This window comes from Xenopus tropicalis, chromosome 5, assembly GCF_000004195.4.
Source record: "Xenopus tropicalis strain Nigerian chromosome 5, UCB_Xtro_10.0, whole genome shotgun sequence".
Taxonomy (NCBI): Eukaryota; Metazoa; Chordata; class Amphibia; order Anura; family Pipidae; genus Xenopus; species Xenopus tropicalis.
Genome location: NC_030681.2, coordinates 11373820 through 11517998, shown reverse-complemented (window position 1 = coordinate 11517998; position 144179 = coordinate 11373820). Strand labels below are relative to the sequence as shown.

General features: G+C 43.7%; 2 protein-coding genes across 2 annotated transcripts; both read left to right on the top strand.

Moving 5' to 3' along the window:
• Positions 1-2316: 2316 nt before the first annotated feature.
• Positions 2317-35089, top strand: rrp15 (ribosomal RNA processing 15 homolog). Its single transcript, XM_002936024.5, has 5 exons — positions 2317-2583; positions 5980-6224; positions 10448-10545; positions 15266-15461; positions 34178-35089. Exons 1-5 carry the CDS (start codon positions 2544-2546, stop codon positions 34343-34345), a joined length of 747 nt encoding a protein of 248 aa, XP_002936070.2. The 5' UTR covers positions 2317-2543; the 3' UTR covers positions 34346-35089.
• A 19821-nt stretch (positions 35090-54910) lies between these two features.
• On the top strand, positions 54911-140930 carry tgfb2 (transforming growth factor beta 2). Its single transcript, XM_002936021.5, has 7 exons — positions 54911-56886; positions 128358-128521; positions 134844-134976; positions 135507-135617; positions 136082-136250; positions 137214-137367; positions 138927-140930. Exons 1-7 carry the CDS (start codon positions 56541-56543, stop codon positions 139083-139085), a joined length of 1236 nt encoding a protein of 411 aa, XP_002936067.1. The 5' UTR covers positions 54911-56540; the 3' UTR covers positions 139086-140930.
• Positions 140931-144179: the final 3249 nt, after the last annotated feature.

Genomic DNA, 144179 nt, shown 5'->3' with positions numbered 1-144179 from the left:
TGTGGGGCAGTTCTACCCCCTGCTCTATAGGGTATGTGATTGTACTGTTACTTTCTACTGGATGTGGGGCAGTTTCTACCCCTTGCTCCCTGCTCTATAGGGTATGTGATTGTACTGTTACTTTCTACTGGGATGTGGGGCAGTTCTACCCCCTGCTCCCTGCTCTATAGGGTATGTGATTGTACTGTTACTTTCTACTGGGATGTGGGGCAGTTCTACCCCCTGCTCTATAGGGTATGTGATTGTACTGTTACTTTCTACTGGGATGTGGGGCAGTTCTACCCCCTGCTCCCTGCTCTATAGGGTATGTGATTGTACTGTTACTTTCTTACTGGGATGTGGGCGTCTACCCCTGCCCTGCTTAGGGTATGTGATTGTCTGTTACTTCTACTGGGTGTGGGCAGTTCTACCCCCTGCTCTATAGGGTATGTGATTGTACTGTTACTTTCTACTGGGATGTGGGGCAGTTCTACCCCCCCCTGCTCTATAGGGTATGTGATTGTACTGTTACTTTCTACTGGGATGTGGGGCAGTTCTACCCCTGCCCTGCTCTATAGGGTATGTGATTGTACTGTTACTTTCTACTGGGATGTGGGGCAGTTCTACCCCCTGCTCCCTGCTCTATAGGGTATGTGATTGTACTGTTACTTTCTACTGGGATGTGGGGCAGTTCTACCCCCTGCTCCCTGCTCTATAGGGTATGTGATTGTACTGTTACTTTCTACTGGGATGTGGGGCAGTTCTACCCCCTGCTCCCTGCTCTATAGGGTATGTGATTGTACTGTTACTTTCTACTGGGATGTGGGGCAGTTCTACCCCCTGCTCTATAGGGTATGTGATTGTACTGTTACTTTCTACTGGGATGTGGGGCAGTTCTACCCCCTGCTCCCTGCTCTATAGGGTATGTGATTGTACTGTTACTTTCTACTGTGATGTGGGGCAGTTCTACCCCCTGCTCTATAGGGTATGTGATTGTACTGTTACTTTCTACTGGGATGTGGGGCAGTTCTACCCCCTGCTCTATAGGGTATGTGATTGTACTGTTACTTTCTACTGGGATGTGGGGCAGTTCTACCCCCTGCTCTATAGGGTATGTGATTGTACTGTTACTTTCTACTGGGATGTGGGGCAGTTCTACCCCCTGCTCTATAGGGTATGTGATTGTACTGTTACTTTCTACTGGGATGTGGGGGCAGTTCTGCAGTTGATCCTTAAGCTATAACTCTCAGGATATCTTGAGACTGTGAGAGTTGTAGTTCAACGCACTCATATGTGGGGTTAATGCAACATTCTGAATCTTTTTCTGTAGTGACTTCCCAGCTGGACTGGGCACAGAGGGAATTATCAGCCATCCCAGTAACTGGAGAGGGGGCACAGGGTATGGGATAGTGATTATATGCTTTAAAAAGGCAGTTTTTCCCATATATACTTTTATTTTTTTAGTATTTGGGCTACTTTCAAAGTGGCTTCTGGCTAGTTTTGGAAAAATAGATCTGGCAACCCTGACCCCGACCCAAAGGCTGATATTACAAGGAAAAAAGATGGCGACCCTACTCATGACATGGGGTTGGTTAACAGCTCTGGTAGTTTCTTTTACGAAAAACACAGCTTTACCTTTAAATCTATATACCCAGCTTCCTCATACTGACACGTGTAAATCTATATGGCAACAACAAAATACATTTTTTTAAATAGACTCGACACATTTAGTTCCCCTTTATTCGTCACGGTTTTTATTGGTGGTTACTGCTTGGATCTATGTTCTCCAGGGTTGACAGATGTATTTTTACAAACCAGCCAAAGTCAGTTCTAAACCCAGCCCAAAACTAGCCAAAAGCCACTTTGAAAGTAGCCCAAAAATAGCCCAATATGCACTATGAGTGTATAATCACTTCCCATGCCCTGTGCCCCCTCTCCAGTTACTGGGATGGCTGATAATCCCCTCTGGGCCCAGTCCAGCTGGGAAGTCACTACAGAAATAGATTCAGAATGTTGTATTAACCCCAGACATGGAGCAGATTGTAGAACAGACAGATTCAGCCTGAAAGAGCAAAAAGGAACTACAAAACTAAGCCTATGGCTATACTGTCCAATTGCATGCAGGGTATTGTAGTTTTATATTAATCCTAGCTGTAGGCTAATTGTTAGATACAAACTACATTACCCAGCATGCAGTGGGACAAGCACACTAGGAGAAAAAACCCTTCAACCAGTTTCCAAGCTAAAAACCCGCCAAGGCTCCAAAACTGTACCTTGGCGGGCTTGTACTTTGGAAACCCGCCAGGGCTTTAAATTAATAGCCCAATTTTGCAACCCTGGCGGAGACATATTTCAGTGGGACCGATTCCCGCCAAAGCATTCTAAATTGGAGACGCCGCTCGGTGCCAACCACAAGATGTTGGCGATAAACGCTACAAACATACATTGAGAAGGGCGGATGTTCCCGGAAGAAACATTAACACTGGGACGCCAGAAGGAAATGACGTATAGGGGACTGCTCCGCCCAACCCGGAAGTACCTGGAAACTAAACACGTGGGGCACCATGGAGGTTGTAGGCGAGATGGAGCCTGCGGAATATGAAGGTAAGGCTGCGAGCTGGAGTTAGGCTACCAAGTTATGGCAGCTCTGTTACCCAGCATCCTCAGTGGGCCTAGGTTTACAGCCATTACAAATCAATACAACTTATCTAGGAACTTGTCAGCTGGAGGTTGAGAACAGCAGGTTGCAGGCTCTTGCCAACATAGGGTTAAAGGGGATGTCAAAGTAACATTTTGCTTCTTCAAACAAAATGGAATTCTATGCACCTTTCCAATATATATTCACCAAACAGTTCAAATGGCTTTACAGGTAGATGTAAATGTACTTGGGTGTATATAATGTGCACTGCTGGTTCTGACTCCTGAAACAATGTATCAAGTGAGTTGAATGCACTCAGAGGAGAAATGACTGCTCCTACTTTGTGTCAAGAGTCGGAACCTGAGAACAGACAGGAACAGATTCTGCTTATAATCCTAATTACTTGTACACACAGATTTAAATACATTGGAAGGGTGTGTATGTATGTATGTATATGTTTATTTATAAAGTGCTACTTATGTACGCAGCGCTGTACTGTAGAATACATTAATACAAACAGGGGGTTATTAAGATAATAATAGATAAATACAAAGTATAACAATAAATACAAGATACAGTTGCAATAAGTTAAGAGTCAAAGACACAAGAGGATGGAGGTCCCTGCCCCATAGAGCTTACAATCTATATGGGAGGGTAAGAGCCAAAGACACAAGAGGATGGAGGTCCCTGCCCCGTAGAGCTTACAATCTATATGGGAGGGCAAGAGCCAAAGACACAAGAGGATGGAGGTCCCTGCCCCGTAGAGCTTACAATCTATATGGGAGGGTAAGAGCCAAAGACACAAGAGGATGGAGGTCCCTGCCCCGTAGAGCTTACAATCTATATGGGAGGGTAAGAGCCAAAGACACAAGAGGATGGAGGTCCCTGCCCCGTAGAGCTTACAATCTATATGGGAGGGCAAGAGCCAAAGACACAAGAGGATGGAGGTCCCTGCCCCGTAGAGCTTACAATCTATATGGGAGGGCAAGAGCCAAAGACACAAGAGGATGGAGGTCCCTGCCCCGTAGAGCTTACAATCTATATGGGAGGGTAAGAGCCAAAGACACAAGAGGATGGAGGTCCCTGCCCCGTAGAACTTACAATCTAGAGGGGAGGGTGATGAAGGTATATTAGAAATTCTGGTGTGCAAATAAAATTCAGTCTTTGGGTAAGTTTCCCCTTTAAAGCGCTCTGTAGCTTAGCCCCCTGGGAAAGCTGCATGTAGTACCCAGTCTTGGGTTGGGAGCCATACGTAGTGATATCAATAGGGAAACCTGTGGCGGGAGTACATGCTGTTTGGGCCCTGCTCCTCCTGCCTATACCGCTGAGTGCTGGTACTGCTATACTTACTCTTTAAGGACCGCCCACTAGGACGATGAACTGGGCATTTGGGGCTTGAAGACTGAGGGCCATTCTAGTGGCAACAGAAGCTAGCAGGTGTTAGGCTTATGTTACAAGTACAGGATTCTCCGCTGGAGGGGTGGGACTGCCTCTGGGCGCCTCCCACAATTTCCTTTGGGAAACACAATAAACACAATTAGAGTGCCAGCCTAAAGTTGACCATAGACCGACCTTCCTTATTGGCCCATCTATGGGGCCAGCTGATAAGCCTGCCCAAACGATATCTAGCTGAAAATCAGGCAGCTATCCATTGGGCAGGTTTGATTTTCCCCTTGAGTAGAGGGCTGTATCAGTGCGTAGATGCTGTCGTCTCCCCAGGGGGCTCCATTGGCTGCATTCCAGCAAATTCAGATATTTGCCAATGTTTAGATCAGAGCCCCCAACAGTGGGTTACTCCAATCAGGGGCCCTATGAGGGCAAGGTGCGCAATTTTGTGGGTTATGAAAGGTGCTGGTTTTGTACAGGTCAGGGGCAGACTATTTAGCACAATAAAGCTTGTCTATGATTTGTTCAGAGTCTATACCCCATACACACAACATCTTTCTCTTTGGGGACTTCACTCTGCTTTTCTGCCCAGTGGACCAGGTAATACCTGGGGCCCTCAGTGAGCAAAGGTTTTGCTAATTTAGTAGAATTGGGACACCGTGATTGCTGATTAAGACCACAGAGAAGATCATTTAAAATTAATTTACCAACAACTGTAAAACCACTATACTAGAGTATATTGGATAAATATATATATTATTTAATTTTTGTGGTTGTGATCTCCTTCTAAAGGGGAAGTAATCCAATGGGAAAAGATGATAATGCAGTATTATAGTTTACAGTTATAGACTGTTGCACTGTACACCCCAATTTTTCTTATTAATTTGTTTTTAAATCTTTTTTTCTTAATTGCCAGGAAATGAATTAGCCCATTACAAGCAGAGCCTTGCCCACGTTTCCTTGGAAATAAGGCAATTCATGTTTTTCTCTTCTTTGAACACTAGGTGTCAGCCTTGCTTTCTTTATTGCTGGCAGGGGCCAATTTAAAAATGTAACGAGCAAGAAGGTCCCAAACACTGCCCACGTGATGGCTCCTTTTACTCATTACTACATTACATTAACATTTATTTATAAAGCGCCAACATATTCCGCAGCGCTGTACAATAAGTGGGTTCCATACATTGGGCATACAGAGTAACATATAAAGCAATCAATAACTGATACAAGAGGTGAAGAGGGCCCTGCCCAAAAGAGCTTACAATCTACAAACTCCTCAGCAGCTTTTAAAAATAAGACTTTCTGCCTATAGATGCCCCTTTGTGATGAAACCTCTTGCAAAGATGAACTAACTGAGCAGCGACGTAATAAGAACTTTTAAAGGGAATGTCAACCCAACCATAAAAAAAAGTGCATAATAAAGTAAACTTTAATTCTAAGCAACTTTCAAGTATACATTCATTACACATTTGGAGTAGTTGTGACATTCATTGTAATTGCAATTGCATTAGAAGCAGTGTGTTTTGGCCATTCTGTGTCTCAGGTCGGATGTAGATTCTTTGAGTTTATTTTGGTTTAATAAAGAAAAATACATTTGTTTTTTCTTTAATCTTGCTTTCCCTTGTACTTAACCTCCATTTGATAATCCTGGCAGCTAAAGCCCATGCTATACTAGGCTGTATTGGTTAGTATCATGGAATCGGCACCCGATGCCTGTTGCAGATCCTGTGTACTTATGGTTTGGCCCTTCTGTTCCTCCTCACTTTGGTGGAGTAGAAAGAGCTTGTTGGATTGGAGTTGTTTCCCAGTGTTCAAAATGGCACCTGTAGGCTTCAGTTGATCCATACATCTCATGCTTATTCCTGCCATTAGTAGGTCTTACCTGGAATATTGAGTATCGGAGGGATATTTATGGTTACCTAGGTTGCAGAATGCTCAGAGTTCACCTTTGTTATTGTTGTTTTCTTCTTTCTGGGCAGGCTCAGATCTGAGCTCAGAAGTTTCTGATGGAGGCTTCTCTGCCAGCGGAGATGATGACTGCGACAATGAGGATGAGGTCACGAAGGATGACCAAGAGTCCTTGGAGGATGAAAATGCAAACAAAGGCTGGGCCGACGCCATGGCCAAGATCCTTAACAAGAAGGTATCTGAGAGCAAGGCCATATTGGTGAAGAGCAAAGCCCTGGAGAAGGACAAGCTTGAGAAGCTGGAAAAGAAGAAGCAGGTGCGTATCACAGGTTGAGGTTCTGGGATGGCTAGATGGCTACCTTCTGGCTGGGATTAATGGGATACAGCAGTAAACCTTAGTGAGAAATGGGATTTTCATCAAACGGAAAATCCATTTGGTGGTAGAAGGCAATTGTTGAGAACAATGCATTGGATCAGTATTGTTTGTGCCCAATAAAATATGGGGTTTGCAGGGAATAAAAAGGTGAAAGGAAGCAACTAAGGGGACATTGCAAAAATGTTTAAGGAATACGTCCCACAATTCCATGGGTTTGGCAACTATGATGCCTTAGTGTTTTAATGTGGTCATTCACCTTCAACTTTTAGTGTGATGTAGGCCAGAAGACCTGCTTCCTTCCCATATGCTGAGGAAAATATTTTTATTTATGATATATTTATATATATTTTCTTTTCTTCAGCCACAAATTTAAATTGCTTCTTGCCAGACAACAAATTTTCATGTTTTGGTCATTAACAATTATTGGCAACAGTTATACTGGACGAGTGTAGATATTCTTGTATTTGACCATGATCTTTTGAACTGGGCCGAGTGACCCCAGCAAAAAGGTAGCAGTTCTATTTCCATACTGAAAAGACGCAGGGCAGATAGCGGGAAAAAAAGGGGTATTGTCCTTATTTAGGCAGTATAGAATTCATTTCATTTAGGAGTTTCTAGTTGTATGTGAAGATGTAATGAGGGAGTCCAGACTTGCCCAATAGTTGAGAGTAACTTCAGACAGTATGGTGTTGAGGCAATACATAAGCTGTTACCTGAAAATACAATTGTGCACATCGAGATAATTGATGAATATACTTTAGCCTCTGTGTCATTTGTGCATCCACTTTTTAGTATGTGGGTTTCAGGTCAACCAGTAAGTAGTCACTGTTGTCTGTTTGCTGTTTTGGCCAGCCAGTTGCACCAGAGGTTGGTGAGCCCAATGAGTCCATGACATAAGCACAGATGGCCTTCCTGTGACTAGATTTATAGAGGTTTGGATTCAAAACCAAGGCTGGCAGAAGCCAAAGTTTAAGACTGGGCAAGGCTTGTTTAGCTCGAGACTGAAGTAAACCAAATCGGCAGAATAGAAAGTCAACTTTAAATGAATTTAATGGGGTAGACCATGGCTTTCCAAATGGAGTTCTGTGAGCTGGATGTGGACCAACAAGGGATATTTTTGGCCCTCAGAACCCTCATCTCTCGATATCTTTGGTTATCCTTGATCTCTTTGGATGAAACTCTTTTATTGTAATCTGGCCCTCAAACAAGTAGTACAGTATAGTGAATAGTTGGTGGCCCACTGTATAGAAAGCATCGACCTAGGCAAACGTAGAACCTAGTCCCTTTTTCACCTGGGTTTAAAACAAGGCACACGTCCTTATTCTCCAAAATAAATCCAACGACAACAGAGCAGTACAGAAGACAGGGGTAAGACCATCAAAATTTCTTTTAAAGCCCAATACTTTCAATTTTGGCTGTTAGAGACACTCATCTAGTGTAATAAAAGAATTCCAATATCCCAACGACAGATCTTTAATGTCTGTAGATGTTAGAGAAAGTGCTTCAGGTTGAGCCAAGCTGGTTTGATACCTGGTCTTTCTGCTTTTGGTGAGAAAACCAAAGACCTTTTCTTATTGTGCAAGGCACTAGATGGTTAATATGTAGTAATTTTTGATGAAAAGCCAAAGCTCGGTCGTAAATCCATAGCAATTCTGCCCGGCGTATAAGGGTAGGCCCATGAAAGAGCAGTCTTGTACGCTGCAGCTGAATAAAGAGCTTACCGTGAGCAAAGAACCATTAAAAAACAGCCCTTAATGAAGACGGTAAATTTTTTTCTAACAAGAAAACAATTTCATGGATTGCTGGGACATTACTTCATCTATTCTGTCGCTCCGTGCAAGAAATCTTAGGAAAATAGCTTAATTTGTAAGAAGCATTACAGGTTTCCAATTTGGGCTGTGCAACTCATATGGTTTCTAATTAAGATTTACGCTGGCATAAATATTCTCACTAAGTAGAGTGCCATTTCTTGTTTAGTGCTCAGAGCAGATGTTTGGCACTGGAGTTCTGCTGTTTCTTGTTGATATGTATGTATCTTGTCAAGTTCACAGCTCTAGTGTATACCCTCTCTGCTCTAGGCTGCTTGAGAATCATAGAAGACTATTGATACTAAGGGTCCCATTCATGAAAGCACGATTGGAAAAAATTCAGAATAACCGTGATAATTTCTGATGTGCGAAAATGTCACAAATTCTTTTCTTGGTCATATGAAAATATTGTGGTTGCGATCCGAAAGTCACAAAATTTTGGGGATCGTAAACAGCGCGAAAACTTTTCTGGCTTTGAAACTTCAATGTATGATTTTGGAAGCCTCCCATAGGGCTCAATGGCACTCTGCAGCTCCAACCTGGCCCAAGGAAAGTCTCCCATAGGGCTCAATGGCACTCTGCAGCTCCAACCTGGCCCAAGGAAAGTCTCCCATAGGGCTCAATGGCACTCTGCAGCTCCAACCCGGCCCAAGGAAAGTCTCCCATAGGGCTCAATGGCACTCTGCAGCTCCAACCCGGCCCAAGGAAAGTCTCCCATAGGGCTCAGTGGCACTCTGCAGCTCCAACCCGGCCCAAGGAAAGTCTCCCATAGGGCTCAATGGCACTCTGCAACTCCAACCCGGCCCAAGGAAAGTCTCCCATAGGGCTCAATGGCACTCTGCAGCTCCAACCTGGCCCAAGGAAAGTCTCCCATAGGGCTCAATGGCACTCTGCAGCTCCAACCCAGCCCAAGGAAAGTCTCCCATAGGGCTCAATGGCACTCTGCAGCTCCAACCCAGCCCAAGGAAAGTCTCCCATAGGGCTCAATGGCACTCTGCAGCTCCAACCTGGCCAAAAGATAGTCACGATATCAAAGCTTGAATGAATTCCAAAATGGTAGTTGTCTTTGCGAAAAATACCACTTTCATGAATGGGCCCCTCATAGTTGAATGGCCTTTCCTAGAGATGATCTTCCCCTAACCGACTGACTACGGCTGCTTGGCCTCTCCCCATGTCCGCATACTTTCATAACTTTGTCAGTCTTCACTTTTCAACTCCTCTCCTAGTAGTTGAGTTATCACCATCATAAAAGCAAAAGGAAAGCAAAACCATAGGCAAAAAATGTATTTCCATTGGGCAACAACCAAGGCTCAAACTGCATACAAATGTCCTTGTCAGTTTTGTAGTATTATTGTTGGTCTTTGTTTTATAACATTGGCCTCAGTCTAGTTCAGGTTTGAGACAATATGGGGTTGTAGTCTTGCTTCTGGCTGGGCCAGATCTTGGATTTGGTATTTAGCCTGATCCAAACATAATAGTTTTTTGGCTCTCTACCCGAAACTAAAAGAATTATGTTTCATACGTCCATAGGTTCTCTGCTGTTGCCTTCTGCTCCCATCAAATCCACTGGAGACCTTCATAGTATAATCAGTGCCTAGGATTTATTGGTGCTTCAGCACAACATGTTTTTAATCTCTAAAGGTGGCCATACACACAGCGATTTTCGATCTTTCGTGCGAAAGATCATTCGCACCCTCCACAGACATTCAGGGCTGAATCGCCAGATATGGAGGTAGAAACAATAGGAATTCTACCTCCTTCAGACGATTCAGCCCTGAACGTAGATTTTGCTCAGGCGCAATCGACCGATATCTGCAGCTTTTTTACGATATCAGTCGCCTCATCGAGCAGCCATACACGCACCGAATATCGTACGAAACCTCATTGGTGCATGTATGGCCAGCTTAAGGGATCCTTCCTCTGATGCAAGAAAGTCTTCCAGTGGATTTGATGGGAAGATATCACTGAAAAGGGAGGTGGTGGTTAGCACCACTGCAAGTTCAAGATAGGAAACCAGATAAGTAATAAGTCGCTGGAATTCATTGACTACCTTCTCCTCCTAAATGTCTGTCCATTTCAAGGACCTACATGAGCAGCCATGGTTCGAGAAGTCAGAATTCTATATTATCCTGACAATGCTAAAGCCTATCCGCTTTGGCCTGTCTAACATCCCTATCTATTAGGATAACGATGTTTTAAGCCTGTTGCACTATTCACTTGGTTCTGAAATACAACAACTGATGAGATGAAAGGCAAAGTAGAGTATTTATTGCTGATATCTATCAGAGGCTGCCATATCTCCGCATGTTACCCTTTCCTGCTACTCTGTTTCCTCACGTAACGTTTCTAATTCAGCTTGATAAAAAGCGGCAGTGGGAAATGATGTGCAGAGTGAAGCCAGATGTGGTCAAAGACAAAGAAGCGGAGAGAAATCTGCAGAGAATAGCCACAAGGTAAAAAAAATATCAATGTGTTTCTTTTTTTCTTTTCTGTTTCTTTGCACTTATTTTCGTTAAACTGATATAGAAGTTTGTGTACCGTCTATAATCTGTTTCTAATAAGAGAGGTTTTTCAGATGGGACCAGAAGGAGCCAAATGATTTATGCACAGAGATGTACGCAGGGGAGAAGCCGGACAAAAGGTTTTAATGTGATGAGGAAAAAAAAAATAAAGTAAATTAAAACGTGCATTTCTTGGAACAAACGGAACTTCCTGTGCGTGATCTGTTTTATCTGAGAAACGATGTTCCGTTGGCTGATAAATACCCGGAATCTCGCCCCCTGCCACCTCCCGTTGACTTGAATGGGCAACGCCTGACAGTGTCGGGACTGGTCCTTTTTAGCCTTAGGGGTTTATGTAGTAACTTGGGCATTTTAAGTACCCACAGGCACAAACAGCCCCCCCCCAATAAATAGTGACTGTCTGTGGCACCTTACAGCCCCCCCCCCGGCATTCCCAGTACCCAGAGGCACAAACAGCCCCCCCAGCCCAATAAATAGTGACTGTCTGTGGCACCTTACAGCCCCCCCCCGGCATTCCCAGTACCCAGAGGCACAAACAGCCCCCCAGCCCAATAAATAGTGACTGTCTGTGGCACCTTACAGCCCCCCTGGCATTCCCAGTACCCAGAGGCACAAACAGCCCCCCCAGCCCAATAAATAGTGAGTGTCTGTGGCACCTTACAGCCCCCCTGGCATTCCCAGTACCCAGAGGCACAAACAGCCCCCCCAGCCCAATAAATAGTGACTGTCTGTGGCACCTTACAGCCCCCCTGGCATTCCCAGTACCCAGAGGCACAAACAGCCCCCCCAGCCCAATAAATAGTGAGTGTCTGTGGCACCTTACAGCCCCCCTGGCATTCCCAGTACCCAGAGGCACAAACAGCCCCCCCCCCCCCAGCCCACTAAATAGTGACTGTCTGTGGCACCTTACAGCCCCCCTGGCATTCCCAGTACCCAGAGGCACAAACAGCCCCCCCCCCCAGCCCACTAAATAGTGACTGTCTATGGTATCTTACAGCCCCCCTGGCATTCCCAGTACCCAGAGGCACAAACAGCCCCCCCCAGCCCAATAAATAGTGACTGTCTGTGGCACCTTACAGCCCCCCTGGCATTCCCAGTACCCAGAGGCACAAACAGCCCCCCCCCCCCCCCAGCCCAATAAATAGTGACTGTCTATGGTATCTTACAGCCCCCCTGGCATTCCCAGTACCCAGAGGCACAAACAGCCCCCCCCCCCAGCCCACTAAATAGTGACTGTCTATGGCATCTTACAGCAGCCCCTCTGGCATTTGCCAGAATCCACAGATTGCCAGTCTGGGCCTGGAGCTGACCTGCTAGTCATGGGTTAATGGTTAATAAAGTAACTGTGAAAACTTCCATAACCTTATTCAGCTAAAATGGCAATATTTGAGATGTACAAAAATGGTGTTTGGGGGGTGAGCAGAAGGAAAGGGTTAATCATTAGGGTTCCAGTTTGTAAGGTGCCCTCATAGTGATAATTATAATTGCTTATCTCAGACCTGGCACATCTTTTCCATGAAAATCACATCAGGGTACTATTCTAGTGAATGCCACACGCTGCTGCCATCTTGTCTGTCCCAGGGTTCCATGAACTCAAACAAATAAAGCATGTACCCAGCCCAGGAGTGCAATAAAGATTCTATGGCGTCGCCGTGCTCACTAGAATAGTACCCCAGGCCCGCTCTTCTCTTCCCTGCATGTGTCTGAATACTGCTCTAGGTAAGCAGTACGGGGGGTTCCTAGCAAATTAGTACCACCTACTAATTAACCCTTCCATTCTCCTTTAACATTTGGATTGGTTACCTTGCCGTTACAATCTTTGACGCAACCCTTTCCAGGAGGAGGTGCAAATTGGTGTATAAATGAAGCATAAAGGCCAGTTAGGGTGAAATTTAGGGTAAATACTTATAAATATAGCAGGGTGACGGTAACCCCAATGTTTCTATATATCTGTAACCTTGTTATGGGCTAAGGGGGCCCAGCCTGAAGGCCAGTTAGGGGGGGATTTGGGGTGAGTGCTTATTTGTGCCCTGGGTACCCCTGGAACTATAGCGGGGTGACTGTTACCCCAATGTTTCTATATATCTGTAACCTTGTTATGGGCTAAGGGGGCCCAGCCTGAAGGCCAGTTAGGGGGGGATTTGGGGTGAGGGCTTATTTGTGCCCTGGGTACCCCTGGAACTATAGCAGGGTGACTGTTACCCCAATGTTTCTATATATCTGTAACCTTGTTATGGGCTAAGGGGGCCCAGCCTGAAGGCCAGTTAGGGGGGGATTTGGGGTGAGGGCTTATTTGTGCCCTGGGTACCCCTGGAACTATAGCAGGGTGACTGTTACCCCAATGTTTCTATATATCTGTAACCTTGTTATGGGCTAAGGGGGCCCAGCCTGAAGGCCAGTTAGGGGGGGATTTGGGGTGAGGGCTTATTTGTGCCCTGGGTACCCCTGGAACTATAGCAGGGTGACTGTTACCCCAATGTTTCTATATATCTGTAACCTTGTTATGGGCTAAGGGGGCCCAGCCTGAAGGCCAGTTAGGGGGGGATTTGGGGTGAGTGCTTATTTGTACCCTGGGTACCCCTGGAACTATAGCAGGGTGACTGTTACCCCAATGTTTCTATATATCTGTAACCTTGTTATGGGCTAAGGGGGCCCAGCCTGAAGGCCAGTTAGGGGGGGATTTGGGGTGAGTGCTTATTTGTGAGCTGGGTACCCCTGGAACAGGGAGAGTTCTGTTAGTCGGGTGCTGCAGGGCTGCACTATATATTATATAGTATTATGTAACAAATGTTAGTTTTTGGGCCCTTCTGTTTGTTATAAAATGCATTTAGATTGTTTCTGTTTCTTTAAAACCCCTCTGGAACATAAACTGATTTAGAATTGTTCCTTGGAAGCATTTAAAGCAGGTTTTCTATCTCAAGAAAAAAAAAAACCCTGTTTACTGAAATGAACCTACAAATGCTTGAATCATGACAGCAGCTTACAGTCTCCAGGGCTATTGTTGCTTGTTAGTTAATCATCCTTTTATATGCCTCCAAACATTTTTATACCATATTTTATGATTTTATTCAATTTAGGGAGAGAACACAAAATCACTTTGGTGCCTGCCATAGAACACCGCGTCTTGGGGAGAGTGAAGGGCTCAGAGTCTATAGCGAGGGTCTCATTTTAAACTCCCCCCTCCCCGTCCCAGTTTTAATCAAGATGAATAGACATTTGTAATGGAACCTAAGTGTGGCTTATCTAATATAATCTTTGGTTTTGTATTAATTTTATTCATTTGGGTGAAATACTCTGTGACTGTAGTTGGAGAAGTTATGTAAAGCTGGATATTTGCTGATTTGGCAGCCTACGTGCCGGGCCAAATTGGGCTGGTCCAAGTGTTTGCCCAGCCAGGGGAGGCAGCCAGACAGGACCCACACACAGGGCAAATAACCTGCCAACTCTAGGTGGGGTTGAATTGGCACCTTAAATATGCCTGTGTGTGACCAGCTTAACTTTTTTTATTGGAGAAGGGGGTGGATAAAAGTGGGTTTTGTCCGTTGTTTAATTACAGGAGGCCTGCTACAAGTATAGGACCTGTTATCCAGAATGATCGGTACCAAGGGTATGCCGGATAAGGGGTCTTTCTGTAATTTGGATTATATCTTAGTTGGGATCAAGTACAGGTACTGTTTTATTATTACAGAGAAAAGGGAATCATTTAACCATGAAATAAACCCAATAGGGCTGTTCTGCCCCCAATAAGGGGTAATTATATCTTAGTTGGGATCAAGTACAGGTACTGTTTTATTATTACAGAGAAAAGGGAATCATTGGATTCGGTCGGTCGGAACGGAACCTTTAAAAAAAGACTAGATTTGGCCCGAATCCTGAACCGAATCCAGGATTTGGTCCATCCCTACTAGAAACTGCCAGGCTTATGGTATTGGAACCAGGGTCACCATCAGGCATCATGGCACTACTACAGACCCTGATCTGCAAAACTCCAAACCACCATCTTGGCTTGGACTAGTCCTCTGACAGATCTGCTGTCAGTTCCCTCTGCTTGCCCCATAGCAGGCCTGATTGGGACTTCTAGGCGGGTGTCGTATGAATGGCCAGAGTAAAGTCATGAAGAGCAGTAGTGGTGTTCGGGTTTCTGGGGTCCCAGCCTTTGCTCAGCTCCCAACTTTACTTTATAACAAGGTTAAAGATAGAAAAGCACTTTACCAGGCACCCTGCTATAGTTCACCCTTAAATGCCTCTCCTATTGGCCTCCAGACCTGGAATTCTAAAAGCATCTTAAGATTTATCAAAAAACAAAAATTCTTTTAGATCTTTTTTTGTTGAATTTAGGACCCGGAAAAATCTTTCACTCGCTGCGAATTCTCATGAGTTGTTGAGAATTCTCACCCTCCCATGAGCCCCAGTACACGATTCCAATATTTTTGAATAAGGGGGCTATGTTTGGATTGGGTTTTTAAGACTTTTGTGATGAGAAAACTTCAGGTTGCTAACAACCAAAAAGTGTAATTTTATCCAGAAAGGAAAGAATTTACTGAATACGTTGTGGTCGTGCTTTGGACCCTCTTTATCTCTTCTTTTCATTGGTGTCTCCCATTGGTTTCCTTGCGTCTGTTCTTGACCCAGTCTATATGTCTCCCGGCAGGGGGGTCGTACAGTTGTTCAACGCGGTAAGAACCCACCAGAGTAACATGAATGACAAACTGAAAGATGCCGGGGGCTCTGAAAGGAAACGAAGCAAGCTGATGTCCTCGGTTTCCAAGAGAGACTTCATAGATGTTCTCAGAGGGAAAGAAACTAAAGGCGAGAAGTCGACTACAGAAAAAAAGGGAGCTAAAAAGGTATGTTTGCCAGGATTCTAATCCCTTAACCTTGGCCTCATGTCCCCTTACAGCTAAGCAAAATGTTAAACTTTACTCTGTTGTGACATTATAATATAAACCCAAGATAGGGGCATGATAGAGATCAGTGTTTAAAGATTTATTTGTCCTCAAAAATACATTATTCCATTTGTACTGGTAATTGTCCCTACATGAGATGCTCCTCATTGAGTCACGCCATTTACTGGTTTCATATGACTTGCCTTTGTCTATGAGGTCTAATAAACAGGATGAAAGGTGTTGCCAAAAGCAGTGTTTGCTGTTTTGTCTCTACCATAGTAGAGTTGAAGGTCTTCTATAGATCCCACAATGCTTTGGCTAGTAAAAGGGAACATCACCCAAAAACAACTTAAGCTTTTTGAAACGTAAATATAATTTAAAGCAACTTTGCTGTATATATCCGTTAAAGAATAAGCACCTTTACGTGATTTTTAATGTAATAATAAGGTTTGGAACAGTTCCCTAAGCCCCGCCCCCTGTTCCCCTGCTGATCTGGCTGGCTACTTTGTGACTCAAATAAAATGTAACAGTAGCCGCCTGTCCTCAGCCTGCATCCTCCCAATCCCACAATCCTCTGCGCATATAATGTAAATAAGGAAAGGGACATCCCAGTGCAATGCATTGTGGGTTATGTAGTTCCTGCATGCTGTCTGTAAGCTGTGGGGAAGTTGTTACAATTAGTAACATCAGTGTTTTAGTCCCTCCTCCCCTGCCAGGATCTCAAATGATTCAGAAAGGGAAGAACTGTTTTGGAGCTGGATTTCAGTATATAAAAATGGTATTTAGAAACAGATTGCAGTGATAGGTATATTAGGGGTTCCTGTGTTGTGTGGGGCTCCTTAACAGATTTTGGTTCAGAAGCTGGAGTTCCCCGGTATATGATGAACAAGGAAGCCTCCCGTGGCCCCTGGTACAAATCTAGCACTTTGAATTTCTCGTGTTGTTTACCTTTACAATTCTAGTCCTGCCTGAAAATTCTCTCTTGCCTAGATCCTCAGTTTCTATTTTTGAAGTTTTTCTTTTGATTTTATCCAGCCCTCTCCCCTGTTGTCTAATTGCATCATTATTGACCGGCACGGGAATGTGCAAAGTGCAGAAACCCTCATTCAAACGCCTATGTCCCCTGCACACGGAAACATTAACATTTGGCAACAGTTCAGATTTTATTAACGAAACAAAGAACTCGTAGATTTAACATTCAAAACCCTCTTCCACATTCCCCCTTTTCCTTTAATTGTGGCCAAAATAATATGCAGAAAGCGTAACGGTGTCGTCAGACTCGTCTTTTATGGAAGGAGTTGCAGCCATCAAAGGTTTCTTGGAAGTTTCAGCCGCAAAAGTGAATGTGGCTTCCAGTAATTTGTGCACGAGCCTCTTATCTTCCCTTCAATTACGGTAATCTTGTTATATCAAGGGGAAAGGTTTTGTCCGATATTTTCAATCGGTTTGATTTATTGGGGTTGCTGAAATGCTTTTTTTCCGTCGTACTGAGCTCATTTTCTCTGCCTTGCTCTTCTTTCTGGATAAATGATGATCCAGCAGAGCTGAGCGAAACACGGAGACCCGGAACGATCGCTCTGTTCTGGACGTCTGCTGAGGTCACGTTTAAGAACAAAACGTGCAGAAGTTCTCATCAAATTTTTACCATCGTCACTGGCCTTTCCGTAATTGATGGGGCATAGAGCAGGCACTCGTATAAGCTTGTGTTGCTTATAACACCTTTCTCCTTATTCCATCTGAACTCCTTTTTATATCTATGCACAAACAAGCCATTGGATACCATTCATTCGTTTTAAGATATTTGGCACACAAGGTCACTCCAGATGAGCCACTACCCACATTGTGTCAACTTTGATTTGAGAGAGAGTGTGCCCAATCATTCTCCTCCTAGCCTACATCTACCTTAAGCTGGCCATACACACACCGATTAATATCATACAAAACCTCGTTTCGTACAGTATTCGGTGCATGTATGGCAACTGGGCGAGAAGACCAATATCACAGGAGGCTTGCCGATTGGGCTGGTTAAAAGATTTTGATTGGGCGCTATTGAAGGTGCCTGAGCAAAATCTGCCTTCAGGGCTGAATTGACAGAAGGAGGTAGAAATCCTATTGTTTCTACCTCCTATTCAGCACTGAATATCAGTGGAGGGTTGGAACAATCTTTCGTGCGACCATCGGAAATCGCCACGCGTGTGGCCTGCTTTAGCATAGTCATGGATACAACAGGCCTCTCTCTAATGGCTTCCTTTCTTACCTAAGATAAGAGTCACCACTTGTCATCGCAGTGTTTCAGCTCATGATTTAAGGAAAAAAAGGGCCCAAACTCAGTCGAAGAGACTGTTAATAATTTTTAAGGAAGCCACTCAACGGGGAACTCCAGCTTCCGAACAAAAATTTGGTAAACAGCCCCACACAACACAGAAACCCCTAATATACCTATCACTGTAATCTGTTCCTTCAAAAAGTAGGAATAAATACCATTTTTATATGCTGAAATCCAGCTGCAAAACAGTTCTCTTTCTGCATCATTTGAAATCCTGGCAGGGGAGGAGGGACTAAAACATTGATGTTACAAATTATAACAACTTCTCCTCAGCTTACAGACAGCATGCAGGAACTACATAACCCACAATGCATTGCACTGGGATGTTCCTTTCCTTATTGACATCATGTGTTGAATCATGAAAAGGCTGCATATTTTTTTATTAATATATTGTAAAGTTGCTTTCTTTTCAAAAATATTAAGTTGTGTTTGGGTGGAGTTCCTTTAAGCGCACGGAAACCGTTCTTATGCACTCAACTGAAGATATATCACTCGTGAGATCTATCCTCTTTCTAGATGTGCAAAACTCTCCAAGTTGCTGTGGTATGTGCCTGTGTGTAAGCCAGAATTTACTTTGACATAGTGCCTAAAAAACTCTTGATTCAAGATGCCCTGTCTGATGGGTTCCTTTCTTACGTAAGATTAGGATCACTTCTCTCTATCATAGAAAGGCAAAAAGCAGTGCTAAACTCATGACTCAATGGGAGAAGGGGCCGAACCCAGTCAAGCTTGAGCAAGCCCCTTTAAAACCATTGTTTTCTCCACTGAATATATTTTACACATAAGGTCTCTTCTCTTTCTATATCTGCAAAACTCTCCAAGTTGCCGTGGTGTGTTCACATTTTTGGGGTAATGTATGTAAGCCAGAATCTACCTTGTCCTAGACCAGGGATCCCCAACCTTTTCTGAGCCACGCTCAAATGTAAAAAGTGTTGGTAGGCCACAAAAGCATTAAAAAAAAAAAGTTCTTTGGGAATGGCAAATAAGGACTCTGACTGGCTATTTGGTAGCCCCTTGTGGACATCTGGCCAGAAGAAAGCTTTGATTGGAATAAAACCGTGTCTGGGCTTCCAAAATTTGCCTCCAAGCCAGAGATTTAAAAACGGACATCTACTTTGCGGCAACTGGGAGCAACTTCAATGGGGTGGTGAGCAACTTGTTGCATATGAGCCACTGGTTGGGGATCACTGGCCTACTCCCTGTAAAGCTCTTGATTCAAGAGGCATCTGTCTAATGGAATCCAGTCTTACGTAAGATAAGAATCAATTCTCTGCATTATATTGAAGCAAAAAACTGAGCTTAAGCTCATGCCTCAAGGAGCAGAAAAGGATCTGAACTCTTGGTCAGGGAACTTTCTAATATTAATGGAAACCAACTATTGATCATCAAAACTCCTTTTATATGTATACACAAGCATGCCTCTCTTCATTCTGCTGGAGATAGGTGGCACACAAGGTCTCTCTAGATCACTAAAACTCTGTTGCCCAAGGTGTGTGCTCATTGACCCAGACTATTTCTTGTGGAACCCTTCTCATAGCTGATATCTACCTCAGCATAGTCACTGAAAAGTTTTTGGTACAATTCCCACGCATATAGTCACATGGTTTTTGTTTGTGCGCGCTCCTTGCATGTTAAAACAGATCTTCAGCGTAAACAATGTTTCTTTACTTTAGTAACCGATATCTTTAATATCAAAGACTTTGTGTAAAAAAATTACATTAAATCCGTAATCAAAAGCTTAAACTGGAGAGGATGGAAACATTTAAGAGCTTTGTTTATATATAGGGTTTTTTGTTTTTTTTGTTCTTTGCATCAAACAACCACACATCAATGCTGTTCTTGAAAGCCAAGCCAGACCCTTGTATATGATTAGAGAGTCGCCCTTCTCTTTTTTACTCAGCAGTTCTGGTTGGGTTTATGGATTGCCAGCCAAATATCCCACAGATCTGCCTAGATTACGGATATCCAAACAGTGTCCTTATGGCCACACTCTAGTGGGATCCTGTCTAACCTCAGATAAGAACCTGAGGACTGGGACAGCAGAAAGTGAAGAGGAGCTATGGCACACCATCTTGTGCTAATGCACCATACTCTCACCGATATGGTTCATTGGCAGATAACCTTATCAAACCTGCCCAGCCGATATTCGTAGAACATAGATACTAGTATGGATTGCCAGCCAAATATCCTACAGATCTGCCTAGATCACGGATATCCAACCAGTGGCCTTATGGCCACAATCCAAGGGGATCCTCTCTAACCTTAGATAAGAATCTGAGGAAGATTCTGTCCAACAGATCAGGCCAAATGGATGGATAACATACTAATGACCATTCAGGGTATGACCACCTTTCTATTCCATGTGTTCAAACCAGCAGCCTCAATGACTGGGACATCAGGAAACGAAGAGGAGCTATGGCACCATCTTGTGCTAATGCACCATACATTGGCAGGTTACCGTATCAAACCTGCCCAGCTGATATCCATACATAGACACTAGTCTTGGTTGTCCCAAAATAGATGTACCAAAATTGTACATATGTTCAGCTTTAGGGTAAAGACACACTGAGCTACTAGTAGTAGCTTCTTTTTCTTGGCTACTAAACTACAGAAAATACTTTGCCGAAGACAATACTGACAATTGCCTCTGCTAAAACACACATAGAGACAATTAATAGTAACTGATCAGCATTGTCTATTTTAGTAGCCACGACAAGTAGCTGCTACTAGTAGCCCCATGTGTCTTCACCCTTAGACTCATGGCACAAGGGGTGGAGAAGGGCCCAAAACCAGCTGAGAATTGAGAAACCTGTTAGTAATGGAAGCATTTGTCACCAGTGGTGACAGGCGGTTTGGCTTGGTTTCCATTACATTAATAACAAGCTCCTTAGCAGAATTCAGCCACTTGACTTGGGGGAACCACTACCATCGTGGCCTTTTTATCTGCCTCCCCCCATTGAATAAAAATGGGGTTGTGCATATCTCTCTGCTCCTAAATAAATCACCCACTTTGACTAGGGGCCCATCACCTAAATGTATACTGTTGGCATGATTCAAAGCAGGCCCTCCATTTGTAGGCTTTTTAGGCAGAGCAAAACAATTACCTCTATAGGCAGTCAGAGCATTGCATCTAAAGCTCAATAGGTGGCGCTATCGCTTAGTTGTACCAGGTGCTACAGTATTGATACAAACAATGCCGGGGCAAGGTGCAAATGCTTTTCTGTAGGTCTGTTTATTTATTATTATTTTTCAAACGGCCTGTGTTGCTCATTTCCTGATGTTTTTAGACAGATTCCGTTTTCCCAAGAAACTTTATCTAGATCGGAAATCATATGGGGGGGTCGGATATTCTTGCACGGGTCTGAAGTGATAATAGCTGTTCAGAGTCACCTTGCTGAATGGCTATTTAGATAGAGTTCATGTGAGATTGTGATAAATACATGCTTTCTGCGGCATATAATCCCCTCCTGAAACCCCTTCCAGAGGGGCTGCAACAGAGAAGGATTTGTGTGTCCAGATGGAATTCATTGTGTTCTGGAGTGAGGCCAAGGCATTCCCTTTCACAGATATTGGACTGTTTGTCAAGGTACCACTTTATCCTTGTTCAACCTACTGGATTCTTTTTTTTTTCTTCTTCTTTGTCTTTCCTAAAGGCTTCATCCTTTTCAATTGCAGTAGAGTAGAATTCTGATATTTGTGTAGGGATAAGGGTAATACGTGGTCACGTTTGTCCATGTTTGTTTATCCAGCTACTAAGCTCTTGGTATTAGATGTGACATTTCCAAACATACAACCAAAACATTACCAAAATTAGTAGACATTGGATGCTAAATTAAATTTACAATGCTTGGTTCAAATGTCCAGTAACTGGAATCGTCACAAGCTCCCAATTGTGTCATCATCTCAATAAGGTTCTGTCCATTGTGGCATCACTTTTTAGGTTATATACCTATATACCTATGTACCTTGATTTGTGCCATGCCTTAAACAATATTGATTTAATACTAAGACTGGAATTCTGGGGTCTTTATCATAAGGTCCAAAGACCTCTGAGGTGTCTTCAAGGGCCTCTTAAATAGGACTAAGTGCTTACAGGGCTCCTTTGTACCCAACTGGGCATATCGGTATGCAATGCTGTCCCTGCTGTTAGGATATAAGGAATAATGTATGCCCAGCTATAACCTATAAATACATGGGGTCTCAATTGCTAACAATACTAACCCCCCTATAGTATAAAAGGTGCTAAGCTTGCCCTGGAGCAGTAACCCATTACAACCAATAAGATGTTTGCTGTTAAACAGGTGAGCAGTAAATGCTACCTGCTGATTGGTTGCTATGGTTTACTGCCCATGGGAAAGCTTAGTGTGTTTTGTTATATAACCCCTAAGTCTGATATTCAAAGCTACCACTTTTAAGGATTTTATCCTGTTTACTGATTGGTTGGACAATGAAAATGGTTGGGGTTGCTATTGAATTATAACATTATAATAAAAGACAGCTAAAAACTAATATGGATTTTGCTGTAAAGTGTGAATTAAAGGGAACCTGTCACCCTAAGAAATAATTCAAAATCCATTTTAATTTTGCTACTTGGACAAAATAAACTTTAATTACACTAAATAAATTACTCAAATGTTTCATTTCTTCTTTTGGAATCCACAGTCACAGCAAACAGGTGGCAGCCATTTTGTAGAAGCTGTTATCATGGCATACATTGCAGCATCCCCAAATCGTGTGTATACACAGGAGGGCCTGGCACATGATCCCATGTACAGGCTACAAAATAATAGACTGTGGGAAGGGAGGGGGAATAAGAGGAGAGAAATTACCTCTAGGAAGTGCAGAAATGAAAGTGAAAGTGATTGCTGTGCTTGAGGCATAGAGGCGGGGCAGGCAATACATGAGTGACAGCTTGGATTTTCAAATGTGTTTATAACAAGAATGGATGTATAATTGAATAAAAGACAGGTCCCATTTTAAAGGAAAACTATACCCTCAGAATAATACATAACCAACAGTTTATATTAAGTTAAGTGGCCTATTAAAGAATCTCCCCAAACTGGAATATATATATCAGTAAATATTGCCCTTTTACATCCTTTCCCTTGAGCCGCCATTTAGTGATGGGCTGTGTGCTCCCTCAGAGATCAGCTGACAGGAAGTGATGCAGCTCTAACTGTAACAGGAAGTAGTGTGGGAGCAAAAGGCAGAACTCTGCCCATTCATTGGCTGATGGGGCCTAGCATGTATGTGTGCCTTGGCTTGTTTGTGCGCACCGTGACTCCTATGATCCCAGGGGGCGGCCCTTAATTCTTAAAATGGCAGTTTGCTATTTAGGATTACCCAAAGGCACATACTGCTAAAAAAAAAAGTATATTTTCGTGAAAATGGTTTATTTAGATGAAGCAGGGTTTTTATATATGAGCTTGTTTATATTTTTATAGAGACCTACATTGTTTGGGGGTATAGTTTTCCTTTAATTCATGTGCTGGGAGCTGTAGTCGTGCAGTATCCGGAGGGACCTCCACCCCAAAACTACTTTTCTCACAATGTAATTCTAAGAAACGGTCCTATATAAATTCATTAGAATTGTGGCAAAGTTATTGTTGTAGTGTTTGTATTGCGGTTTGTATTCTCTGCACTGCTGGGCATGACTCCTGAAGCAATGTAGCAGAAGCCAGGGGATTAGCAGAGCTGGAGGAGAACGGGTTACTGGGCAGGGCTGCCATCAGAAATCACGGGGCCCCTCACAACAAAATTTCTGGGCCCCACCATCAATACAAGGGATACACAAGCATTGGTAGTGAGGGCCCCCTAAAACATTGGTAGCCAGGGCCCCCCTAAAACATTTGTGGCCAAGGGTTACGTTTTGCATTAGTGGCAGGGACCCACTAATACATTGCTAGCCAGCCCAGGGCTCCCTAAAACATTGGTGGTCCTCCCCCAGTGTTCCCACAATGGCCCGCTCTCCGCTGCTTCTTGACGCTCCCCCCCCCCCCCCCCCCAGAATCCTCCTGCTTCTTCCAGGGCCCCCTAAGCATCCTTCAACTCCCCCACCCAACATCCTGCTGCTTCTTCCAAGCCCCCCCTCAAGCATCCTCCACCTTCCCCCAGGGCCCCCCCCAAGTATCCTCCAGTCCTCTACTGCCACTGCCGCCGCCAGCATCCTTCTGCTTCCTCCGGCTCCTCACCTGTGTCAACTCATTGACACTTTAGTCTTCTTTGTATCTTCCACTACGTCCCGAGCTCCCCGCTACATGTGCGCTTTTATAGGGTTGCGCCCCGTGCATGTGACGTCAGTGAGCACAGGGCGCAACCTTGTAGCGGGGAGCTCGGGAAATAACAGCGGACGCCAGCAATGGAAGTAACAGGGCCCGGAGTTGATTAAAGGGGGCCCGAGGTAAAAACAACTCTAGCACGGCCGGGCCCCCTTTAAACGCCCGGGACAACTGTCCCCCCTGTGCCCCCCTGATGGCGGCCCTGTTACCGGGTAACGGAGGCAGAATGAAATCATTGCTGTACAATTTGTCTGCAGCACAACGCTGGCCCTGGGGTAGGTAATGTTAGATTTGGGTACTTTGTGTTTGTTCTGTTAATCGCCCCTGTGTTTATGTTAAATGTTCTTTTGCATTTCAGCAGCAATTTCTCTGCCGGTGGAAGCTGGAAACAGTGAGCTCCGCTCTAAAATATATAGATTTAATTTGTACATTTGTATCTTGCCTTTCAACCGCAAACGGCGCTGCCGTCTTCCCAAATTCTGCTTTTTTTGTGTATTTTTTTCTACATTTTGTCTTGCTCCATAAATTTTCACGACCCACCGGGGTTTAGTAACACACTGAGAACAACTTTATATCTTGACCGCAAGTTTATTCTCTGTGTTAGTAGTTTGGGAATTTTAACTCCATCTTTCCTGGTTTCTCTTAATGTGCTGAAAAACTCTTAATGTGCTTTTAACCCTTCTGTCACAGTGGCACAGATCCTATCTGACCCCCCCCCATTGTAAGCAGCAGTCCTGCCCTGCTTTATGGCTGAGATTCTAGCTATCTGTATAACAGGGCATTCTGTCACAGTGGCACAGATCCTATCTGATCCCCCCATTGTAAGCAGCAGTCCTGCCCTGCTTTATGGCTGAGATTCTAGTTATCTGTATAACAGAGCATTCTGTCACAGTGGCACAGATCCTATCTGATCCCCCCATTGTAAGCAGCAGTCCTGCCCTGCTTTATGGCTGAGATTCTAGCTATCTGTATAACAGAGCATTCTGTCACAGTGGCACAGATCCTATCTGATCCCCCCATTGTAAGCAGCAGTCCTGCCCTGCTTTATGGCTGAGATTCTAGCTATCTGTATAACAGAGCATTCTGTCACAGTGGCACAGATCCTATCTGATCCCCCCATTGTAAGCAGCAGTCCTGCCCTGCTTTATGGCTGAGATTCTAGCTATCTGTATAACAGAGCATTCTGTCACAGTGGCACAGATCCTATCTGATCCCCCCATTGTAAGCAGCAGTCCTGCCCTGCTTTATGGCTGAGATTCTAGCTATCTGTATAACAGAGCATTCTGTCACAGTGGCACAGATCCTATCTGATCCCCCCATTGTAAGCAGCAGTCCTGCCCTGCTTTATGGCTGAGATTCTAGCTATCTGTATAACAGAGCATTCTGTCACAGTGGCACAGATCCTATCTGATCCCCCCATTGTAAGCAGCAGTCCTGCCCTGCTTTATGGCTGAGATTCTAGCTATCTGTATAACAGAGCATTCTGTCACAGTGGCACAGATCCTATCTGATCCCCCCATTGTAAGCAGCAGTCCTGCCCTGCTTTATGGCTGAGATTCTAGCTATCTGTATAACAGAGCATTCTGTCACAGTGGCACAGATCCTATCTGATCCCCCCATTGTAAGCAGCAGTCCTGCCCTGCTTTATGGCTGAGATTCTAGCTATCTGTATAACAGAGCATTCTGTCACAGTGGCACAGATCCTATCTGATCCCCCCATTGTAAGCAGCAGTCCTGCCCTGCTTTATGGCTGAGATTCTAGCTATCTGTATAACAGAGCATTCTGTCACAGTGGCACAGATCCTATCCCCCCCACATTGTAAGCAGCAGTCCTGCCCTGCTTTATGGCTGAGATTCTAGCTATCTGTATAACAGAGCATTCTGTCACAGTGGCACAGATCCTATCTGATCCCCCCATTGTAAGCAGCAGTCCTGCCCTGCTTTATGGCTGAGATTCTAGCTATCTGTATAACAGAGCATTCTGTCACAGTGGCACAGATCCTATCTGATCCCCCACTGTAAGCAGCAGTCCTGCCCTGCTTTATGGCTGAGATTCTAGCTATCTGTATAACAGAGCATTCTGTCACAGTGGCACAGATCCTATCTGATCCCCCCATTGTAAGCAGCAGTCCTGCCCTGCTTTATGGCTGAGATTCTAGCTATCTGTATAACAGAGCATTCTGTCACAGTGGCACAGATCCTATCCCCCCCACATTGTAAGCAGCAGTCCTGCCCTGCTTTATGGCTGAGATTCTAGCTATCTGTATAACAGAGCATTCTGTCACAGTGGCACAGATCCTATCTGATCCCCCCATTGTAAGCAGCAGTCCTGCCCTGCTTTATGGCTGAGATTCTAGCTATCTGTATAACAGAGCATTCTGTCACAGTGGCACAGATCCTATCTGATCCCCCCATTGTAAGCAGCAGTCCTGCCCTGCTTTATGGCTGAGATTCTAGCTATCTGTATAACAGAGCATTCTGTCACAGTGGCACAGATCCTATCTGATCCCCCCCACATTGTAAGCAGCAGTCCTGCCCTGCTTTATGGCTGAGATTCTAGCTATCTGTATAACAGAGCATTCTGTCACAGTGGCACAGACCACTGTTCGGCAAAGGACTCTGTCAGCATCTCTAGTTCTAGCAGAATAAATGTCTTTTCTGTCTTGCTTTATGGCAGGGTATATAAATATACTCATATGATCACAATTGTAGACTTACACGATACAGGGTCATTATTTCTTTGTTTTCAGTGCTCATTTATTGCAGTGACGCCTGTCTGGGTCAATAATCGGGCCTATACATACTGGTCCACAGGGTACCACGTAAATCTACCGGATATGCTGCTTGTCCAACAGAATTTTGTATCCTGCCTGATGTTATGTCGACAAGGTCCCACCCACGGGCCACTAAGCTGCTGAGTCGGCAGCATTTAATGATCCACCTTGGGCCAGCTTTTGGCTACAGGGGTTCAAGCAATAAGAAAGCTTGGCCGTGGATGAGCTTTTACAATATATCAATATGACCTTACCTTTTAAATCCCAATATTTGGAAACTTGCTCTTTTGCTCCAGTGATGGGTTAACCCCTTCCGAAAATCCCAAGACGTCAAGTAAGGACCTATCTGTTTACTTACCTGGAATTTTTCTGCCTAAATCCTTACATGTGTTTGAGATTGTGTCGTTTGGCTGCTTGCCACTTGTTCCCCCCCCCTGCTAGATATTCTGTCCTCCTTATGAATTTATGGGTTACACCAAGTGCTGCTTTCAATCCGACCGTCAGTACGAAACACATGTACCTCGCTTCCTGGCCGGCTCTGTAGGTGAATGGTTTCCCTCCCCTCGTCCCGCGGGGGCAGTTTGCACACATGGAAGAGAGCAAAACGTAACTTTGGCAGGCCCTTTGTTTGTGGCAGTTTATTATCGCCCAGCACCCCTGTTCCTGCTTCCACAGGTGCAATTTAATCACATTCATCCCGTGTCTTGCAGTATCTCACATGAGCCGTAGGAATTGCTTCCAGATGTCAGGGAGCGGCCATACTGCTCTCTCCCCCCGGCCGAGATTCCTCTTAGAATAAGGGGGAACGAGATTTCTGCATAGCAACTCCGTGTCCACAGCCTGGTGGGGGTTATATAGGTGCCTGCCCTAAGTCATGTGATTTCCGATAGTTTTTAAAGGGAAACTGTACCCCAGAGCAGTGTAAGTCTCTATAAAAATATATTAGGGTATATATATTTAAATATAAACCCTGCTTCATCTAATATACTTTACGTGCCACTGGGTAATCCTAAACAGAAAGTTGCCATTTTAATTAATAAGGGCCGCCCCCTGGGATCATAGGGTTCACAGTGCGCACAAACACACCAAGGGCACACATACATGCTAGGCCCCATCAGCCAATGAATGGGCAGAGTTCTGTCTGTTACTCCCACACTACTTCCTGTTACAGTTAGAGCTGCATCACTTCCTGTCAGCTGATCTCTGAGGGAGCACACAGCCCATCACTAAATGGCGGCTCAAGGGAAAAGATGTAAAAGGGCAATATTTACTGATATATATATTCCAGCTTGGCGAGATTCTTTAATAGTTTATATTATGTTAAGTGACCTATCTGTTGGTTACGTATTCATTCTGGGGGTATAGTTTTCCTTTAATTTAAATTAAGTCAGCAGATATTGTTGAGAAATTTGACTAGGAAATAATAAATGGAAAGAAATGACATTTCCCATAATGCAGGGCATTATATCCTACGTATGATTTGCACAAAAATAAAACAGATTTTGGAAAGCTGCCTTTACTTTACCCTGAGTTCACCCAGTGCCAAGTGCTACGGAGGCTTGTAGGGGTCACAAAGGCATGGCAGAGCAATACCATAGTTTTGAAGCACAGCACAAGAAATAAGAGTACTTTCAATGGCGCAGCCACACAGTGCGCTAATAGTAAGCCGACCCCAGAAAACTACATTATTGAAAAGTCCTGGCCCGGCTTTGATACAGCTTTTTAGCTCGGGCCCCCTTTAAAGAATTACGGGCCCTGATTGTTTGCGCCCCGTGCGTGCACGTAATGTCAGTACGCACGGGGTGCAACCGTATAAAAGTTTGCGGATGCAGTGGGGAGCCGGGGGACAGACGCAGCCGAAGGACGGAGGAAGCTGTAGGTTGCTGGGGAGTGGGAGCTGGAGGATGCTGGGTGGGATGCTGGGGGGGGGGGGAGCAGGATGAAGCAATGGGGGGCAGGAAGCAGTGGGGAGTGGGCCATAGTATGAGGACACTGGGGGAGGACCAGCAATGTTTAAAGGGGCCCTGGGCTGGCACCAATGCAAAATGTATCCCCTGGCTACTAATGTTTTAGGGGGTGCCCTGGCTATCAACGTTTTAGGGGGGCCCTGGCGACCAATGTCTGTGTGTCCTTTGTACTGATGGGAGGGATCACTGGGGGAGGGCCATTGAGGGGCAGGGCGTGGGAGGAGGGGGGACCCAGAAAATGTTGAGGGGCCCCATGATTTCCGATGGCGGCCCTGCATTGCACCTTTATGTGATGAAAAGACACTGGCCTGGGAGAGTTTGTCACAGTTCCTTGCTGCCATCTTACCTTGCTTTTTCCAGTTGTCCCTTTTTAGACACCATATTAGTAAAAAGGAAAGAATTGGTGTAAAGTAAGTACTGTTGCATGGTGCTGTATCCATGCCCTGTGTACGGAGAGCGACAATGGTGGAAAAGAAGTTATCATACAGAGAACATTGTCTTTACTGGAATATTTCAGCCCATGAATGGACACCCCAAATCATGTTTCCCCATGCTTTCCCTTATCTTACTGTTTATTTAAATAGGAAATGCCTGGCATTTCTAGTAATGCCGATTTTCATCCTGAAGATGTTCTAGTGAGTATTTTCCAAGCTTGTGTAAATGTGATGGAGACATTCGACTGTAAACTCCAGGGGGCAAGAACTTTAAACTAGGGCATTTTCTGTGCAGGCATGTTTCACAGAATGGCCCCAGTCTAGTGTTAATGCTTTCCAACCCATAGATCTCTGAGCTGCTTAACCTTCCCTGTATGTCTTTGGGTTCTATTAGGAACTCGGAGAGCCAGAAACCAACCCATAGACTTTGGTAGAACCTTAAGATTGCAAGGCCATATTGCTAACCCCTGAGCCGCCATGCTTCCCCCCCATATTTTTCTTCAAATGTCTCTATTACTGCCCATTGTGGCTAAGTGGTTGGGAGGGGGCTAAGTTTTCAATGCACTTGGAGGAGTGAGACATTTTTCCTTTTGTCCTTTACCACTTCCAGTTGTGAGGGGCTAAGAATTCCACTCAGACATTGCCTGCGCAACTCCATGATAGACTAAAGAGGTTGCTACAATACCGAATGGGGATTGATGGGCCAGCTCCTTGGGTGGTCTGTACATCCATTCCGCCTGGACTGTGTACTGAGCCTCCGAGCCGAGGGGGCTCTTGTTTTACAATGAATGGGGCTTGAATGGTGACAAACAGAAAGACAAGCTATTTGGCCTGTTTAGTTGTTAATATTTGCTGATCCTTGACATTCCGTGTCAACAAAGGCTCTTACTGGCTTCACGCCCTGAATAGATGCGATTACGCTAATTATCTAGGCTCTTTAGCAGAACTCATCTATGTACCCCATAAGCAAATCCCCCCTCTTCCGTTTAACCCTATCTCTAAGAATCCCAAATTGACACAGCAATAGAATTAAGACTTACATTTTGGTTTGTAGTGTTTGTTAGTGGATTTTGTCTGGTGAGTAGAGGTTGAAGTGGATCTTCTGGGCTTACAGGTTTCTTTTGTGTGGCTCGGAGTCAATCAGTCTCACACATACCACCACTATCTTTCAGCTGGCTGTACACACAAACCATCCACTCTCTAAGTGAGGTCACCATATGAGTGGTTGTTGATTTGGCCACCCAGGTGGCGGGCAGTTTAGGAAGATGCTTCCCTCATCCAATGGGTTTTCCAGGTAAACAGGCTCCTGTTCTGATTCCATTCATGGACCAACATTCTGAGGTTGGCTGGTTGGAGGCCAGTGATATCTTTGTACAGTAGACTTCTTTTCAAACCATAACCCTAATGTACCAGGAGAACAGTTCTGATTCCGTTCATGGACCAACATTCTGAGGTTGGCTGGTTGGAGGCCAGTGATATCTTTGTACAGTAGACTTCTCTTCAAACCATAACCCTAATGTACCAGGAGAACAGTTCTGATTCCGTTCATGGACCAACATTCTGAGGTTGGCTGGTTGGAGGCCAGCGATAGCTTTGTACAGTAGACTTCTCTTCAAACCCTAACCATAATGTACCTGGAGAACAGTTGGTGTCCTACAAGCTCTACAGATAAATACACTTTTGTAAAAGGGAAATTAAACCTTGTTGTTTTGGCACATACTCATTTAGATGGGCTTATGTCAAAAAGGTGCATAAACACCAATAAAAATAAATATTTTTATACATGGACATACATGATTCCTCAGGTTGAGAAGAAGCCATGATAATCTGCCTCTGACTCGCAAGAACCATTCCCCACACTCTCCTTAGGTTGCCAATCTTTCCGCCCCATCTTCTTCTCCATGTTCCATTTTGACGTTAGGGGACGTAAAAGTCCTTCTGAATCTGAAAGACCATGGTGGGACATCAAATACCAGAATCTATCATTTCAGCATGAAACGAGATGAGTGAAGGGTTGAATTGCCCTACCAGTTATCACTGTAGTAAAGTGTAATTTTAAAGCCAATATCTAAACCTGAGTTTAGATATTGGCTAAGATATAACCTAAGTTGCCATGAAATAGTCCTTTCCTTTTTAGCCTATAATGCCCTGCTGGCTCTTTAATGCAGCGGAGCCTCTTGATGGAGTCAATGAAGGTCGATAGTAGTTAGCCCTGTAGCTACAGACCGTGGCTACAGGTATTTAGTAGGGGGAGAATGGGTGTGTAGGGATGATTTACCTTTTAGGTTTATCCTAAAAACTGATTGTAAATTGTATTTAAAGGGCAAGTACTCCTGTACATTAAGGTATTTTGCTGATAATTGCTAGGGGTGGTCATTTTTATGTAGGAGCAATAGGATAATTGCATTAGTATGTGTGACGTGGGCAGACATTTATGGATGTGTTTCTTAGTTCTAGTAACCCATAGCAACCAATTAGCAGATAGCATTTACTGGTCTACTGTTTAAGAGCAAATCTTTCTATAATGTGTAAGGGACAAAGTAGGGTTCAGATATGCATTAAAGATTGTAAGCTCTTTTGGGCAGGGCTCTCTTCACCTCCTGTATCAGTTATTGGTTGCTTTATATGTTACTCTGTATGCCCAATGTATGAAACCCACTTATTGTACAGCGCTGCGGGATATGTTGGTGCTTTATAAATAAATGTTAATAATAATAATAAAGAATGTACTATGCGCACACATTTAACTAGGACCCTCGTAGGGGCAATACATGGCAGATAATTGTGACCTTCCGCAGCTGCTAATTGACAGCAAGTAGCAAGATGTCAGCGCACAATTCCCAAACCAAATACAGATTGGGATCTCCATTCATCCGGCAGAATTCCGTTTGGGGAGAGGATTCTTGGATACAAAGGAAGTTCAGTTAATGTTTTGCTGGAAGAACCCCGGCTCTGACGTCTGTAAATAAAGCAGATGCTGGTAACGCAGGGGAAAACGGGACACCGAGGAGGCAGTTACATTTAGTTCCTGGCAGTGACGGCTGTAGGGGTCGTTTTTAAGCTTTTTAGGGGGAGCGAAACACCTTTACGCTACGGCCTCCGAAAAGGGGTAAAAAATTGGTTACAGTTTCTGTCATTTTTAAAAGGAAGGTCGTTGGTTTCTTGCTTTTGTATTGGCGGATTCCCCTTTGGAACCTCGTGCTACTCGGTAATATTTCAAGCCAGCAGGTTTTTTTGCAGGATATATCAATGGTGCAGTACAATGGCCACATGGGGGCGCTGTGGCTCCACGCAGGTCACATTGTACATAGTGTTGGGTAAAGCTGACTTTTTTTTCATTTACACAGTTTGAAATGTCTCTTCTAATAATGTAAGTGGTAATGTTGTTCTTGTGCAGACGTATCCCAGACCTCTAACTGGCCTAGGAACCAGAATAGACAAGCTAAATGTGAAAACTTTGCTCAGCACTTACCAATTACGCAAAATGTGGCATAGCTTTTCTTTAGTTTAAATACTTCTATTTAACTCTAACATTGCAGCAAGGGAAATTATAGTGTTCTAATGGATCACTTTGTCTAAATTATTACAAACTGTTCACTGCAGCAGTCCTGCCCTGCTTTATGGCTGAGATTCTAGCTATCTGTATAACAGAGCATTCTGTCACAGTGGCACAGATCCTATCTGATCCCCCCATTGTAAGCAGCAGTCCTGCCCTGCTTTATGGCTGAGATTCTAGCTATCTGTATAACAGAGCATTCTGTCACAGTGGCACAGATCCTATCTGATCCCCCCATTGTAAGCAGCAGTCCTGCCCTGCTTTATGGCTGAGATTCTAGCTATCTGTATAACAGAGCATTCTGTCACAGTGGCACAGATCCTATCTGATCCCCCCCCCCCATTGTAAGCAGCAGTCCTGCCCTGCTTTATGGCTGAGATTCTAGCTATCTGTATAACAGAGCATTCTGTCACAGTGGCACAGATCCTATCTGATCCCCCCCCCCATTGTAAGCAGCAGTCCTGCCCTGCTTTATGGCTGAGATTCTAGCTATCTGTATAACAGAGCATTCTGTCACAGTGGCACAGATCCTATCTGATCCCCCCATTATAAGCAGCAGTTCTGCCCTGCTTTATGGCTGAGATTCTAGCTATCTGTATAACAGAGCATTCTGTCACAGTGGCACAGATCCTATCTGTCCCCCCCCCCCCCCATTGTAAGCAGCAGTCCTGCCCTGCTTTATGGCTGAGATTCTAGCTATCTGTATAACAGAGCATTCTGTCACAGTGGCACAGATCCTATCTGATCCCCCCATTGTAAGCAGCAGTCCTGCCCTGCTTTATGGCTGAGATTCTAGCTATCTGTATAACAGAGCATTCTGTCACAGTGGCACAGATCCTATCTGATCCCCCCATTGTAAGCAGCAGTCCTGCCCTGCTTTATGGCTGAGATTCTAGCTATCTGTATAACAGAGCATTCTGTCACAGTGGCACAGATCCTATCTGATCCCCCCTATTGTAAGCAGCAGTCCTGCCCTGCTTTATGGCTGAGATTCTAGCTATCTGTATAACAGAGCATTCTGTCACAGTGGCACAGATCCTATCTGATCCCCCCATTGTAAGCAGCAGTCCTGCCCTGCTTTATGGCTGAGATTCTAGCTATCTGTATAACAGAGCATTCTGTCACAGTGGCACAGATCCTATCTGATCCCCCCATTGTAAGCAGCAGTCCTGCCCTGCTTTATGGCTGAGATTCTAGCTATCTGTATCACAGAGCATTCTGTCACAGTGGCACAGATCCTGGCAATGTGTGAGACTGAGGGCTGAAGGGGAAATGGATAAAAAAAGATTTAATTTACTGTTTCCTTAAATTTCTTGATGCTACAATTTTGCTTTCATTGCAGGTCGCTGTAAAAACAGAAAATGAGCCCGGGTGGAACATCCTACGAGATGACTTCATGATGGGGGCGTCCATGAAAGACTGGGACAAAGACAGCGACCACGAGGAGGGCGGAGAGAACGCGGGACCCAGATCCAATCGGGACGACAGTGGAAGTGATTCTGACAGATAACCGCGCAGGTGGAAGGAAGCTGCAGATAAAGCCGCTCCTGCTCGGATAAACACTTCATTCTGTGAATGCATAACATTTTTCGGATGACACAAATACCTTGTTATAGGGAAGTAAAAATACATCAATTTCCATTCTGCGGGATCTGTTACCGTTTCAGTTTCCAATATGGGACTATGATGGGCAGCGTACAGACACAGGAAAAACATTCTGTACAATGGAACGTGCCAGTTTTTGTGGGTTTTGCCAAGAAGTGCACTAAAGGTTTGCTCAGGTCCCAGTACAATGATAATTATATTTCTACTCTGTAATATGAAGTCATAGTCGGGTTAAACAGTACCTTTTAGAAAGTCCGAGGGGGGGGGTTGTTATCACATGTTCACTCCCTGCTGGAACTTAATGAAACATCACATTGGTTGGTTGGTTACTTTTAACGCTGTAAAAAAATAGAACGTTCCAGTTTTCATCGAGAATGGTTCATTTTGTTCCTCCTGTATAATGAGGGATTGATTCATTAGAAGATCAAGCTGAAGTAGTGGGAACAGGAAAGATTAGTTTGTACCATTAGCAGATGTACATTAAAAAGACCCCTTCCAGTCATGACCATGAAGTGCCACTTGTTGATTCTTGGCCACCAGAGAAAGCCATTTTACCGTGGCACGGCTCAGTTGACTTTGGGCATGTTATAGTAGAAGTCTTCTCGGCTCACACTGAGACTGCCAGATAATAAACCACAAGGTCAATTAATTTCCAAGCGTCTTAATCTATCTCATCAGTGGAGTTGCACTAGTCTCTTCCAATCCTAAAGAGCTTGTCCAAGATCCAATGGCTTCCTTGGGCAGAAGGTACAATGCAGAGGCACCATTGGGTTGGTCTATGTCCAACGGTTTCCATTAAATGGGCCTGATAATTACTATGCTACATGATGAGGGTCAAGATTCTAATAACATATTGCCATGGAAAGTGTTGTGGAGCTCAGTCCGGGGGCCCATGAACATCTTTTGGAGGAGTCTGAAACTGGAGAACTCTAGTTGGTGAGATTCACTGGTCAGTACACAAGGCAACCAGAACAAATTGCTTCCAGTCTGATTAACGTAATAGCAACATTGTCACACTGTATAACAGTGATCCCCAACCAGTGGCTCGGGGGCAACATGTTGCTCCCCAACCCCTTGGATGTTGCTCTCAGTGCCCCCAAACCAGGCAGTTATTTTTGAATTCCTGACTGGGGGGCAAGTTTTGGTTGAATAAAAACAAGATTTCCAACCAAATAAAGCCCCTGTAAGCTGATAGTGTGCATAGAGGCTGCCTAATAGCCAATCACAGCCCTTATTTGGCTCCTCCATCAACTTTTATGGTGCTTGTGTTGCTCTCCAAGTCTTTTTACATTTGACTGTGGCTCACGAGTAAGAAAGGTTGGGGATCCCTGCTGTATAGTTTGGTTGGGTATTGAGTTACATGGAGTCGTGACTTGCTATCATGACTATTGCTGATAGAGGCTCTTAGGCTCCCCGATTCCAGCACTTTTGTAGGAAGCCGCGTCGGAATGTGACCTCATCGGATTTCAGAGTGTGAAGTGAAGAGGCTGCCTCCCCGTGAGATTAGAGTGAAGGGAACTCCTTAAGGGGGATTAACTTTTCTCTTCAAGCTGGAAAACCTAAATCCTCCATTTATTGATGAATGGAATTTATCATCCGGCCCTAGACAAGGGGCTCTTAGGATAACGTGTGCCGACAGAATATCAAAGCCAAGAGCCTGATAGCGCCGAAATAAATATAACGATAAAGGTCATTTTCCGCTTTGAAAGCAAATTCATTTGGTTTTAAAACTTCTAGGGTAGCTATAAAGTTGGATAAATATTGTACTCTGGAATGAAAAAAGGGGCAAAGATGGCGGACAATAAGTGGTGCTTATAGAGAACTCCATTGTCCTTGTGTAGGAAATAACACCATGCATCATGACCATGGAAACAATCCCTTATCTAGAGCAAAACATTTCATTGGCTGTACAACTGTACCATGTGATGCTTAGTAAAATGTGTTTAGCCCTGCTTTAGAGAATAACACACTCTTTAACACATTCAAATACAACTATACTGATCCAAATAATGGTTTAGAGATCCTAGCAGCTGCTCATAATTAACGTCACCCCAAAACCTTTCTAATTTATCACTAGTCCTGGGACTTCCAGTCCTGTCATGGTTTAAAGCAGAAGGAAAGTAACAATCACTGGGCGGTGCCAAAATGTTGGGCCATGCCCCCCTCACCTGAATTTACCCCAGCCGGTGTAGTTTTCTCCTGACAGGAGCACCGGCCAGGGGGAGTTTCAGCTAAGCCTAACATTTGGCACCCCCTAGTGATTTAGTCTTCTCAAATGGAACCAAATCTGTACCCAGAGTACAGTAACACATTGACAGTTGCTATAACAGTAGAAGTTGCAGGTCCTTGACGAGAGTTTATAGAAATAAAATAACTGGGGCATATGCAAGTACATAATCTAAAGCAGGCAATTTACTTTTTTTTTTTAAAAAGTTTTCCTTTGCTTGAGGTCAAACATCTCCAGATGATCTCCTAGTCCTAAGACTGTTGTTTGTTAGTTTTTGCACCAAAACATAAATCCTTTGGTTGTGGAGCTCTAGGTAAATTGAATTTTTAATTCCTCCCTGTTGTCCTCCCAGTTGGCCAAGGTGAGCTCGACATAATGAGCAGCTGTTGGTCGTTTTGAAGGATTGGGTTTTTATGCCCTTGATTCTTGTGTTGGTTCCTACAAACCTGCCTGGATTAGTACAAATTTCATTTTGTTTAAACTGTGCAGTCAGGATCAACCAGGTCTATGTTTGGCTACCATGCCAGTAATCGGCCGTGTATGGGCACTACCGACGGGCCTTCCCGACCGATATCTGGCCTGAAATCGGCCAGATATCGATGGGGCAGGTTGAAAAATCTAGTCGGATCGCATTGGCTTGTACCCGTCATTATAATTCGATCTTTTGGCCCCGGGGCTAATGATCAAATTAGCCTAGATTCTCCCGATATTGCCCACCCGTAGGTGGGGGATATCGGGAGAAGATCCACTTGCTTGGTGACATCGCCAAGCGAGCGGATCTGAAGGTGTATGGGCACCTCAAAATGCCCTTTCTGGGAAGACTAGAGATGTTTGCTGTTGGTTTTCTACACAACACTTACTCTATATAGACTTCTGAGTATCTGCTACCTTTGGTTATTAGTGGTGGTAAAAGGCTTGATTAATAGGCTAAGCAGACTCCTTGAGTCCCCAGAAGATTAACCCCAGTAAGTATGACAGTGTAAGAGTCTGGTAGATAAATTGAGAATCTATTCACATTAACAACCACTTTTCCCTAGTTGCTAGGAAGCTAATTCCTAAGGGCTAAAACCTTATAGGTCCTACTTATTTTTTGAAACTTGGAGAGGAGGTTATGCATTTGATCCTTCTGCAGGTGGTTGCCATTCCCTTATTGTAATATCTTCCAGGGCAGGCATGATGGAGTGATGTGTCGCTAGATTAGATCTTGGCTCCCCCATGGGTATCATTTACCCCTTTCTTACATTATTGTTGTGGTGCCTGTTATGGTGCCTTCTTCAGGCTGCAAGAACATGCATGGTAGCCAAACATAGACCTGGTTGATACCGACTGCACAGTTTAAACCAAATAAAGGAAATGACCTACAATCCTGTTATGAAATTTGTACTAATCCAGGCAGGTTTGTAGGAACCAACACAAGAATCAAGGGCAGAAAAACCCAATCCTTCAAAATGACCAACAGCTGCTCATTATGTCGAGCTCACCTTGGCCAACTGGGAGGACAACAGGGAGGAATTAAAAATTCGGTGAGTCTGCTTTTTCTATTTTCAGTTCTTGCTTCCTGCTCAATGGACCAAAACATTGAGTTTGCCATAAATCATTGGAGATGGCTGTTTTCATTCCCAGAACTTTCTGTGCATTTGCAAAGCTGCTTGCCCCGGTCTCTGGAGAGAGGAAAGCCAGAAGCACTGGGAAGATGTGTGTCTTGTTACAAAAACAAACCCTTCTGAGATTCTCAAATGTTCTGCAAACATCATCTTTTTCCAGTTCCAAATAAAATTACATACCCTCAGCTTTAATAGGCACATTTTTGTTAATGGCCACAACTCTATAAACTATAAATCTAACTTCTGTCGTCGATGCACAATGAGAAAAAATATATATAAAATAATGCAGAAATGATGTGGAAATTCACAAATGTATCATGAAGCCGAATTTGGCCTAAAATTGGTGTAAAATGTTTGTTTAAACCAGAAAATCATTAACCGTATAATTCACGATCATCTTAATATATGTTTTTTTGTTTTTGTTGTGAATTTGACATTGACACCAACAAAATGGCAATAATGCCAGAAAAAATATACCAGTAGTTTTGTAACTCACAAGTGGTCGACCACCACAAAAGTGCTGTATTCTCATAGTAAGGCTTTTGTGAATTTGACTTTTTATTGAGAATTAAAAATTATATAATAATAAAATAAATGCATGCCACGTTGGTTTTCACCAACCCCATCCCCCCAGGAGAATGTTACCAGTATATATGAGATACACATGCAATGGAGTATGCTTCAGTTGGTCTGTCCTTATGTACTCAAGGTTTATTCAGATGAAGTTTATGAAAATTTTTTGGTTTCAGTTATATTTAGTCATTTTAGGATAAACAAAAAGACTGTCCTGAATATCTGGGGGGCGTCTTTCTGTACTGCAAAGCTGGCCGTCAGCAGCTTATTGGCCCACTGACCAGCTTGCTGGACCAAAAATTGGTCAGATATCCAGTCGGTTAAGGCTTGTTGATCCGACTGGTCGAGCCTATGTTGGAGATGCCAGTGGACAAAAACGCCACTACTGCTCCAGATTTAATTCGTTCTTTGTTGCAATGTTTCAGTGCTAACTGTCCGTGTATGGGCACCACCGACGGTCCTCCCCGAGGACCTGGCCTGAAATTGGAGTCAGATCTCGATCGGGCAGGTTTGGTTTTTCCATCAGAAGCAACGGTGTCTATGCCCACTGTTTTAATTAGATCATTTCGCCCTGGGGCCAATATCCATATTGGGAGAAGATCTGCTTACTTGGCGACCTCACCAAATGAGCGGATCTTAAAGTATATGAGCACCTTAATTCAACGCATTTTCACTTGATTCTATTTAATATGACCGACGTATGCTTCCATGTTCTCCAGTGTGAGAGGGAGAACATGTGCATTAAGGCTCAACAGATGCATTTAGTCAACCAAGTTATGAGTTTTCAGGAACCTAGAGGAGCACCCATTAAATCTGAAGGTTGCCAAACTCAGTACCTTTGTTATATCCACTTCTATTCTGGGGATGATGGAAGGAATTGCCAGTGTTTCAGTTGAGGTCGACTCCACGTAGTGCCCGGTTTATTCCTCTGAACTAGACAACTGAAGATCGTTCTTTAGAACACAATCTTTGTGAGTTAAAAAATAACCGCCATTTCCCGCAAAGTTTTAATTGTGTTTGCACAGGTGATCTGTGTGCTACATCTGTAGTTCAGAAACCCAACGTTTGTGCACTTTGATTGTGATCTCTCTTTTGTTTTCACTTGTCCTCTTTATTATCTCTACTTGGGGATGATTGATTGCCCAATTAAAACTCCATCACTCTTCCACCTGTTAAAAATCATGAAGTGCAGAGGCTCAAATGGCCAATAAAGTGCTTGTCTGAGACTATGGAGCAGACACTGGAATCCACACAAGCGTAATAAAGGGATAGTTTGCCAAGAAGTTAATGTGTAATGTGATATAGGTATTCTAACATAGTGATGGCCAATACATGAGTGATCAGTAAGACCAAAACTGGCCAACCTGCTTATTTGGTTGTATTTATGGCCCTGGAATTGCGTTCCGTTTAGGGGAAGATTACATGCTAAGAAGCCTTTGGATTGAAGGCAGATAAATCGACCATAAAGCGTTTGTTTTGCCCAATTTAAGACCAATTTATCTTGCCATGAGTACAATACGGAGCTTGTTTGGGCCCGCACTGAATTGGGCACATTAACGAATGGCCTTTCCTAATTGCTTTAGAGCAAGTAGCTGCTTGGAGATGTATCTGCTAATCTGGCACTAATACTTCTAGCCAATCAGGCTTCTCTTATTCCCAAGAATGGCTTTTACTGACTTTAAATCGCATCCCGTCATCCATTATGGTCAGTTACCATTGTCACTTACTGACCATACGGCCAGATATTTTTGAAAAATGCTTTGGTGCTTTACAAACTCTTAATAATACAGGTATATGACCTGTTATCCAGAATGCTCAGGACCCAAGGGTATTCTGGATAAGGGGTCTTTCCGTAATTTGGATCTTCATACCTTAAGTCTACTAAAAAAACCAATAAAACATTAATTAAACCCAATAGGATTGTTCTGCCCCCAATAAGGGGTAATTATATCTTAGTTGGGATCAAGTACAGGTACTGTTTTATTATTACAGAGAAAAGGGAATCATTTAACCATTAAATAAACCCAATAGGGCTGTTCTGCCCCAATAAGGGGTAATTATATCTTAGTTGGGATCAACTACAGGTACTGTTTTATTATTACAGAGAAAAGGGAATCATTTAACCATGAAATAAACCCAATAGGGCTGTTCTGCCCCCAATAAGGGGTAATTATATCTTAGTTGGGATCAAGTACAGGTACTGTTTTATTATTACAGAGAAAAGGGAATCATTTAACCATTAAATAAACCCAATAGGGCTGTTCTGCCCCCAATAAGGGGTAATTATATCTTAGTTGGGATCAAGTACAGGTACTGTTTTATTATTACAGAGAAAAGGGAATCATTTAACCATGAAATAAACCCAATAGGACTGTTCTGCCCCAATAAGGGGTAATTATATCTTAGTTGGGATCAAGTACAGGTACTGTTTTATTATTACAGAGAAAAGGGAATCATTTAACCATGAAATAAACCCAATAGGGCTGTTCTGCCCCAATAAGGGGTAATTATATCTTAGTTGGGATCAAGTACAGGTACTGTTTTATTATTACAGAGAAAAGGGAATCATTTAACCATTAAATAAACCCAATAGGCCTGTTCTGCCCCCAATAAGGGGTAATTATATCTTAGTTGGGATCAAGTACAGGTACTGTTTTATTATTACAGAGAAAAGGGAATCATTTAACCATTAAATAAACCCAATAGGCCTGTTCTGCCCCCAATAAGGGGTAATTATATCTTAGTTGGGATCAAGTACAGGTACTGTTTTATTATTACAGAGAAAAGGGAATCATTTAACCATGAAATAAAAGGAAATCAGTTTTAAAAATCTGAATTATTTGATTAAAATGGAGTCTATGGGAGACAGGCTTTCCGTAATTCGGAGCTTTCTGGATATCGGGTTTCAGGATAATGGATCCCATATGTGTAATAACAATTTTCTAAGCAAGATTTTCCCATACAAGGTCATTATAAATAAGAGTTACCTTGGCATGAAAACTTTTTTTCGAGAGATTCTTTGATATCAATAATTGGGATAAAAGAATATTTAGTCCTGAACTGAACTTTTCAAAAATAACCTTCCTTGGAGGAAAAAAAAACCCCCACTGATTTAACTGATTTTGCCTTGAAATTTGTATGGAATTAGATCGGCTTTCAACGTGTCCATCATGGCGCTGGGCTTGTGCAACCCGGCTACGGACAAATGATCCGCTCAGCAGTTCTGAGATTCCTCCCTTTGTGCCTGGGAGAGCGTTACCTGCTCGTACCCACAGCGCCGGCATCTCCAGCTCAACCGCAGATCATGGAACCCTGACCGCATTGTGTCGAACATTAAACAGAAAACACGAAACCATCAGGTTCTGCAAAGTCATTTTCCAGGTGTCTCTGGTTTTAGTAAAACTGCACATTTTCTTCCCAAAGACAAATCAGCGCTGTAACCGAATGCGCCCAATGCCTGAGAGCGACCGGCCTGGATGGGCTTAGTTTCTAGCTACTTGCGGAATATGATCCCCTCTGTGTATTTATCTTATTACTCACTTTATCCCCACATATCTGCTGATTTTAACACTAAATATAGATTAGATTAACGTTTTCTTTCATGTAGGGGAAAGGTTCTACATCAGTATTTGTGTTTATCCATTTATATAAATCACTTTAACAGTGCGGATAATAGCCTCTGGGAAGGGACTGGGGCTGTGGGATAGCAGGTATAGTAGGGAGAGATGGTGCCTATAGTAGCAGTGGGGGGATAATAGCCTCTGGGAAGGGACTGTGGCTGTGGGATAGCAGGTATAGTAGGGAGAGATGGTGCCTATAGTAGCAGTGGGGGGATAATAGCCTCTGGGAAGGGACTGGGGCTGTGGGATAGCAGGTATAGTAGGGAGAGATAGTGCCTATAGTAGCAGTGGGGGGGATAATAGCCTCTGGGAAGGGACTGGGGCTGTGGGATAGCAGGTATAGTAGGGAGAGATGGTACCTATAGTAGCAGTGGGGGGATAATAGCCTCTGGGAAGGGACTGGCGCTGTGGGATAGCAGGTATAGTAGGGAGAGATGGTGCCTATAGTAGCAGTGGGGGGATAATAGCCTCTGGGAAGGGACTGGCGCTGTGGGATAGCAGGTATAGTAGGGAGAGATGGTGCCTATAGTAGCAGTGGGGGGATAATAGCCTCTGGGAAGGGACTGGGGCTGTGGGATAGCAGGTATAGTAGGGAGAGATGGTGCCTATAGTAGCAGTGGGGGGATAATAGCCTCTGGGAAGGGACTGGGGCTGTGGGATAGCAGGTATAGTAGGGAGAGATGGTGCCTATAGTAGCAGTGGGGGGATAATAGCCTCTGGGAAGGGACTGGGGCTGTGGGATAGCAGGTATAGTAGGGAGAGATGGTGCCTATAGTAGCAGTGGGATAATAGCCTCTGGGAAGGGACCAGGGCTGTGGGATAGCAGGTATAGTAGGGAGAGATGGTGCCTATAGTAGCAGTGGGATAATAGCCTCTGGGAAGGGACCGGGGCTGTGGGATAGCAGGTATAGTAGGGAGAGATGGTGCCTATAGTAGCAGTGGGATAATAGCCTCTGGGAAGGGACTGGGGGCTGTTTGATAGCAGGTATAGTAGGGAGAGATGGTGCCTATAGTAGCAGTGGGGGGATAATAGCCTCTGGGAAGGGACTGGGGCTGTGGGATAGCAGGTATAGTAGGGAGAGATGGTGCCTATAGTAGCAGTGGGGGGATAATAGCCTCTGGGAAGGGACTGGGGCTGTGGGATAGCAGGTATAGTAGGGAGAGATGGTGCCTATAGTAGCGGTGGAGGGATAATAGCCTCTGGGAAGGGACTGGGGCTGTGGGATAGCAGGTATAGTAGGGAGAGATGGTGCCTATAGTAGCAGTGGGGGGATAATAGCCTCTGGGAAGGGACTGGGGCTGTGGGATAGCAGGTATAGTAGGGAGAGATGGTGCCTATAGTAGCAGTGGGGGGATAATAGCCTCTGGGAAGGGACTGGGGCTGTGGGATAGCAGGTATAGTAGGGAGAGATGGTGCCTATAGTAGCGGTGGAGGGATAATAGCCTCTGGGAAGGGACTGGGGCTGTGGGATAGCAGGTATAGTAGGGAGAGATGGTGCCTATAGTAGCAGTGGGGGGATAATAGCCTCTGGGAAGGGACTGGGGCTGTGGGATAGCAGGTATAGTAGGGAGAGATGGTGCCTATAGTAGCAGTGGGGGGATAATAGCCTCTGGGAAGGGACTGGGGCTGTGGGATAGCAGGTATAGTAGGGAGAGATGGTGCCTATAGTAGCAGTGGGGGGGATAATAGCCTCTGGGAAGGGACTGGGGCTGTGGGATAGCAGGTATAGTAGGGAGAGATGGTGCCTATAGTAGCAGTGGGGGGATAATAGCCTCTGGGAAGGGACTGGGGCTGTGGGATAGCAGGTATAGTAGGGAGAGATGGTGCCTATAGTAGCAGTGGGGGGATAATAGCCTCTGGGAAGGGACTGGGGCTGTGGGATAGCAGGTATAGTAGGGAGAGATGGTGCCTATAGTAGCAGTGGGGGGATAATAGCCTCTGGGAAGGGACTGTAGCTGTGGGATAGCAGGTATAGTAGGGAGAGATGGTGCCTATAGTAGCAGTGGGATAATAGCCTCTGGGAAAGGACTGGGGCTGTGGGATAGCAGATATAGTAGGGAGAGATGGTGCCTATAGTAGCAGTGGGGGGATAATAGCCTCTGGGAAGGGACTGGGGCTGTGGGATAGCAGGTATAGTAGGGAGAGATGGTGCCTATAGTAGCAGTGGGGGGATAATAGCCTCTGGGAAGGGACTGTAGCTGTGGGATAGCAGGTATAGTAGGGAGAGATGGTGCCTATAGTAGCAGTGGGGGGATAATAGCCTCTGGGAAGGGACTGGGGCTGTGGGATAGCAGGTATAGTAGGGAGAGATGGTGCCTATAGTAGCAGTGGGGGGATAATAGCCTCTGGGAAGGGACTGGGGCTGTGGGATAGCAGGTATAGTAGGGAGAGATGGTGCCTATAGTAGCAGTGGGGGGATAATAGCCTCTGGGAAGGGACTGGGGCTGTGGGATAGCAGGTATAGTAGGGAGAGATGGTGCCTATAGTAGCAGTGGGGGGATAATAGCCTCTGGGAAGGGAATGGGGCTGTGGGATAGCAGGTATAGTAGGGAGAGATGGTGCCTATAGTAGCAGTGGGATAATAGCCTCTGGGAAGGGACTGGGGCTGTGGGATAGCAGGTATAGTAGGGAGAGATGGTGCCTATAGTAACAGTGGGGGGATAATAGCCTCTGGGAAGGGACTGGGGCTGTGGGATAGCAAGTTGCACATCACTGCACCATGTGACATCACTCAAATGGAAGTGACATCACACATGACCAGAAGTGACCTTGTGCTGGTGCCTTAGGTGACATTGGACCTATATACAGCACTGCCTAGGGCCAAACGATTGGATTAGCACAATATTGCCCACCTTAGTTGGGCATATTGACTGAAAAACGCTCATTTGTTGACATCGCTTAAGCAGTGGATCTTATAGTGTATGGCCACCTTAAGTCTACACAAGTCTAGTCTCCAATTTCTCCAACATTCTTCAGAGACGAGAACAAAAGGGTTCCCATATGCCATCCACTTCCTGTTTGAATCTTGATCACCAAAGGTCCTTGAAGGGTGGTGGTTGAGCTTTACCAACAGCTCCAGGTATGAATAAGAGAATCATATAATAACCTTTCTAATGTTTTATTTACCAGTAGGTCCTTCCAACGGACACGAGGGCACCCACTTCGTTTAGAAGAAGGGAGGTTCCATTTAAACATTCAGAAAGGATTTTTTACAGTGAGAGCTGTGAAGTTGTGGAATTCCCTCCCCGAATCAGTTGTACTGGCTGATACATTATATAGCTTTAAGAAGGGACTGGATGGATTCTTAGCAAGTGAGGGAATACAGGGTTATGGGAGATAGCTCTCAGTACAAGTGAGGGAATACAGGGTTATGGGAGATAGCTCTCAGTACAAGTGAGGGAATACAGGGTTATGGGAGATAGCTCTCAGTACAAGTGAGGGAATACAGGGGTAGGGGGGATAGCTCTCAGTACAAGTGAGGGAATACAGGGGTAGGGGGGATAGCTCTCAGTACAAGTGAGGGAATACAGGGTAGGGGGATAGCTCTCAGTACAAGTGAGGGAATACAGGGGTAGGGGGATAGCTCTCAGTACAAGTGAGGGAATACAGGGGTAGGGGAGATAGCTCTCAGTACAAGTGAGGGAATACAGGGGTATGGGAGATAGCTCTCAGTACAAGTGAGGGAATACAGGGGTAGGGGGGATAGCTCTCAGTACAAGTGAGGGAATACAGGGGTATGGGAGATAGCTCTCAGTACAAGTGAGGGAATACAGGGGTAGGGGAGATAGCTCTCAGTACAAGTGAGGGAATACAGGGGTAGGGGGGATAGCTCTCAGTACAAGTGAGGGAATACAGGGGTAGGGGAGATAGCTCTCAGTACAAGTGAGGGAATACAGGGGTAGGGGAGATAGCTCTCAGTACAAGTGAGGGAATACAGGGGTAGGGGGGATAGCTCTCAGTACAAGTGAGGGAATACAGGGTTATGGGAGATAGCTCTCAGTACAAGTGAGGGAATACAGGGGTAGGGGAGATAGCTCTCAGTACAAGTGAGGGAATACAGGGGTAGGGGGGATAGCTCTCAGTACAAGTGAGGGAATACAGGGGTAGGGGAGATAGCTCTCAGTACAAGTGAGGGAATACAGGGGTAGGGGGGATAGCTCTCAGTACAAGTGAGGGAATACAGGGGTAGGGGAGATAGCTCTCAGTACAAGTGAGGGAATACAGGGGTATGGGAGATAGCTCTCAGTACAAGTGAGGGAATACAGGGGTAGGGGGATAGCTCTCAGTACAAGTGAGGGAATACAGGGGTAGGGGGGATAGCTCTCAGTACAAGTGAGGGAATACAGGGTTATGGGAGATAGCTCTCAGTACAAGTGAGGGAATACAGGGTTATGGGAGATAGCTCTCAGTACAAGTGAGGGAATACAGGGGTAGGGGGGATAGCTCTCAGTACAAGTGAGGGAATACAGGGGTAGGGGAGATAGCTCTCAGTACAAGTGAGGGAATACCGGGGTAGGGGAGATAGCTCTCAGTACAAGTGAGGGAATACAGGGGTAGGGGGGATAGCTCTCAGTACAAGTGAGGGAATACAGGGGTATGGGAGATAGCTCTCAGTACAAGTGAGGGAATACAGGGGTAGGGGAGATAGCTCTCAGTACAAGTGAGGGAATACAGGGGTAGGGGGGATAGCTCTCAGTACAAGTGAGGGAATACAGGGGTAGGGGAGATAGCTCTCAGTACAAGTGAGGGAATACAGGGGTATGGGAGATAGCTCTCAGTACAAGTGAGGGAATACAGGGGTAGGGGGGATAGTTCTCAGTACAAGTGAGGGAATACAGGGGTAGGGGAGATAGCTCTCAGTACAAGTGAGGGAATACAGGGTTATGGGAGATAGCTCTTAGTACTAGTTGATCCAGGGACTGGTCCGATTGCCATCTTGGAGTCAGGAAGGAATTTTTTCCCCTCTGTGGCAAATTAGAGAGGCTTCAGATGGGGTTTTTTGCCTTCCTCTGGATCAACTAGTAGTTAGGCAGGTTATATATAGGCATTATGGTTGAACTTGATGGACGTATGTCTTTTTTCAACCCAACTTACTATGTTACTATGTACTTACTTCTCTACACCATTTAGAAAATGTATATACAAATGATCTTGGCCCTTTATCTCCAGTTTGGTGTTACCTGGTCTGAGTCTACACAAGCCTAGTCTCCAATTTCTAAAACGTTCATTCTTCAGAGGCAAGAACAACTGGGTTCCTGTATCCCATCCATTTAATGTTTAAATCGTGATCACCAAAGGTCCAACTACCGAAGGGGAGAAGTTGAGGTTTAAAAACAGCTACAGGTTTTCATAGGAAAAACACCTGATGTACAGAATCTCATTTCTAAAGCTGGAGGTCCTCATACTTGGCTGGTCCCTCTATCACCTTTCCTACAACCTTTATAATATATTTACTAGAGATCTTAGACCTTCATCTCCAGTTATGTTTTACCCGGCCCAAGTCTGATCTCCAGTTTCTCCAATGTTTACTTATCAAGAACAAACAGATTGCCGTATTTCCCTTCCATCTACTCTTGATCATGAATGGTCCCTCAAGGGTGGAACTTGATGTTAAACTACAGGTTTTCTTTATAAGAAAAACCTAATTTATGGACTCATTTCTAAAGTTGGGGATCCCCTGTGTTGAATGGTTCGTCTCTTCTCTACACCTTCATTTTTTCTGGTCTCCACCAGTCTATGTAGCATTTCCAGTGTCCAATCACCAATAGTGAATAGGGAATAGTCATCAATAGAAAGCCCCTAAAGATATTTCCAATGATTCCAATTTACCAGAATATTGATTTAATAAATTGAACGGGATTCATTCAATTCTTTCCTGTTGTGTCATGGATTCCACGCTTTATGGCCAAACAGTTGGAACGTGCAACGTGGAATTACTGAAACAATGTCAACTTTGCCAAATCAGTTTGAGTTTTCCTACAATATTTTTGTAAGCCGGGGTGCCAATTTTCAGTGGAACGCAGAAGAAAAAAGAAAAACTAAAAACTGAAGCAGACAGGCATTAAACAAGTGATGCGTCATCAAATACCTCCAGAACCACCTCTATAGGGAGAATCTTGAACGTATTTAGACCGTTAATTAAAATTTCATTTGCAATATTGATCCCACTGTTATTTTTTCCAGACAACAACACTGTAAGATTCCTGTTGAAATAAAAAGAGAGGGAAGAAAAAAAAAAGATCAGACTTTTTCTTTCCATGCGCGTTCCTATTCCTTCCTTTGGAAGTCTTCTGACTGCTGGTCTCCACAGCAACGCTGTACTGGTTAGTCTGGGACGCTAGTGCACGTATCCCTAGTGCGGAGAGCTCTGCCAACGCAAACACGGAATAGTAGTTCAGCAGTGCTTGGCTAGGGCCTTTTATCTTAGACGGTATACAAGGATTTTTTTCTGAGAAGTCTGAAAAGTTCAGCCGTACTTCTCCCTCCCGACTGCTGCTCTTCCCAAGTGGCTTCTAAGCTCCACTCTTGCCTGCTGAGAGAGGTTCTACTGCACAGCCATGTTTACCTAGTCGCTTTGTAAGAAGGTTGCCCATAGGCTCCTGACTAAAGCTGGCCATACACGTACCAATAAAACTGTAGGCTTCATTTTGAAAACAACTATAAAGGCTACATTCTTTATAGTGTCCCTCAAACCCTGTGAATAAGAACCTTCTTTGCTGAATGATATTGAAACACCATTGAGTCCTCTAGACTCCTGTCCCCACCACACTTTAGAAACCATGATTTTTACAAAACACATTAGTTCTCCAACACTGGAATCCGTTTTCCAACAAAGCAAACATATTTTGTTATGTTCAATCTTGAAATTTGACATGGGACTAGACATTAGACTAGACACTAGATATTCTTAGTTTCCCAGGTGCCGTCAGTCATATGACTTGCGCTCTGATAAACATTACACTTCACTGCTACACTGCAAGTCGGAGTGATATAACTCCCCCTCCTTATCCCCCCAACAGCCAATCAGCAGAACAATAGGAAGGTAGCACGATAACAGCCAGCGTCGGACTGGGCTGTCGGGGTACCGGGAAAAAACCCAGTGGGCCGGTGGCCCAGATCCGATCCCCCCAAGGGCGCTCCCGCGATCCACTGTCTCCCTCCCCCGACACGCTGCAGCTATGTTTCTTTTAAGAGCGCTCAGGGGAGGGTGTTGGGGGCCTCTGCGGGGGGGAAGGCTCTGCGGGGGTGCAGGGGCCCCTGAGGCAGAAGCCCTGGTGGGCCCTGCACCCCCCAGTCCAACCCTGATAACAGCTCCCTGAGACCTGCATTGCTAAAAATGCACCCTTGTCTGACCTAGTGGTAGATTTGAGAATAACACCCAATAGTAAAAATCCAAGTCTGGCTCAGCCAAGTAATGACTCCTCCAGTTACATGGGAGTAGGTTATCTGAAAGCAGTTCTAATGTGTAGCGCTGGCTCCTTCTAAAAGCTCAGACTCAGGCACACTTTACTGCTGCGCTGCAAGTTGGAGTGATATCCCCCCCCCTCACCCCCAGCAGCCGATCAGTAGAACAATGGGAAGGGAGCAAGATAGCAGCTCCCAGTAGGTATCAGAATAGCACTCAATAGTAAGGAATCCAAGTCCGGCTTGGGACTCCTCCAGTTACATGGGAGTAGGAGAAACAATAGGTTAGCTGAAAGCAGTTCTAATGTGTAGCGCTGGCTCCTTCTGAAAGCTCAGACTCAGGCACACTTTTCTGCTGCGCTGCAAGTTGGAGTGATATCCCCCCCCCTCCCCCCAGCAGCCGATCAGCAGAACAATGGGAAGGGAGCAAGATAGCAGCTCCCAGTAGGTATCAGAATAGCACTCAATAGTAAGGAATCCAAGTCCGGCTTGGGACTCCTCCAGTTACATGGGAGTAGGAGAAACAATAGGTTAGCTGAAAGCAGTTCTAATGTGTAGCGCTGGCTCCTTCTGAAAGCTCAGACTCAGGCACACTTTACTGCTGCGCTGCAAGTTGGAGTGATATCCCCCCCCCCCCCCCCCCAGCAGCCAATCAGCAGAACAATGGGAAGGGAGCAAGATAGCAGCTCCCAGTAGGTATCAGAATAGCACTCAATAGTAAGAAATCCAAGTCTGGCTTTAGACTCCTCCAGTTACATGGGAGTAGGAGAAACAATAAGTTAGCTGAAAGCAGTTCTAATGTGTAGTGCTGGCTCCTTCTGAAAGCTCAGACTCAGGCACACTTTACTGCTGTGCTGCAAGTTGGAGTGATATCCCTCCCCCCTCACCCCCAGCAGCCGATCAGCAGAACAATGGGAAGGGAGCAAGATAGCAGCTCCCAGTGAATTATTTGTAATGTGAACAGTGTAAAATAGTCATAAGAACTATACCAAAAAGGGATTCTACATGACAGAATCCCTTTAAGAAGCAGCACCTTCCCCAAAATCATAGTGAACATAGTCCATGATTACCCTTCCTAAAACCAAATCGATCCTCCACCTTTTTCCTTGCTCAGTGCACAGACTTCTGTAGGGCATTGCCCTTAGTAACATCCTTTCTGCACTATTTGGCCAACTCCTGTCTTGAGTTGGTGATTAGATCTATTTGACCTGTTGTGCACAGTTAATGGGAGAAGATCCATTTATCCTGGTGTAGACAGTCATATCCAGGACTACATGGCATCAGTGGACAATAATTAAAGGGGAAGTCAGCACTCAAACCTGCCCTGTGGGATTGGTGGTCTATAGGTTAGTTTGCCATGGGCTACTGGAAATGGGAAACAATGGATCAATATCACAGAATGGCTAGAAGACAGTGTTGTGCTACATTGCTAAAAAAATAAATGAAACAGAGTCTATTGGAGACGGGCTTTCCGTAATTCGGAGCTTTCTGTATGCAGGGATCAGATGTGGGTGCAAGCAGAAGGGGGCGCCATGGAGTGCCTAGTACTCTGAAAGAAAGAAATACATGTTTATTAAATTCCAACATATATAAAGTTGTTGTTGGGGCCCTATAGAATGAACGTTCCAGTGAACTACCAGTAACATCTTTAATCCTGAAGAAGAGCTTGCCATTTCTACTTACCCAGCCAATAAAAGGTATGGCCCAACCTTACATTTTCTATAGTATATTTAGTAATGGGAATATTTTCGTTGGCGCGGAGCCATAAGCACAGAAATTTGTTTCACACCTCGGATTAAGAAGTGTTGTTCCGTGGGCAGCGGCACGGGGAGGCGTTAGCGTGGGTTACTCTTCGGCTGCCATTAGCCGGCCTGGCAGGGATGCAGGGCTACAAGCCGCTTAAAGGCATATTATCCCTCATTCGTTTAATAAATAATCCAGTAAAAGATAAAATAAAAGCGTTGTTTGTGCCTGGCTTATTAGCTAATCACATGATATCCACCCATACTCCTTACCCTCTTTCTTTTTCCATTTATACATGAGTGAGTAATGTGTACTCAGGTACTTACATATTCCCACTGCCCAATATGATATTCCCTCCCTATATACACAGATACAGTACCTCCCCCAACACCATTGGACCTTACTATGTACACTCCCCTACAGTTAGTCGCCACCAGCTTGCCACCAGCTTGCCTTACTATACACAATATCCCATAATTACAGCTCCTTCCTTTGCCCTAACTTGCCTTGTTATGCACACAATCCCATAGTTACAGCCAGTTAATAGAAAAGGCATTATTATTATTATTATTTAGGTTTATTTCCTTCTCAATAGACCTGCCTGTCCCGAAACAGTTACTACAACCATGGCTGCCCTGCTATCAGCATAGCGTTCAAGGCCAGTTAGGGGGAGATTTGGGGTGAGTGCTTATTTGTGCCCTGGGTACCCCTGGAACTATAGCGGGGTGACTGTTACCCCAATGTTTCTATATATCTGTAACCTTGTTATGGGCTAAGGGGGCCCAGCCTAAAGGCCAGTTAGGGGGGGATTTGGGGTGAGTGCTTATTTGTGCCCTGGGTACCCCTGGAACTATAGCAGGGTGACTGTTACCCCAATGTTTCTATATATCTGTAACCTTGTTATGGGCTAAGGGGGCCCAGCCTGAAGGCCAGTTAGGGGGGGATTTGGGGTGAGTGCTTATTTGTGCCCTGGGTACCCCTGGAACTATAGCAGGGTGACTGTTACCCCAATGTTTCTATATATCTGTAACCTTGTTATGGGCTAAGGGGGCCCAGCCTGAAGGCCAGTTAGGGGGGGATTTGGGGTGAGTGCTTATTTGTACCCTGGGTACCCCTGGAACTATAGCAGGGTGACTGTTACCCCAATGTTTCTATATATCTGTAACCTTGTTATGGGCTAAGGGGGCCCAGCCTGAAGGCCAGTTAGGGGGGGATTTGGGGTGAGTGCTTATTTGTGCCCTGGGTACCCCTGGAACTATAGCAGGGTGACTGTTACCCCAATGTTTCTATATATCTGTAACCTTGTTATGGGCTAAGGGGGCCCAGCCTGAAGGCCAGTTAGGGGGGGATTTGGGGTGAGTGCTTATTTGTGCCCTGGGTACCCCTGGAACTATAGTGGGGTGACTGTTACCCCAATGTTTCTATATATCTGTAACCTTGTTATGGGCTAAGGGGGCCCAGCCTGAAGGCCAGTTAGGGGGGGATTTGGGGTGAGTGCTTATTTTTGCCCTGGGTACCCCTGGAACTATAGCAGGGTGACTGTTACCCCAATGTTTCTATATATCTGTAACCTTGTTATGGGCTAAGGGGGCCCAGCCTGAAGGCCAGTTAGGGGGATTTGGGGTGAGTGCTTATTTGTGCCCTGGGTACCCCTGGAACTATAGTGGGGTGACTGTTACCCCAATGTTTCTATATATCTGTAACCTTGTTATGGGCTAAGGGGGCCCAGCCTGAAGGCCAGTTAGGGGGGGATTTGGGGTGAGTGCTTATTTTTGCCCTGGGTACCCCTGGAACTATAGCAGGGTGACTGTTACCCCAATGTTTCTATATATCTGTAACCTTGTTATGGGCTAATGGAGGCTGGGCCCAAAGGCTTGCACTTACAAGGGGTTGTGGAAGTGAAACAGTCTGACACTCGGCGCAGTAGACAGACACGTCTGCTCTCAGTACACGAATCCCACGGTCCCTTTTATTATTGGCACATTGCGATACTGTGACATCATGGAGGAATTCCCTGCGCGGCTGCTGCCAAAGGCCTGAGAGCAAACAGAGGTGTTATCTCAACTGAGTAATAAGCTATTCAGCCTCCTGGGATGCGATGGCTTTGCAAGTGTGGAACAGAGAATGGCTCTTATCTCCCGCTCGGTGCCCAAGATGGGTGCCCACTGGGTGCTGCCAATGTATGCCTTTGTCCCCCTGGATGTGAATAAGGGTGAAGACACACTGAGCTACTAGTAGCAGCTACTAAAACAGACAATGCTGATCATTTACTGATAATTGTCTCTACGTGTGTTTAGCAGAGGCAATTCTCAGTATTGTCTATGGCAGGGGATTTTCTGGTGTTCAGTAGCCGTGACAAGTACAGTAGTTGCTACTAGTAGCCCAGTGTGTCTTCACCCTGAGGGAAGTGACCAGGGCCGCCATCAGAAATCACAGGGCCCCTCACAACAAAATTTTCAGGGTCCCTCCCCCCCAATGGCCCCTTCCATCAGTGCAAAAGACACACAGACATAAAAAGTATCAAGGCCCCCCTAACAGTGCCCCCCATACACAGTGCCCCCCTAATGTTATGCTGGCCAGGGCCCCCCTCATGCTATGCTGGCCAGAGACCCCCCATACACAGGGACTCCAATTGCCCCCATACAGTGCCCCCAATTGCCCCCGAAGACAGTGCCCCCATTCACAGTGCCCCCTGAAGGGAGCGCCCCACATACACAGTGCCCCCCTAATGCTATGCTGGCCAGGGCCCCCCTTACACGGTGCCCCCCGAAGACAGCCTTCTTTGGCTTCTTCGGCGGCGGTTCCGGCGACTTCGGACTCCTGCGCGAGACAGACCCTTTTATAAAGTTGTGCCCTGTGGGTACCGACGTCACGCCTACGCAGGGGGCGCAACCAATCGGATAAGCTGCTGACCACCAATGAAATTTAAGATGCCCAATGTTAAGGTGGGCAACTAATCTCCCAGTGTGCCACCTCCCTAATAGAATTCAGCAGCTCAGAGCTGAGCAATTGGATTCCAGTGACAGCAGATGGAAGCCCATTAACCCTCACTTGTTTATTTAGCTGCTAATATACATCATTGGCTGCTGAGAAGGGGACTGAGGCCAGTTATTAGGCACCATAGTGCCCCCCCCATGTTAGTGCCAACCTACCTGCCCTCTGCCTTTGCCCCCCCCCCACCCCCAGCCAGGAGGAACCCTCTCAGCTCCACGTCACTTTGTAGTAGGGAAACCCCTGTTCCAGTGAGACCCCCATAAATCCTCCTGTCGGCCCCACAGGCCAGTGATGTTATCTGTTGGCAGAGTTCCCCAGGCGGAGCAGTGAGAGGCTGAGGAGGAGGCTGCGCATTCATCATACATATAGCAGCTCAGGCAGGAACGGCAGCTTCTCAGTAGCACTGGGGGAGCCCGACTGTATGGATGTGCCGGATCCCTGGGCTCATTCAGTGTAGTACATGGGGCTAAGCTACTGCATCCTAGGGCTGACAGGGAGTTCCATAGGGCTGGCAGTGAGTTCTATAGGGCTGACAGTGAGTTCCATAGGGCTGGCAGGGAGTTCTATAGGGCTGGCAGGGAGTTCTATAGGGCTGACAGTGAGTTCCATAGGGCTGGCAGGGAGTTCTATAGGGCTGGCAGAGAGATCCATAGGGCTGGCAGGGAGTTTCATAGGGCTGACAGGGAGTTCCATAGGGCTGACAGGGAGTTCCATAGGGCTGGCAGGGAGTTTCATAGGGCTGACAGGGAGTTCCATAGGGCTGACAGGGAGTTCCATAGGGCTGGCAGGGAGTTCCATAGGGCTGGCAGGGAGTTCCATAGGGCTGGCAGGGAGTAGAATAGCAGCACATTGAGGCGCACTGGGGGTTTATGAAGTTACAGACGGGGCTGGGATATTGCGAGTATAGCGCCGTATGCTGATGTAGAGCAGCGCAGGGCTAATAGGCAAGGGTTTCAGGGGAACACAGGGTTAAGTGAGTGTAATGCAAGGATACGATGAAGCGAAGAGTTCACTCATAGTAATTAGGGGGCACTGGGTTCATATAGAATCGCAAGAGAGAGACGCAAACAGAGGCTGGGCTAATACGGCGCAAGAGCGGTGACAGCGGCGCACACGGCTGATACATTGTAGCGGAAAGACGCAGGACCGGGGTACAAGTCAAATACTTAGTAGAGGAAAGACGCAGAACTGGGGCACAAGTGTCACTCTGTAGAGGAAAGACGCAGGTTTGAACGCTCAGTAGCGGAAAGACGCAGGACCGGGGCACAGGGCTGCTACTTTGCAGCAGAATCTCCGCACCCAGCAGGACCGACCCAGCACAGGCAGAGGCGACTCCTAGCGCAGCGCTTACTGGAGGGGAGGTTGACACTGGGAGCAGCCCAGCCTCCAGCTGATGGTTCATGTTGCAGCGTCTCCTGTGTGTGCAGCAGTGGGGGCAAGAACTGGATGCAGCCTGCAGCGGGACACGTTGGATCTCTAGCTCTTTCTGCTCGCAGGGTCGCAGGGTGGGAGAACGATTCCCTGCTGCCGCTGTCGCTGCTGCAGCTGCTACTTTCTCCTTCACCCACCGGATCCCTCTTCCCTGTGTGGGTGCCTCTCCCTGCCTGGATCTGCTGACTCCCTGGATGTGATCTGAAGGGTTCTCTCTCCAGCCAGCCAGCTAGCCACCCAGCCACCCAGCTAGCCAGCTAGCCACCCAGCTAGTCACCCAGCCAGCTAGCCACCCTCTCTGGGGCAAGAGGCACCTTCATCAGCCCAACTGCAGCTCCCCCCCTTGGACTCCCTTCTGCACCCCCAGAACCCCCCTTTATTTTAACTAAAGGAACTTGATCTCCTGTTGCAATCATTTCCCATTTCATTTGCACATAGATTCTATTGTACATTTTTTTTGTGTGTATTTTTGGGGCGAGTGGATCACTAGCAAGATAAGAAAAATGCACTACTATGTTCTATTCGCCTTCCTGACCTTGGAGCTGGCCCCAGTGGCCCTCAGCCTGTCTACCTGCAGCACCCTAGACATGGATCAATTCATGCGCAAGAGGATCGAGGCCATTAGGGGGCAGATCCTGAGCAAACTGAAGTTAAACAGCCCCCCTGAGGATTACCCGGAGCCCGGAGAGGTTTCCCAGGATGTCATTGCTATCTACAACAGCACTAGAGACCTTCTTCAGGAGAAGGCCAACGAGAGAGCTGCCTCCTGTGAGAGGGAGAGGAGTGAAGATGAATATTATGCCAAAGAGGTTTACAAAATTGACATGCTACCCTATTACACCTCTGAAAGTAAGTACTGGCCTGGGGCTGAGGGTGCTGTGGGGGGGCTGAGGGTGCTATGGGGTTGGTTGAGGGTGCTGTGGGGTTGTTTGAGGGTGCTGTGGGGTTGGTTGAGGGTGCTGTGGGGTTGGTTGAGGATGCTATGGTGGGCTGAGGGTGCTTCGCATGTAGACCCATACATATAAATGTGCTTCTATCACAAATCATCTCTCTGTAGGTCTAATGAAGCCTTATCTTGGGCATACTCTTCCCCCCTTCCTAAGTCTGCTGGGTTGAGACTTAGGCTAGAGACTAGTTGGGTTGACTTTGTTTTGGTTCCCTTGAGCTGAGAAGTCTGTATATCTTTATTTGGGAGGTTTTCTGGTAAAACCAATATCATAGATGTCTATTGGATCTCAGGCAACCTTAGGTTACTCTACAGCAGAGTAGTATAGGTAACTATCTACTGTAGGGCATAATATGTTTAGGTATAGTAGGCAATCTGTCTGGAGTTCAGGGCTCCATACATACTTATGGGCTTCTAATTTAGGATTATATGATTTTCTTTTCCCATAGTAGCCTTTTGTAGGTCAGTTCCCATGGGGACCCTGTATACACTGTATGGATATTATAGTCTGTGGGGTAACCAGTCATCTTATAGATACTAACTGCCCAGGGAAATAGCATTTCCTATGACCCATACCATATACATCTCCTAAACCCAACATGCCGTGGTAGGAACATCTATCATTAACTCAACCACCAAAAAGTTATTATGAATTCACCTTCCCTTCCCCCCAAACTATGTAGCCAATGGGATCCCTGAAATGATTATTCAGTGGTATGTGGGAAAGAGAAGCTTTGTATCATTGAGGACATCATTGCAAGATGACTGTAAAGGAGAAGATGTTTTGCTGTACCAAGCTAGGCTAGCCTTAGGAGGCAATGTTTCACCTTCTCTTGTTGTATGGGCTTGTAATGACCCTAGGTCAACCCATTTTTGGTTGAATCCCCAAACTGTGATTCCCAGTGGTAACTAATGTGTTGTAGAGATCAATACCAGTGTGAGGCCGGTAGTTCATCAGCATCAAATGGATCGAGTATAAAGTTCCTTCTTGCAGCCTTTGTAGCTTTAGGACTTGTGTTGTTCCCCACCTGTTGGTATCTAGGTGGCATTTTAGTGACTTATTTCACCACCAATATCCTTATTCATCTAAATACTGGTTCTTCCTTTGGTTCCTCTCCAAGCCATGTTCCAGTGTCTTGCTCTGATGAGTTCTTACAAGATCCATCAATGGCTCTCAATCTGTTGGGTGCTTCTGGGCTAGCAAACCAGCAGATCTGGATATACAGTTGGGCACATCATTCCTTGAGTGAGATGTAGAACCTCTCATGTTGGGCTATGAGTGTGACTACCTTTGCTATATATATATATATATGCATGATGGAAGGTGTTTTGACCCTTGTTCTGTTTCTAATTTCTTCCACTAAATATTCATTTGCCATTAGTGGTTGGTATAAATGACCATCCCTGGTCACATTAGGTGGCATCTCTTGGTAGAACCTTGGTAGAATTAGCAGTTGCCCCCATATGTCCAGAAACATCTGAATACTGCCCGTTCCTCTCCATGAAATCAGTAGTTCCTTAGGCCATTAATATTTTCTACTGTCACAGCCTGGAAATAATGACTCCCCCCCCCCCCCCCCCAAGGTTAGAAGAAGGAAAGTTAGGCTTGTCATGCAATCTAGGAGGGGTTCAGTTCTCTGGAACCAGATGGAAAGTAACCTTGTTTAAATCATGGGGAAAATGAAGAAAAAAAAAAACAATTATATTCATTTCTTTTCCCTTTCATGATCATTAGCTGGAATAACAAAACTGAGTTGGAAAAGTTGGTGCTGACTGGGGGAAAGGGGGGTGCAGGTACCCTGATCTGCCAATAGAGGGCGATAGAAGTTTGCAGTCTGCAGTGCAAGGGAGCGTTTGGAAGCTCTGGTATTTTAGTGAGTGTAAGATGAGGATAACTTTCCATTACTCTGTATTCAAGCCGAGCGGGTAATTATTGTAAGTGGGGGGTGGGGAGGGGGGGGATCTTCATTATTTGACTTTTACAGGAGCTGTCAAAAGCTTTCGTTTAAGGGGGAACTAACCCTCCTTACTGTTGCGGAGTATTAAATATTTACTTTGCCCGCTGGTCATATTTATGATTTTAGCACCATTAAAGCTGTATACAAATTGCACATAGGATAGAAGACTAGAGAAAATACGCACTCTAGATGGATCGAACCTTCTCAAACGATTGGGCAGTCTAGCGGAATTGACAGTCTTAAAGGGGCAGGGAGTGCATTGCAGAACGGGAAGCCTGCCAGTATATTTTGTTTGCTGGATAAGTCATAAGAGGGGCAGTTAAAAAGGTGTCCTGGGGCAATAGCACCGAAGTCCTCACCTCCAGAAGTGATGCAACCCCCCCATTGAAAATGATAGGCTCAGTTTAGACACACTGGATGTGATTGCAGTAGTAGCGACTCGTAGTGAGACCACCATTACATGAGATTGTGGGAATTATGGGAAAAAACCATGGTTATTTGATTCTGAAATTGCATTATGTACTATGAACTCATAAATTACCTCTATAGTCAGTATTACTGTTCTACTGCTGCCTTTGTGACTAGTGACCCCACAGGCCAGATGGTGTACTGCAACTTCAGAAGAGGTAATAACCCTTAGTAACCAATAAGATGTTTGCTTTAAAACACATGATACGCAACTGATTGGTTGCTGTAGGTTACTGTTCCCAGGGAAACTTAGCGCCTGTTATTATATAACACTATTTCATTTAATCAGCTGGACTCCAAGATTCCAACGCCACACGTATTATAATGTTGTATGTAATGGAATGTGCGAGGACAGGAAGTAGATGTCAAACAGGAAGTCAGGGTCTCTGGGCAAGCAGAAATAAAGTGCACCGTATCTGTGTAAAATAGACTTTGTATTTGTGCTCAGTTTTTATATTTTCTTCATATAATATGGGAATTATCCCTGTAAATAAGTAGGGATGCACCGAAGCCGCTTTTTTGGGTTCCGCCGAACCCACGAACCCACCCAGATGGATTCTGCCGAATCCCGAACCAATGCTAATTAGGATCGGTAAGGGTTAAAAATTGCTGTGCGCGGCGAAAATATTTTCCCCCTACCATTTAACCCTTCTGAAATAAATAACAACCTTAGAAGCAGCGATTCTATTGGCAGATTCAGGTCCATAATGTCAGTCTAGATGCAAAGAATTCATTGCTACATGGTCGGACCCCCTATACACGTATCTGGAAACTGATTGCTGTAAAACCTTTAAGCCAACAATGTAGAGAGAAGCAGGCAGTGTAATTAGAGTGCAAGGTCAAGCCATGAAGGCCGAGGCCTGGGAAGGATCTGGGCATGTAGGCATGCTCTGGCTTCAGCTATGGCAAATATGCCCTAATTATACCCATAGTAAGATAGAAATATATATATATTGCGTTTCTTGTAGCTATCTGGATATATTTATAGCAGCACTGAGATTAAAGAGCAGAACTATGAAATATATACATGACCCAGGGCCTATATTGTCTTAAATGTTATCCTCGGCCAACTGGGCCAGTTAAATATAGTCCTACAAAGGGGCCTGGCGCCTATCCAGCATTCAGGGCCAATTTTAGACAAAGAGGCAGCGAGAGATATAAATAATAGGGATGGTGTAGGCTGATATTACTGTCACATGTCCGCTCCCAATGTCATTTTCTACCTGTTCCCTCATTGGCCAGTAAATCTGAGCGAGGGCGAGAGGCCCTGGAAGGGCTACAGGCTGGTAGCCAAACAAGTGCTCCTCATAGCCCGTTATTATTATTCCCTCGTATATATGAGATTTTAAAACTTTTAGTAGCTACCTTTTCCTCTGTGTTGGCATCCATCTTTAAAGTGGGTGGGGTTAAAATTAAACTGTAGCCAATCAAAACACCGGAACGACCACATCACAGTAACAAAATATGTGTATATATGTATAATATTGTATATAAAACAATGTTCAGACATCCACATTGAGGGAAATCTGCTCTTTTCTTGGAGTCCTCACTTCCTGCTTGTGGTGCTTGGTTATTTGGGATAAAACAGGGAGGGAACAGGGAAATCTGTTATTGGGTAAAGGGATAGCATTCACTTATATCCAACTTAGATAAACATGAGCAAAATATGTAGGACTTGTGTTGAAAATGTATTATGCCTATTGTATAAATTAAAAAAAAAAATCAATTTTTTTCATTCATCAAATGGAGATAATGAGCTCTGTATAAACAAGCTCCTCCCTTCCGTAAAACTTAACCTTTGTTAGGCCTTCAGATAAGGATTGGTTCATTATAGAAAAGCCTTATATAGGGACAGGGTCAGACTGGGGGGTGCAGGGCCCACCGGGGCTGCCACCCCAAGGGCCCCGCACCCCCCAAGGTGCCTTCATAGGCCGCGTCCCCTGCACACCCCTCAGGGGCCCCCGCCAGCTGTGTCCCCTGCACCCCCCTCAGGGGCCCCGCCAGCTGCATCCCCTGCACCCCCCTCAGGGGCCCTGCCACCCACCGGACATCCTCCCCTGAATGCGCATAAGTGAAACGCATCAGGGGTGGACACCGGAGGCCAGCGGAGCAGTAACATGGCTTTGGTCTGGGCCGCCGGGGCACACTAGCCCAGTCTGCTTCTTAGGGCCTAGTCCATACAGACACATATCCATATTTTCATTCATCAAATGGAGATAATGAGCTCTGTATAAACAAGCTCCTCCCTTCCATAAATTTCAACCTTTGTTAGGGCTTTAGATAAGGATTAGCTCATTATGAAAAAGCCTTATATAGGGACAGGGTCAGACTGTGGGGTGCAGAGCCCACTAGGGCTGCTGCCCCAGGGGACCCGCACCCCCCAAGGTGCCTCCACCAGCCACGTCCATACAGACTCAGAGAAACCCATTTATTTTTATACTAGCCCAGTCTGCTTCTTAGGTTGAGACAGGGCCTAGTCCATACAGACACATATCCATATTTTCATTCATCAAATGGAGATAATGAGCTCTGTATAAACAAGCTCCTCCCTTCCATAAATTTCAACCTTTGTTAGGGCTTTAGATAAGGATTAGCTCATTATGAAAAAGCCTTATATAGGGACAGGGTCAGACTGTGGGGTGCAGAGCCCACTAGGGCTGCTGCCCCAGGGGCCCCGCACCCCCCAAGGTGCCTCCACCAGCCACGTCCATACAGACTCAGAGAAACCCATTTATTTTTATACTAGAACTTTTCAGCTTGATGCATAGTTGAACTATAACCTCCAGCCTTGCATTGTCTGAGAGCTGAACTTCGACTTAAAGGGCCACACACTGGGCATCGATAGCATAAATTCTTTTTGGGGTAATATAATAAAAGGTATATCTATTGCCCAGGTCTGGTTACCCCTAGCAATCAACCAGGGGTCTGCATTCCAAAACGCTACCTGCATAACTGGGGGGCACATCCCAATACAGACGGGTGTTGGAGGATTATGGGAAGGTTGTGCTCAGCCAGCTAGAGAACAATGGAGCCTTTAGCAAAACTATAGCAAGAGATACAATAATAAGGAATTGTTTTAAAAATTGACTTACCTAGAACGTTATTTTCAGCATGACCTAGAATAAACACAGGGGCACGTCCACTGGGCGGGGGGGGGGGCATTTTGCATCAATATTTTATTTTGAACGTTCTGTTTTTTTACCAAACAGAGTTCCTTTTACCAAGCAGCCCCCCCCCCCCCCGGGATGAGATAAAGCTGTTTGGCCCAAGCTAATGTCATAGCTGAATTAATAAGGAGTTTGGGCCGCAGAGAGAAACTATTGGGACAGCGTCTAAAGGTCAGGAGCTCGGAGGGGAACACAGAGCCCAGTTATGCGCCCGAATAGCCCTCTGTTCCCAGGGCCCAGGGACTGACTATAATAGAGGGGACATTACTAACAGGCAAGACTTGTGCCCTTGTTGGGGATAACTGGATGCTTGTTGTTCCGCTGCCTTCTCCCCCCCCACCGACTCCAAATGGATTTTTCCACCTCGTGCATCAAACCTTTTCATTTTATCAACTCAGGAGCTGGGAGGAACCAAAACAGCCTCTGATTGTAAATGCAAGCAAACAAACAGCCTATTAAATAAGTAGGTCACATATATCCCCTTTAATAGACGGTAGCAGCGTGACGGGTAATGGCAATTTTCATTCTCTGTCTCTTTACATTTAGAAATATGGGTAGGAGCTGCCATGTTGTTTCCCTTAGATAGTACAGGTATGGGAGCTGTTATCCAGAAATCCAGGATTAATTATATCTTAGTTGGGATCAAGTACAGGTACTGTTTTATTATTACAGAGAAAAGGGAATCATTTAACCATTAAATAAACCCAATAGGACTGTTCTGCCCCAATAAGGGGTAATTATATCTTAGTTGGGATCAAGTACAGGTACTGTTTTATTATTACAGAGAAAAAGGGAATCATTTAACCATTAAATAAACCCAATAGGACTGTTCTGCCCCAATAAGGGGTAATTATATCTTAGTTGGGATCAAGTACATGTACTGTTTTATTATTACAGAGAAAAGGGAATCATTTAACCATTAAATAAACCCAATAGGACTGTTCTGCCCCAATAAGGGGTAATTATATCTTAGTTGGGATCAAGTACATGTACTGTTTTATTATTACAGAGAAAAGGGAATCATTTAACCATTAAATAAACCCAATAGGGCTGTTCTGCCCCAATAAGGGGTAACTATATCTTAGTTGGGATCAACTACAGGTACTGTTTTATTATTACAGAGAAAAGGGAATCATTTAACCATTAAATAAACCCAATAGGGCTGTTCTGCCCCCAATAAGGGGTAATTATATCTTAGTTGGGATCAAGTACAGGTACTGTTTTATTATTACAGAGAAAAGGGAATCATTTAACCATTAAATAAACCCAATAGGGCTGTTCTGCCCCCAATAAGGGGTAATTATATCTTAGTTGGGATCAAGTACAGGTACTGTTTTATTATTACAGAGTTATTAATTAGTTGGATACACTTTAATTTTTTGGTGTTACTGTTCCTTTAAAAATCCATTATAGAAAGACAAAAGGCAAGTTGCATGAATAACAGGGACAGATGACCAGTAACAACATGTTATATCGGTGTACACCAGGGATACCCAACCTGCAGCCCGCACATGATTATCCCCCCCCATTGGGTGCCCACCCTTCCTTTATCAGCGGGGCACCCCTCTCTTACTGTCAGTAGGTGAGCAATGGGTGGGAATACACACGAGTTGCTGCCCCGGGAGCCAGAGGAGGAGGTTGGATATAATTATCCCCATTGCAGAAGAAGCATTAGAGTCTTCAGTGGCAGAGGATTAGGAATTAGCTCCGATGATGGATTACAAGCGAAAGAATGACAGATATTTAAGGGCAGGTATCCAAAACCAAGGGGGCGGGTTTATTTTTTCCCTTTTGGCAATGGGAGATGAAAAATGAACAGTGGGTCCCTTATCTGCACTGGAGAGAGAAAGAAGAGCCGGGCAGGGCAGCAGGAAACCCAAGGAGAATATAAATAAGGATAAAAATACTAAAGAGAAGCAGCGGCCGGGCAGCGCCTGTGTATTCCCAGCAATGGCTGAACTGTAACTCCCTGCGTCACCCTTGTGGGGCAAATTGCTGTGTCAGGGGACAGGAGTGATAGAAGGTCACTGCATAGAGGTAGAGATTGCAGCTAACGAGGCCTGGGTTAACGAACTGTCTATCATTTAGGCATTAACCCCCATATGCAATAAAAGGAACTAAGGGGTGTGTTTACTAAGAATGGAGATACATATCACTGGGGATGTTGCCTGTAGCAACCAATTAGGTCTTTGCTTTTTTTTCTAACTTGTAGGTGACTGTTAAAATCTTATTGCTGATTGGTTGCTATGAGCAACATTTATCTCCAATCTTAGTAAAAATGCCCCTAGGTTTGCACAGTAACCGTAACCCATGGCAACCAATAAGATGCTTTCAAACAGGTGACCAGTAAATTCTACTTGCTGATTGGGTAGCAATGGGGAGCAACGGGTGTAATCCTAGATATTTGTGCAACTGTGGCTGAACGGTGATTTTCATATGTTGGTAACCTTCAGAGTCGGACTTAGGGGTGCACGGCCCACCGGGTTTGTCACCCCAGGGGTCCGCACCCCCAAGGGACCCCCGCCATGGCTCCCACACACCCCCAGCGCCCACCACACACCCAACCCCCTCCCTGAGTGCACATACTTAGGCACGTCAGAAGAGTGGGACCTACGGGCCCCGGAGCACCCATCAGGGAACAGTTCTGGCCCGGAGAGGCCCACAAGGACCTGAGCCCACCAAGTTTTTTCCTGGTGCCCCGCAGGCCCAGTCCGACCCTGGTAACCTTGTTTCATATGAGCCAATGGTGCCCAGGTGAAAGATTGGACCTCCAAGAGAGGCCTGAATTGAGACAATAAATGACCCAATGCAGCAATAACGGCAACTCTATTATAAATGGCTAGGAATGAAGCAAGAGATCTTTAAGTGATGACATCACGTGTTGAGTGATGTCACTCCTCTCAATACTCATTAAAATGCATGTATTATAATATATAATGAACACCTGACTTTTTATAACATAAGCATGATACAGGGAGGTTAAATAGCCACGGGTGGCTTCCCCACCAGAGGTCCCAGCAGGTTGGCCAATAATTATTAGTGCAAGGGAACCCAGATATGGAAAATTTGCCATTTTGGTTTGGAGAATCCAAATTAGAAACAATATCAGGTCTTCTTCAGGACTTTTCAATCTGTTGCTGGACAATGACTCCCAGCATCCCTGTAGAAATCAGCAGCTGGGAGTTGTAGTCCAGAAAGAGCGTGGAAGCCAGATCCAGATCACTGGATTAGATAAGGGAGCTACTTACAACCCGGCGGATGAAAGGAAACAGTCGCCGGTTCTGTAGCAGATAAACACTTACAAGGAAAATACAATTAAAACCAGATTTAAAGTCTGGCCGGGGCTGGATGGAAATGCAGCGTATGGTGGCTGTCGGAGTTTCACTATTTATACTTGTAGGTTTCTGCACTTGGATGCTCCCCCCAGTAAAAAAAAAGAAAGTGCTAAAAGAAGAGGTAGTTCTACTCAGCTTTCCAATATAGACCCATTACATGTTTGCAATAGATTTAAAGCTATACAGTTGCAGTATCTGCCCCCTTTCTGCACTGCTGGTTCTGACACTTGAATCAGATCCTATTTTTGTTCTGTAACCCTTGTTTGTTAAGCATTGTAAGAGCTCTGTCTGTTATAAATGACTGTAAAGCGACGTGTAACTTGTTACTGGTGTTACTAATGCTACTGGTGCTACTGGTGTTACTGGCGCTGCTAGTGCTACTGGTGCTACTGGTGTTACTAGTGCTAGTGGTGCTACTGGCGCTGCTAGTGCTACTGGTGCTACTGGTGTTACTAGTGCTACTGGCGCTGCTAGTGCTACTGGTGCTACTGGTGTTACTAGTGCTACTGGTGCTACTGGTGTTACTAGTGCTACTGGTGCTACTGGTGTTACTAGTGCTACTGGTGCTGCTAGTGCTACTGGTGCTACTGGTGCTACTGGTGTTACTAGTGCTACTGGTGCTGCTAGTGCTACTGGTGCTACTGGTGCTGCTAGTGCTACTGGTGCTACTGGTGCTGCTAGTGCTACTGGTGCTACTAGTGCTACTGGTGTTACTAGTGCTACTGGTGCTACTGGTGTTACTAGTGCTGCTAGTGCTACTGGTGCTACTAGTGCTACTGGTGTTACTAGTGCTACTGGTGCTGCTAGTGCTACTGGTGCTACTGGTGCTGCTAGTACTACTGGTGCTACTGGTGCTACTGGTGTTACTAGTGCTACTGGTGCTGCTAGTACTACTGGTGCTACTGGTGTTACTAGTGCTACTGGTGCTAGTGCTACTGGTGCTACTGGTGCTACTGGTGTTACTAGTGCTACTGGTGCTGCTAGTGCTACTGGTGCTGCTAGTGCTACTGGTGTTACTAGTGCTACTGGTGCTGCTAGTGCTACTGGTGCTACTAGTGCTACTGGTGCTACTGGTGGTACTAGTGTTACTGGTGTTACTAGTGCTACTGGTGCTATTTGTGCTACTGGTGCTACTAGTGCTATTTGTGCTACTGGTGTTACTAGTGCTATTTGTGCTACTGGTGTTACTAGTGCTACTGATGGTACTGGTGCTATTTGTGCTACTAGTGCTACTGGTGCACTGTTGCTACTGGTGCTACTGGTGCTATTTGTGCTACTAGTGCTACTGGTGCACTGGTGCTACTGGTGCTACTAGTGCTATTGGTGCTACTGGTGCTACTGGTGCACTGTTGCAACTGGTGTTGCTGGTGCTAATGATACTACTGGTGCTATTTGTGCTACTGGAGTTACTAGTGCTACTGGTGCTATTGGCGCTATACAAATAAATGATAATGATGAAACAATGAATTGGGAGCCAGTTCTGCTCCAGTCAGGACTCCATTTCCCACTAGGAATGCAACTGACCCCTATTCCCTTTCTTATAAGAGCTCATTCACTTGGGCTTATGTAGAAAAGACACTGAAGATGCCAATTTCCTTTTCAACAAATATAAAAGGAAAATTGTTAATTCTCTATACAGGCACCCCCTAGGCACAGGTCCTCAAGTGCTAAATACAGCCCTTAGACTGTAAGCTCCACTGGAGCAGGGGCTGATGGGAATGGGATAGGGGCCTTAGATTGTAAGCTCACTGGGGCAGGGGCTGATGGGAATGGGATAGGGACCTTAGATTGTAAGCTCACTGGGGCAGGGGCTGATGGGAATGGGATAGGGACCTTAGATTGTAAGCTCACTGGGGCAGGGACTGATGGGAATGTGATAGGGACCTTAGATTGTAAGCTCACTGGGGCAGGGGCTTGTGGGAATGTGATAGGGACCTTAGATTGTAAGCTCACTGGGGCAGGGACTGATGGGAATGTGATAGGGACCTTAGATTGTAAGCTCACTGGGGCAGGGACTGATGGGAAAGTGATAGGGACCTTAGATTGTAAGCTCCACTGGGGCAGGGACTGATGGGAATGGGATAGGGACCTTAGATTGTAAGCTCACTGGGGCAGGGACTGATGGGAATGTGATAGGGACCTTAGATTGTAAGCTCACTGGGGCAGGGACTGATGGGAATGGGATAGGGACCTTAGATTGTAAGCTCACTGGGGCAGGGACTGATGGGAATGGGATAGGGACCTTAGATTGTAAGCTCACTGGGGCAGGGACTGATGGGAATGGGATAGGGACCTTAGATTGTAAGCTCACTGGGGCAGGGGCTGATGGGAAGCAGCATGTCAGTTCCCAAAGCCTTACTCTAACAGGCAGACCCATACAGTTTCTGGTTGCCCCATGAGCTAATGTTGTGGCAGAAAGTCTAGTTGTGAATTGGGCTTTGTAGTCGGGTTATGTTCATTGAATTATTCAGCCGCTAAGGTCACGTTTAAAGGCAGCGGCCCCTTAGAGAAACACGAGCGAGCCCTTTATAGTGTGGAAATGAAAGCAGAGGGTCTGAGCGCGTTTCCCGAGCACTTCCTGCCGAACCGCGGGCGCTCGATGGAGCGCGATACAAACCATTACATCCACCAGAAGAAATTACCATTTTAGTCTTTTTAAAAACATTTTTTTGGCACAAAGCCCAGCAAATAAAACAAGATGTTGAAGTGGGAAGGTGAAGCTCCCTATCAGATGCCGAAAAGCTCAAAGGCGCCATCGGGGGGCTGATGAGTTTTATTGGAAACGTCTCTGAGTGAATTATTCTCCCCATATATCAGCGGAAGGGCAGGGATAATACGCACAGGGGCCTCATTCATTCTCCCGGCTGTGATAGAAATACAGAATAAACAATTTGCTTCCAAAGGCACAAGTCAGGCTCAGATCTCCGTCGGAACAAAGCAAAGATTCATGGGAATCAAATAAATGCTTTAGCGGAATGAATTAAAGGGCCGGCGTCCTGATAAATGTGCTGCACATTGAAGGGGAACAAAAATAACTTTTGTTATAGAATGGCCAATTCTAAGCAGCTTTTCAATTGGTCTTCATTATCTATCTGTTGTAGTTTTTTTTTTTTATAAAAGCCAAAATAAAACGAAAGGGAGCTCTGTGGATTTGGGCACCACTTATTGGCGCTTCTGGGCAGTGCCTTACTAACGCACAAGAGCTCTGAATATCCAGTAAAGCATTTTACTGGATATTCCGTATGTAAGCGATAAAGGGGCTCATTCAGTAGATGTAAACATTTTATTGCTAAGGGGAGAAACATTTTTCTTCTTTAGGGCCCATCCATTGTACTATTACCATTGTATGTGCAGTCTTTGACCTTTGCTAATTGCCCTGCTATTGCAAATAAGCCTCAGCTACCTGCCTATTTAATTAAATTAATGTGTCCAGTGTACAAATGGACTGGCAATCTGTGGCTTCTGGCAAATGCCAGGGGGGCTGCTGTAAGGTGCCACAGACAGTCACTATTTATTGGGCTGGGGGGGCTGTTTGTGCCTCTGGGTACTGGGAATGCCAGGGGGGCTGTAAGGTGCCACAGACAGTCACTATTTATTGGGCTGGGGGGGCTGTTTGTGCCTCTGGGTACTGGGAATGCCAGGGGGGCTGTAAGGTGCCACAGACAGTCACTATTTATTGGGCTGGGGGGGCTGTTTGTGCCTCTGGGTACTGGGAATGCCAGGGGGGCTGTAAGGTGCCACAGACAGTCACTATTTATTGGGCTGGGGGGCTGTTTGTGCCTCTGGGTACTGGGAATGCCAGGGGGGCTGTAAGGTGCCACAGACAGTCACTATTTATTGGGCTGGGGGGGCTGTTTGTGCCTCTGGGTACTGGGAATGCCAGGGGGGCTGTAAGGTGCCACAGACAGTCACTATTTATTGGGCTGGGGGGGCTGTTTGTGCCTCTGGGTACTGGGAATGCCAGGGGGGCTGTAAGGTGCCACAGACAGTCACTATTTATTGGGCTGGGGGGGCTGTTTGTGCCTCTGGGTACTGGGAATGCCAGGGGGGCTGTAAGGTGCCACAGACAGTCACTATTTATTGGGCTGGGGGGGCTGTTTGTGCCTCTGGGTACTGGGAATTCCAGGGGGGCTGTAAGGTGCCACAGACAGTCACTATTTATTGGGCTGGGGGGGGCTGTTTGTGCCTCTGGGTACTGGGAATGCCAGGGGGGCTGTAAGGTGCCACAGACAGTCACTATTTATTGGGCTGGGGGGGGGGCTGTTTGTGCCTCTGGGTACTGGGAATGCCAGGGGGGCTGTAAGGTGCCACAGACAGTCACTATTTATTGGGCTGGGGGGGCTGTTTGTGCCTCTGGGTACTGGGAATTCCAGGGGGGCTGTAAGGTGCCACAGACAGTCACTATTTATTGGGCTGGGGGGGCTGTTTGTGCCTCTGGGTACTGGGAATGCCAGGGGGGCTGTAAGGTGCCACAGACACTCACTATTTATTGGGCTGGGGGGGCTGTTTGTGCCTCTGGGTACTGGGAATGCCAGGGGGGCTGTAAGGTGCCACAGACAGTCACTATTTATTGGGCTGGGGGGGCTGTTTGTGCCTCTGGGTACTGGGAATGCCAGGGGGCTGTAAGGTGCCTCAGACAGTCACTATTTATTGGGCTGGGGGGCTGTTTGTGCCTCTGGGTACTGGGAATGCCAGGGGGGCTGTAAGGTGCCACAGACACTCACTATTTATTGGGCTGGGGGGGGCTGTTTGTGCCTCTGGGTACTGGGAATGCCAGGGGGGCTGTAAGGTGCCACAGACAGTCACTATTTATTGGGCTGGGGGGGGGGGCTGTTTGTGCCTCTGGGTACTGGGAATGCCAGGGGGGCTGTAAGGTGCCACAGACACTCACTATTTATTGGGCTGGGGGGGGCTGTTTGTGCCTCTGGGTACTGGGAATGCCAGGGGGGCTGTAAGGTGCCACAGACAGTCACTATTTATTGGGCTGGGGGGGGCTGTTTGTGCCTCTGGGTACTGGGAATGCCAGGGGGGCTGTAAGGTGCCACAGACAGTCACTATTTATTGGGCTGGGGGGGGGGCTGTTTGTGCCTCTGGGTACTGGGAATGCCAGGGGGGCTGTAAGGTGCCACAGACAGTCACTATTTATTGGGCTGGGGGGGCTGTTTGTGCCTCTGGGTACTGGGAATTCCAGGGGGGCTGTAAGGTGCCACAGACAGTCACTATTTATTGGGCTGGGGGGGCTGTTTGTGCCTCTGGGTACTGGGAATGCCAGGGGGGCTGTAAGGTGCAACAGACAGTCACTATTTATTGGGCTGGGGGGGGCTGTTTGTGCCTCTGGGTACTGGGAATGCCAGGGGGGCTGTAAGGTGCCACAGACAGTCACTATTTATTGGGCTGGGGGGGGGGCTGTTTGTGCCTCTGGGTACTGGGAATGCCAGGGGGGCTGTAAGGTGCCACAGACAGTCACTATTTATTGGGCTGGGGGGGCTGTTTGTGCCTCTGGGTACTGGGAATGCCAGGGGGGCTGTAAGGTGCCACAGACAGTCACTATTTATTGGGCTGGGGGGGCTGTTTGTGCCTCTGGGTACTGGGAATGCCAGGGGGGCTGTAAGGTGCCACAGACAGTCACTATTTATTCGGCTGGGGGGGGGGCTGTTTGTGCCTCTGGGTACTGGGAATGCCAGGGGGGCTGTAAGGTGCCACAGACAGTCACTATTTATTGGGCTGGGGGGGCTGTTTGTGCCTCTGGGTACTGGGAATGCCAGGGTCTATTTTGAATCCCAGTCCAGGTATGGTCCAGGGGTAAGGTTGGTCTTGACCAGGATAAAACCTGGTGTGCCCCAGCCTTTGTGCGCCCCACTGACCCAATCTGCGCCCTTCAGCAACTGTGGGTGGTGACATTGTGACTGGTGTGGGGGGCCCCAGGCTTCAGCCCCCAGACACCCCAGTCTGACCCATTCCAGTGGGATAAAAGAACCATTAAAGAAAGTGCAGCACCTACACAATAGTCATACCCTCAAATGATGCCTCGTGTAGGGAGAAACGGAACCCTGTCTTTCCTTCAGGATTCAACCAAATCTCAGCCAAAGAACTTTTAAAGTCATGTGACTTTAATGCTGAATGCCAAAACTTCTTTTTGCTCAGAATTCATGGTTCAGATCTGGTTCTGTATTGGGACAAATATTGTGTGGAGGGTTTGGTAATTGGCCCAATGCAAATATAATGGAAATGTAATGGATTCCGTGCATCCCTGTTCCTTTATGGTTTTGTGAAGAGCAGGAGAAGAGAGCGGCATGTGTTGTCGGCTTGTGTTGCGTTTGCTCATACGGCAGCGTTATTTCAACTGCATTCCTTCGCTTTTGACCTTGGCTCTGTGTGTTTGGCTTCCCCTTGCCATATCAAAACCACACCATACTGAGAAATACTGCATCTGTCTTGACATCATTCTCCAAAATCAAAGGGAGCTATTCATGAGTCCAAGCAATAGTAAGCCGCCTGCTCCTGTGTCTCCGCGTCCAAGGACTTTGCAGGTCCGGCGCTTTTCCGTTTTAAAGCCTCTGTTGTTGCCAGGGATGAAATTAAAATGTTCTGGGAAAGATAAGTGGATTTTTAAGCGCTGGACGCGTTTCAGTAAGTGTCATTGCAGTGATGCCTGCGGAAGTCCAACTCTCGTTAGTGGGATGCGAACGTGTGTGTTGGCTAAACTGTCAGTCCCCTGTGCCACTAGGTGCCCTCACAACCCGGTGGTACTATTGCCGGTGTTACTTAGCCATTGTGGGCAGCAGTACCTTAAATGGGACCTTTGTGGAGGTTCTTTAGGCTTCATAATGATCATTTAGTGTGATCCACTTATATTTAAATAAAGTAAGTTTCATACTACTCATAATGTCATGGAAGACTAGTGCAGGATGCAGCTAAGTAGGTGTGCAAAGTAGTAGTGCCTTCCCTCCTGTCCATGTGTCCTCACCCATACCCCAAGCTGTATTTTAATCCGGTGCCTAGGGCATTATTTACTCTTTCCACCATCAGTTCGTAGCAGTTTTGGACTAGGAACCCAGGGGTCTACCAAAAACCTTAGACCCTAGGCTCACTTTACAAAATATTTTTCCTCCTTTCCTCACCCAACACTTTTTATTCCCCTAGTCTCTTTTATTTACATGCTAGCATCTATTCTTCCATCTATTCCTCCCTTTGTTCCCATTAAAATAGGGAATGACCATGAAACAGGCCAAATGGTCAGGAGCAGGAGGGCCTACTTACACCTGGGCCCAACGGGAGTTTTCCTGGTATCCTGGTGGGCCAGTCTGGCCCTCCAGCACTACCCCACTCCCTGTTCCATCCACCTTCAGCAGTCAGACCTCCCCCTCCATCCCCCTGCACCATCCCCATTAGAATTCTCCTGGAGACAACCTTTGCAAAAACTCTAATTGTGCGTGATTAAACACCCAAACAACAGAATTCATTTAAGTATCTCAAGGGTTTGTTAATAATGTTAGGAGGTAGATGAGCAAGGGGTTTAGGTGTTAGGTGGTCCTTGATTTAGCTATATAATTGGCTTGTGTTCTTCTGCAGATCAACTGTAGGAGACAACTGGTATATCTGCTACTTGTGCTTTGTCAGGACCATTCCTTTAGATGTTTATGGACAGGGCAATTCTACTTTGGAAGTTCCAAATGTCCATATGGTTGTAGAGTTTGACATTTTGAGAAGTGAAATGGAGGCATTTGTTATGTTGAAGAGTAAGGAAGCTGAAGTAAGGATTAGCAATAAAATTCGCTCTAGGATCCAGTGTAGAAACCCTTAACCACGATCTTAAAACTCTTTATTTAAACCTAAACAATTAGAGAAAGCCCTAATTATAAAATCATTAATCATGGAAAATGTGCCATTGTAGCCTGTGAAAAATGATTGGTGAGGTCCGTCATAAGAAAGTCAAACTTTGAACAGCACATAATAAGCCCCATTACTAACCAGTAAACACATTAAGATGTGCGAACCGGCCAACACCAAAAACTTGGGCCTCCTATGTAACTTAATGAAGGATTCCTAAAGGCTTTTTTATGCTGTTTGGCGTTTGTATGTACAGTATGAGATCCCAATGCATTTGTGATAGTGTTACCATCAAGCAGGTGAACTTAGATATGATAAGGTGGGCAATAAAGAGATGGTCTGCGTTTACCAAAGCAGAATTGAGGTCCAGGTCTCTGAACTATGAGCCATGGGAGTAAGTAAACCATTGTTACAAAATAGGAAAAGTTATAGCAGATAAAAGGTCAGATAATAATCCCCCTATCCCAGTGGGGCCTGGGCAGATGCCCCTTTTGCCCATTTAGTAAAATGGCCCTGATTGGAGGGTTATTTCCATGATACAACCTGATATAACATATATCTTTCTATTACATCCTGGCTGTATTTGTCCATTGCACCAAAACTGTCATATAAACGAGCGAGGTGCCATTTTTATATGTTGACCCATCAGAATACAGATGTTACTCTTTGCTTATATATACATACAGAAGCTTATAGACTGCTGAATAATCATTAATCCTGTGCTTTTGTTCGCTCAAGGGATTTTAGCGTGAAATCCCTTAGCTTTTGACTTCTCACAGGTTAGTCAGAAATCCGAGGGGGATGTAATAATGAGAGTGGGATGGCAGTGGTTTAATGTGTGTTTGTTTATCCTTCCCGTTCGAGAGTTTCAAGGTATCGAGGAGGTGAGAGAAGTCTTAAACGCCTCTTCCCTCTCCTGTGAGTAACTTGTTAAATATTATCCTTGCATGACTGTGTGCCAGACAGAGCCGGCTTGGTTGGACAACTGGGTCTTCTTTACTCTTGGGTAAGATGGAACATAACATGGATATAATGCTAAAAGGTCTAGGGCCAGTTTTAGTGTAGACGATTTACCCTCAGCCCCTTGCAGGGTAAGGATATACCAGTACTAAGGGCATATTATAGAGCAGGGGTCCCCAACCTTTCTTACTCGTGAGCAACAGTCAAATATAAAAAGACTTGGGGAGCAACACAAGCACCATAAAAGTTCATGGAGGAGCCAAATAAGGGCTGTGATTGGCTATTAGGCAGCCTCTATGCACCCTATCAGCTTACAGGGGGCTTTATTTGGTAGGAAATCTTGTTTTTATTCAACCAAAACTTGCCCCCAAGTCAGGAATTCAAAAATAACTCCCTGGTTTGGGGGCACTGAGAGCAACATCCAAGGGGTTGGGGAGCAACATGTTCCCCCCGAGCCACTGGTTGGGGATCACTATTATAGAATAGTTTCAGTACGTAAATCAGACACGTTCAACTTACAGGCCTTCAGCTGTTGTTCCGATCCCACCGTCCCAATGACAGCTAAAGCCTGCTACAACAGCTGCAGGTACGACATTTCTTATTTATGAAAGCCCCTTTAGGGTAAAGACACACAGGAACAGGGTTTTTTTTGGCTGCCGGGGTCAGTGACCCCCCCATTTGAGAAGGAAGGCAAATAATGAAACAACTATACAAAATAAAAAAAATGAAGGCCAATTGAAAAGTTGCTAAGATCAGGCCAATCTATAACATACTGCCCCCCATATGTAATAAAGGGCACTAAGCTTCCAATAAGATACTTGCTTTTAAACAGGTGACCACTACATTCTACTTGCTAATTGGTTGCCATGGGTTACTGCTTCTGGGCAAACTTAGTGCCTTTTATTACATAACCCCGTATATACTCGAGTATAAGCCGATCCGAATATAAGCCGAGGTACCTAATTTTACCTAAGAAAACTATTGACTTGAGTATAAGCCTAGGGTGTCACCATTAGGGCTGGTGCGAGCGAGCCAGCACACAAAGTGTGCTCACACTTTGGTTTAATTGCCCCCTGTCTAGCCTAAGAAATATATATAGGGTATAGAGTGTTTTAGACAGTGGTGGCCCAAGAAAGGTACTAGAAAGGGACTAGACAAGGTGGAGTGGGCAAAGATCAGGAGAGACTGGAAAAGGCAAACAACAGGGGGGGGGGGGGGGGGTGCATGCATGGAGCGCGTTACATCGGCATAGTCAGCACATCCATACCATATACTCGAGTATAAGCCGAGGGTTACTTTTTGAGCACATTTTTACTGCTGAAAAACTCGGCTTATATTCGAGTATATACGGTAACCTGACCCACCCCTTTTAAAGCTTTACTTCCCCTTTAAGACCCTGTTGTGCAGCATTTGTATCCAGCGCAGAATTGCTGGTTTAGCCTGAACTTTCCACCGCAGAGGTTTTTTTTTTTTTTTTTAGGGTCGAGAGAGTTTAAGGACATAAAGTGCTTGGTCCCAATGTCTTTAAAAACAAACCCCAGAGCCGTCTCTTATATCTGAATTTAGTGGCGCAGCAACAGCAGCGACGCCGCTGCCAATTTCCTAGTGCGCTCGTGGTGAGTTTGTATATAAGCAGCGCGTTCCACACTGGGGTCCCTTATTTGCTTTTCTCTCTCTCTCTCGTCAGGCTCTTTACAGTCTTCGACTTTGTATTTAATAAACATATTCAGCCGAATCCCCGGGGTCTCGTTCTTTCTGACATACCTTTTTCTATTCCAAAACAGTAGCGCAGTCTTCCCGAGTGCTGGAGCGAGATTTGAAAGATTAAGATATGCACAGAGCCACATACATTTAATTTGAAACAGCTTTGGGAGAGGAGGAAGCGCTGGGGAATCATGGGAAGGGGGGGGGCATGTAAAGTATTGTATATACGGCAGCTCCGTGGCTTCGGTGGGGCTCAGTATTTCCACTAATGATTATTGTTCCGCCCATAGAACAATGGAGGATTGTTCTTCGCTCTGACTTGTCGGATGATGCCTGTGAGACCCGGTAGTCATGGTCCCTTATTTTCCTTAAGCCAAGATGATGGCAATTTGGCAGGGCAAATATGTTGCTGTTTAAAATTACCGTTTTTATGAATAGCGGCTTTTGACTGCTAAAAAAATTGAGGTCAATGACAGCTTTTAAGGGGAGGTTAAGGAGGCTTAGGGCCACGGCTGAGAAATAGTGAGCTAGCCAGCGGCATGTCGCCCGCGATTCTCTGCTCTCTGCCCAGAATAACCTGGAATTTATCTCATTGTAGTAAAATACAGGTATCGGACCCCTTATCCGTAAACCTATTATCCGAATTACGGAAAGGCCATCTCCCATAGACCCCATTTTAATCAAATAATTCACATTTTTAAAAATGATTCCCTTTTCTCTGTAATAATAAAACAGTACCTGTACTTGATCCCAACTAAGATATAATTACCCCTTATTGGGGGCAGAACAGCCCTATTGGGTTTATTTCATGGTTAAATGATTCCCTTTTCTCTGTAATAATAAAACAGTACCTGTACTTGATCCCAACTAAGATATAATTACCCCTTATTGGGGGCAGAACAGCCCTATTGGGTTTATTTCATGGTTAAATGATTCCCTTTTCTCTGTAATAATAAAACAGTACCTGTACTTGATCCCAACTAAGATATAATTACCCCTTATTGGGGGCAGAACAGCCCTATTGGGTTTATTTCATGGTTAAATGATTCCCTTTTCTCTGTAATAATAAAGCAGTACCTGTACTTGATCCCAACTAAGATATAATTACCCCTTATTGGGGGCAGAACAGCCCTATTGGGTTTATTTCATGGTTAAATGATTCCCTTTTCTCTGTAATAATAAAACAGTACCTGTACTTGATCCCAACTAAGATATAATTACCCCTTATTGGGGCAGAACAGCCCTATTGGGTTTATTTCATGGTTAAATGATTCCCTTTTCTCTGTAATAATAAAACAGTACCTGTACTTGATCCCAACTAAGATATAATTACCCCTTATTGGGGGCAGAACAGCCCTATTGGGTTTGACTACTGTTTAAATAATTTTTTTAGCAGACTTAATGTAGGAGATCTGAAAGTCCCCTTATCTGGAAAACCCCAGATCCCGAGCAGGTCCCATACCTGTAATTGGAGAATTCAGAATTTCTAAAAACAATTATATGCAAGGGAAGGGATAGCTAGATAGGTTGGTCTTCCATATGTATGGCCTTCTCCTAACCCACTTCCAAGGCCCGTATCAGGCTGTGGAGTGAGTGTATCTCTATCTACCCTCCCATGACTGAAGGGGAAGCTCATAGCTGGATCGTTAATGTTCTACAGCGCTGCGGGATATGTTGGTGCTTTATAAATAAATGTTAATAATAATAATAATTCTAAAGGCTCCAGTAGTCATGGTTCAGCAATAACAAGCGGCACCTCATACAGTATTATATGTAGAACCAATCCTTTCTGCACAACACAGCTTAATATGGCTTCAGTGTAGCGGCTTTTAAAGCATGTATTGGTTCTCTCAATGCTATTAAAGGGGAACTTCGGCTTCCAAACCAAAATTTGTATATAATATCCCTATCGCTGTAATCTGTTCCTTCCAAAAGTAGGAATAAATCCCATTTTTATATGCTGAAATCCAGCTGCAAAACAGTTCTTCTCTTTCTGCATTATTTGAAATCCTGGCAGGGGAGGAGGGACTAAAACACTGATGTTACAAATTGTAACAACTTCTCCACAGCTTACAGACAGCATGCAGGAACTATATAACCCACAATGCATTGCACTGGGATGTTCCTTTCCTTACTGACATCACATGTGCAGCAGGGAATTGTGGGATTGGAAAGAGGCAGGCTGAAGGCAGGCTGAGGGGAGGCGACTACTGTTACAGTTTATTTGAGTCACAAAGTAGCCAGCCAGATCCGCAGGGGAACAGGGGGCGGGGCTTAGGGAACTGATCCAAACCAGATTATTCCATTAAACATCATGAAAAGGCTGCATATTTTTCATTGATGTATATTGCAAAGTTGCTTGAAATTATATTTACTTTTCAAAAAGCTTCACTTGTGTTTGGGTGGATTTCCCCTTTACGTGGTTTTCTGTTTATTAAGAAGTTACCGATACCAGAACAATAAGGGACCAACTCCCAACCTCACCTGGGTAATGTGATATTAACCCTGGAGCTGCCAGAAAGACAAAAAATCCAAATTACTCGGTGCTTGTTTTATTTCAAGGTTCTATTTACGCAGCGGATTCAATATTTATGTATTTTCTACTGCTGCGTGTTTATTGTGTGTCAGTGTATAGAGGGTTTTACTGCCCCCTCCCCGGCTCATAGTCTGGCAGTTGGGAGGGGTGTCGGTTTTAATGGCTCTGCTGGAAATAGAGGGAAATAGAGTCGGTTTTGTGTGTGGAATAGTTCCTCTGCCAGCTGTAAGTGGTGTTAATATGGACCCTGAATATCTGCTGCAAATGGGATATTAGGTGCCGGCATTTAGTGTATTTATATTATATTTATATGGTGCTGCTGTTCTGTCATTGTAGCACAGTCCCACAATTGCTTTTTATAGTAACAGGCATCTTAGGCCAGGGCTTCAGAACAGAATTAGCCCCTCAGACCTTTAATTAGCTACATTGGACACTTTTTATAAGTTTGGGGTTATGTAATATAAGGCACTAGCCCCCATATGTAATAAAAGGCACTACGTTTGCCCAGGAGCTGTAACCCATAGCAACCAATAGCAGGCAGCATGTACTGGTCATCTGTTTAAAAACAAACATCTTATTGGATGTTATGGGTTATTGCTCCTGGGCAAACTTAATGCCTTTTATTACATATGGGGGTAAGTTTTCCCAAGGGCAGTAACCCATAGCAACCAATAGCAGGCAGCATGTACTGGTCACCTGTTTAAAAACAAACATCTTATTGGTTGTTATGGGTTACTGCTCCTGGGCAAACTTAATGCCTTTTATTACATATGGGGGTAAGTTTTCCCAAGGGCAGTAACCCATAGCAACCAATAGCAGGCAGCATGTACTGGTCACCTGTTTAAAAACAAACATCTTATTGGTTGTTATGGGTTACTGCTCCTGGGCAAACTTAATGCCTTTTATTACATATGGGGGTAAGTTTTCCCAAGGGCAGTAACCCATAGCAACCAATAGCAGGCAGCATGTACTGGTCACCTGTTTAAAAACAAACATCTTATTGGTTGTTATGGGTTACTGCCCCTTGGCAAACGTAATGCCTTTTATTGCATATGGGGGTAAGTTTGCCCAAGAGCTATAACCCATAGCAACCAATCAGCAGATAGAATTTACTGGCCACCTGTTGGATGGAGCAAGGCACATGCATGTGATTCCATGGGGGGGGGGGGGGGGGGGCAGCCGTGGCTAGTTACGGCAGCTTTTACTGGTCCAGCCAATTTGAGTCAGCAAACATTTAACTGTGGCTAGTGTAGGCTTACCCCCATATGTAATAAAAGGCACTAAGTTTGCCCAGGAGCAGTAACCTATGGCAACCAATCAGATGTTTGCTTTTAAACAGGTGACCAGTAAATTCTACCTGCTAATTGGTTGCTATGGGTTACTGCTCCTGGGCAAATGTAGCCTTTTATCACCCCATATATATTTTTTTAATAGATTCTCCATTCTGCCACTAGGTGGAGCGTGAAGCGGCCTAGCAGAAGGGAAAACTTCCTGCTAACGTCCTCGTAAATGGCATTGCTGCAAAGTGTCCAGAAATCATTGAAACCAGCCCTTTCAGTGTTCTTAGCACTCAGAGCACCTCGGGGGTCATTGCTTCTGAAGATAATGTCAGACATAGGAAATTCTCTGCTGGCATTTATGTGCTAGAGGAGAAACATCTGCGGCTGCCTGCCCTGGCTCCCGTTGGTTTCTAAACAAATAGAAAATGAACTGAACTTCTGTAGAGATGATTTCTAGTCAGTGAGGAATGCCTTAGCCTAGATAGGCCATATGGCAGCACCCACTCGCAGTGTATTTTCCGGCAAAGGGCGCTATCCAGGACCGGAACTAGGGGTAGGCAATGCTGGGTGCAATGGTGGGCACAGTGGTGGGTGGGGGGGGCGCTAGCCACTTACCTCTTCTGCCCACCCCTAGAATCAGGGGCACTGAGGGGAGTTGAGAAACTCACCTTAGGTGGCAGTGTCCAGCAAGTTTCCAGGGGCGGCAAGAAATCTGCTCCTGGTAACTTAAAGAGATGAAAATCCGATTTTTAAATCAGAATTTTGGCTCTTCTAGTGCAGAGAGCACTATTGCGCTTCCCACCCTGCACTTAGATTTCGTGTCGAGTGAGGGGGGGCATCAACTTGGACGCCTCAGGCAGCTAGGACCCCTGCGGCAGCGCTGCCTAGAACTGACTCTCTTGCCCCATGCAGCCAATGGGGGTCCGGCTATTGCCTCAGGGGCCCCTGCACCCCCCAATGGGCCCCTCTCGAGGCCTTCATCCCCCCACCAGGGGCACCCTCCACCGTCCGACCTGATCCCTGCTGGGCACTCCCCTGAACCACCAGTCTCTCTCCTATGACGCGCTAAAGGTAAGTTTAATTCATGCACGCTCGGGGGAGGGAGACCGGCAGCTCGGGGGAGTACCCTGCAGGGATCAGATCGGATGGGTGGTGGGCATGGCCGGATTTGTAAGCCGGGCGCCCCGAAGCCGCCCCCTGTCCTTCGCCCCCCCGCGCGCGCATGAGCAAACTCGCGGGTCATTACAATAGCATACGGAGCAGTGGGGGAGAGGTCCCCATTGCTCCATATGCGAAAAAAACTTCAATATTTTGGTGCTGCGGGGCGGCATACCACCCCCCAATTTGTGCCGCCCTAGGTCCAGGCCTTTGTGGCCTTTCCACAAATCCGGGCCTGGTGGTGGGTGCCCCTGCTGGGGGTGTGAAGGCCACGACAGGGGCCCGTTGGGGGGGTGCAGGGTCCCTGAGGCAATAGCCCCGGGGGGGGCCCTGCACCCCCCCCAGCCAGAACTTCAGCATCGACTGCATGGGGCAAAAGAGCCAGTTCTAGGCAGCGCTGCCGCAGGGGTCCTAGCTGCCTGAGGTGCCCAAGTTGATGACCCCCTCACTCCAGGTCCGGGCCTTCGGGCTGTCGATGCTTGTTACCGTGCTCTCCTTGGGCCCCCCCATTGCACATACACACGTTCATACATACATGCTCGTTGGTGCGTGCACATTCGGGGAGTTGGGGCTGGGTGGCTGGCCGGGCTGCCTAGGGTGCTATCATTCTCCTGTAACCGGGTTGCCCACCCCTGGCGCTATATTCCAGTAACCTCGGTCAGTAGAACCATTAATCTCTAAGGTGACGATAACCCTCACTCCGTAGCCGGCTAAAGCGGATAGATGGCTGTAATCTATATTCTAGAAATGAAGTGTGGATCACATAACACGGCCCTTTATTGATGTAAACCTTTGAGATTAACCCACACATAACAAGCTCTTTGTGCGCCATTCATTCCAATAAGGGCTACACCTGGCCCTAAACACTACCTCCAGTCTACTTAAGGGCTAGACTGGTTAAAGCCTTAAACCAAATAGATCAATTTACTTGGTGGGTTTGCCACCCACATTGACTCAAATGACAGCGACTTGTTGAAAGGTAGAAAGGCATGTTGGTGTTTTTAGCCTTTTATAGTGTTAAATTGCGCATAGCGTCTGGCTGTAATGTGGCAAGACTCTATTTTTACTTCAATTAAATCATTTAATATACAAATTCGAATGAGTCCAACTATTTGGAGTTTGTAGATTACCGGCACATCCAGCTGTTGGGAATCCGAGCGTCGAGGAAACAGGCACGGAGCCCTCCCTCCGCAGGGAGATATTTATATACTGAAATAATAGTATTATCCCCACATTTCCCTAAATTCCGCTTAATTGTAAGAAAATCAGGTTTTTAAAACCGCCCTGGAGTAGTTGCTTTTTGCCTTTGCTCTGCGAATGTTCACTTTTTAGATGGGACAATGTGGGATACCGGCCCCCCAATCTCAGCCTTAAGCCTTGGCACACGTGTTGCTTTATGGCCTCACAGAAAGTGATATTATAATCCCATAAATTCCTGTTTTTAATGCTTTTATTGTATTTATTTTGGACTTCCACTTATTGTTGGACAGGTTTCTGTTATCAAATATTTAGAAATTAGAAATAGATTATAAATGGCTTATTTTAAACCTCCAGAAGAGGTTTTGCTTTTGCCTTCTTATGCTTTTTAATGGCACTCTTGTAATCTTGTTACGGAGTCAGAATCCTGTTATAAATAAAATATTTGCTTTGTGGATTTTTAGCTTGGCATCTCTGCCATAAAGCAGGACAGGACTGCTGCTCATATTGGGAGTTATAACATAGGATCTGTGCCACTGTGACAGAATGCTCTGTTATACAGATAGCTAGAATCTCAGCCATAAAGCAGGGCAGGACTGCTGCTTACAATGGGGGGATCAAATAGGGTCTGTGCCACTGTGACAGAATGCTCTGTTATACAGATAGCTAGAATCTCAGCCATAAAGCAGGGCAGGACTGCTGCTTACAATGGGGGGATCAAATAGGGTCTGTGCCACTGTGACAGAATGCTCTGTTATACAGATAGCTAGAATCTCAGCCATAAAGCAGGGCAGGACTGCTGCTTACAATGGGGGGATCAGATAGGATCTGTGCCACTGTGACAGAATGCTCTGTTATACAGATAGCTAGAATCTCAGCCATAAAGCAGGGCAGGACTGCTGCTTACAATGGGGGGATCAGATAGGATCTGTGCCACTGTGACAGAATGCTCTGTTATACAGATAGCTAGAATCTTAGCCATAAAGCAGGGCAGGACTGCTGCTTACAATGGGGGGGATCAGATAGGATCTGTGCCACTGTGACAGAATGCTCTGTTATACAGATAGCTAGAATCTCAGCCATAAAGCAGGGCAGGACTGCTGCTTACAATGGGGGGGGGGGGGTCAGATAGGATCTGTGCCACTGTGACAGAATGCTCTGTTATACAGATAGCTAGAATCTTAGCCATAAAGCAGGGCAGGACTGCTGCTTACAATGGGGGGATCAGATAGGATCTGTGCCACTGTGACAGAATGCTCTGTTATACAGATAGCTAGAATCTTAGCCATAAAGCAGGGCAGGACTGCTGCTTACAATGGGGGGGATCAGATAGGATCTGTGCCACTGTGACAGAATGCTCTGTTATACAGATAGCTAGAATCTCAGCCATAAAGCAGGGCAGGACTGCTGCTTACAATGGGGGGATCAGATAGGATCTGTGCCACTGTGACAGAATGCTCTGTTATACAGATAGCTAGAATCTCAGCCATAAAGCAGGGCAGGACTGCTGCTTACAATGGGGGGGGGATCAGATAGGATCTGTGCCACTGTGACAGAATGCTCTGTTATACAGATAGCTAGAATCTCAGCCATAAAGCAGGGCAGGACTGCTGCTTACAATGGGGGGATCAGATAGGATCTGTGCCACTGTGACAGAATGCTCTGTTATACAGATAGCTAGAATCTCAGCCATAAAGCAGGGCAGGACTGCTGCTTACAATGGGGGGGGGGGGAATCAGATGAGTTGCAGTTCTGCTACACCTGGAGTTCTATATGCAGCTCACAGATACGAGACATTAGAATCCCTGGGTATAAAGGCTCTATCTCAGGCAGATTAGGTATCAGCTTTGGAGAGGAGAAAATATCCCGTTAATCATTTTCACATGGATTCAGGGCTCCGTCGCTCTCTGATGTTCGCTGGCTCCTCAGCATTTCTGCATGAAGGGCCCCAGTTGGGAATAATATTTGACTCTTTCCTCCTTTTTGATCTATATTTGGCCGTGTGAATGGTTATTGTCTTTCTGCCATGTCAGGGAGAGAGAGGGTTGGGGGTAAACTAACTGCAAAAGCACAGAGGTTTCATTGCTGGAGTTTGGCAGCTGTTTTTATGATCGCGGAAATAAAACAGTAACATCAAATGGAAGAAATGCCCCATTGATAAGTGTTGCTGAGAGTCGCCGCCTTAGTAACTGCTACAGGGGTCGCTCACCGTCCAAACACTTTGGTTATTTTCAAACAGGGTGGGGGTCTCCCCGACTCTTCAAGGGGGTTATACAGGGAACTCTGAGTATCACTCATGTATTATAAGTGATAATGTACCCCCTACTGTAAATGATAAGGATATTAGCAGTCACTGAGGGGTTCTGTGCCCCCCATATAAAGGCACAAGGCTGCAGGCTGAGTTATACAGGGAACTCTGAGTATCACTCATGTATTATAAGGGATAATGTACCCCCTACTGTAAATGATAAGGATATTAGCAGTCACTGAGGGGTTCTGTGCCCATATAAAGGCACAAGGCTGCAGGCTGAGTTATACAGGGAACTCTGAGTATCACTCATGTATTATAAGGGATAATGTACCCCCTACTGTAAATGATAAGGATATTAGAAGTTACTGAGGGGTTCTGTGCCCATATAAAGGCACAAGGCTGCAGGCTGAGTTATACAGGGAACTCTGAGTATCACTCATGTATTATAAGGGATAATGTACCCCCTACTGTAAATGATAAGGATATTAGCAGTCACTGAGGGGTTCTGTGCCCCCCATATAAAGGCACAAGGCTGCAGGCTGAGTTATACAGGGAACTCTGAGTATCACTCATGTATTATAAGGGATAATGTACCCCCTACTGTAAATGATAAGGATATTAGCAGTCACTGAGGGGTTCTGTGCCCCCCATATAAAGGCACAAGGCTGCAGGCTGAGTTATACAGGGAACTCTGAGTATCACTCATGTATTATAAGGGATAATGTACCCCCTACTGTAAATGATAAGGATATTGAAAGCAACAAAACAGTTCCTTGACATATAAAGGCAGAAGGCTGCCGGCTGAGTGTTTAAAGGGGTTAGGTAACTTATATTTGAGGGTGATGTGACTGTTTAAGAGTTATTCCGGATGACATCACTAATTACGGTGCTTAGTTAAGTGCCTATATAATTTGCTTATGAAGTGGGCAGGGCTAGAATAAAGCTGCAGCCAATAAAATCATTAGAACTTGCACAGGGCTGGAGCGCATTACAGTGTTTATGGATTTAATGTTAGCTGTCAGGCCATTTCCAGAAGCCATACAAAGTGTGAAACGCGTCTCTACAGGAAACTAAGTTTACGCATCCGAAGTAGATTTTTTTTTTCTAATGTTTCTAATTTCCTTTTCTGCTTCAATCCTCCCCGCGCCAGAGACTCGCCACATATTGATCCTGTTTATATCCCTGTACAGTATTTGGAATAGAGGCCTATATAAATGATGCAGGAAGAGCAGTTAGGACCAGTGCCACGGACATGTGGCGGCCATTCCTTTCCGGGTAATAAGTGTGCGCTCTGTTTCCTTATCCAATATATTTCTATGACATTCTGTGTCATTTAATCCGCACAATAAATCCGCAGACTCTCTGCGCTAATACAATTCACCCCGACGTGATTTGTGAGTATCATCCGACTAACACAAACACAACTCCACCGCCTGCCCACTTGTAACAGTCTGTTCCTTTTTGGTGAGTTATTTATACATTTGTTTATTTTTTAATGGAAACTTTCCCCATTTTAAAGTCTTATTTTTAGGAAACGCTCGGTTAAACACGTGAGTCTTAATTTCTGCATAGAGGAACTTATTTATCAGAATATAAACTGCTATAGTCATTAGAGTGTTTATATAGAGTCAGTACAGGTATCCAGAATGCTCGGGACCAAGGGTATTCCGGATAAGGGGTCTTTCCGTAATTTGGATCTCCATACCTTAAGTCTAATAAAAAAACAATTAATTAAACCCAATAGGATTGTTTTGCATCCAATAAGGGGTAATTATATCTTAGTTGGGATCAAGTACAGGTACTGTTTTATTATTACAGAGAAAAGGGAATCATTTAACCATTAAATAAACCCAATAGGGCTGTTCTGCCCCAATAAGGGGTAATTATATCTTAGTTGGGATCAAGTACAGGTACTGTTTTATTATTACAGAGAAAAGGGAATCATTTAACCATTAAATAAACCCAATAGGGCTGTTCTGCCCCCAATAAGGGGTAATTATATCTTAGTTGGGATCAAGTACAGGTACTGTTTTATTATTACAGAGAAAAGGGAATCATTTAACCATTAAATAAACCCAATAGGGCTGTTCTGCCCCAATAAGGGGTAATTATATCTTAGTTGGGATCAAGTACAGGTACTGTTTTATTATTACAGAGAAAAGGGAATCATTTAACCATTAAATAAACCCAATAGGGCTGTTCTGCCCCCCAATAAGGGGTAATTATATCTTAGTTGGGATCAAGTACAGGTACTGTTTTATTATTACAGAGAAAAAGGAAATACATTTTAAAATTCTGAATTATTTGATTAAAATGGAGTCTATGGGAGACAGGCTTTCCGTAATTCGGAGCTTTCTGGATAACGGGTTTCCGGATAAGGGATCCCACACCTATGGTTTCTACTCTATACAGGTGTTGGTGTTGGCACGATGGTATCTCTCTGTGTATGCCACAAGCATTGGCAGACTACTTTTCCTAAACCTCTAGGTCAGGGATGCCCAACCTTTTGTACTTGTAAGCTACCGTCGGATGGGTAAAGGTTCTTTGGGGATGTCTAAAAAGGCTGTGATTGGCTATTTGGTAGCCCCATGGGGCCTGCTGGCCTGCAGGAGGCTCTGCTTGGGGTAAAACTGTGTCTCTGGGCTTCCAAAACTTGTCTCAAAGCCAGAAATGTAAAAATGGCTCCAACTTTGAGGCCACTGGGAGCAACATCCAAGGGAAGGTGAGCAACATGTTGCTCAGGAGCCACTGGTTGGGGTTTTTCAACAGGATTATACTAGGGTGACCAGATCACATGAAAATTCTGGGACACATCTAAAAAATCCAGCTGATTGCAGTTTATCTTAAATACAATCAGAGATGCCCTGCAACATGTATTTATTAGACTTGGTCCCTGAATTTTAAAGTGATCTGGTCACCCTATAATGATTATACCATAATGATTCCAAACCAGTGGTTGGATCTTGCTCACCAACCCCCTTGGATGTTGCTCCCAGTGGTCTCAAAGCAGGGGCTTATTTTTGCATTCCTGGATTGAAGGCAAGTTTTGGTTGCATAAAAAACCCAGAGTAATACCAAATAAAGCATTCTGTAGCTACCAAATAGCCAATCGTAGCTTTTCTTTGGCAGCCATGGAACTTTACTCATGCTTGTGTTGCTCCCCAACACTTTTCCCATTTGAATGTGGCTTGTGTGTATAAAAGGTTGGGGACCCCTGCCATAGGAGTACATCCATAGGAAATGATAAGAGAGGCTGCTGCAAGCCAAGCAAGACAATGGTTATCTTCAGTATTAGAATGGGAGGCCATTTGTCCACTAGAAAACCCAAGGGCAAATTCTTACGACTGTTAGATGTAGACAGTGCTAAATATGATAGGCGTCGTATAGTCCTGTAGTGGAAATGATAAAGCACTGATGTGAATTGTCTTTGGCTGCTAAACACTAGATTATTTATTGGCACTTTGGCCAGCCTGGCCAACCCTAGAGAGGACAATATTTCATGCCAGTTTGGTCTGATCAAGTCAGCAGCTTATTGACGAGTGTTTAAATTTTAAAACTTTGACCCTTTCTAGTGATGTAAAATCTGTCCAAGGTCAGATATTGGGTGGGGACTGGATCAGACTACGAGGTCTCCAAGGGCCTTTCAAGTAACGTGATACATGGTCTAGGGGTTTAACAATTGGATAAGATGGCCCACTGTTTGGGAGGCTAAAGCCCAATAACCTGCTCGTTGGGCAACCTCGCCAATCTAAAGAATCTTTCTGTGTGTGGGCTGCATTATTTTAGCATTTCTCTAAAATGTTTATTTCTTTCACAGTCAAGTGATTTGACTTTCATTTTGAAGTGGTCAGAGGTCTATAGCTTTGCACATGCACCAACATTAATAGCCACCTTGGCCATGTTAGACCAAGTCAGCAGCCTACTGGCCCATTTATGCAGCCAAGATAACAGCTAAGCTTGAGACCAGTCAGATATGTTGTACAGTTCTGCGGGATATGTTGGTGGTTTATAAATAAATGTTAATAATAATAATAATATGAGTAAAGCATGAACAACAGTGGCGTAACTTGGTCGCTTCAGGCCCCCCTGCAGATAAATCTTGAGGGAGCCCAGTGCAACCAGTCCCTCCTAGTCCCTCCTCCTCCACCCCCCCATCCCTTTTGAGCTGCACCTCCTAGTCCCAGCTGTGTCTTTATATTTAAAGGTAGGAGAGGGGATGGACCCCCCTCCCCAGCCCCTCTCCTACCTTACCCTACTACTGTAAAGCAGATACTGCCATCGGGCCTTCCACAACCACGGGGTCTGCTGTATACATAGTTATGCCATTGTTGATCAAATTAAAATGCAGAACAAAAACAAACAAAAAAAACATGAATTTTTTGTGGTTTTTATGTTTTTTTGTCCACTATTTTCATTGACTTTCCTACAAAACCCTATCCCTAAACCCACAAATAATTATTGTTATTTTATTAATAATTATTGTTACCATTGGCCTAGGGCAGCTCCCATTGACTTCTACATGATCTTGACAGCTTTTAGATGGAGAAGTTTTGTCTAAAGGTCCCCATACACGTTAAGATCTGCTCGCTTGGCGACCTCGCCAAGCGAGCGGATCTTCTCCCGATATCCCCACCTATTGGTTGGCGATATTGGGCGAATTTAGGCTAAATTTAGGCCCCGGGACCAAAAGATCTAATTATAATGGTGGTAATGGGCACAGTCAGTTCGGGTACCGCATCAACGAGCCGATGCGGTCCCCGATCCGACTAAATTTTTTAACCTGCCCCATCGGTATCTGGCCGATTTCAGGCCAGATATCGGTCGGGCATTCCCGTTGTTGCTGCCCCTACACGGGCCAATAAACTAAATAAGCTAAATAAAATAGAAACATTAGTAAATCAGCTCCTTAAGGTCCCCATACACGGGCCGAATGTAGCTGCCGATATTGGTCTCTTAGACAGATTCAGCAGCTTATCGGCCCGTATAGTGGCAGAAATGACGCCCATACCCGACTGATATCTGGCCTGAAATTGGGCAGATATTGATCGGGCAGGTTAAAAGATTTAGTCGAATAGGGGACCGCATCGGCTCGTTGATGCGGTCCCCGAACCGACTGCCCCATTGCCACCATTATAATTCAATTGTTTGGCCCCAGGGCCAAACAATCCAATTAGCCTACACATTCCCCGATATCGCCCACGAGTGGCTCTTTCCAAGTACCAAAAAAGTTCCTCTCCTTGTCCCCATCTACTAAATGAATTTTCTTATCATCACGAGACTGTAGCGTTCCGTAGACCAATAATCCTTAGCAGATTATGTAATTATCTTTACACACATAGAGCTTAAAGAGCTTGTCTGGATCCCACTCATCATCAGAGCACTTGAGACTGTCTTAGCAAGTTTGCCCAGCAGTTTGATTGTAATAATTGCATAAGACTTAAAGTGTATGCAAACTCAATACCCAGTTTATATTCTTACAATAAATGTTTAAGAAAGCTAATGGAAGCGCATTGGGCAAACGAGCTGCGTTTGTTTAACATTTGTAAATGTGGCAGCTAGGTATTTGAAACTCTTTGTAACAGGCAGCTAGTGGAGCCTTTGGCAAACATACATGTCATAATACATCATGCGAATAGAGTGAATGTTCCTTCATCACTCAACGGCTCGTCTTAGGAGACAGGGCTCCATGTCCCCTTTTGAAAACGCTTGAGATTAAAAAAAGAAAAAAAAAAGTACTATTTAACAAGGGATAACCTTAAGATAGCAAACAATAGTCTGGCCAGAGTAGTCTAGAAAGTAAACAGTGAAGGAAACCACTGAATCCTTTGTGTATTATTAACAGTATTAAGAATGTTTAAACGTCTATTGGTCTAAGAGTCAATTTTACCGGCAACGAGAATTTTTTCTTCTTCTTTTTTTACACAATTTTACTAGACAGTGCCCTTATTTTTGCTATAACATGCATAAAATATGCTAAAAATGTTGTAGCTTGTAATAAATAAATGGCTTTTGCTATGTCGAGACTAGCAAGCAACACCGACACCCACGGTTTAACTTCCAATTATTTTCCTGAAATTGAGGGTAACGTATAAGGATATGGCCAATTGAATGCACAGAACTTGCTGCCTTATTATTATTATCCTTTATTTAAAAAGTGCCAACGCATTCTGCCACGCCTAGCAAGGATTATATATACAGGTATAGGACCCATTATCCAGTATGCATGGGACCAAGGGTATTCCGGATAAGGGGTCTTTCCGTAATTTGGATCATTATACCTTAAGTCTTCTAAAAAACCAATAAAACATGAATTAAACCCAATAGGATTGTTCTGCCCCCAATAAGGGGTAATTATATCTTAGTTGGGATCAAGTACAGGTACTGTTTTATTATTACAGAGAAAAGGGAATCATTTAACCATGAAATAAACCCAATAGGGCTGTTCTGCCCCAATAAGGGGTAATTATATCTTAGTTGGGATCAAGTACAGGTACTGTTTTATTATTACAGAGAAAAGGGAATCATTTAACCATTAAATAAACCCAATAGGGCTGTTCTGCCCCCAATAAGGGGTAATTATATCTTAGTTGGGATCAAGTACAGGTACTGTTTTATTATTACAGAGAAAAGGGAATCATTTAACCATGAAATAAACCCAATAGGGCTGTTCTGCCCCCAATAAGGGGTAATTATATCTTAGTTGGGATCAAGTACAGGTACTGTTTTATTATTACAGAGAAAAGGGAATCATTTAACCATGAAATAAACCCAATAGGGCTGTTCTGCCCCCAATAAGGGGTAATTATATCTTAGTTGGGATCAAGTACAGGTACTGTTTTATTATTACAGAGAAAAGGGAATCATTTAACCATGAAATAAACCCAATAGGGCTGTTCTGCCCCCAATAAGGGGTAATTATATCTTAGTTGGGATCAAGTACAGGTACTGTTTTATTATTACAGAGAAAAGGGAATCATTTAACCATGAAATAAACCCAATAGGGCTGTTCTGCCCCCAATAAGGGGTAATTATATCTTAGTTGGGATCAAGTACAGGTACTGTTTTATTATTACAGAGAAAAGGGAATCATTTAACCATGAAATAAACCCAATAGGGCTGTTCTGCCCCAATAAGGGGTAATTATATCTTAGTTGGGATCAAGTACAGGTACTGTTTTATTATTACAGAGAAAAGGGAATCATTAAAATTCTGAATTATTTCATTAAAATGGAGTCTATGGGAGACAGGCTTTCCGTAATTCGGAGCTTTCTGGATAACGGGTTTCCAGATAAGGGATCCCATACCTGTACTGTATATATATATATATATACAGTCCCTGACCCATTGGATCTTACGAATCTATAGTATTGTCAGTTGTATAGGTTTTGGAGTGCGTGTGCAGTTTGGATGGTGCTCAAATGGTTAAAAACTATTCCAGAATACATAGGATATTTGGATTGGCCCGGATAATGCTCTCTGACATCACTTGTGGTCTCTATGAAGTTGTGACATGAGGGTCCCTCGTCAAGATTGAATGTTCACAGACCCTACAGCTTTGAAAACATTCCAGGAACGGAGAGACACAAAGAGTCATTATCTCGGAGAAAGCCTACCTGCCTTCTCTATGGGCTGTATTGACAGAGACCACAGTGGTAGTCAAAATAAAGGAAACTTCTCAGGAAGAAGGAGTCTAAAGCACAAGTAACTGCAAAAAAAAATAAATGGAACGCTAACATAATGTCTGTTGATATGTTACTGACCCCAGAACCAGCTTTAGTGCATCTTTGGATAGGTTCTCCAAGTGGGAAGGAGTAAGTTGGGTTGAAAAAAGACACACGTCCATCACGTTGAACCATAATGCCTATATATAACCTGCCTAACTACTAGTTGATCCAGAGGAAGGCAAAAAGCCCATCTGAAGCCTCTCTAATTTGCCGCAGAGGGGAAAAAATTCCTTCCTGACTCCAAGATGGCAATCGGGCCAGTCCCTGGGGCAACTTGTAGAGTCCCTAATATTACCATGACTTGTAGAGCTTGGTACTAAGAGGCAAACTGTCCCACATATTTATACATGACCCTAAGGGGCTGATTTACTTACCCACGAACGGGTCGAATGGAGTCCGATTGCGTTTTTTTCGTAATGATCGGTACTTTGCGATTTTTTCGTATGTTTTGCGATTTTTTCGGATTCTTTACGAATTTTTCGGATCCAATACGATTTTTGCGTAAAAACGCGAGTTTTCCTATCCATTACGAAAGTTGCGTAAAAAGTTGCGCATTTTGCGTAGCGTTAAAACTTACGCGAAAAGTTGCGCATTTTTCGTAGCGTTAAGTTTTAACGCTACGAAAAATGCGCAACTTTTCGCGTAAGTTTTAACGCTACGCAAAATGCGCAACTTTTTACGCAACTTTCGTAATGGATACGAAAAACTCGCGTTTTTACGCAAAAATCGTATTGGTAACGAAAAATTCATACAGAATCCGAAAAAATCGCAAAACATACGAAAAAGTCGCAAAATGTTCGTTTTCAAGTTGGAACTTTTCCAATTCGGGTCGGATTCGTGGGTTAGTAAATCAGCCCCTAAGAGTAATCCATTTGCCAAAGTAATCAATTTGAATCCAACTGATTAAGTTAAAACCCCACAATCTTCCTGCCATTGCTTTCCATAGATATTGAACAGAGGTCCTCTTATCTCCACTAGTGTTGGTGTGCTATTAAGTGCTTTTGTACCTCAGTCTGAGTAAATGACCCCTTATGTGTGTGTTTGGCAGTGCACTTCCAATAGTTTCTATGAGAAGCAATGACAGACCCTTATGGCTTTGGCAACCAAGGCACTTTAATGGCCTTGGGTAATACATTCATGGACCAGACATATGAGGCACCACCTTCTTTCAGTACACTTTGTATCTCCCATGTCCTTTCCTTTGGTTTGGTAGTTGCCTATACTTGTACTTCTTACATGAAAATATGAATTTTCCCTAATCAGTGTCGGACTGGCCCACCAGGATACCAGGAAAACTCCCAGTGGGCCCAGGTGTCAGTGGGCCCTCCTGCCCACCCAACCTTTGTATGCCTATACCATGGCCATTTCTCAATTCTATATGAGAAGAAACAGAAGGAATAGATAATAGTATGTAAAAACAAGTAATTAAGAAACTAAAGAAAGTAAGTGAACAGAGAAGGGAAGAGTGGGCCTAAGGTCTAAGGCAGTGATCCCCAACCAGTGGCTCGGGGGCAACATGTTGCTCACCAACCCCTTGGATGTTGCTCTCAGTGCCCCCAAACCAGGGAGTTATTTTTGAATTCCTGACTTGGGGGAAAGTTTTGGTTGAATAAAAACAAGATTTCCTACCAAATAAAGCCCCCTGTAAGCTGATAGGGTGCATAGAGGCCCCTAATAGCCAATCACAGCCCTTATTTGGCTCCTCCATGAACTTTTATGGTGCTTGTGTTGCTCTCCAAGTCTTTTTACATTTGACTGTGGCTCAGGAGTAAGAAAGGTTGGGGACCCCTGGTCTAAGGTTTTCTGGTGGGCCCTTGGCACCCCAGTCTGACACTGTCCCTAATAATTATCTAAGTTATACCTTAAGTCAAACACACATACAAGTAGATATGAACAAAGACAACATCATCCAATGGAAAAATACTTACTTTGTCAGCCTGAAAATTCCACGCCAAAACATCCCCATATTAAATGTAGCATAACGGTGCTATATCTTGAACACATCAGTGGATTTTCGGTTTTGCAATGATTGAAAAACTTGGAAAGAAATATTCCAGTTCTTATGCCACGTAATGTTCAGGAGAGAAAAAAAAAAAAGCCAAACAGACGGAGAAAGACTGACATGAGCAAACATGACATTTACAAGGTACAATCCACTATATTTGGCACCTACATGAAATATGCAAGGAAGGTGGTTTTGCTTCACATACGCAGATCCTGGAATTACGGCGCTGACACCGTGCAAATAAGAACTAAAACAGAGCAGACATGTTTCTATTCATACCGTGTATGACATTATTACTGGATACTTATTTAATGCAATGCAGTTACCAGTGAGAATTCAATGGCTGGCTTATTCATTTAGAAAAGGAAGATGGATATTTATTGGGCAGGGTGGGGAACCCGGTCGCTCAATATATGACTTCATCAAACCAAACAGTCATCGGGCAACATGAGCATACCAAGTGCCACCGAAGTGGCCACAGAACCCCTCATCTATAGATAAGACCAAACTCATAGATCTTATTGCATATGATTATCTGTGACTGTACTACCATCAAGAGTTTAAATACCGGGGAATTCCCTACCAGTCATTTGAACTGAAGAAGCCACTCGGATGAGTGGTGAAACGTTTTCAAGAAAAAACTCTACTCTACTCTACTCTACTAGATACTGTATATCTTGATCATAAATTGCAATTAAATTAGTCACGGTAGTCAATGTCCAACATGGGTTATTGGTCTTTAACAGATCTTGGCACATATTCTATGTTTCAGACCGTTTAGTACTTTGTTATATTGACCATAAATGATCACTCCCTTTCTGAATTTGCCTGTCCAGGACTTTGGGGCTCCCATAAAGGCATGATTAGTGGTTAATGATTTTGTTGACTATTAAGGATTGCTCCCTGTCTGACTTGGCCTGTGATTCCAGTACTATTAGTGAAGACCTCAAGATCATTTAGCTGTAAAACAGCATCTAACGCCGTATATCTGCTCTTTTATGTATTTCATTGACTTTAAGAGATGCTTCCATGGTCTTTAGGGATATCTGATGGAATCACAGTTATTGACCATTTTAATATCTATATGATTCTGACATTACAATTCATCCAATGAGAACCTCTCATCTAGAGATCAGGCAAACACAAAGTTAGTATTGTCCATGACCAATTTATGTCAAAAGCAAGCTACTAGTTAATAGCATTGAAATGAGCAAGAGAAGGAATGGGGTATTTGGAAGATCATTCAATTGGCTTAATGCTATAGGCTGCACCATATCTATTTCAGTTGATTTAGTCACTGTGTGTCCAATGTCAATGTCCAAGGTCAATGTTCTTCAACAGAGGTCGGTGGATAATCTCTATGTTTCAGATTGTTTAGTACTTTACGTTGACCATTAATGATGATTTCCTTTTCTGACTTGGTCTATAAGTACAGAATATTGATGCTCCCTTACATTCATGGTTAGTAGGGACCTCAAGATCATTTAGCTATGAAACAACATCAACCCACATATCTGCCAGGCAATGATCTTGTGTAAAAATGTAAAAACACTTGGGGAGCAACACAAACATAAACATGTTCCTGGGGTTCCAAATAAGCACTGTTATTGGCTATTTGGTAGCCCCTGAGTGGACTGGCAGCCTACAGGAGGCTCTGTTTGGCAGTACATCTGGTTTTTATGCAACCAAAACCTCCAAGCCAAGAATTCAAAAATATGCACCTGCTTTGAGGCCACTGGGAGCAACATCCAAGGGGTTGGTGAGCAACATGTTGCCCCCGAGCCACTGGTTGGGGATCACTGCCTTAAGGAGATCCATTGATGCTCTTCATGGAGATGCAATGAGATCAGAGATAAAGAAAAGCCGAGCAGTCCATTTTTATACCCACCTGATTCCGACATTACAGTTCTGTTTATTTATATTCATAGTTAATTGTCTGAGCAGCAAACTTCCCCAGTTCTCCGTCCCAGCTGTAGAAGTAATATCTGCAAGTTAACGCATTACTGCATCTCAAATTTCTCAGCCGGCTACCGCCTCGCGGGCTTTGGGTTTTCAATGTTATTTAATACTTTGCAAGTTTTAAGGATGTCTGGTCATCAAGTGTTGGAATATGTTGTTTTTTTCCCCCCTAGTTCCACGAGAGGATTACAGTATTTAGTGTTTGTTGTGCCCTGGGTTGCTGAAATAAGCTTTTCTTAAAAATAGATGACCATATCTAAATCTGCCTTTCTAAGTGGCAATTGCAGAAGACAGTTTCTGTTTTAGAAACTGTAATTCAGTAAAAATGTTAAGTTACCCAGTGCCAAGAGGCTGGATTCCAAAAGTGAAGTGAATTTCTCCGTACCCAGTGTGATTCTGAGCACTAGATGAGGGGAAAAAAATTCTGGTGCCAAGAACCTAGAGGATCACCATGTCACCTCAACTGAACTCCAACTCTTTCCAAGCTAATCAACTGTAGGGGTGCAGCAATGCCATTTTTTGGCATTTTTGACTATTTTGTAGCCCTCTGGTGCCGCATCTTTTGACATTATCGTTTTATTATAATCTGGTGGATAACTGACCCAATTGCACTGTACTGCATTATATTTCCATCTGGCTTGATAGCTAATTCTGCCTTATGGGCTAATGAATAGAGATGTAGCGAACTGTTCGCCGGCGAACTAATTCGCCCGAACATCGGGTGTTCGCAAGTTCGCGAACTTTTCGCGTATGTTCCCAATTTGGGTTTGGGTTTTTCAGCTGCGTTTTTTCTCGGCCTAAAAACGCCGCACAAGCCACACATGGCGTTTTTCAGCAAATCCCGTTTCCATGGTGCTAATAGTGCGAAATAGCAAAAAACGCCGCGTATTTCTGCTAGGTCTGCCAGCTGCCTTTGCGTATACATAGGAATGGCTGTGTCAACAAAGTATTTTTCAGAGAAGTTTTTGCCCTTGATCCCCCTCCGGCATGCCACTGTCCAGGTCGTGGCACCCTTTAAACAACTTTAAAATCAGTTTTCTGGCCAAAAATGGCTTTTCTAGGTTTTAAAGTTCGCCTTCCCATTGAAGTCTATGGGGTTCGCAAAGTTCGCAAACTTTCGCACTTTTTGGGGTAAGTTCGCGAACGGGTTCGCAAACTTTTTTTTTGAGGTTCGCTACATCCCTACTAATGAAAAGTGATTGTCAAGGTCATTTGTGCTAATGCATGATTTTATAGGCAACACCCTGGGGGTCATTTATCAGCAAATTTGCCCATGGGGAGTAACCCATAGCAACCAATCAGTGATTGGCTTTTTTTAGCTAGCTGCAGGTAGAACAATGAATGTAACATTTTGATTGGTTGCCATGGGTTTACTGCCCATGGGCAAATATGCCCAGTGTTGATAAATGAACCCCCTTGAGTTTTGATGGTCCATGTTCCTTTCAGAATATGGAGTAGTTCCAGTCTGCTCTGTCTACTTTTATTGCATTGCCATTTAATACTTATATTTATTCTTGAACAGGCAGCCAATATAATGCTTTGAATGACAAACTCCTATGTTGAATAGGGATATTGAGTGACCTGGAAAGCTTGGGCTTTCCTAAGTGTAATCAATAATTCTTGAAATCCATTTGTGGCCTGAATACATACCGGAGACCACCATGTTTTTATCTGGTAGTGCTAAATCCCCCATCATCCCAATGCTATTTGTCCAGTGGGTCTCCAGCTGTTGTTTTTCATTGCTGGTCTCCAGATGTTCTTCATCGACAGCTGGAGAATCGCAAGTTGCCGATCTTTGTGCTGAGGAATTACTCCTTGAAATGTTTAAATGTTGCTCAGGGAAGGGTCAGGTATTTTGATGCGATAAAGCAGGTATGACAGGAGTATCACTGTATACATGGAGATCATTTATTTACATTCTACATGGACTAATAATCCAAATCTATGTCTTTAAAACTGATAAACTGAATGAAACTACAGATATTTCCAGAATTAAATTCTTGATTTTTATTGTTTTAGAGGAAAAAAATGTAACAAGGAGGTCCAGTTTGAGGTTTTCTAGCCTATGCTTGAACTAAAGTTCCTAGTATGCTATGAGTCCAGCAGCGCCTACTAGACTACAGCCTTCAGTCGTACATTGACACTACTTTCACATTGGATACCACTATGGTGTTGTAAGTGGAAATGAGTTAAGGGGCTCATTAGTCAAGTTAGCAACTATTTGGTAGCCTCTATGCATAATCTCAGCTTACATTTATGGTTTGTTTGGTAGTACCCTATGTTTTTATGCAACCAAAACTTTCCACCAAGCCAGGAATAAAAAAAAAAACACCTGCTTTGGGGATACTGGGAGGAACATCCAAGGGGTTGGTGAGGGATCACTGTGTTAGCATGACTAATGAGTCTTTGTACCATAGATGGTACTTTGTACCATAGACATCAGTTGGTTGGTCGATCTAGAACAGTGGTTCTCAACCTGTGGGTCGGGACACCTTTGGTGGTTGAACAACCCTTTCACAGGGGTCGCCTAAGACCATCAGAAAACACTTATTTCCAATGGTCTTAGGAATAATTTTATGGTTGGGGGTCACCACAACATGAGGAACTGTATTAAAGGGTCGCAGCATTAGGAAGGTTGAGAACCACTGATCTAGAAGGTTTCAACATGTCATCTGCCAATGTACCAGTTGACCAGTAAATAGTGGATCTGCAGATGAAGAAGTCAAAATGAGACAAAGCTCTTCTCCGTTATCTGCAGTTCATATCTTTTAGCCTAAATGAAGGGAACAATAGAATGATAGCAATAACATATGGTGACTGCTATTGTATTATTTCATTGGCTCACTGGATACTGTACAGGACTGGCCAGCTTATGGCCACTGATGGTACCCTGATGAGTTAGTAGTGCAGGATTTTAAATCTGTGGTTGTCTTTTGATGAGTGGAATCTCCCAGCTTCCTTCAGTAGCCACAGGTTGGAGGTATCAGTTGGAGTTAGGACCATAAACACTCTTAAAGTGCTCTATAATTTGAAATGTGTGTTGGTTGCTGTTGGTTCCATGGATGCTCTCTGAAACACCTTCTATTTGTATGCGTTTCGTAAAAGGCATGTGGGAGCAGAGCACTAATAGTCCTGGACTTGTTAAGTCAGGGATCCCCAACCTTTCTTACTTGTGAGCCACAATCAAATGTAAAAAGACTTGGGGAGCAACACAAGCACCATAAAAGTTCATGGAGGAGCCAAATAAGGGCTGTGATTGGCTATTAGGGGCCTCTATGCACCCTATCAGCTTACAGGGGCTTTATTTGGTAGGAAATCTTGTTTTTATGCAACCAAAACTTGCCCCCAAGTCAGGAATTCAAAAATAACTCCCTGGTTTGGGGGCACTGAGAGCAACATCCAAGGGGTTGGGGAGCAACATGTCGCCCCCGAGCCACTGGTTGGGGATCACTGGGTTAAGTGGAGGCAAGTTCCTATGTGCCTATAACATTGCACTTTGCTCCTCATTCATAATAACTGCCACTAGCATACAAAGTATAACTGGGGACAGATTTACTTAGGTGCGTTAAGTGCAATTAGCACGATTTTTAACTTCGGCAACTTTTTACCCATTTTTACTCTTTGCATCACCAAGCATGACCAATAAGCACAAGAGAATCCAAGCCCAGCTGTTCAAATCTGATGACCTGGTTTGGTTCACATGAATTCCAAAGCAAAGGAAAAGGAGTTCACTTACTACTGAGCCGCGAATCAGATTGTATAACAATAAGAATAACAGAGCGTTGGAATCGGATGGAACCTATGGGAAGAGCGGGCCCAGGTGTGGAACAGAGGGGCTGTTTTATATTGTGTATAATCCTTGTCTCATGGAGAAAAACATAATGGAGCACAAAAGATTATTTTGTCAATGAGCAGTCACATTAATTTCAAGCCAAGCATCTAGCGCATTCTTTTCAGTAATTCAAGATTTTTGTGGCTGTTGCTTTTCCCAAAACACATTATTCCTTTCTGTCTTTCATTTTTTTTTTGCTCTTTTTGTAGTCAGAACGCCCCTATTTAAAACTTTCATTTTCTGGGGTGGGGTGGAATCTCAGTACAGGTATAGGACCTATTATCCAGAATGCTCGGGACCTGGGGTTTTCTGGATATGGGGTCTTTCTGTAATTCGGATCTCCTAACTTAAGTCTGCCAAAAAAAATATTTAAACAGTAATTAAACCCAATAGGATTGTTTTGGCTCCAATAAGGGGTAATTATATCTTAGTTGGGATCAAGTACAGGTACTGTTTTATTATTACAGAGAAAAGGGAATCATTTAACCATTAAATAAACCCAATAGGGCTGTTCTGCCCCCAATAAGGGGTAATTATATCTTAGTTGGGATCAAGTACAGGTACTGTTTTATTATTGCAGAGAAAAGGGAATCATTTAACCATTAAATAAACCCAATAGGGCTGTTCTGCCCCAATAAGGGGTAATTATATCTTAGTTGGGATCAAGTACAGGTACTGTTTTATTATTACAGAGAAAAGGGAATCATTTAACCATGAAATAAACCCAATAGGGCTGTTCTGCCCCAATAAGGGGTAATTATATCTTAGTTGGGATCAAGTACAGGTACTGTTTTATTATTACAGAGAAAAGGGAATCATTTAACCATTAAATAAACCCAATAGGGCTGTTCTGCCCCCAATAAGGGGTTATTATATCTTAGTTGGGATCAAGTACAGGTACTGTTTTATTTTTACAGAGAAAAAGAAAACTTTTTAAAAATCTGAATTATTTGATTAAAATGGAGTCTATGGGAGATGGCCTTTCCGTAATTCGGAACTTTCTGGATAATGGGTTTCCGGATAAGGGGTCCGACAAAAATAGATCAGTATAATAAGATGAGCGCGCTGGGTTACAATTATGCCTTAGAAAATCATCCCAGCGGCTGAGTTAGTGCAGCTCTTTTCTGCATGACAGAAGGAAAATAATCAGGCCCTTTGTAGGAGCCTTCGGTGGGAATCTTTGTTCCGCGCGTTGCCGGATTCCAACTGGCTCCTATCACCTCCTGAAACCTCATCCAGAGAAGCCAGAATGTAATCGTGCAGCCGCCTTTGCAAAGTACGGCACTTCTGCTCGAGACGACAGCTGTGTTTTCAATGCCTCATAGTGCAGCCATTTGCGGATTAGGTTGGCGAAGTCAAAAATGTTTAAAAAAAAAAAAAAGCAAAGAAAAGAAAGAGAAGGGACATAACAAATAATGAATTGTGGTTTTTTAAACCCCTGAGTTTTACAGAGAGAAAAATGAATGTTTGATGGGTTGAGTCAACAGCCAAGATATTATTATTATTAAGATGTAATATATACTGGGGCAAAAGTGTAAGTACAGCTTTAACGGAGCTCTCAGTAAATAGTCAGCCATTTTGTGCAGATATTGGGCAAAGCTAGGCCAAGTAATGTCTACACCCAGGGCAATACTGCTTGAAATGGTGGCCTAAAGCCATACGCTTGGTCCATACGCCACCAACTGCCCACCACCCTACTCACTCCACAAGCCACCTTGCACCCCTCCCACGTGCAATCAGCATGCCACCTCCAACACCCCCCCCCCCCCAGTTCTGTCTGTATGTCACTACTGTTGCTCCACCACCACTAGTGATGGGAAATGATGAAAAGTTTTGCCAGGCATGGATTCACGGCGAATTTCCACATTTTGCCATTGGTGGATTGTTTCGCGAAACGGATGTAAAAATCCATTTTTAGACTCCATATTAAATGACATGTCCTATTAAATGGTGCCTAATGCTGGGACATGTGCTTATTAGTTGCTTTATTATGTTTATGTATGTGTAAACAATGTAAATCTCAGAGTTGGACCCTATGTTATAACCCAATAAAAATCTAAAGATTAAAAAAAAAAAAGAAAAATAACATGTCCTTAGATGGAACACTCACTATTCAGTTCCAAGTTGTCTCTAGAAGAACTGTTTGTAGGGAATGTGGTTTTGGCTTGGACTAGGGCCTCTGCCTGCTTAAGGCTATGGTGTGCAATAACTTACTTGACTATTCTACAGTGTGGGGAAGAATAGGATTGCTCATATGGGGAGACCCTTACTGGTCTGCACAGACCCCCCGACCTCAGGCAACTCAACCCCTATGGGATAAATAGGGATGCTGACAGTGAGCCAGACCCAATATTAGTTCCCAACCTCTTGTGAGGCAAAACCCACCAACAATGTTCCAACATCTAGCAAGAAGTCTTCCCAGAAGAGTGCAGGTTGTTAAAACCACAAAGGGAGGATTCCTTGGTCTGGGAATAGGCTGCTGGATAGGCAGGTACCTGAGTACGAGTTATGATGTTGGGTTGGTTGACTTCTTTGACTCCTTATGTCCAGGGTGGAATGCCTAACCGGGAGTAATGCCTACCTAGTCTTTGTTGCATTAAACTGCGCAGAACAGTGACATTAAAAGCAATTACAATGCATAGAACGTCTTTGTTTCCCAAGGTTGATGTTGGGGGGGAGGAAGTTACTGTATTTCTCCTTCCTGATTAAACCCGTAGCCTAATGGTTCTGCTATTAGAAAGCAATCATCTGATCTGGTTGCTATGGGTTACTAAACGTGGACCAACCCTTGTGCTTGTTATTACATTAACCCAATCATTCCTTACCCTTCGTTCTATTCCCGGTTACTCTGCCCTTTATCCCAGAGCCTTAAAAAACGTTTTGTTTCAGAAGTGGAAAGTTCCAAATTCAGCAACTAGATATTATCTCTGAATAAACCTCCTACGGTGTCTAATTAAAGAAGTCATAATTCCAAACACCACCCTGTTCCCAAAACTGTTCAACCATCTTTTAACCCTTTGTATGCCGGCGGCTGGTCCTTTGATCTGTATTACAGGATGCCATGGAACCAAAGGACCATGGAATGGGCTCTTCCATCTTTTTTATATGGGGCCCGCAGAGTCTACATAATTTTCCAATATAATCAGCCAGTTCCTCTGCCTAAAGGGGTCATTTTCTTACACAAGAGTTCCTCTTTAGTGTTTTATACCCATAATCCTATGGTCTAACTATGGTTTTGAAGGGAAGGGTTGGTATATCTAGTGTAGAGGGGACACTATAGCAAAAGAGCTGAATTTCTGGGACATATACCGGCAGCCACTGGCTCTTATATCAGTATATCAGTATTAGCTCCAATGATAAAAAAGTTACAATCCCCAAGCCAATGGAAGAGTTAGGTTAGATTTTTTGTCATTATCCCTTTAACTCCCATTTTGTTTGCTGATTTATTTATTAAGGTCACGTCAGGCAATGTTCCTTCTGAGCAGTTCTTTGAGGTTCTTTGCCCACTTCCCCTCTCATCTGCTCATAAATATATTCTGTTTTTTTATTCCTCGTTATGTCTCCATCTCGGCCCCCCTCTCTCCCTGGGCCCCCCTCTCTCCCTGGGCCCCCCTCTCTCCCTGGGCCCCCGTCCTCCTCTCTGTACTTTTCTCTCCCTTTCTGTTCAGAAAAGGCTTTTCTCCCTCTTCTGGCAATATCCAATAAAGACCAACTAATCCCACCTTGCAGCTGGTTTTTTTTTTTCTTTTTCTGTTTTGATTTATCTTTCGTGACTTTCCTGCTATTATTTCCAGGTCTGTATACTCTCTATCAAATCCTTAAAGAATGTAACCTTCCTTTGGTTTATTAGACGTACAACAAATCTCCCACTCAGTAATGTTGGTTGGATTACAACAGATAAGGGAATGTCTTCTTTTATCTGCAGTTGGTGACTGAATGATTAAATACAAAAGTGGTCCTTGGAGGAGGCTCCATGTTCCTTAAGGTGGCCATACACGCACCGATATTATCGTACGAAACCTCGTTTCGTACGATAATCGGTGCGTGTATGGCATGTCAGCGAGCCGACCGATATCGCAGGAAGCTGCTGAAATCGGTCGGCTCGCCGATCGGCCAAGTTAGAAAATTTTGATCGGGCGCCATAGAAGGCGCCTGACCAAAATTCTCCCTTCAGAGCTGAATCGGCAGAAGGAGGTAGAAATCCTATTGTTTCTACCTCCTTACCTGCCGATTCAGCCCTGAATGGTGTGTGGCGGATCTGACGATGTTTCGTGCGACCGACGGTCGTACGAAACATCGTGAGATCGCCACGTGTATGGCCAGCTTTATTCTAAAAATAAACTGAACCCCTCTAATTATCTCTGTAACAGACACCTTAACCCAATGGTTTGCAAACTGTGGGACATGTAGTAGTGGCAGGGGTGCTCAGTCTAAAGGCCAATTTGAGTAGAATACATAGTAACATAGTAAGTTAAGTTAAAAAGACATACATCCATCATGTTCAACCATAATGCCTATATATAACCTGCCTAACTGCCAGTTGATCCAGAGGAAGGCAAAAACCCCATCTGAAGCCTCTCTAATTTGCCGCAGAGGGGAAAAAATTCCTTCCTGACTCCAAGATGGCAGTCAGACCGGTCCCTGGATCAACTTGTACTGAGAGCTATCTCCCATATCCCTGTATTCCCTCACTTGTACTGAGAGCTATCTCCCATACCCCTGTATTCCCTCACTTGTACTGAGAGCTATCTCCCCTACCCCTGTATTCCCTCACTTGTACTGAGAGCTATCTCCCCTACCCCTGTATTCCCTCACTTGTACTGAGAGCTATCTCCCATATCCCTGTATTCCCTCACTTGTACTGAGAGCTATCTCCCCTACCCCTGTATTCCCTCACTTGTACTGAGAGCTATCTCCCATATCCCTGTATTCCCTCACTTGTACTGAGAGCTATCTCCCCTACCCCTGTATTCCCTCACTTGTACTGAGAGCTATCCCCCTACCCCTGTATTCCCTCACTTGTACTGAGAGCTATCTCCCCTACCCCTGTATTCCCTCACTTGTACTGAGAGCTATCCCCCCTACCCCTGTATTCCCTCACTTGTACTGAGAGCTATCTCCCATACCCCTGTATTCCCTCACTTGTACTGAGAGCTATCCCCATACCCCTGTATTCCCTCACTTGTACTGAGAGATATCTCCCCTACCCCTGTATTCCCTCACTTGTACTGAGAGCTATCTCCCCTACCCCTGTATTCCCTCACTTGTACTGAGAGCTATCCCCCATACCCCTGTATTCCCTCACTTGTACTGAGAGCTATCCCCCATACCCCTGTATTCCCTCACTTGTACTGAGAGCTATCCCCCATACCCCTGTATTCCCTCACTTGTACTGAGAGCTATCCCCCATACCCCTGTATTCCCTCACTTGTACTGAGAGCTATCTCCCCTACCCCTGTATTCCCTCACTTGTACTGAGAGCTATCTCCCCTACCCCTGTATTCCCTCACTTGTACTGAGAGCTATCTCCCCTACCCCTGTATTCCCTCACTTGTACTGAGAGCTATCTCCCCTACCCCTGTATTCCCTCACTTGTACTGAGAGCTATCTCCCCTACCCCTGTATTCCCTCACTTGTACTGAGAGCTATCTCCCATACCCCTGCATTCGCTCACTTGTACTGAGAGCTATCCCCCCTACCCCTGTATTCCCTCACTTGTACTGAGAGCTATCCCCCCTACCCCTGTATTCCCTCACTTGTACTGAGAGCTATCTCCCATACCCCTGTATTCGCTCACTTGTACTGAGAGCTATCCCCCCTACCCCTGTATTCCCTCACTTGTACTGAGAGCTATCCCCCCTACCCCTGTATTCCCTCACTTGTACTGAGAGCTATCCCCCCTACCCCTGTATTCCCTCACTTGTACTGAGAGCTATCCCCCCTACCCCTGTATTCCCTCACTTGTACTGAGAGCTATCTCCCCTACCCCTGTATTCCCTCACTTGTACTGAGAGCTATCCCCCCTACCCCTGTATTCCCTCACTTGTACTGAGAGCTATCTCCCCTACCCCTGTATTCCCTCACTTGTACTGAGAGCTATCTCCCCTACCCCTGTATTCCCTCACTTGTACTGAGAGCTATCTCCCCTACCCCTGTATTCCCTCACTTGTACTGAGAGCTATCCCCCCTACCCCTGTATTCCCTCACTTGTACTGAGAGCTATCTCCCATAACCCTGTATTCCCTCACTTGTACTGAGAGCTATCCCCCCTACCCCTGTATTCCCTCACTTGTACTGAGAGCTATCCCCCCTACCCCTGTATTCCCTCACTTGTACTGAGAGCTATCTCCCCTACCCCTGTATTCCCTCACTTGTACTGAGAGCTATCTCCCATACCCCTGTATTCCCTCACTTGTACTGAGAGCTATCTCCCCTACCCCTGTATTCCCTCACTTGTACTGAGAGCTATCTCCCCTACCCCTGTATTCCCTCACTTGTACTGAGAGCTATCCCCCCTACCCCTGTATTCCCTCACTTGTACTGAGAGCTATCCCCCCTACCCCTGTATTCCCTCACTTGTACTGAGAGCTATCCCCCCTACCCCTGTATTCCCTCACTTGTACTGAGAGCTATCCCCCCTACCCCTGTATTCCCTCACTTGTACTGAGAGCTATCCCCCCTACCCCTGTATTCCCTCACTTGTACTGAGAGCTATCTCCCATATCCCTGTATTCCCTCACTTGTACTGAGAGCTATCTCCCATATCCCTGTATTCCCTCACTTGTACTGAGAGCTATCTCCCATATCCCTGTATTCCCTCACTTGTACTGAGAGCTATCTCCCCTACCCCTGTATTCCCTCACTTGTACTGAGAGCTATCTCCCCTACCCCTGTATTCCCTCACTTGTACTGAGAGCTATCTCCCCTACCCCTGTATTCCCTCACTTGTACTGAGAGCTATCCCCCCTACCCCTGTATTCCCTCACTTGTACTGAGAGCTATCTCCCCTACCCCTGTATTCCCTCACTTGTACTGAGAGCTATCTCCCATATCCCTGTATTCCCTCACTTGCTAAGAAGCCATACAGCCCCTTTTTTTAAGCTATCTAATGTATCAGCCAGCATGACTGGTTCAGAGAGGGAATTCCACAACTTGAATGCATATTTGCTTTTCTAGCTACACCTTAAAGTCCAGCTTGAAGGTCAATTAGGGTGAGATCTGGGTAAAAAGGAATGATACACCAATGTTTTCCTATATATAACCTTGATTATTAGCCAAGGGGTGGTGGGCTGAAATATAAACCTCCTTAAGGTGTTTGCAAAAATGTGACAGGCACTGCCATAAATTCTACTTAAATGAAAATGCCTTATGAGGGGCCTATAAAGGTGGAACAGCAGATATCTCAGTCCTCTGAAAGGCCAATGCCACCCAGTGTCTAGCGATGGCTGCAGAGAATACCAGGATTATCATAGTTCTGATATTAACTTCCCAAAGGCTCTTGCTCTGGGGACCCTGAAGTATGTTACCAGCAGTTGTAGAAGAGTCATGTCCATGTATTTTTGTAGTATATATATTCTTTTTTTTTTACAGTTCTCAGATCACTGTACTGGGGATATTGGGTGAAGATCCGCGAATCTTCACGTGTATGGGGAACTTAACACTTCTGGCTCTTGATTGCATGAAGTCCATTTGACAGCTTGGGTTGTGAATTAAACATTTATCAGCTCAATAGCAATACTAATATGTCCTACTATTGTGCTTTTTTCAATGGTGCATTCCCCAAAGACCAAAATTGAAACAGCACCATATATATTTATATATATCGCAATAGTGGAAGGCCCCAGATAATGAGGACTAAATGTCTCTGAGTTTTCACAGATACTGTATTGTCAGATGTCTACCACACAAAGTTGAGGTACAAAAGATACTATCTAGTTTACTGTCTTGCCTTCTCTTTGGCCATAAACGTTGAGGAGACTTAGATACTATCTTGGTTATTATTGTGGTTGATGTGGTGTGGTGCTCTCTCTTTGGCCATAAATGTTCAGGTGCCTTAGAAACTATCTTGGTTATTATTGTGGTGCTCTCTCTTTGGCCATAAAAGTTGAGATACCTTAGAAACTATCTTGGTTAATATTGTGGTTGATGTGGTGGGTTGCTTTCTCTTTGGCCATACAAGTTAAGGTGCCTTAGATACTATCTTGGTTATTATTGTGGTTGATGTAGTGTTGTGAGTTTTCACAGATACTGTATTGTCAGATGTCTACCTGAAAAAGTTGAGGTACAAAAGATACTATCTAGGTTACTATCTTGCTTTCTCTGTGGCCATAAACATTGAGAAGCCTTAGATACTATCTTGGTTATTATTGTGGTTGATGTGGTGTGGTGCTCTCTCTTTGGCCATAAAAGTTAAGGAATGCTACGTAATATCTTGGTTACTGTCTTGGTTTGTGTGCTCTCTCTTTGACCATTAAAATTGAGTTTGCGCTAGAAACTATCTTGGTTACTATCTTGGCTGATATCCTTTCTCTTGGAGAGGTGTGGCCTCATTTTTTTACGCTAAAAAAGAAGAAAGTACACCTAGCAAAGAAGAAGAAAAAAAACATCTGGCTATTTGTGAGAAGATACGTGTCCCGGTTTGTCCGTCAGCTCCTCTCCCAAGCGAAAGCTTTGCCAGACTAGAATTGCCAGGGAGTATTAGACCTATCATAATATGAGGAATGAAGACAGATGGATTCAACTATTCAAATACTCTTTTTCATCCAAAACACACAGAACGCAATCCTAAAACGGCTTTTAGTGTAGTTTTTCAGGAAGGGAGCTGGTTACATAATGTGCCGATATTTGTATTCAAGTCACTCTTCAAGCTTCTTGGCTTTCCAGTGAAATGTTGCAGATCACAGTTATATTAGAATATTGCAGATACACTTGGGAAAAAAAAATACCCTCAAAGGAAAACACATGCTCATATTATTTCATATTATTTCATAATACAGGTATGGGACCTGTTATCCAGAATGTTCGGGACCTGGGGTTTTCCGGATTAGGCGTCTTTCTGTAATCTGGATCTCCTACCTTAAGTCTGCTAAAAAAATTATTTCAACTTTAATTAAACCTAGTAGGATTGTTTTGCCCCCAATAAGGGGTAATTATATCTTAGTTGGGATCAAGTACAGGTACTGTTTTATTATTACAGAGAAAAGGAATCATTTAACCATTAAATAAACCCAATAGGGCTGTTCTGCCCCCAATAAGGGGTAATTATATCTTAGTTGGGATCAAGTACAGGTACTGTTTTATTATTACAGAGAAAAGGGAATCATTTAACCATTAAATAAACCCAATAGGGCTGTTCTGCCCCCAATAAGGGGTAATTATATCTTAGTTGGGATCAAGTACAGGTACTGCTTTATTATTACAGAGAAAAGGGAATCATTTAACCATGAAATAAACCCAATAGGACTGTTCTGCCCCCAATAAGGGGTAATTATATCTTAGTTGGGATCAAGTACAGGTACTGTTTTATTATTACAGAGAAAAGGGAATCATTTAACCATTAAATAAACCCAATAGGGCTGTTCTGCCCCAATAAGGGGTAATTATATCTTAGTTGGGATCAAGTACAGGTACTGTTTTATTATTACAGAGAAAAGGGAATCATTTAACCATGAAATAAACCCAATAGGGCTGTTCTGCCCCCAATAAGGGGTAATTATATCTTAGTTGGGATCAAGTACAGGTACTGTTTTATTATTACAGAGAAAAGGGAATCATTTAACCATGAAATAAACCCAATAGGGCTGTTCTGCCCCCAATAAGGGGTAATTATATCTTAGTTGGGATCAAGTACAGGTACTGTTTTATTATTACAGAGAAAAAGGAAATCATTTTTAAAAACTAGAATTATTTGCTTATAATGGAGTCTGTGGGAGATGGCCTTTCCATAATTCAGAACTTTCTGGATAATGGGTTTCCAGATAAGGGGTTCGATACCTGTTTGTAATATACATTTTGTATACTACTGTATATTTAGCTAGCAGAAGCCCTCTAAACAAATAAATACTTCTCCCTCATCCTAACCTGCACACTACAGTTGTTTTTTACCATAACTAAACCAACCAGAACCCTTTAACAGCTATAGGATTTAAAGATAAAAATAATGGGCACATTGCAATTGGTTGAAGCTATTTCCTGGTGGCTTTTCGTAGCTCAACCAAGTACACATTTTTGGCATTTTACATGATTCTTAGCTCATGATCATAAAACAGTGGGCAGAAAATTCTCTTTCCTTCGTCTAAGAAACATGGCTACAATTAGAAATAGAAAATAAATAGTAGTGAGTTGGGGGGGTATCCTTAATAAAGAGGGGTCTTGGGATTTTTGTGGATAACAAGCTGTGTAACTATATGCAGTATCAATCAGCTACTAATTCAAATAAATACATTTTGCTTCTTTATAGGTCTCTGGTAAGGGGTCACCTTAAGTAAACAGAGCTTTTGGACTCCAGTACTTAAGAAGTATTTATGTTTCAGGCTTGTTTAGGCCTGATAGAGTAAAGACATGCAACTAGACTGATAAAAAGAATGGAAGAATTAAACTATGAGGAAAGATTAGGGGTTGTTTTCTCTGGACAAAAAGGCGCTTGCAAGGGGACAAGTACATTAGAGGACATTATAGACAAAGGGGATCTTTTCCCCCATAGAAAAGATCAATTCACCAGAAGCACCCCTTTAGACTTGAGGACCTGAACTTTCATTTACAGCAGTGGAGGTGATTCTTCGTGGTGAGGTTGGGAAATGTCCTTCCGAGTGATGGCAGATTCCAAGGCTATTGTGATCTTAAGACCTACAGTTAGTATAGATATTGGTCTATCAAGTTGCATATGTGAGTGTATAGATAGGTCTGTATAAGAATGTTTATGTGCACTGGGGTTTGTTTGGAGGGGTTGAACTTGATGGTCATTTTTCAACTCTACTACATAACATAATGGTCCCTTAAGACTGAATATCTAGCTTTACATTCATGTCCATGGACGGTGCAGTCCCAGTTATAATGATATATCTACTTCCATTGGAAAAACCCAACAAAGGCACAAACATGCAGATCATACAGTATATATCCTATTGGCAAGAACTCATAACTAATCATTGTGTTGTTTGTTTTGCTAAACATTCAGTTCTGCAGGACAGGGACCCTTTTCTCCTCATAATTATAATTGGGTTTCTCTCTTCCCTTCTGCACCCATACTGAAGAGCGAATGTCCTCCGGCCCAGAGGCTATTTCTATGTATACCAAGGACTCTCAGTTCATTCCAGCATTTCTTGACCTGGGTAGAGAAAGTATTTCTGTGTATACTGTGATTATCTTGGCAAATATCTGTTTGCAAGATGTTCAGTACAGGAATCCAAATCAAAAATACCCCCCCCCCTAAATAGATCTGTAAACTCTGGTAGAACAGAAATAGGTTTATTTTATGCCCGCACCAAAAATAATTAATATTCAGGTTTTAACTAAAAGACTGAACTATACAGGCAAAAAAAAACCCGTAGCCTGGGGAATGTGTTTATTGTATGCAGGAATATTTGTTTTCAAGTTCATCTGGGGTAACCTGACTAAGTTATAATGCTGTTCTCTTGTATAATAACCTATTTTATTATGTAGTATCTTACTAGTATCTACTGTAGTTTCTACTGCTTAAGTGGCCAGTCTGACCTTCTGGCATTCTATGTTACGCCCTGACTATCTTCTTCCTTCATGGTAGCAATTTCCAGTGGTATAGGGTGAGTAAAGGTCCCCATACACGGGCCGATTCTAGCTGCCAATGTCGATCCCTTAGACCGATTCGGCAGCTAATCGGCCCGTGTATAGGCACTGGGACTGCCCGACTGATATCTGGCCTGAAATTGGCCAGGTCTCAATCGGGCAGGTTTAAAAATCTAGTCGGATCGGGGACCGCATTGGCTCATTGATGCGGTCCCCGAATCGACTTTGCCTATACCCGTCGTTATAATTCAATTGTTTGGCCCCAGGGCCAAACGATCGAATTAGCCTGGATTCTCCCGATATCGCCCACCCGTAGGTGGGGGATATCGGGCGAAGATCCACTCCCTTGGCAACATCGCCACGCGAGCAGATCTTAAGGTGTATGGGGACCTTTAGGCTTCTCTCTATCAGATTGATCTTCATTATTTATTTTTGATATTTTCTTTAATTATTTGCCTTCTTTCCTGCCTCTTTCCAACTTGACCGCAGCAGACAAAAAAAAAAATGGTTGCTCTGCGAGGCTACAATTTGATTGTTATTGTCGGTCGGTCTTCTTTGACCTCAGTCATTTAGCTTGTGAGCTCCATGGGCAATGGAATCTAAAAAATATGTACAGTTCCAGTCTTTGTGAGAATAAATAAATAAATATAGTCATTAGTGACAATGTAATTGAGAAAAAAAAGCCAGGGACCTCTTAGCCGAGTCATAGAAGGAACTCATGACGGAAATGAGCCAAGCCTAAAAATATCTTCTATTTCAGTCAAGTGTCTCTATCTTTAGCCTTGAGAGATCTGTCAGAATGGCTTAGCCAGTAACCTCTCCCGATATACTCAATTCCTGCTCATATGTTGATTACAGACATTGAGAACTTTCAATACAAAAGACTATATTTAACCTCATGTTCAACAGTGGTAGTACCCTCTAGATCAGTTATCCCCAACCAGTGGTTTGGAGACAAGTTTTGGAAGCCCAGAGACACAGTTTTACTCCAAGCAGCCTTCGGGCCAGCAGGCCACATGGGGCTACCAAATAGCCAATCACAGCCCTTATTTGCCATCCCCAAAGGACTTTGTACATGCTTGTGTGGCTCCCCAACACTTTTACATCTGAGTGAGGTTCTTGAAGTTATGAGAATCCTTTCCATATTCCTGCAAATATGTTTTATGCCATAGTATCCCAAGCTGGGAATGGGGGTGTGGGAAGGTTATTTGGGCCAAGAGTTGAATACATATTTTTTAAACCAAAGCAGAGTGACAAATGGAAGAAGGCAATGGCAAGTTAAAATCTATATCTATATATAACCTTATCTATATATAAACTACAAGCCCCAAAGAGCATATATATAACCATAATAAACTACAAGCCCCAGGATCCTCAGCCCATCTATCCTATACATGTCCCACTGCTGAGAGAATAACATGGTGAAGAGTAAAGTTTAAGAGTGTTTGAAGCCAAAGAGCATATATATAACCTGAATGAACTACAAGCCCCAGGATCTCAGCCCATCTATCCTATACATGTCCCACTGCTGAAAGAATAACGGGGTGAAGAGTAAAGTTTAAGAGTGTTTAAAGCCAAAGAGCATATATATAACCATAATGAACTACAAGCCCCAGGATCCTCAGCCCATCTATCCTATACACGTCCCACTGCTGAAAGAATAACGGGGTGAAGAGGAAAGTTTAAGAGTGTTTGAAGCCAAAGAGCATATATATAACCATAATGAACTACAAGCCCCAGGATCCTCAGCCCATCTATCCTATACATGTCCCACTGCTGAAAGAATAACGGGGTGAAGAGGAAAGTTTAAGAGTGTTTGAAGCCAAAGAGCATATATATAACCATAATGAACTACAAGCCCCAGGATCCTCAGCCCATCTATCCTATACACGTCCCACTGCTGAAAGAATAACGGGGTGAAGAGTAAAGTTTAAGAGCGTTTGAAGCCAAAGAACAAAATCTCACATCCTGTTTTTCAACTTGACATCAAAGCAATCGGCTGGAAGTTGGGCAGACGAATGGAAGCAGCCCGTAAACAAAGAAGAACCTTTCATTTCTGACCTCTTCAGATGGAGAACCCAACCATATTGCATTATTTTGTAGAGTTCTTTTTCAATGGGTACAAGATTACGACTGACAGATTTTCATTTAAGTTGGATAAGAGCAGCTGGAGTCGGCACAGCGAGGGGGCTTTCTTCATTTGTATCTCTTTGAGCTGACACCAGCTTGTCATATCTCACCTGCTTTACTGGGGAATAGTCAGTCTCTCTCCGCTCCAAGACTAATTCCCTTTCTGTCAGATCACAGCTTGTTGTAAGGCCGCTGACCTGAGACCTTTGGTCATGGAACACGCTGTTCCATTAAATTGATAATCAATCAGTTTTGAGCAGTGTCATAACGTAGCCCTGGAGGTCTGCAATATACTCGTCATCGGCGGAGAAGTACAATAAACACAGAGCTCTCTACATGGGACCGGGTTACCTACCAGGCCTGAAACTCTTGTTTTTCTGCACTCTCCATGAACCTTATTTTAACGGATTTGTCTTTTCAACGAAAAAAAAAGAAAAATGTCATTTTATGATATGCTTTTCATTATTTTCAGCAGGTTTCATGGTATTTGTTGGGCTTTTTTAATAACTACCAGCAGCAGGTATCGTCAAAGCTTTTCCAGATGAATTTTTTTAGCACACATCACAGAAGGCTAAAATGTCTTTTATTCAACGGAATAGTCTTTCTAAGCAGTGCTTGCTTCTATGCCTTTGAGTGGGAGATACCAAGCTGCATGATTTATACTCCATTAACCTTTTAAGAACTTGTGGCTATAAATAATATTGAGATTGCCTCTGCCAAACCACATGACAACTTGGGATTGGGGTAGATCGAATCACGAGGATTTGGAAAAGTCTTAATAGCACAGCATTATCCAGAAGCTCCTAATTATGGGAAGGCCATCTCTCATACACTCTATTTAAGCAAATATTTTTCCTTTTTTTGTATAATAATAAAACAGTACCTGTACTTGATCCCAACTAAGATATAATTACCCCTTATTGGGGGCAGAACAGCCCTATTGGGTTTATTTAATGGTTAAATGATTCCCTTTTCTCTGTAATAATAAAACAGTACCTGTACTTGATCCCAACTAAGATATAATTACCCCTTATTGGGGGCAGAACAGCCCTATTGGGTTTATTTAATGGTTAAATGATTCCCTTTTCTCTGTAATAATAAAACAGTACTTGTACTTGATCCCAACTAAGATATAATTACCCCTTATTAGAGGCAAAACAATTGTATTGGGTTTAATTAATGTGTAAATTACTTTTTTGGTAACTTAAGGTATGAAGATCTAAATTAAAGAAGACTTCCAGGTCCTGAGTATTCTGGATAACAGGTCCCATACCTGTACAAATATTCCTTAATTTCATCTAAATCCCAAATTCTGGCCACCACTATAAGCTTTAGCTCATAACAAGGTTACAGATATATAGAAACATTGGGGTAACAGTCACCCTGCTATAGTTCCAGGGGTACCCAGGGCACAAATAAGCACTCACCCCAAATCCCCCCCTAACTGGCCTTCAGGCTGGGCCCCCTTAGCCCATAACAAGGTTACAGATATATAGAAACATTGGGGTAACAGTCACCCTGCTATAGTTCCAGGGGTACCCAGGGTACAAATAAGCACTCACCCCAAATCCCCCCCTAACTGGCCTTCAGGCTGGGCCCCCTTAGCCCATAACAAGGTTACAGATATATAGAAACATTGGGGTAACAGTCACCCTGCTATAGTTCCAGGGGTACCCAGGGCACAAATAAGCACTCACCCCAAATCTCCCCCTAACTGGCCTTCAGGCTGGGCCCCCTTAGCCCATAACAAGGTTACAGATATATAGAAACATTGGGGTAACAGTCACCCTGCTATCGTTCCAGGGGTACCCAGGGCACAAATAAGCACTCACCCCAAATCCCCCCCTAACTGGCCTTCAGGCTGGGCCCCCTTAGCCCATAACAAGGTAATAGATGAAATGAAGGTCAACTGTTGGTCCACAAACCATGGAATTTAGTTGTCTCAGATTTGCACTTCACAATAACCCTAAAAAATTTCATATAGATATCATGGGACATTGACCTTTGAAATGTATAAACATTCATGACTCCACCTGTACCTTCTGACAACAAAAATAAATCATTGTATTTACAATAAACTGAATAGTGAATATTCATAGCAGATGTAAAACTGGAATCCTTTCCCTCCCTCTCCATGTAATTGCCGTTGGAGCCGGGAGCCATTTGTTAAACAATGTTGCCCTTACAACTGTTCATGTTCTGCTCTGGAAGCAGCATATCTCCCAAAACAACAGGAAATACCAGAGCAGGGAACCCTTTACGAGAGATAAATAAACAAAGACACCAAAAAATATGTATTTAAAGAAATAATGAAAAAAAGATATTTATTATTTATATCCCAATATATATCGCACGTGTCTCAGTGAATGGAAAGAAAGGAACCCACTGACTGATTAGTGAAAATGTTGTGTATAAGCCACAGTTGGGCAGTGGTGGCTATAGCCCTGATATTGGAGTTGTGTGAAGTTGACCAACTCCTCCCTTGAGTGCACAGCATATTACATAGATATATATAAAAAAACATTGTAATGCCTTAGTGCAGTGGTTCACACAAATGGCAGATCTGCTCCCCCCCCCCCCACCCCAGGTGAGATTTGGGGAGAATGTCTATTTGCTGTCTTAAGAGATCAACTTGGAGGTAAATTATGGTGAGATTCTGAATAATATCCTATGTATTGTTGGATCTATGGCTATATGACTGATATATGAATGGTTAACTATGTCAGCAACCTTTTTTGCGCTAAGGGTAAGAACCCACAGATCAAGTTAGTTGCCGTGATAGATCTCTGTCGTGGGTGACAGCTCCCAAAAGGCTTTCCATCGGCAACAATAGGAGTCACCGGTGGAAAGTCCTTTGCATGGCTTCGAAGTCACGCAAAATTTCCTCCTCACTCAATGGGTTCCTCCTCACTCAGTGGGTTCCTCCTCACTCAGTGGGTTCCTCCTCACTCCGTGGGTTCCTCCTCACTCCATGGGTTCCTCCTCGCTCTGTGGGTTCCTCCTCACTCTGTGGGTTCCTCCTCACTCCATGCTTTCCTCCTCACTCCATGGGTTCCTCCTCACTCCATGGGTTACTCCTCGCTCTGTGGGTTCCTCCTCACTGCATGGGTTCCTCCTCGCTCTGTGGGTTCCTCCTCACTCCATGGGTTCCTCCACACTCCATGGGTTTCTCCTTGCTCCATGGGTTCCTCCTCGCTCCATGGGTTCCTCCATACTCCATGGGTTCCTCCTCACTCTGTGGGTTCTTACCATGAAGGTCCTCAACCAAATGCTGGCACTCCAATGGGGCCTTGAACTGAAAAAGTGCAATAACCACTTCCTCAGAGAAAGACAAAATCCATTAATCATGAATTTGAGTCTTAATTTCTTGTAGGTCTGTCCATTTAGACATCTTCCCTAAGGCTTTTAGGTGGTGTCTGTATAGGGATAAAGATGGGGGACTATGTATTGGTGCGATCATCACTACCTGCCCACAAGTGTTCCATGCCCTCTGTGTAGCTGGGGTAACTAGTGGCACAGTATTGCAGTTTTATAGGCAGAGCAGTTATAATTACTCCTACTGTATCTGCGTTGTGTGTCCCCCCCATGATTTGAGCAATACTCCAATGAATAGCCCATGGCGAATGTGTTGTTATAGGTTAATTTATATCGAGGTACTTACATTCCCATAAACACATGGACACATTCTAAGTGCTTGCAAAGCTTTTTTTGTCATAAAAGGGATTAAGCATCTGTTCTTAATATTGTTGTTTACATTAGCAAAGTGATTCATCACAAGAGCTTATGATTACTTTGCAGAAATTCGTTATTAAAGTCCATATAAAATCTCCCGGCTGCACTTTTCACCCCAAGGGCTGTTAGGAAGATGCAGAGTTTGAAGAGCTGTTGGGTGGGTTATTTGCTGCTGGAGGATGTTTTGGGAACACAAAACCATGTTCTTTTGAAGGCTTTAGGGGCCCAAGGCCCAGGGGCAATTATAACTTCTGCACCCACTGTAGTCACAATTATTATTCTATATTTATATAGCACCGACATATTTGTCAGAACGACAGAGACTATACATTGTTGAAATTGGTGGCCATTGGCGGTCTGCTTATTTGGCAACCTTGACAATGGGTGGATCTTCCTGTGTATATCCAACTTTATTTCCATAATGTCTTTATGAGAGATGTCCTTCCAGCATTTTCTAATTTCCTTATCACATTGAAGCTTTGGTTAATTGTTTTGGAAAAACCGAGTACCTGGAGCAAACCCATGCAAGGTTTGGTAGAATAGATCTCCTTGGCAACTTTTGGCATAAGGCAGGGGTCCCAAACTTTTCTTACTTGTGAGCCACAGTCAAATGTAAAAAGACTTGGAGAGCAACACAAGCATCATAAAAGTTCATGGAGGAGCCAAATAAGGGTTGTGATTGGCTATTAGGCAGCTTCTATGCACACTATCAGCTTACAGGGGCTTTATTTGGTAGGAAATCTTGTTTTTATTCAACCAAAACTTGCCCCCAAGTCAGGAATTCAAGAATAACTCCCTGGTTTGGGGGCACTGAGAGCAACATCCAAGGGGTTGGGGAGTAACATGTTGCCCCTGAGCTACTGGTTGGGGATCACTGCCATAAGGCTTGGTGAAAACCATGCCTTAGGTGGCACAAAGCCACTCATTTTTAACTAGAAATATGATCCTTTTAGTGTAAACAGTGATCCCCAACCAGTGGCTCGCGAGTAACATGTTGCTCCCCACCCTCTTTGAGATTACTCCGAGTGGCCTCAAAGTAGGTGCCATTTTTAAATATCTGGCTTGGAGACAAGTTTTGGAAGCCCAGAGACACAGTTTTACCCCAAGCAGAACCTCCTGCAGGCCAGCAGTCCCCATGGGGCTACCAAGTAGCCAATCACAGCCCTTATTTGGCATCCCCAAAGAACTTTTTTCATGCTTGTGTGGCTCCCCAACACTTTTTACATCTGAGTGTGGCTCACAAGTAAAAAAGGTTGGGGATCACTGGTGTAGAGAGTGCAACGACCCACCCTCCTACTCCATGACTGTTTAAGGTTGAGGCATTGGGGCAGAATCAGTCCTATTGGCACCTCTGCAGATAGTGTCCTGGCTATAATCACACTTACCCAATGCTGCAAGGCTTGATGACAACAGTAGCAACCACTGTGCCAGCCATAAATCCCATGTTTTCAACTCTTTTTACATGACCAAGATTAAACTGTTAACAGTTGTTGCTATCTGTGGTTCATTAAAAAAGAAAATATAAAGTTCTTTTGGTTGGTAACTACTACTAAATGTAACTAAACAAACCTTTCCTTATATATTTCTATTACCCATGAGCATGGGGGGAAGAAGAACATTCCATTTCCCTCTGTCTATAAGTAGGGACATGCATTGCCACCCCAAATAATTGCAATTGAAATTCAGATTGTGCAATACCCTGAGAATGTCCTTTCCCTGCCATTTCCTTCGGCTCAACAACAACACAGTGTTTATCATGCACAACATGACGGCTTCCAGGCTCTTGTGACACTGTGTGAAAAAAATGGATCCAGCCAGTGTTTATTTGTTCTTATTTTTTTTTTTAAGCTTTCAAAATGTTTGTGTGGTTCTTTCTGGGCAGCCCCGAAATCAGTAAATGCGGTAAATACAGAGCCGCTGCCGAATTAATCTGCTGTGGAGCCGGGATTGTGCACTGAGCCTACGTATTGTCTGCTATCACGCGGCTTTTGCAAACAAACGCTGGAAATCGAGGAAATGTAATGGGCTGACTGCAGACTGGGCTTTTACATTATTTATTTCCGTGAGTTATTGATGACCTGTTTTCTCTAGTGAGCCAAAATAAAGCCAACATTTTATTCTGCAAGGTTATCATTAGTGAGTGGGAAGAAAATGTATTGGTTTAACTCTTGCGCTTCTAGAAAACGCTGTCTCTTATGTGGACATGATGGAACTGAAGGTGGGCATACTGTACATGAGGTTGCCAAATGAGTGGCTCTTTATATGATTTGGCCAAAAATCAGATTATAGCGTGGGTCCATGGTGACCCTTCAGGCACTTAAGGTAAAGTGCCACCAAGAAGAGGTTAGGCGATGGGATTAGCCATGTCAATTCCCTGTTTGTTGGGATCTGACTTGAACTGCAATGTGAGCTGACAATCAGAAGCAGCACACAATTCGGGTTGGAGATACAGGACAAAATTGGCTTCTCTGTTGTGGTCAATAGATTAAAATACTTTTGTCCAAATTGCCCACTCACATTTTGGGGCTAATGATTTAATTATGATATGTGATCTAATTTTGAGGCCTATGGAGATCTGCATCAATTTGCCAAATGTGGTTCTTGCTTTACAGGAGTAAGTTCTGAAGTTAGTTAGCTAAGGAAAGGAAGCTTTGGTCAATTAGGCCACCACGGTGGTGGACCTAATTAGGGTTGTCAAAGCTAACTGGTTGGGCTTCCAAGCCAATAATCAGATCATATAGGGGCTCTATGTAACATAGAAAAATAGTAACATAGTAAGTTAGGTTGAAAAAAGACGTACATCCATCACGTTCAACCATAATGCCTATATATAACCTGCCTAACTGCTAGATGATCCAGAGGAAGGCAAAAAACCCCATCTGAAGCCTCTCTAATTTGCCAGAGGGGAAAAATTTCCTTCCTGACTCCAAGATGGCAATCGAACCAGTCCCTGGATCAACTTATACTAAGAGCTATCCCCCATAACCCTCACTTGCTAAGAAGCCATCCAGCCCCAGAAGCCATGTTATGTAAACCCATTAGAAGAAGACTTATCCAGGGCTAGAACTATGGGTAGTCAACTGAGGCATGTGGGAGGGGAACTAATGGTGGAAATCAAGAGGTGGGTGGGGAGCATTTGGACATAGATGTGGGTGAATGGATGTGGAAGAATTCAACTGGCCAGATTGAGATTTCAGGGACTGGGGGTGAGGGAGGCTGGTTTCATGTGATGCCAGGCTAGTATTTTCACCAATACTACTAGGCCCAGCTCTGACTTAGTCAAGGCAAGGTGGAGGTTCTCTTGATGGGACTGATATGTGACTGAGCCCTGATTAGATATTAGTTGGGGTGGCTGTTGTTTTGGCCCAACACACAGTGTCATCCTTTGTATATTCAGTTTTGTCTGTGCCCACTCATATTTGTATCATTATGTAACATTTGCACCCAGCCACTGGCTATCCTAGCATGTTGGGAAATACATTCATCTCTCTTCTCTTTAACCTCTTGTCCCACAACGGCCTCTAGCTGCCCCAGTAACTGTAAGTTTTTGTTTTGCTTCTCAAAGACTTTCTAGTATGGTTGGGCGTGGGGGGAGAATAACTAGGGCGTGGTAATATTTGGATCGCGGCGCCCAACTCTGAGATTTGCTACAACATTGCTGCGTTTCTTGGTAGCACAAATAATCTAAGCACCAGAGTCTGGGAGAATTCACATGTTTTTTTGGCAATTTGCTGTGCTGCTGTGACAACGAGGTGGTTTGGCAAAACAGAATCCTTCACTCTTCTATGTGCTTTTCATTGGATTTCAGGAGGAAAAAAAAAAGGGAAAACAGAGAATTGACTGTTATTTCTCATCTCCCATGAGCAGTTTGCTCCGAGCCGTAGCCAGAAATATTAGTCCCTTTTTCCCAAATTTTCATACTTTTATTGGTTGTATATGGTTTATTTGCCTGTCTGTTTCATAACTAGGCGCACAATGATGATCATGTTACGAGCTATACCAAGAAATATTATTGCATGCTATGGTTTTATGCTATTTTATATATATTCTCACACCTACGCAAACTACCCAAGTGCCAAGTAAATATACAGCACATCTTGAAAGTGTTTCATGAAATGTTAGTGGCCATGAAATGGGGCCATAGACATTAGTGAACTGTTCCACAAAACAAACAGATGGTACATGTCATACAGTTAACAGGGCAACAAAAAAACACTAACTGCAAATCTCACCCTAACTGACTTTTGGGCTGGGCCCCCTTAGCTAATAACAAGGTTACAGATATACTGTATAGAAACATTGGGGTAACAGTCACCCTGCTATAGTTCCAGGGGTACCCAGGGCACAGATAAGCACTCACCCCAAATCCCCCCCTAACTGCCCTTCAGGCTGGGCCCCCTTAGCCCATAACAAGGTTACAGATATATAGAAACATTGGGGTAACAGTCACCCTGCTATAGTTCCAGGGGTACCCAGGGCACAGATAAGCACTCACCCCAAATCCCCCCCTAACTGGCCTTCAGGCTGGGCCCTTTTAGCCCATAACAAGGTTACAGATATATAGAAACATTGGGGTAACAGTCACCCTGCTATAGTTCCAGGGGTACCCAGGGCACAAATAAGCACTCACCCCAAATCCCCCCTAACTGGCCTTCAGGCTGGGCCCCCTTAGCCCATAACAAGGTTACAGATATATAGAAACATTGGGGTAACAGTCACCCCGCTATAGTTCCAGGGGTACCCAGGGCACAAATAAGCACTCACCCCAAATCTCCCCCTAACTGGCCTTCAGGCTGGGCCCCCTTAGCCCATAACAAGGTTACAGATATATAGAAACATTGGGGTAACAGTCACCCCGCTATAGTTCCAGGGGTACCCAGGGCACAAATAAGCACTCACCCCAAATCCCCCCCTAACTGGCCTTCAGGCTGGGCCCCCTTAGCCCATAACAAGGTTACAGATATATAGAAACATTGGGGTAACAGTCACCCTGATATAGTTCCAGGGGTACCCAGGGCACAAATAAGCACTCACCCCAAATCCCCCCCTAACTGGCCTTCAGGCTGGACACCCTTAGCCCATAACAAGGTTACAGATATATAGAAACACTGGGGTAACAGTCACCCTGCTATAGTTCCAGGGGTACCCAGGGCACAAATAAGCACTCACCCCAAATCCCCCCCTAACTGGCCTTCAGGTTGGGCCCCCTTAGCCCATAACAAGGTTACACATATATAGAAACACTGGGGTAACAGTCAGGTAGGACTAAAAAAACGCAGCTTCCACCAAATTAAATACAAATATATAGTTTGTTTCCCAAACAGGAATTGCTCCAGCAGCCATTTTAAGAGCATTGGCATTCTTGGAAAACAATAATGTGTTTAAATATCACTTGAAACTGGGTGAAATAGAAAACAATGATGGGATTAACTTCCCCTTGAAAATGTGCCAAGGACAGGCTGCCACTGACTATTCTATTCCCCTACTATTCTAAGCCTCCATAGGACTCAATGGTGCTCGACAGATCAAACCTGCCAAATTTTTATTTGACGCAAAAAGTTAACTAAACATTAATAAATCACAAATTATGGGAGTTGTTTTAGAAAAACTCGAAATTTTTCAGGGAACTTTAAAGAAAAAATCGAGTTCTAGAGAAAACCCATTTGTAAATCTGTTCAGCTGTTTAAGAGAAGCTTTATTGTTATAATTGCCGGCGGCCCAAGCAAGTTGGCTGGGATTTTCGAAGGATAACAAGAGTATTTATTACTAACCGTAAATATTTTTAAATCCCCCACTTCAAACTGAACGGCTACTGCATCTCCGAAATCAGGTTGGAAAAAGAAAAGGCTAGAGGGATTGTAAGGCCTTGGGGGAATAACCACAAACAAACACTTCATAAACACAATAACAATAAATCCTTCCGGCGATCGTTTACCAGCTGTACTAGGGGTAATTTAACCATGAAATAAACCCAATAGGGCTGTTCTGCCCCCAATAAGGGGTAATTATATCTTAGTTGGGATCAAGTACAGGTACTGTTTTATTATTACAGAGAAAAGGGAATCATTTAACCATTAAATAAACCCAATAGGGCTGTTCTGCCCCCAATAAGGGGTAATTATATCTTAGTTGGGATCAAGTACAGGTACTGTTTTATTATTACAGAGAAAAGGGAATCATTTAACCATTAAATAAACCCAATAGGGCTGTTCTGCCCCCAATAAGGGGTAATTATATCTTAGTTGGGATCAAGTACAGGTACTGTTTTATTATTACAGAGAAAAGGGAATCATTTAACCATTAAATAAACCCAATAGGGCTGTTCTGCCCCCAATAAGGGGTAATTATATCTTAGTTGGGATCAAGTACAGGTACTGTTTTATTATTACAGAGAAAAGGGAATCATTTAACCATGAAATAAACCCAATAGGGCTGTTCTGCCCCCAATAAGGGGTAATTATATCTTAGTTGGGATCAAGTACAGGTACTGTTTTATTATTACAGAGAAAAGGGAATCATTTAACCATTAAATAAACCCAATAGGGCTGTTCTGCCCCCAATTATGGGCAATTATATCTTAGTTGGGATCAAGTGGATCCTATACCTTTATACATTAGTGATCACTTGGAAGAGTTGAAACTAATGGACTATTCTCTTTTTTCAAATGAACATACTTAACATACACCATAGTTGTCCATACGTGCCCAACATTGGATAGGCATTGCCCCTGCCCATCAGGGTGTATATACCACCACCTCAGAGGATGTAAACCTTCCTGTGATCTAAAAAGCCTCTGCCATTTGTAACTGACCACTTTGCTTTGACGCTCACATCATGATTGGCTAGGACTTCCAGAAGGGATGTTCTTTTCAACTTGTAATCATTGCTTTTCTGGGGATATATTGATTCTAATCAAGTGATAATCCCTTCACTTCCTACAGTAGTGTGTGTGTCTGTCCCACCAGAGTCTATGCTGAACTGCTGATTTTGTATTCAGGAAAGTTCTTCTAAGAACATTACATATATAGCCAAGTCTGATTTATAACTGATATTCCAAATAGAGTGTCCCTCCAGCTGGCAATGGCTCCTACGAGCACTGAAACTCACAGAACAAAGGTCACTCATGTTTTGTTCCTACCAGTCAATTCCATCTCCATATTTCATACTTATCACGAGGAGGGATTACTCTTCCTTCCAAGAACCAGAAGATACAGAAGCTTCTATTTTAAGACAACATGGAAGGATACTGACTTGCTGATAATATTTGGAGATGCAGTGACTGTTTCCTTCTATACCTGCATTGAATCTTGGAGTTTCTTTGGTTTAACCACTTGAATCCTTGAAAAGAATATACCACCGAGGGTTGGAATGTCTAAAGGTTATAAATATATACAATATTTTACATGGGGTTTATATAAAAAAGAAAAACTTGTGAATGCAGGTTGCAATACAGGTATCGGACCCCTTATCCGGAAACCCATTATCCAGAAAGCTCCGAATTACGGAATGCCCGACTCCCATAGACTCCATTTTAATCAAATAATTCAGAGTTTTAAAACTGATTTCCTTTTTTCTATGTAGAAATAAAACAGAACCTTGTAATTGATTCCAACTAAGATATAATTAATCCTTATTGGATGCAAAACAATCCTATTGGGTTTAATTAATGTTTTATTGATTTTGTAGTAGACTTAAGGTATTGAGATCCAAATTACGGAAAGACCCCTTATCCGGAATACGCTTGGTCCCAAGCATTCTGGATAATGGGTCCTATACCTGTACTAATATTATACTTGTATGCAATGCCTAGCCACAGGGTTACATGCCCCATTAAAGGCACAATAATCTCCTTACAATATGCCAGTTGGGGCTTATGGCTTTGAAAAATGGCATAATTGACAGAGGTTTCAGTTGAAAGAGGCTAGTACAGGTATAGGACCTGTTATCCAGAATGCTCGGGACCAAGGGTATTCCGGATAAGGGGTCTTTCTGTAATTTGGATCTCCATACCTTAAGTCTACTAAAAAATCAATAAAACATTAATTAAACCCAATAAAATTGTTTTGCATCCAATAAGGATTAATTATATCTTAATTGGGATCAAGTACAGGTACTGTTTTATTATTACAGAGAAAAGGGAATCATTTAACCATGAAATAAACCCAATAGGGCTGTTCTGCCCCCAATAAGGGGTAATTATATCTTAGTTGGGATCAAGTACAGGTACTGTTTTATTATTACAGAGAAAAGGGAATCATTTAACCATTAAATAAACCCAATAGGGCTGTTCTGCCCCCAATAAGGGGTAATTATATCTTAGTTGGGATCAAGTACAGGTACTGTTTTATTATTACAGAGAAAAGGGAATCATTTAACCATGAAATAAACCCAATAGGGCTGTTCTGCCCCCAATAAGGGGTAATTATATCTTAGTTGGGATCAAGTACAGGTACTGTTTTATTATTACAGAGAAAAGGGAATCAGTTTTAAAATTATGAATCATTTCATTAAAATGGAGTGTATGGGAGACGGGCTTTCCATAATTCTGAGCTTTCTGGATAATGGGTTTCTGGATAACGGACCCCATACCTGTATTGGGAAACACCAGGAAGAACATTAGCAGGGACAATCCCACCTGTACAGAGATATCCAACTGAGGCCATAGCTTACAATATACACCGATCACTCTTATCTGGATATTTGTATTTCTATACTCAGTATTAATAGGAGCTTTATGACCTCAACATGGGACCATTGCTGGAATCTGCTCATGTTTTTATGTAAAAAACAGAGAATCCATGTTCTTTGCACATAAGGCAACTTAAAGCTTTAATTTGAATGCCCTTTAGGTAGGTCATTAGTGGTCTATACGTTATAGTATAAAGCTGTACTGGTGGTCACATCAAGGTGGTTTTCCTTTCAATAAAACAAAGTAATATTGAATTAGTAATTGGTTGGTCTCCAGATCAAATTTAATATCATCTTTGTACCATTTGCGGATGTTAAGATCTAAGAAACCCATGAAGCCCACACACAGAGGGAAGAATTAGCATTGTGCCAGTTGCTCTGCTTCAGTCGTTTTCCTATTATCCTTTGGAAGAAATCCACATTTTATCTCATGGTCGAGTAACGGCAATACGGCAACTGTCCATCCCTGCCGGCCCTCGTTGCTCTGGTAGTCGTGCATGTATATGGGTCACCAGTTGGAACGCATTTATATCAATTTTCCTTTTTTTTTCTAATTGATTAATTCTATGAAAAACACGTTTTTGCATGCTGGATTAATGCACTTCAAGGCAAAAAACCACCAAATGTGAAACATATTTCCTTCCCAGTTAATAACATTTGCAGCCTATTCAATGCTGATGTTTGTGCTTTGAGAAAGTTGAGTGATGGCTCTCACATAAAGCATTTAATTGTGTTTTAACCTTTCGTTTCCTGCAGTGATATCATCCCATAATAACCTGTGTTGTTTTGTATAGGTATTGGAACTGTTTGTATGCTCAGAAAACCACAAGGAATTCCTATTACCCCTTGTGACTAGAGTTAGGGTGTAATAGCCCCATACCCATGCTGTGTAGTTATTGGAACCAATGGGTGTTCAATTAACCAATTCCAGAGGCAATATAAATGTGTTTAATATGTGTAAGACTGTTAACCATATATCATTGACTTAAGGTGGTTAAGATCTGCTCATTTGATGACCTTGCTAAACAGGCAGCTATTCCCACCTATGGGGGCCAAACGATTGAATTACAACAGCGGGCATAGGAGCTGTCAGACTGAGGATGGCATCAATGAGCCAATGTGGTCCCTGATTGGACAAGAAAATCCAACCTGACAGATTTTCAGGCATATATCATTTGGGGAAGCCCATCGGGGGTTGCCCATACACGGGCAGATAAGCTGCCGAATTGGTCTAAAGGGCTCAAATTGGCAGCTTAAATCTGCCCATGTATGGCCAACTTTAGACTAGATTTCTGTTATTTGTAGCTTACCTAACCCATATCATATTCATCCTATCCCTATATGTAATAAAAGGCACTAAGTTTGCCCAGGAGCAGTAAACAATAGCGACCAATAAGATGATTGCTTTTAAACAGGTGACCAGTAAATGCTTCCTGCTGATTGGTTGATATGAGTTACTGCTCCTGGGCAAACTTAGTGCCTTTTATTATATAACCCCCCTAGAGTCTTACATTCAAACCCCTACCTAGTCGCTAGGATAAATCATCTATCTTATTAACAGAGTTAGTAACCTCAGACAGTCATTTGGAATTAAGACGGTGATATAGTAAATAGGAAAAGCAAATACAATGTGCTGTACAACTGACATGAATGTGATATTTGTATCATTAAAATATGGAATTAACTTTTCTCTTTAGATGTCATCCCACCGAGTTACACCACCCCTTACTTCCGAATCGTACGATTTGACGTCTCTTCGATGGAGAAAAATGCTTCCAACCTGGTGAAGGCGGAATTCCGAGTGTTTCGCTTAATGAATCCAAAGGCGCGGGTATCAGAACAACGAATAGAATTATATCAGGTAACTACATTTGCTTTCATTGGCTTACACCGTACTGGACTTGTACAACCTGAAGTGGAGGTTTAGCGGCTGTGGATTGTGGGTTCTTTGGTCTTATTTAGGGATGGCCAAGCTGCTACCAATCAGCTTGTTCTGAGAAGATCTAAAGAGAAGTTGGAAGTGCCGCCCTATCAGTTCATCAGCTGATACCCCAATCTCTTGTGGGCTACGGAGGCACAGATGAGATCAGTTTAATTGCCTGACTTATATTGCTACATGTATGGTCATCTTCTCCATTTACAGTTCTCTCCAACTATGTTCCAACTGCTTTTACTGGGATTTAAGATGACATATCATTGAACATATTGCAAGCTTATTTTAGAGTTTGAGAGAAGAGTTTGTCAAGAGCAGGGATCCCACATCTTTTTCTGTGAGACACACTTAGATGTAAAAAGTGTTGGTGCACCACACAAGCATGAAAAAAAAGCTGTGATTGGCTATTTGGTAGCCCCAGGTAGACTCTTGGCCTGCAAAAGGCTTTCTTTGGAGTAAAACTGTGTCTCTGGGCTTCCAAGACTTGTCTCCAAGCCAGAAATGTAAAAATGGCACCTACTTTGGGACCACTGGGAGCAACATCAAAGGGGGTAGTGATTGGTGGTGATTATGAGCCACTTGTTGGGATCATTGATCAAGAGCATAAAGTGCCAAATGGTACCACATGTATCCACCCAATGTTCTCACACGGGTGTACCCCATTAATATGTCATTAAATAAACATTCACCAAAGGCCTATTCATATGAGAGGGCCTATATTTTTCATGGCTAGCTCCTACCAACCCTGCTACACTGTTCTCATTCTTCTCTTTTAAAATGGGGATGATTTTGGGAGGCAAACTGATGCAGTTTGGAATGTGGGTGGAAAAGTGCTTTGCTATGAAGTTCTAAGAACCATGCTGCAAAGTGGCTGAAATATGCAGCAATATAAGGACCCTCTACCCCAGCGGTTCTCAACCTATGGGTCAGGACCCCTTTGGGGGTCGAACGACCCTTTCACAGGGGTCAACTAAGACCATTGAAAAACAGATATTTCCAATGGTCTTAGGAATAATGTTATGGTTTGGGGTCACCACAACATGAGGAACTGTATTCAAGGGTTGCGGCATTAGGAAGGTTGAGAACTACTGCTCTACCCTCTTCCTCTATTGGTTTCCCATTGCCACCAAACTTCATATACAGGCATCCTTATAATGAGAGTAGCTTTGGAAAAAATGTATCTGCAAAGAGAGGTTTATGTATTCTGGATTCTCCAGTTCCTGGTCGATGGCTTTATTCTGTAGAAATCAATGTCCACCTACCATTTGTAGATCCATGGCCTGGGTCTCCAACGCTTGCCCAATGTCTATTTCATTCCAAAATAAACTGATTTTCTGAATTTCTGGGATTTTTATTGGTTCCCTGACATATAGTATATGCTATCTGATGCAGCTTCAGCCCGTGCACTGTGAGCAACCCCTACTTCCATGCAGGGAGGTTATAAAATGTCTGTTTCTGTTTCCGTCTGAATCATCTAGAGAGGAAAATAAATTCTTATGGCATCTGAGCAGATCCTTCGACAAATATTGTTTTTACTTTGACAAAATGGGATTTCAGTTCGGATGAAAGGTATAAACAGATATGACCCGGCGATGCTTTCAGAAATATACAACGAGATTAGATAATAGTTCTACAATAAACGACTTCTTCTCATGAGAAGTCGTTTGGAAACCGCAAGCGGCCCGCATTTCATTTGGAAGGATTTCAGCCAAAAGCTGCCTTTATTGGAATTTTATCAGATAAAGCTTCATGTTATGGGAGTTTCTTTTGGTAGATGACGTTTCATGACTAGTTTTCAGGCTGTTTAGAGTTCTTGCTTTCAGGAACCGGGATTTCATTGCATAGCAACCAGTTTGGGCTATAGTATATTGCTACTAACCCTTGATATGCCAGAAAAATGTAAAGTGAATAACTTGTGGATGTGGTACATATTCAATTCTAATCTGTTCTGCCTTTGCCATTCACACCCTTGTGAGGGTACTATCTGAATGGCATCCCACCCTGCAGATTGTTATATTTTAGTGCATTGTGGTCTAACTTTGTGACATAGTGGAACCGTGTAGCCAAAACCAGGCTTTCTCTTGTATAAAGTATAAGGCATTGCTGTATGTGTTCTTAATCTAGTAGAGCAGTGTCGGAATGGGACCCCAGGGGCCACCAGAAAACCTTAGACCCCAGGCCCTCTCTCCAAACTATTTTTCCTTCTTTCCTCACCCAACCTCTTTATTCTTCTAGTCTCTTTTATTTACATGCTAGCATCTATCCTTCCATCTATTCCTCCTCTTTCTTCCCATTCAGAAATAGGGAATGACCAAGAAACAGGCCAAATGCTCCAGAGCAGGAGGGCCCACTAACCCCTGGGCCCACTGGGAGTTTTCCTTGTATCCTGGTGGGCCAGTCCAATATAGAGGATCCAGGGCCGCTGCTGACCAAATGGGTGCCCTAAGCAGAAATTTACTTTTGTGCCCCCTCCCCCAAATATTACGGAAGTAAAAATAAAATGAAAAAAAAACACCTACTATAGGGGCCCCACACACAGTGCCCCCAATTGCCCCCATAGACAATGCCCCCATAGTAAGTGCCCCCTATAGCCCCCATAGATTGATTGAACTATCCGGGACAGCGGGATGCGCTATAAAAACCGGCGGGACAGTGTTGGGGGGTATGTTATAATATATAAAAATGATTTTTTTTGAGCAGATGGGATGGTGCCCCCCTGGGAGTTGGTGCCCTATGCAGACTGAGTACTCTGCTTATAGGGAGCAGCGGCCCTGAGAGGATCTCATCAAGTTTCTTAAGGTGTTTGTGAGTGACGTGCTTCTCAAGCTCAATGAATAAGCCATGGATTTTATATACTTATAATGGTACTTAGATGCCATCACTATACCATTATGATTTGAATTTGAGTTTTTCTCCTGAACTTCTAATATCCTAATATTATAATTCTAATTTTTTAGAACTCCATCTTGCTTGAAAGTAGACATTTAGCAGATACAAAGATGCAACTACGAACTTAACCAGAAGCTTTTTTTGGCTAGTAGACTAATTAGAACTACAGTAACAACCAGCAAGTCATGTCACCGATAGGAAATTACCCAAGGAACTTCTTTCATGCTTTTATTACTTGTATTTGTCCCCATCACTTCTTTCTTTCATAAACAGGAAAAAGGTTGGGGACCACTTTACTTAAGGTATTACTTTTAAGTACTGGTATATTATTTTTATTTGCTTTGGTCAGACCCTACAAGTCTTGTCTTGAAGTGTAGTTTAGACTATACTGCTGGACAGAGAGTATAAGACCTACATGTATTGTTTCTATTATATTAAGGAATACCTTGGCTTCAGCTGAAGCTTTCATTTTTCCCTTGCTGGAAAATACCATTGGAGAAGGTGGAATGGATGATGCTACAAAACACTTGGTTGCTTAGTTGGAATGGATAGTTTTTTGTTGAAGACCACTGACTGTAGAAGAGTTTACATTTTCAGTAGAAAAGGCAATAATCTCGGCAGTGAGGTTTTGAAGGTTAAAGACAATATTAGCCCCACAGAAGACACAGATGTGACCACAGGAACATTTAGCTTAAAACTGGGTAATATGCTATTTCTAATTCAGTGTCACCTGTTCCCATGTTCCGAATAGGAGGTGGGTGATGCCATTACTGGAACTGAAGCCAGTTGGGTGTGTGACAAGACCTGTAGTTATGCATAAGGATTCTTTCAACTTTTAGACTCATCTGTTACCTTTAACATATGTAATTCTGTGCAAAGTTAATCATAGATTCAGCAGACATAAACCAGTTAACCCAACCCAGTCGAAGATTAATATAGAGATATACAAAAAAACATGAGCATTTGCCAAGTGGAACTTTTAGAGTTTCATGGAAACAGTGGCCCAACAACACATTTTATTGACAAAAAAGTTGATATTTTTAAAAATGTTTGAAGTCACTTCTGTTGAACTCTTTTGGCTCCCTGCTCAGAGACTGAAGCCAAAATTAGTTTTTTTTGGAAGCTTCAAAAACATGAAAGTCTGAGCCAAGCCAATACACTTTGCTTATTTTAGGTAACTCATAATTATACCTGGAGACTCTTATGGTTTAACACTGGCAGTTGAGGGTTAACTAACCTTAAGGTCCCCATACATGGGCCTATTCTAGCTGCTGATATTGGTCCCTTAGACCGATTCGGCAGTTAATTGGCCCGTGTATGGGCACTACCGACGGACCTGCCCGACCGATATCTGGCCTGAAATCGGCCAGATATCAATCGGGCAGGTTAAAAAATGTAGAAAATGTTGATACGGTCCCCAAACCGACTTTGTCTATACCCATCGTTTTAATTCACATGTTTGGCCCCAGGGCCAAACAACCGAATTAACCTGGATTCTCCCGACATCGCCCACCCGTAGGTGGGGATATCGGTAGAAGATCCGCTCGCTTGGCGACATCGGCAAGCAAGCGGATCTGAAGGTGAATGGGCACCTTTAGACAATATGGGCAGGGACATGTTTTCCAGACATTTTGGGTTTAAGAACCCATTTGACATAGTTTCACCCTAGCTGGTTTTATTCTATGCTTCTAGAATAATCCAGAAGAGTAAAGAAGCACTCACTCCACTCACTCTAAATGTAGCGCTGCCTGCATTGGGCAGGACTGGATTTGGAGATGTTGGGGATGGTAGGAGCTATGGCTGGTGTTTGAAGTCACTTCTGTTGAACTCTTTTGGCTCCCTGCTCAGAAAAATATTTTTTTTGGAAGCTTCAAAAACGTGAAGGTCTGAGCCAAACCAATACACTTTGCTTATTTTAGGTAACTCATAATTATACCTGGAGACTCTTATGGTTTAACACTGGCAGTTGAGGGTTAACTAGCCTTAAGGTGGCCATAGACAGGCCGATTCTACCTGCCGATATTGGTCCCTTACACCAATTCGGCAGCTAATTGGCCTGTGTATGGGGACTACCGATGGGCCTGCCCGACTGATATCTGGCCTGAAATCAGGCAGATATCGATCGGGCAGGTTAAAAAAATTTAGTCGGACCGGGGACCGCATCAACGAGCCGATGTGGTCCCCGGTCCAACTAAATTTTTTAACCTGCCCGAACTGGCTTTTCTTATACCCGTCGTTATAATTTGACCCTAGCCTGGATTCTCCCGATATCGCCCACCCATGGATCTCAGTGTGTATGGCCACCTTAAGGGTCAGCTGGTTGCCTCTGAGGATTTGTTTTTGGATAAATAGTACTTATCTTGCCTTCTTGTCACACATTGCCCCATGCAACTGGAATACATAGGACTAGAAAAAACTATACCCAAGAGCTTGGAGCTCAAGTTTCTGGATTCTTTTATTATTAATGGATTTCTTTTCTTTTTCTGCATTTCTCAACTAACGAGTTAACTCAAACCTTAGAAAAATCACCTTTTTTTGGTGCTTTTTCCATTTTTTGTTTTGTTTTAAAGGTGTATGGGCACCCTTAGACAATATGGGCAGAGACCTGGTTTCCAGACATTTTGAGTTTAAGAACCCATTTGACATAGTTTTACCCTAGTTGGTTTTATTCTGTGCTTCTAGAATAACCCAGAAGAGTAAAGAAGCACTCACTCCACTCTCACTGGATTTGGAGATGTTGGGGATGGTAGGAGCTATGGCTGGTGTTAAGTGCAGAATTCCCCTGCGTTTGACAGAACCTTGAAACAATACAGAAAATGACCCAAGGTGCAACTGATAACTGCATGTACCCTAAAGACTTCAATTTGCACCCCTTAGTGCTCTTGCAGTTGCCCTTAGGGCCAAGGCTAATATATAAACCATCTTGTGGAGGCAGCAACTGACTCTTTTGTAAAGCCCCACAGATCATATTCATGTTTTGTATGTAAGGGAGACTTTTTAATATAAAAGCGATGGTCAGTTTGTCATTTTGTGAGAGAAATAACCCTTTAGACTTTTTTGCATCTTATGACATTTCCCTAGGTAGTGTAGTAGCTCAGCACACATTTGAAGGCAACAGATGTTAGAAGAAAGGCTTGTTTCTCGGTAATATTTTCCATTTTCATTGCCACCCATCAGATTTTCATTAGACTTGGCTCGAGCGGGATTTTGTTGTGAATTAAGTGCTTTTCAACTGCACATTATAAGCTACTGGAGTTTGTTTTGCCTGGTAAATCCATAATGCATGAGAATGCGAATATAACAAGTTCAAGATCATTGGGTCCAGAGTTCCTGACACACATTTTCCTCTTTTTTTTTGCAGATTCTAAAGTCCAAAGACTTGGCCTCGCCAACGCAACGCTATATTGACAGCAAAGTAGTAAAGACACGAGCGGAGGGAGAGTGGCTATCCTTCGACGTCACAGAGGCGATCAACGAATGGCTCCATCACAAAGGCAAGATGGCGCTTTTCCAGAAGTATAGAGGCCCCAGCAATTCATTAAGCTTCTGTAGAATATTATTGATGAGCATTGGCCCCTTACTATGTAGTAACATACTTTAGACTTCTTCCTTCGTATTTGCTTAGAGAGAGGCTAGAGCAGGGATCCCCAACCTTTCTTACTCGTGAGCCACAGTCAAATGTAAAAAGACTTGGGGAGCAACACAAGCACCATAAAAGTTCATGGAGGAGCCAAATAAGGGCTGTGATTGGCTATTAGGGGCCTCTATGCACCCTATCAGCTTACAGGGGGCTTTATTTGGTAGGAAATCTTGTTTTTATTCAACCAAAACTTGCCCCCAAGTCAGGAATTCAAAAATAACTCCCTGGTTTGGGGGCACTGAAAGCAACATCCAAGGGGTTGGGGAGCAACATGTTGCCCCTGAGCCACTGCTTGGAGATCACTGGGATAGAGTCTATGAAGTTGTAGTCCTTAGGCAGGACCCACACAAATCTCTTTATCTGCTTATCTCTTTTCATTTTTAGACAGAAATCTTGGATTCAAAATAAGTTTGCACTGTCCTTGCTGCACCTTCATTCCTTCCAATAACTACATTATTCCAAACAAGAGTGAGGAATTGGAAACCAGGTTTGCAGGTAAATATGACCTCAGCTCAGTGTTTAATCATTACATGTAATAGTCATTATATTTATGAATTACTCAGCCTTCCTTATAGCCAATATCTCAGAGGCTGACCTCCCATCAATTAGGGTCAGATTTACCAATATTCAAATTTATGTTTTTCCTACAATTCAAGTTTTTCATGGTAAAAGAATTTGAATTTGAGTTTCCAAGAAAGAAGATTTAGAAAGGGCCAGATAATCCCTGCAAGTAGCATTACAGATTGTACAGGAAATTAGTTCTGTCTTATTCTAACATATACAATCAATCCATGAATTTCATAGGGAATAATGAATCCCCACTGTAATATATAAAAGTATATTTTATTTTTATGTATTTGCTTGTCAATTATACTATAGCCATTGTGCAATTAGAAAATACAAACCTTTTCCCCGAAATTATAACATAATATTAACTAGAAGAAATGTCTTTGTTCAAGGTATTGATGATGCCTACATGTATGCTGGGGATCCCAAGACAAAGAGCCGGAAGAAGCACACAGGCAGAACTCCCCACCTCTTGCTCATGCTGCTGCCTTCTTATAGGCTTGAGTCCCAGCAATCCAGCCGGAGAAAGAAAAGAGCTCTCGATGCTGCCTACTGCTTTAGGTAACTGTTTCAATGGAGGTCACCAAGCAAGCGGATCTTCTCCCGATATCCCCACCTATGGGTGGGCAATATCGGGAAAATGTAGGCTAGTTTGTTTGTCTGGGGCCAAACAATTGAATTATAATGGGAGCAATGGGCGCAGTTGGTTCGGAGACAGCATCAACGAGCCGATGCGGTCCCCAATCCGACTAAATCTTTTAACTTGCTCGATCGATATCTGGCTAGTTTCAGGCTAGATATTGGTCAGGCAGGCCCCTCGTTCCTGCCCCTACATGGGGCGATAAGCTGCTGAGTCAGTCCAAGGGACCGCTATCGGCAGCTACAATCAGCCCGTGTATGTCCACCTTAAGGCTGGCCATACACAGTAAGATTTGCTCATTTAGTCAAATGAGTGAATCTTTCCCCCAATGTGTCCAGCTTGGGTGGGCGACATGATGCCAGGGCCATCCCTAGGGCCAAACGATCGCATTACAATAAAGGGAATATGAAACATTGGAGTGGGGACTGCATTAATGAGCAGATGTGGTCCTCAATCCAACAGAGAAATCAAGCTTGCCTGATCAACATCTGGACGATTGTCAGAGAGAAATCAGTTGGGGGGCCTGTTGGAGGGCCTCTTAAAGCAGACTTTAAATGAAAGTGAAACATCATGGAACCAGCAAATTAGTAACAGGGGGTATCAGAACAAATTCTAGATACTAAAACGTATGGGTTATTTTTATACAGTGATTAGTGGTGTAGAAACTAAGGGCTGGGCCCCTGTGAAACAAAACATATAGGAGGCCTGGCACAGAGATACTGAAGGTCTGAAGGACCCAATAAGTCATCAGAAGGGAGGCACATAGAGTACCCAGAAAATGCAATTTAGTTTTTAAAAATGTACCCTTTTTATTGATAAGAATATTTGTTTGTTTTGGTATTGGCATTAATTGGGAATGACACCATTTTTGTTTTAATTAACAGGAATGTTCAGGACAATTGCTGTCTACGCCCCCTATACATTGACTTTAAAAGAGATCTTGGTTGGAAGTGGATACATGAACCCAAAGGTTACAACGCAAATTTCTGTGCCGGAGCTTGCCCGTATTTGTGGAGCTCAGATACGCAACATAGCCGGGTAAGAACAACTGTTTTTTGGGGGATTCAAATAGGTAAAATTTGCAAAAGTGTTTATTTCCAGAAAAAGCAATATTTCACCCAACAGAATCAAAGCTCTCCAATTCAAACTACATGGAGGGAGAAATGAAATGGCAAGTTTTGGTTGAATAAAAACAAAATGTACTACCAAACAGAGCCTTCTGTAAGCTGGGATACTGCATGGAGGCTACCAAAAAGCCAATCATAGCCCTTATTTGGCTCCTCCATGAACTTTTATGGTGCTTGTGTTGCTCCCCAAGTCTTTTTACATTTGACTGTGGCTCACGAATAAGAAAGGCTGGGGACCCCTGGTCTAGGGCTACTACCTAATAAAAGCAAGGGATGGACCTACTTTCTTACATATTAGCTTCCTAGAGTCTTCTCCACAAGCACAGAAGCATTCATAGGAACAGCAGGGTGGGTTCAGGCTTCCTTTTCAGGCTTCCCTTTCAGTCCAATATAAAAATGTTCTGTATCTACCCTACATCTTTGGCTTTCAGACTGCCCACTCCAATCATTGTTTTGCCAAACCTAGTGGAGTTACGGCTGTGACAGACGAGGAGATTAGTCGCTGTGCGACAAATCTCCCTTGTCACGGGCGACTTATCTCCCCGAAATGCCATCTCACTGGTGCGAATGTTAATCGCCAATGGGATGGCATTCGCGGTGCCGAAATCGCCGACGTTTCCTCTCAAGGCAACTTTAGTGGTTTCGTCGATTTACATTCTCTCCGGTGGGATAGCATTTCATGTCTGTCACAGCCCATAGCTTCATGGTTTCAGAATATCAGGACTTCAGGACAGAAGGTGGTTGGGTTTGTGTAGAATTGGAAAACAAAGTGACATGTGTCTTATGTGAACTAGGATTATCTACTCTCTACCAACTGGGTATGCCTTCCCTGGAAATAAAAGCAAAAACCTATTTATAATAAAAGAAATGCCTGTGCTGTGTAGGCAAATAGCAATAGGCTCACGTTACTTACCATGCACAGAGGGTTGACTTCATTCTGCAGAATATTTATAGCTTTATATAGAGAATCCAGCCCAGTCAGCATGAGAACTGCAAACATGTTATGCTGACATTGTGCTGCTAAGTATGCCGCAGTTGTTTTTCAGTGGGAGGAAGTTGACTGTCATAGTCACAAATATCTCAAATGGACATTTACCGTACACAAGATGCTTAAATAGAGTGGGTAGTGTAGTTGGGATGAACAGGTCTTCTGTCTGCGCTTTAAATGGCCAATTGAATCTGTAGCAGAAAGGTCACTTTAGTGTTTGACTAACATATTAATGGCATCCTTGGAAATATGTGTGCATCATCAGTGGGTAACCTACATTCTTCCTTTGGTAGAGATAAATAGCTGTTATATTTTCATAGAAAACATAGTGTTAATTCTTCAGTGCGTTCGGCGAATCCATTTCCTATTCCAAATGCTGGAGATAACATTCTAACAACACTGGCAGAATTCATAGCAGAATCAAGGAGGGGAATGTTAAGGCCAATCTTAAAGCATTTAATATACCTTCTTTATTTTTCTAGGTTCTAAGCCTGTACAACACCATCAATCCGGAAGCATCTGCCTCCCCGTGTTGTGTATCTCAAGATCTGGACTCCTTGACCATCCTGTACTACATCGGGAACAAGCCAAAGATTGAACAGCTCTCAAATATGATCGTAAAGTCGTGCAAGTGCAGCTAAAAGTACAAACAGGGGCAGGATTTCTTTTTTATGGATAGAAAATGAAAATAGGGTCTGTTTCAATCAGTGTTAAATTGGGGAAAAAAAAATCAATCAATCAATAAAATGCGGTACTAGAATGTGGAAGGTTTTTAGGAAAAAAAATGAAACTGGCAACATTGAAGGTTTTTAACTTGCGTTCCACTGGCTTCATAAGACATTTAATGGAGATCCTTTGAAATGTCTCCTACACTCTGCTAAATATTCCTGTGTTAAAGCGAGACATTTGCGTGCCAAAAATGTCTCTCCAGAATGCCTGCCAGGATGAGCCCACGATTCTTATTTTACGTTCGATAATCACCTGATCCCTTTACCGGTACGCTGTGTTAAGCGTGGAAATAGTACGTATTTGTTTTAGTTTACCTTTGGTGCCTGTGACAAAGTCAGTAGATGAATCTCCCCTTTACAAATAGAAAAGGAAAAGAGAAAAATAAAAAATCATTTTTTAATTTTGGCCTTAATAAATGTAGCTAACCCTGTAACCCTAATCCTAACCCTTATCCTAACCCTAACGCTAACCCTAACCCCTAACCCTACAACATAGGAAATGTTGCCTAATGCAGACAAAATTAAGGAATAGAATGTCTCGCTGTTCATAAGCCGTTTCTTTTTTTTAACAGTGTAGAGACATTTATTTAAAAAGAAAAAAAATAAACACTGGAAGAATTTGTTAGTGTTTTTATGTGAAAGGAAAAGAAAAACAGGAATAACCCATTTGGTGGTGTTGCTGTCCCAATGCCTTACTTGATTTCTCTCTATTGTTCTGCCTTAAGGCATCGTACCCATTCCTTTTTAGTTTGTAGTTTTGACAGACATTATTTATTTGTGTGGAATTAAGCAGCAGCCTTTTCTTGTTACCATTGAGTACGTGGACAAACGAAGACCAAAATAAACCATGTAATGCTCAAGAGCACGTGTTCAAACACGACATGGATATGGCTACCGCCGTCAGTCACGCACCACTTAAATGGTTCCAGTTGCCCAAGGCAGAGTGGACAGTAGCAAAATAGTCTCTTTTCTGGTACAGAAAAACGATCCCAAAGCCTGAAAGTGGGAAATGCCGTAGGGATCACTTCAAATAAGGATCACGTTCTTATATACTCTTCAGAAGACTAAAGTTTTCAAGTCTTTGTGTATGGTCGGAACAGAAGGGAGAAGCACGTTCATAATATCGCATGTGAATTTGACCTCGGGGGGTCAATGGTTTTCGATGCTTAAAGACTAAATTTAAACCCGGAAAGGCTGGAATTGACAATTTTTGGAAACTTTATAAAAATGCCTTAATAACTCCATCTTGCTGTCCACTTAATCACAGAGAGACTGGAAATGCCTTTTTCAGCGATATCTTCCATGCGATTATCTATGCTGTGTGTTAACGGGACAATCTGAATAAAACATGCACATTTTTTTATGCATATATGCCAACTTTGCCTTTAGTAAGTGTTGTTCTTATTGTATTTTATACCAGTTTTTTTTTTTTTGTAATAAGGACAAAAGGAAAAAAAATTCCCCCCTTTATTCTTCTCATCAACTTTCAATTGCTGCTGTCTCTGGCTACCTTGAAGTGCCTTGTTATATTTTTTGCATTTAACGTTTAGCTTTTAATTGTGGACTGTTAATTGCACAGCAACATCTGAAGGTCTTCCAAAAAATCCCTAAGCCAGCTGACGCAATCATTTTTTTTTGAAAGTCAATTTTGTCTCTTTCTCTCTCATTAAAAATTGTACTAGAAAATCTCCAATTTTTTTCGAGGCATTCATCTGGATTTGTAATATACGTTTTCATTTAATAAACCAGTAAAATATTTAATATGTACCGGTCTATTCAACAGACCTTACTACAATGCTGTATAGCTATGTTATGTTTGTTTTAGGTATATGTAATGGTAACAAAATAGTATTACAGATAGGTGAGTGATAGAGCCAGCATTATCCGGAAATAATTCTGTCGATCTATTGTTAACGCTAACGATCGTTATGTGTTCTATGTGCAATCTCACCCTATTTTTATGTTTTGTAAAACTGTCAGCTATGGTCGTTTTCATTTGAAATTGGGGCTCTTTTGCAAGGTGTTTCCCTCTAGCTGGCCAGTATGAGCTGAGTCCTATACATTGACTTGCACTACGATTAAGTGTTATATATTATTACATCATGGTTATCACAATGCTATAAGCTACCTGACTTAACTTTTCTCAATAGGTTGATTTTACTATTTGATTTTACTGTGTTAAATATGTTTCAACTAGTCATAATGGGGCTCATTTATCAACACTTTTGCCAAAGGGAAGTAACCCATAGCAATCAGTGATGGCTTTTTTCAGCCAACTGCATGTAGAACGATGAATGCAAAAATCTGATTGGTTACCATAGGTCACTGCCCATGGGCAAGTTTGCCCAGTGTTGATAAATGACCCCCATTGTGTCCTCTGTTGTCATGGAACTCTCAGACCCCTACAAATTCTATCTTAATTTTTATCCCCCAATGCCCACATACAGTATATATATTTGTAAGGATAAAGGGCTCCTGGATTCAGCAGATTCTTTTTTGCCCAACCAAATGCAAACCCTTAGGGGCTCATTTAATAACCATCAATTTCGTATTTTAAACTCTATTCGGATTTTTTAAAAAAAAAGTCACAGAGAACAAACTTGCCAAGCTCATGTAGAAGCCAATGGCAAAGGTCCCTTCCCTTTCCTTGAAGTTCTTTTTTTTGTCTCTTATTCGCTGGGTTTTGTCCGAAAACTCAACTTTTTTTATAATTGTTGCAACAATTCGATTTAATCAGTATTTTCACTGTGATAATTCGAAAAAGTCTTTTGCGACTTTTTGCAAAACGACTTTTCTTAGTAAAACAAGTTTAGTCGAATTTTAAAGTAAAAAAGATCTGAGAATTTGCCCTGGGCAACATCACCACTAATACTTCATACTCCACTCCAGATTCGCTCATCACGGTGAATTTTTACGCATCGAATTTGACTTCCATTTCATGAAACAATCCACCAATGGCGAAATGCGTACATTCGCCATGAAACCATGACTGGCAAATACATTCGCCCATCACTACATATGACTTTAAAGTATAGAATGGAAGGCAACAATTTTTGTTAGGAAATAAATTTGACAATGCACCCTCCTCCCCCCCATAGAATTCTACAGAAAGTAGCCTTTTATATTCGAGTTTTCAAGGTTTTTTTTCCCATTTAATAAATCTCAAAATTTCAGGTTTCAGAAACTGGAAAATAATTGAGAGCTTATTTTTTAATGAGGAAATGCTCAAATTTGAATGCTGAGAAATCTGTTCCTAAGGGGGTCATTTATAAACATTAGAGTTTTTCTGAAATTCAAATCTTTTTCTGCAAAAACTCCCAAATTTGAATAATGGTTTCCAAAAGGCAAATGTTCGATAGTTATTGAGCGTTAAATATTGAAAAGTAAAACTCGAGCATTAGTGATGAGCAAATCGGTCCAGTAAAATCCCGTAAATTCGTGAAACAGCTAAAATTTGCAAAACACATTGAAGTCAATGGACTTTTTTTGTGTATTTTGTTGTTACAGCACAACTTTTTTTTTTTTTAATTGCGCTAATTTTTTCTGTGGCCTTTGGAATCTATGGGCCTTTTTTCTCAGCAAAACATGGTGAAAAATTTTGCTATTCAGCATCTAAAAAGTTTGCTTGTTTGTGTAGAAGTCAAAGGTTAGTTGTCCTAGATAAAATTTCAATTTTCAACTTTAGCTTTTCATATTTTTTTTGAGAGTTTGTAGACCCATAGGGATGATAAATATAATACAAATTTGATGCGTTCAAGTTTGTTTTACTCATTCAAATGAGTTTTTGTAATCTAATTTTGTAATAAATAAGCAAATTTGGTGAAATTTATCCTAAAGTTTATCCTAATAAAAATCTCTAAAATTCACAAATTCAGAAATTGATGAATATGCCTTCCTGTGTAAAATGACCGATAGCCTTGTAAAAAGTTGAGGTAGGATTGCAACAGAGAATGGATGAGTAGATTCTATACATAGGGGCAGATTAATCAAAGTACGAGTTTGAATCCCAAAATGGGTAAAATTTGGATTAGATACGATAATTTCTGATGGGTGGAAATGTCACGAAAATGCTTACAAAAAATTGTAATACTTAGTACTGGCGATCCGAAAGTCACAACATTTTCATACTGAACGATTGTAAATGACGGGAAAACCTTTCTGACTTTGATCCTTCTGTGCATGATTTTGGAAGCCTCTCATTTCAGCTCCAACCTGGCCCAAGGAAAGTCATGATACCGAAGCTTGAATGAATCCGAAACTTTCGTACTCGTTGTGACAAATACGATTTTGTCGCACAAATTGTTGCAAACTACGAAAAAGTTGCGCAAATTAACAAAAAAAGTTGCAAAAAATATGCACAGTACAAAAACTAAGTAAGAACAATCGTACTTTGATGAATGTGCCCCAAAATGTCACCTTTGTTTCTAATTTGGGATTCGTTAAACTCAGGTCAAGAGTTAAATCTGCAATTTTTCATTGTAAACTTTGATATCCGTAGAAAATTTGACATTCTTCTTGTTGTTTTTTTGAACCCCCATATTTTAAAATGCGGATTCCTCAAGTTGTCTTAAAACCCACGTGCAGCTTTGTCGCTGAACGATAAAAGAAAAAAAAAAAAAAAATTTGGATAAAGTTTGGATTCAGACTTTGAATGATAGAATCGCCCTTTTGAGAAGAGGAAAAAACATTCTGTTGCTTTACTTGTTGTTTAATCACTTCAATCAAATGGAAAACACGACAGCATATACAAACACGTGTCTATTTTGTATTTGATTTGCTATTTACTATCCAAAGTTGCCTCGGCGCTTCTGTCCTATGAAGATCAATACTTTTGCTTTCCAGGTGGCGAATGGCTTGTTACTAATGTAAATAATCGTTCATTTCAGAAGGAACATTTATTTTAGTGATTTTTATTTCATTTCGGTCTGTATCATTTTTGTTAGTGGGGGGGCGGGGTTTAAACTGATTTTAAAGAAATTGAGAACTTTTTTGTTTAATGATTAAAAG

Bases quoted from the DNA above. Each gene is read 5' to 3' on its own strand.
- rrp15 (XM_002936024.5), top strand. From the start codon at position 2,544: ATGGAGGTTGTAGGCGAGATGGAGCCTGCGGAATATGAAG. The intron at 2,584-5,979 runs GTAAGGCTGCGA...CTTTCTGGGCAG, and splicing joins GGAGCCTGCGGAATATGAAG to GCTCAGATCTGAGCTCAGAA. The intron at 10,546-15,265 runs GTAAAAAAAATA...GTCTCCCGGCAG, and splicing joins CTGCAGAGAATAGCCACAAG to GGGGGTCGTACAGTTGTTCA.
- tgfb2 (XM_002936021.5), top strand. From the start codon at position 56,541: ATGCACTACTATGTTCTATTCGCCTTCCTGACCTTGGAGCTGGCCCCA. The intron at 128,522-134,843 runs GTAACTACATTT...TTTTTTTTGCAG, and splicing joins AACGAATAGAATTATATCAG to ATTCTAAAGTCCAAAGACTT. The intron at 134,977-135,506 runs GCAAGATGGCGC...TTTCATTTTTAG, and splicing joins CGAATGGCTCCATCACAAAG to ACAGAAATCTTGGATTCAAA.